Genomic DNA, 144,179 nt, shown 5'->3' with positions numbered 1-144,179 from the left:
AGTGCTCTCTTAAGAGCCTTTTTTGGGTTGCCGCCCCTACCTCTTTTGGGCGGCTATTTGGGCTGCAATTAAGCTCCTTCTATGCACATGTTAGCTACACTCTAGGCTGCTCTTTTGGGCTGAGAATGGGCCTCCTCTTACTGGACCGAAATTTACTCCTTGCTAGGCTTCTTTTTTTCTTGGGTTTTCTCAAGGAATTAACTTGTACTTCTTGGGCCGAATTATGCTCTATGGCTGAGCTGGGCTGAAATTGGTAATTTTTTGCCTTCTTTTCTTACCTTTTGCCTTCTTTTTCTTGAATTGATTACCCCTGAAATCTTTCTTGGCATTAAGCTAAATTAGGGCAAAATTGAATAAAACCATTATAAGAATTCATGTAAAGACCTCATAAATTATAGATAAATTGTATGTTCATCACTACCCTTCTTCCATGCCATCAAGAAGTTGAAAGATTTTCAATGGATGGAGGAATGCCAGCGCACCTTTGACAAGCTCAAGGCGTACCTTACCTCACCTCCCCTCCTCGCTCGGCCGAATGTGGGGGAAACCCTACACCTGTACCTCTCGGCTGGGGACGAAGCAGTCAGTTTAGTCCTGAACAAGGAAGGCGGCATGCAGAAGCCAATTTATTATGCCAACAAGGTCCTTTGCAATTTTAAAACTAGGTACCCCAAGATAGAGAAGTTGGCTTTCGCCCTCATGGTTTCGACCAGGAAGCTCAGGCCATACTTCCAAGTGGTGTGTTCGGAAGCGTGTCATTAATCACTTCGGAACACCAATTTAATATTTATAAATTTTTTTCCGATTCTCAAACAATTACAAAGGTAGTAAAATAGTGAGGACGGGTTGTATCCACAGGGCAGCAAGGGAAAAATTAATACGTACTCAAATCCGGACATGAAAACACAAGTGGGAATTGCAGAAATATAAAAATTAATTAATTAAGCTGGAAAACTAGAATCCGAACATTGTTGAAAGTTAAAACTACAAAAAAATAAATAAATACAGAAATAAATAAATGAAGGAAACGAAATAAAAAAGTTTGTAATCTGACCAGAGGTAATAGTCTCTGGATCTCTCCTTCGACCCTTGAACTTCTCAAACTAGGCCTTCCGTCTTACTTGGCTGAATTCTAGATCTGCAAAAAAGAAAACAAAGATCAAATGGAATGAAAATAAATTGCAAAAAGGGAATAACAGAACTAGAAATGACAAAACAAAAATTAAAACTAAAGCTAATGGTTGGATCTGAATCCAGAGGTGGCAATAGTGGCTTTGGCGAACTGCAAGTAGGAACCCCTCCTCTTGCCTGGGCGTCCTCCTCTTCCTCTACCCTTTTAACTTCTCACGGTCAGCCTTCTATCTTACCTAGGGGCAAAATCCAACCCTTTCTCAGGTGCTCATGGGTCCTTTTTATAGAGAAGGGTGGATACAATTGGGATTAGAGAGAAAGAGTGGGGCGGTAGCTGGGTTTTAGCAAAGATATGGGCGCCCTAGGGTTTCTAATGGAGGGTTAGGATGGTTCTGGGGTGATCCTAGGGTTGAGAAGAAAAGGAGAGGGTGCCTAATATTATGCAAGGCTGAGATTTGGGCACCCAAAAATGAATGGAGGAGATTGAGGCACCGAGGGTTGAAAGGTGGAGACTAAAAGAGGTGGGTGGTGCCCTAGAATGAATGGTGGAGATTGAGGCACCGAGGGTTGAAAGGTGGAGACTAAAAGAGGTGGGTGGCGCCCTAGAATGAATGGTGGAGATTAGAAGAGGTGAAGGGTGGAGATTAAATAGCTAGGGCGGCTAGGGTTTGCTAAGGATGAAAAGAATGGGTTAAAAAGCGCCCTAGGGTTTGCTAAGGAGAGGGGAGCATGCTAATACAGTAGGAGGGGCGCCATTCTGGGTTTAGTATATAGGTAGCGCCCTCCTATTCTCATTTTTTCATAAAAACACCCCCTCTCTCAGCTGGACTTCACACCAGTTTCCCAAAAACTGCAATTTAGCCATGTAACTTCCCTAGTTTTCCCCAAAATTTGCATAGAGACCCTCAGAGGTCACAACATTGAATTTAACTGGGAAAATGGCACACTTTGACTATCCTAAGCAAAAAATACCCCTGAATTGATGCCCTTAAGCCATCAAAATGCAGAGTTATCACACCCCCCAACTTAACCATTGCTAGTCCCTTAGCAATGCAGCCTTAAAATTACACTGAGCATAGAGATCCTTCCCATCTCAAGATCATCCCTAACAGAATTAGTCAATCATCCTGATTCCAGCATTCTCAAACTCTGTATAGATCGGTATTGGGCTTTTGGGGTAAAACTGTATTGTTTTGAATATTATAGAAACTTGGCTTAAATATCTTATTTATCCTTCCATTTGCAGACTGTCTTGATAAGTTGAGATTGATTTTTTTGAAAATCATATGGGTATTCTTCTTATCATTTTTGACAATGGATTTCTACCCCTAAACTTGATATGCATACTTATTTTTATTACTACCTTCCACCGTTTGACGTGAATCTCGACACTTGCCTTAGGTGAAGAGACCCAGTTACTAAGTGTTTGGTGAGTGTCTTTGGCATTCCCTTTTCCATTTGACGCGAATCTCGACACTTGACTTAGGTGAAGAGACCCAATTACTAAGTCTAGGGTGTCCATTGACCTTTTATTCTCTCTCTCTCTTTTTTTAGCAACATTGTTCAAGGCAGTTCACTGCTTCTAACAATTTGAAGAATTTTTGTCTAATTTCTCCATCTTTCTCTTCTTATCTTGGCAGGGGCAAACTTGGAAGTATTTTCCAATTTCTAAACGGTTTCGACAATATTCAAATAAGACCAATTTTGACTTCTATCACTTGTTACCAATTTCTACAAAATTCAATATTATTTTATCAGTTTCCTCAACTTTTTCTGTTTGGGAATTTCTTTTAATGGAAAGAATTTTAAATTTTTCAATGAAATTTTAATTCTAAATATTTAAAGGTTTAGCTTCTCCATTTTTTTCTCCACTTTTTCTTTTTCTATATTTCCTCACACCCCAACTTAAATGCGTCCCCAATGGCATGACTAAATTGATGCAAAAAAAAAAGAACTTGGGCCAAAGGGAACAATCAATAGGGTTTTCCCAAGGGGTTCAAGGTCTGCCAACTGGTCTCGAATCAAGAAAAGAAAAACTCTAATCCTAAAAGTAACTGAAAATTACATTGGGTTGCTTCCCAACCAGCGCTAAGTTTAACGTTTTCAGTCGGACAAATTCACGCACTATTATCATCTATACTCCCAGACTCGCTTTCTTCCTCACACATATAGGGCTCAGATTGGGCTAACCAAGGGGTAGGTAGGGCATGTAAAAGATTGTCCACTATATCTACCCTGAACTCTTCTTCCCCGAGGTTCGGATATTTAGGGGTACTAAAAACATTTAACTGAACTTTCTGCTCCCCAAATGAACTATCCATTTCTCCCAATTTACAGTTGATGTTTGTATTAGCCGTTGCTAGAAACAGACATCTTAAGATTATTAGGATATGGTTCAGTTCCTCGGTTGGGGTCATGTCTAGGACGATAAAATCCAATGTGATGTGACAACCCTCTACCCTAACAATGACGTCCTCAATAACATCTCGAAGAGTCTTGACTAACCAATCAGTGAGTTACAAAATTACCGGAGTAGGTTTTAACTCGTCGATCCTGAACCTGTCATGAATAATGGACGGAAGCAGATTTATACTGGCCCCAAGATCCTATAGGGCCCGATCGAAGGTGATTCCGGAGATGACACAACTTATGAGAGGAGCACTAAGGTATTTCATTTTCCGAGGAAGTTGGTTAGTGAGAGCCGCACTAACAGATTGGTTCACTATAGGCTCTTCTTCTAAATTTTCCTTTCCTTTTTCTTCCCCCCCCCCCCAACTTATGGTCTTCTTGTTCCTTTTCTTCTTCACTAACTCTCTTTTTCTCACACAAGTCCTCTAAAATCCTCCCACTCCTTAAGGTTGTAATAGCCTTGGTATTTTCAGGCTGAGGGTTCTTAGGAGGTGGTTAAATTTGTTGTGGAGGAAAACCTAGTGGCTGATTTCTAGGATTCGCAACCGGTTGACTCGGTAGTTGCCCTACTTATCTCCTCGACTTGGCTTCGGCTAGGTGTCGCATTTGGCTCTCCAATCTATCGATGGACTACTACTGAGTTAGAATCAGCTGCTGAAGCTGCATGAATTGATCATCAACTATACGGGTCTGAGGAGGTTGTGGATAGCCTGATAAGGTTGGGTCGATTGGGTCCTAGGATACTTATGCTGGAATTGGCTCTGCACTTGTGGCCTCTGAAATTGTTGGGCCATGGAGTTAGATGGATGGTATGGTTGTTGGGACTGTGTGTAGGTTTGACTTGGTTGAGTCAGTTGAGTCCTATGGTAATCATTGTACTCCCAATGAGTTTGGGCTTCAAACCATCGAGAGTGCACATCTGGCAAGGGGTTTTCTTGGACTTGGGCCCTATAACTGAATTTGGGTCGATTTTCCCACCCAGGGTTATATGGGCAAAAAAATGGGTTAGCATTAGGTTGGAAAAATCTTTTGTCCGCATGTACTTGGTCTGGAATGACTAGTTGACATGGGCTCGCCGTAGGGCACTGGCTAATATGATGGGCTGGGCTTGCACAGATGGAACATGTTGGATAGGATGACAAGGTTGGGTATGGGCCACTTTGTTGACGAAATGCAAGGACTTGGTCAAGTCTTCGTGCCATCCCATTAATCTTGTCTAGTTGTCGAGATACATGGTTCCAATCTATTTATGGCTCAAATTTGAATTTTTTTTTTTGTTTTTATTTTTTTCTTTTTTTTCTTTGAAATTTGAAATTTGAAATTTAAATTTTTGAAATTTAAACTCAAATTCAGATTTTGAAATTTAAATTCCTGAAATTTGAATTCAAATTTGAATTTTTAAAATTTTTAAAATAGTGCAAGCAAATCAACCACATGACCTAGGGCTGACCTAGGGTTTCCTAAACTAGTGGTTCAACCAATGTGAATCCTCTTATGTTCACTTGGAATTACACCACTTCCTTTGGTTAGCCAAGTAAGAGGTGGGGATGTGGGAGGCTCCCCTTGCTCTCGCAAGGACCTAATTAAGTAACCACAACACCCACTTAGGTGTAGTCGTTTAACCTCTTTCCTTAGACACCAACTGCCGGTTATGGAAAGTAATCACAAGTTTCCCTAAAATTCAGCACACCTTTGAACCAAGTGTGACGCTTCTCTAAAGGATCTTGCTATCCAAGTCTTAAATTAGGGTTTAGGGTGAACCACACGTGAAGGGTGGTGATTTTTGGACCAAGGAAGGGTGACAAAATCCCCACCTTATCATATTTAAGTTTGATTGCCCTTAAATGGATTAATGAAAAAGAAACAAAATAAACAAAGAAAATGCAACTAATTACAATGTATGAACCATTATTTCTAAAATGTAATACAGAAATATAACATAAAAGAATAAAACAAACTAATTAAGCAAAAGGAATAATTAAAATAGTAAAAAGAAGAAAACGTAACACATTCACAACTAACAAGATGGTTCAACAATTAAATAAACCTATATGATGCATGCTCTAGAATATCACACCCTAAATGTTGGAATGCAAATGTAAAACTTTTAAAATATTAATTAAATTTTTTTATTTTTTTTTGAAATTTGAGATTTGAAATTTAAATTCAAATTCAAATTCAAATTCATATTCGAATTAAAATTTAAATTTAAATTCATATTTATAATTTAAACTCAAATTCAAAATTTTCAACAATTTCCTATTTAACAATTAATTATTCAATTAAATAACTAAAAAAGGAAATTAAAGAAAGCAACAAATAATTATTGCAAACAGAAAATAAAAAATTAATTATGCACAAAAGAATTAACAACTACCAAAAATAAATTCTAAGAAGAGAGAAAAAATAGCTACTCAAAAGGTGAAACCGAAAATAAAATAAATGATTATAAGGCAATAAAAAAATAAATGAAAATTTTGTTTATTTGAAAATAAAAAAACAAACCTACTAAAACAGAAATCCAAACAAGAAATTATAATAAAGAAGAAAATAGATCTAGAAACAAAACAAAAGAAAAATAATACTAAAAATAAATAAATCAGATCTAGAAAAAAAATTAAATTAAAAATTCGAAAATCACTATTCTACCAAAAAAAGAGTTCAAAAATAAAAATAAAAATAATCAAAAATAAAATGGGATGACTACACCTGAAATGCATTCTAATTAAAGAGAAGTAAGAATTAAAATGAGATAACAGATCAAGTAATAAAATGAAAATAAAAAAATAATAAAACAGATCTGGATAAAGCAAATAAATTTTTTTCTCCGTTGCATCCCGACAACGGTGCCAAAAACTTGGTGTGTCCGTAAGCGTGTTGTTAATCACTTTGGAACACCAGTTTAATATTTATAAAATTTGATCTGATTCTCAAACCATTACAAAGGTAGTAAAATGGTGAGAACGGGTCGTATCCACGGGGAAGCGAGGGAAAAAATTAATACGTACTCAAATCCGGACAAGAGAACACAAGTGGGAATTGCATAAATATAGAAATTAATTAATAAAGCTGGAAAACTAGAATCCAAACATTGTTGAAAGTTAAAAGTGCAGAAAAATAAATAAATACAAAAATAAATAAATGAAGGAAATGAAATAAAAAAGTCTGTAATCCGATCAGAGGTAGCAGTCTCTGGATCTCTCCTTTGACCCTCAAACTTCTTGAGCTAGGCCTTCCGTCTTACTTGGCCGAATTCCAGATCTGCAGAAAATAAAACAAAAATCAAACTGAATGAAAGTAAATTGCAGAAAGGACAAAACGGAACTGGAAATGAAAGAACATAAATTAAATCTAAGACTAATGGTTGACATCTGAATCTAGAGGTGGCAGTAGTGGCTTAGGCAAACTGAAAGCAGGAACCCCTCCTCTTCCTCTACCCTTGAACTTCTCAAGATCAGCCTTCTATCTTAACTAGAGGCAGAATCCAACCCTTTCTCAGAAGCTCTTGGGTCCTTTTTATAGAGAAGGGTGGATACAATTGGGATTAGAAAGAAAGAGGGGGGCGGTAGCTGAGTTTCAGCAAAGATATGGGTGCCCTAGGGTTTCTAATGGAGGGTTAGGACGGTTCTAGGGTGATCTTAGGGCTGAGAAGAAAAGGAGAGGGTGTCCAATATTATGTAGGGCTGAGATTTGGGCACCCAGAAATGAATGGAGGAGATTGAACGCCTAGGGTTTAAAGGTGGAGATTAAAAGAGGTAGGCGACGCCCTAAAGTGGATGGCTGAGATAGAAGATGGAATGGAGGGCTGACATCTAGTGGTTAGGGGCTGAATGGTGAGGATTAGCAGTTAGGAGGCGCCCTAGGGTTTAAAAACTATAAAGAGAGTGCCCTATAATGAATGGTGGAGATTAGAAGAGGTGGAGGGTGGAGATTAAACAGCTAGGGGTGGCTAGGGTCTGCTAAGGATGAAAAGAATGGGTTAAAAGGTGCCCTAGGGTTTGCTAATGAGAGGGGAGCATGCTAATACAGTAAGAGGGGCACCAAACTGGGTTTAGCAGATAGGAGGCACCCTTTTGTTCTCAGTTGTTCACAAAAACACCCCCTCTCTCAGCTGGACTTCACACCAGCTTCCCAAAAACTGCATTTTAGCCATGTAACTTCCCCAGTTTTCCCTATAATTTGCATTGAGACCCTCAAAGGTCACATCATTGAATTTAACTAGGAAAAGTGCACACTTTGACTATCCTAAGACCGAAAATACCCCTGAATTGATGCCCTTAAGGTATCAAAATGTGGAGTTATCACCAAGCTCACTCAAAAGTGGTCATGCGAACCAGCCTCTCAAGGTTATCCTCGCCAAGCTCGAGACCTCGGGATGCCTAACGAAGTGGGCCATCGAGTTTTCTGAGTTTGGCATCCAGTACCAGCCGAGGCCTGCAATCAAGGCACAAGCCTAAGCAGACTTCATAGTGGAATGCACATTCAGTCGAGCCCTTCACCAAACCCTAGAAAATTTTGAAAAGGATTAGGTGGACGATGAGGCTCACCCCTGATGGAAGCTCTTTGACTTTCCAACATCAAGCAACGAAGCCAAGTATGAAGCCCTCCTCGCTGGCCTACATCTTTCTAAGGACCCCAGCTCCTCACATGACGAAGTCTTTAGCGATTCTCAACTGGTGGTGAATCAAGTAAACGGCAAGTACGAGGCTAGAGAACAAAGCATATCTAAGTACCTCATCAAAGTTCAAGATTTAACCCGCCACTTCCAGCCCTTCTCCTTGCAATAGGTTCCATGAGCCAAGAATGCAAGAGTCAATGCCCTCTCCAAGTTGGGAAGCACCTCGGGCGGAGTTCTCAACCAAACCGTGCATGTAAAGACAGTTGCCTGAAGACAGGACAGTCCTCAACCGAACCATTGAAGAAGTCCAAGTACTCCCAATAGAGGCCGAGTTGTCTTGGATGGATCCCATCATTAACTTCCTATCAACAGGACAGCTGCCTGAAGATAGGAATGAGGCAAAGCAACTCAAACGTCAAACAGCCCACTACGCCATGTTGGAGGGAAAACTGTGCCGAAGATCCTTCATCTTGCCTTACCTCCGATGCCACCGCCCGGAGGAGGGCGAGTACATGCTACGGGAGATTTACAAAGGCATCTACGTCAATCACCTTGGTCGAAGGGCCCTAACCCAAAAAACTCTAAGGTTGGGGTACTTCAGGCTGACCCTCCACAAGGACATAGCCGAATTGGTGCAAAAGTGTGATCCATGCCAGAAGTACACCAACTTATGTCACCAACCGGCCACCACTCTCTCGGCCCTCAGCAGCCCCTGACCCTTCGCCAAGTGGGGCATGGACCTCCTTGGCCCTTTCCCTCCAGCCACAGGGGGCAAAATGTACTTTGTTGTCGTTGTAGACTACTTCACCAAGTGGGTAGAAGCTGAGCCCCTGGCCACCATCTCGGCCTGAACAATCCAGAACTTCTTTTGGAAAAACATTATTTGTCACTTTGGCCTACCCTACATGCTGGTCACTGGCAACGGGAAACAGTTTGATGATGCCAAGTTTCGGGAGTGGTGTGCCTCACTCAACATCAAGCAACAATACACCTCAGAAGGCTACCCTCAAACCAATGGCCTTGCCGAGGTCACCAACAGGACAATATTAGACAGGCTTTAGACCAGGTTAGACCGGGCAAAAGGCATGTGGGCTGACGAACTAAATAGTGTACTCTGGGCTTACTGAACCACACCTCGGATAGCCACGAGGGAAACCCCCTTCGGTTTGACCAACGGCACGGAAGCCGTAATCCCACTGGAGATCGGCCAGCTGACACTATGAGTTGATGCATACAACGAAGCCGAAGACAGTGAAGCCCTTAGAGCAAACTTGGACCAGCTGGAAGAAGCCTGAGAGCAACTACAAATAAGAGTAGTCGCTTACCAGCAGCAAGTGGCCCGCTACTACAACTCCAGGGTAAAAGAAAGGCACTATCAAGAATGAGACCTCGTGTTCAGGAAGGTCATGGTCCCCGAACTTGGAGTGGGAAAGCTGGGTCCCAACTGGGAAGGCCCTTACAAGATCAAACAAGTTTTTGGCCCCTGCACCTTTTGCCTAGAACATCTAGATGGAAGACCGTCCCTCGGACATGGAACTGGGAGAATCTCCAGGTGTACAACAAGTAATTATAATATCTTTTTGAAGTGATTGAATGAATAAAGTAAAGTCCCCCTTCAACTAAATGCTCAGTACGTGTACCTACTGAGTTCTTACAACTCTTCAGCTTCGCGACTAGTAGGGGCGCATGGCCTCCTCGGAGGATCGTGCTCTCTCGCCGGACCGACGCTAAGACTTAACAACTAAGTAGCGAACACTCTAGCTAAACGACGCGTCAGAATATACCAAGACGGCCAAGGCCTTACATGCCTCAATGCCCCACCTCGGCAACAGCTGGCCTCTTGAACTTTTACACTTAGCGCTATTAGCAAAGGATGGCAGCTTCCTCAGAATGTTGTGCAAGACCTCATCAAAATAAATGCACGGGGGGACGGGAGCCAGGCGAGCCAAAGCTCTGCCTCGGCCCCACCCTCAGCTCGACAGGTCATCTTGCCTTTGCCTAAGTACCCATGGGAGGAAGAGAGCCAGGAAAGCTCCCACTTCACCTTGGCCTCCCCCCATCGCAAGACACCTCGGCCTCACCTAAGTGAACACTTAGAGGGAAATTAGGCCAGGCAAGCCACAGTTCGATCGTATGGCTCTATCCCGGCTGCCCTCCGCTACACATCTAAGGCACGCATATAATAAGCCGAAGTAAACTGTTTGTTTTACGCTGTGATCTTTTTACTTGGGGAGGGGGGGAAGGACCCCTCGGCGGAAAAATAAGACAACCAAACAAGCAAAGGAAAAAGAACATAGTAAAAGGCAAGTGCTCGAGATGAGACTCAAAAAAATTGGCTTCACAAGAATTCTTTCACGACCCCTAAGGTCAAACACATGTACAATATAAAAAAAAAAGAAGAAGAAGAAGAAGAAGGAAAAAGAAAAGCCTAGCCTAGGCCTTGCCAACTGCTAGAGGGGGAAGATCAGAGTCAGCAGACTCCTTGGGAGAGTCAGGGATCACCTTCAATGATTCGGCATCGAAGTCGGGCAGCAACGCTTGGAGTGCCTTCTTTGTATCCTCAATCTCATCCAAGTAAGCCCCAGATGCAAGATTGGTCAGCTCCTCGGCCTGCTTCTCTGCCTCCTCGGCCCCCTTCTCAGCATCGGCAACCCTTTGTTCAGCCTCCGTAGCCCGCTTCACCGCTTCCATGGCCCTCCTCTCTACCTCGACAACCCATTTCTTCGCCTCGGCAACGTCTCCCTCGGCCTGTTTAACACGCCGCTGAGCCTCAGAAAGGAGGCTCTCGATGCGGGTCCTCTCCATTTGCTCTTTGGAGAGGCTCTCCTGCACCTACTTTAGCTTCACTTGAGCCTCTGCCTTGAACTTTTACTCGTCAATAAGGCTCTGCCAAAACATATGATGCTTCTCCTCGGCAACAGCAGCAACTCTCTGGAGCTTCCCCTTCTCTTCCTCCAACTTGTCCATCTGGGCCAGGGTCAGCTTCAGCCAATCCCCAAGGCCAACAAAGTGAAGGCAGACCAGTAGCAAAGGAACAGTCAGTATCCTACAATAAAGCAAATAACCGTAAAGAGAAGGGAACAAGTGTTACCTCAGCCAAGCTTCGTAGCGCCTTGCGGTAGACCTTCTCCGGAGCGCTCCCTAGCATCTGAAAGCGATCCCGTGAGAGAAGGGCCCCGCTCACTAGGGCTTGGCTGACCCCTTCGTCACGGATGGTGTCCCCTTCGTAGACGTTCCACTAAGGATAGAAAATCTGGTTGGACCGCTCGGCGAGCTCCTCCAAGGGTATGGGGGCAGAAAACGGCCCCATCTGTTCCTTATAGGCCCTCCTCGAGGCATCCCCTGACGAGCCCCTTCCACAGGTATCCTTCTGCGGCGGCTGATCCATCGCGGCCTCCTTGGCCAGTCTCTTTGGCGGGCTTCTTCCCCTTAGTGGGGACCTATGGAGTTACTCCCTTCACGGGAGCTACTGAAGTAGTCCCTTTAGCAAGGATCTTTGTAACTGTCCCCTTAGTGGGGACTTGGTGAGAGGGCGACCCCTTCTCAGGGGCAGGAGCCTTCTCCTTCGGCGCCAACGTGTCCTCAACTGGCCGTTGAGGCATTTGTGCGCCCACTCCTTTTGCATCGCGTGAGCACGATCAACCAAAATCTTCCGAGCATCCATAGGCACCTCTACAAGCAAAACAAAACCATTAGCAACACAGTGCAAAGACGAGGAGGAGGGAACGTGTTATGGGACTACATGGCCTCTCCTACCGAGGGAGGCAGGGCTGAGCCCCGCAAAAACTAGTGGGACCTCCTCCACCACCAAGGGCTGGGCACGGAAACTCCCTAGTTTGAGTAGTCGTGCAAGATCATCTTTCTCCTCACTCGTGAGCAGGGGGACACTCTTCTTCACAGTTAGGCTAGCCTCTCCCCACCCCAACATAAAGGACCAACCCTCGAGACAAGACAAAAAGAAAAATTTACTCTTCCATTTATGCACGGAAGAGGGGTTATCTACAGGATTGGTCCTACGGGGTTGGAAATAGTACATGTCGTCTTCAGAAGAGTGCTTCCTCGACACAAACATCGTTCGGAAGAGCTTCGGCACCAGCTCCACCCCCTAGAGCTAAGCCACTACCAGCATCGCCACAATGGCCCTAACGACATTGGGCACTAGCTGGCTGAGGGTAATCCCATATGCCCTCAGTAGTCTAGAGATCAATGGATGAAGGGGGAACCGGAGATAAACCTAGATCTCCCCCTTCTGGGGAGTCCACAGTCGGTCACCAGCCTCGGGCACCCTCACACCGTAGGATGAGGGGATCAAATACTACCTCATCAGAGCCTTGACCTGGTCCCCGTCCAGAGAGCTTTCAAACTCTAGGCGCGGAAGCCTAGCCCCGGCTGCTACCTAGGCAGCACTCTCAACCCTCGCCCCAAGGATGGGGTATGGGGTCTCCTCCCCCTCGGCTTGAGGGGGCCCCTCGGCCTCCCGCATTGTCATGGATGCGGTGATCTCACAGGGGGGGTCGTCACCTTGGCAGCTATCTTTGGCACCCTTGGAGGCTACCCTCTCCCGAAGCACCTCCACCTCCTGCCAAAGGGGAACAAAAACAGAAGGGCTTAAAGGGGAAAGGAGAGAAGGGGATCGAACGAAGCTCCCCTTCGACTCATTTGGAAGTTCATAGCACTCAAGTCTAGAATATGAGAAAGACATTGCTCGAGATTACATAAAAGGGAGTGGAGGAAGAAGTGAAGACGAAGTGTTGAAGATTGGAGAATCTGAGAGCTGAGTTCACTCGAGAGCAAAAGCACGTAGAGGCAAATGACAAGAAAGTTGTTGTCAAGGCCCCTATTTAAAGAAGAATGAACAGCCCAGATATCTCGAGATCCAACAATTGAGAAGCCACTGCCTCTACAACCCAACTATCGCGCACCGCGTAATACCCAGCCTTGAAAGGTGAAATGGTGCACTGGAGATGGCTTGGATCATCTCAGATCTAACAAATGCGAAGTGCCTCCGCACCTGCGATTCAGCCACGCCACACCCCTGAGCGCTCATCCTCGAAAGGTGAAACGACGCCCTTGGCAAACCAGTGCATCCGCCCACTGTGACCCAATAGTTCTAGCAACCCGATCCCACAAGCACACACACCGGTTTGCCCGAAAAGCCATTTTGCGCATGGAGAGCTCTCCCAATGCCTAGACCCATGCAGAGTATGGCCCTCGGTCTCCTGACCGAAACAATAGTGCTGCAGATCACTCGGGAGTGGGGGGCAAGTGATGTGGGATGCCCTAGCCCAGCCCATTCTGCGCTGGGAGGCCTAGCCCACGAGTGTCAGATCTAGGGACGCGACTCACCACAGCAGGGGCTACCCTGCTCCCTCATATGGAGCCAGCCATGGAGCGCCCACACATCTCTGTAAAGCCCGCAAACCACCTTTGTACGGCTCCCATCTCAGGCGTTCATCTCCACCAACCTCCAGGCAGCTCAAGTATAAATCTGGGGTACCCCCCCTCCAGGTGAGGGATCCTTATCCGAATTTGGAACTTAAGTGCATTCATCTTGGGAACTCAAGACCTATGAGCAGTCTCCTCAGAGCCCTTGTCCGCACCTGATTCCTCTCTTCGTACCCTTGCACTAACTTGACCGTAGGAGTCTCTGCCTCGGGTTCTCACCCGGGGCTTCTGACATCGTCTATCTTGTAGCACCTCAACTACCAGCCTTCGACTTCTACGGTATTTGGCTCACAATTTGCCTCGGCCTCGGCACAACATCTCCGGACCATCAAAGCCTTCGGCCCACCTCCAAAGCCCAATGGAGAAATTACATTGTTGTCCTCGGCCAATCCGAGCATCAACACAATCATCTATGCCATGTAAAGTGAATACTTGCTTTGAGTTCCATACAAATCATAAAAACTAAATCCAAATACCACCTATACTGCATATACTTCTTAAACACTAGTATATAAAATTGGATAGGGTGTATTCTTTTCTAAGCTATTTATTATCTAATTGAATTTGGATCACCCTTAACTAGATCGATTTCAAATTCGAACAAATCAACATTGTTTGTGTAAGTACATATAGCTAAAGCATTTTAGTGATTGCAATGGGAACATTGAACTATAAACATGTAAGGGATCCAACTTTCTTTGAGGATTGAGATAACACAAAACAAGTCAATTGTACAGTTGCAACGAGCATCTTCCAGCCAGTGGTCTGATAATTTTGGGTTGCCTAAGACACTCTAAAGGGGTGAAGAACAATCAAGGAGGAAAATTCAAGCCATTCGCACCTACGATGAGTTGAATACACCACCCATAGTTGGACATATGGAAAAGCCCAACAAAGTTTACCCAAAAAAGACCAAAGACTCGCAAGCCTCCTACCTAACGGGGAAAAGTCCTTATTTGGACATTTCGCCCTATGGCTTTGGGACCTCCTCTATAAAAGGAAGAGGCCCAAGATTCCACGCACGAGATCTATCTTAAGATTCCGAGGCATTCAAACTTCCCTAATCTCTTTACTCCTTCCTACCATAGCAGCCTCTCTCTCTCTCTCTTTCTCTCTCCTCTCACACACAATTCTCTCTACACTCTTCTTGATCCTTGGTCATCTTTGTTCTTCAATCTAATTAGGAGACTCTTGATCCAAATCTTTATTTGGATTTGAACTCTTTAAGTGATAAGGGTAATCCCTTATCTTATCTATAGTTCAAGATCAGCTTATTCTCAATCAAATCAGGAGTTCCCTGATCCAAATCTCTAATTGGATATGGACTCTTTAAGTGGATAAGATTTATCCTCTTATCCTTATCTGCGGATCCAAACCCAGATTTGCCCCTTTTTGATTAATCCAATTAACCCAGTTCAAAATAGGCTTTAGGCCCATTAAGCTTTCAGGCTCACTTCCTTTTAATGTTGGCTAGCTTGGTACTCTTTGTATGGCGTGGGATCCTATCATTGATCTACACATCAACCACATGGCTTTAACCTAGCCTCTATTACAAGGCCTGGCCAAATTCACTACTGAATATAGTGAACCCCTAAGTCCATCACCATGGGCTCTTAATGGGCCCAACATTTACACTAAATGGTCCTCGGGTCCAGCCATCTTATGAAGGCCCAAGGACTGTGGGCAGACGCAAGACCAGCCCATCAGGTATAACCCTCAATTGTCTTACACTTAACCTCTCAGCCCTTAATGATCAAACACTACCCGACAAGAGAGTACCTCTCCCTCGACTGCATGGTACAGTGCTGCACTCTCTACTCACATGGATCCCAGGAATTAAAACCTTTTGCAAACAATTTGTAAAACCATAATATATAAGTATATCTCTACATAAATATATTTTGCAAAATCAAATTTCAAACACATTTGAAATCCACTACCGACAGTTTAGGTTTCCATCAGAGAGAGTGCATTTTCCATATCTCATATGTCTCCAGTTTAAGGGTATTACATAGAAACACACCATAATAGCATGAATCAAATATGTACTTTATTCATTTACAATAAATGTCATAATGTACATCAGGTTGATTGGAGCTAAGGGCATACACTGTCTAACACAAATTACATTCTAAAGGGATAGGACATCCATCATATGGATGGCCGAACCCTAAAGGAAGGTTGAGTGAAATTTCAAAAATTTCTCTCTCTCCAATCCGATAATCGTATTCCCTAATTTAGAAAGCTGCATTTTCAAGGTTCGTTCTTGAATCCCAAACCGGGCCAGATCTAAAACCAATAAGAAGTGAGGGATATACCTGATACAAAGTAGCAGTAACTCCGAACACAGGTGTTCACATCCAAAGAAAATACCAAAATCTGCTTCCACTAAAGATGACATAGTGTGTAGTGAAGCAATATCAGTAGGATGGTTCTTTAGCAAGAATCGAGCAAGGGTTGATTCTTCCTATAATCATGGTATGCTACTCACTGATCTTTTTGTAAACACAGGGCTCATCTGGATTCTGCTCAAAATCAAGTTGTTTGACAATAGAGTCAAACCGGATGTTCCAACTCCTAAAAACTTGCTTAAGTCCATATATGGATCGATTAAGTTTACATACCATCTGTTCCTGACATGCAGCTATGAAACCTTGATGTTGCTGCATATAGATATCTTTAGTAAGATCTTCATTCAGGAATGCAGTTTTGACTTCCATTTGCCAAATCTCGTAATCATGGTATGTTGCTACAGCTAGCAGGATCCTAATGGATTTAAGCATAACAACGGGCGAAAAGGTTTTGTCATAGTCGATTCCCTCTTAATGAGTGTTCCCTTTCGCCACAAGATGAGCCTTGTAGGTCTCAACCTTACCATCGGGGCCCTTCTTCCTCTTAAAGATCCATTTGAAACCTATTGCTTTACCCCAAGGGGTGGATCTACTAGAGTCCAGACTGCATGGGCCTCCATTGAGTTCATCTCTGCTCTCATGGCATCTACCCACTTCAAGGAATCTATGTCCAACATAGCTTCCATTTAAGTCATGGGATACTCCACACTTATCGTGGCTTCCACCAAGTAACTTTCTTGGTCATAGTCGTAACAAATTGGAGGCCTGGATACCTGGGCATATCTCCTAGCTTGGTTATTATCTGGAGCTTGTGGGACATCTCCCACTACCCCTGAGGTCTCCTCATCAAGAACAACTTCTTGACGGTGATTATTCAGGATGTAATCTTCCTCCAAGAAATGGCCATTTCAAATACAAAACACTTTCTACTCTCCTAATTCATAGAATAAATACACTATAGAGCCTTTGAGGTAACTTATAAATAGGCAATGGCTGCTCTTGGATTCCAATTTGTCATCACTTGTTCTTTTAACAAGTGTCGAACAACCCCAAATTTTCAAGTCTCTCACACTTGGTTTCTTTCTGGTCCAAAGCTCATAGGGAGTCTATGAAAGGGATTTGGTTGAAACCCGGTTCAGTATGTGCATTGCAGTCTTTAATGTGTATCCCCAAAAGGATGTAGGTAATTCTGAGTGGATGAGAAATGATCGGACCATATCCAATAAAGTTTGGTTCCGCCTTTCTGACACACCGTTTAACTGTGGTGTAGCTGGAGGAGCTAGTTGGGATACTATCCCATTTTCATTTAAGTAGTCCCTGAATTTGTTAGAGAGATATTTGCCGCCTCGATCTGATCGAAGGGCCTTAATGTGTCTCCCCAACTGTTTTTGACATCTTGCCTGAATTCTTTAAACTTTTCAAACAATTCAAACTTGTTTCTCATTAGGTACAAGTAACCTTACCATGAGTGATCATCTGTAAATGTTATGAAGTAACGTGTTGGTTACGTGTCTTAACATTCATGGGACCACATACATCAGAATGTATAAGGTCAAACATGCATATTGTTCTTTAAGGCTTTCCATTAAATAGTTGTTTCGTCATCTTACTCTGAAGGCAAGGTTTGTTAGACAGTTTTGTATGCCCTTGGCTTCAATCAGAATGATGTACTTTATGAGTTTATTGTAAATGAATAAAAGTGCATATTTGATTCATGTTCCCTTGGTATGTTTCTGTGTGATACCCTTAAACTGGACACTTAATGAGACTCGTGTTAGTTTAGAATGTTCACAGCTAGTGGGTCGGTCTGGGGAGACCTAACAAGGCTGACACTGTGGTAACACCAAGTTGGTTGGGGTGGCCTGTCTCAGCTGCCAGGGTGAGACCCTAATTACACAGTGTAGGATTAATTGAATCTTTGAACTGGACCAGATTTCCAGTATTGCCCTGGACCTTGGAGATTAATGGGCAAAACAAGAAAGTTACACCCGACCCCTAGACTCGATTATGATACTGCACTCTGTCTTTGATGTACCAATCAGTGAGATCCTTAGCGGGGGTCAAAACCTGGGTATGTTGGGACAGTCTGAGAACTCATCTGAGTGGGTGATCGTAGTGACAGGATCAGCTCCTTTGTCAGACAAAGGTAATGATCGGGAATGCACTCTCACTGATGGAAACCAAGACTGTCGGCAGCCAATTTCAAACGTTGAGATTTGTTTTACAAAATATATTTTATATGAGATATAAAAGTATATATATTATGGTTTCTAAATTGATTGCAAAAGGTTTTAATTCTCGGGATCCATATAAGCAGGGAGTGCAACATTGTTCCTTGCAGCCGAGGGAGAGGTCCTCTCTTGTCGGGCAGTGTTTGATCTCTATGGGCTGAGAGGTTAAGTGTAAAACCATTGAGGGGTAATACCTGATGTAATAATCTTGCATCTGCCTACAGTCCCTAAGTGTTACAAGGTGGCTTGGCCCAGGGACCACTTAGGGTAAGTGTTGGGCCCATAGAGCCCATTTGATGGGTTTCAGGGGGTGCACTGTCCATAGCTGTGTATTCAGTCAGGCCTTGTGACAAAGGCTGGGCTGAACCCATGTGGCTAATGTATAGATCAATGCTTGGGTCCCACACCATACAAGGAAGCCCAACTGGGCAGCAGTTAGGAAGACTAAGTGAGCACATAAGCTTAATGGGCCTAAAGCCCATTTCGAACTGGATTTATTTAATAAGTTAAATATGGGCAAATTCTGAGATGGATCAGCAGATAGGATAGGGCCGTAACCCTATCCACTCAGAGAGTCCAGATCTAAATGTGATTTGGATCTGTAAACCTCCTAAAAAGATTAGGAGAAGGTTGATCGAATCTGCAGATAAGATGAGGGTTTATCCTTATCACCTAAAGAGATGTTTTGATCCAAATAAGATTTGGATCAGCAACTCCTAATTGGATTAGGAGCTGATCCTTTGGGGTTACAAATAAGGAGGGGGCGGCAGCCTTTAGGGAAGATATTCTCACATCCTCTTCAGAGCTGAAATCACAGAAGAAAGATTTCTGCAATCCCTGCAAAGATCTTTTCTTGCCGCCTCCTCCCAGCAGTCGCCAGACATCCAGTTCGATCTCCAACTCTGTGGGAGAAGTCAAGATTCGATCTTGGCATAAGTTCTATGTGAATGAATTGAAAGGAAGTTGTGCTCACGTGCCATCCTGTTGTTTCTTGGGAAGGATAGAGTTCTTGGAGAAGAACACTGTTGATTCTGCTCCATCCTACACTACGCCATCTTCAGTGGGAGCAGTCTTTGGATCCTTCCTTGGGCGTGAACACCTTCATTGGGAGATATTATTTCTCCGTATCAGGTATAATCCTCTCCTAGTCTTTTTGGTTCAGTTTATGGTTCAAGATTGATCCTTGAAAATATGATTTTCTAAATAGGGAATGCGATTCCCAGTTGAAGGGAGAGAAAAATTTATGAAATTTGCCCCTTTATTCCGCAAGATTTGGGCATCCATACGATGGATCTCTCATCCCTTCAAGGTTCACAGGTTGGAAGATCTATGTTAATGTGGCCAAGTCGGTAATGCCACAGGCATGTGGGATTAATTGTATCACGGGTTCTTTTCTTAGGGTTATTATCCGACGTAGTTTCAGTTATATTTGTTTCTAGAGAATGATAGAGAACATGCTGGTTCTGATGTTCGAGAAATTGGACAAAGTTGCTAAGAACTCTGCTCCGGATCGTCGGTGTGATAGGGCTTCTGAGGCCCGAAGGAGGGAATATCAAGAATGGGAAGATAAAAACTCTCTTGCCTGGTGCTACATCATATCCTCCTTAGACAATCAGATACAACGACAATTCGATCAGATCGAAGTGTCCAAGGATATCTTGGATTGTTTGAGGACCATGTATGAATAACAGAATCGTTCTACTCATCAGAAGGTCCTAAAGCAGTTTATGATCGCACAAATGTCCAAGAACCATCTAGTTCATGACCTTTCTCTTAAGATGATGGGATACATTAATGAACTAGAGGTTTTTGGATCTGGGCTAGATCATGTCACCAAAGTTGAAGCCATCCTAAACTCTTTGCCTCCTTCCTTTAATTAGTTCATAATGAACTATAATATGAACAAGCTAAGTGTTAGCCTTTAGGAACTCAACAATATATTGCAAAGGGACGAAGAACTGATAAAGAAGGATGAGCCCATAGCCATGTTTATTGAAGGTGGAAAATCGGGCAAGAAGAAGAGGAAGGCAAAAAAATAACCTTAGAAGAAAACTAGCAAGCCTATGAAGCAAAAGAAGGACAAGGCATCAGATGCTTATCACTTCTGTAAGCAGACCGGCCACTGGAAGAGGAATTGTCCTCAGTACCTGAAGACCAAGAAACAAGGTAATTTCGAAACTTTGTCATAGAGACCAATATGTTGGTCACTTTTGCTTGCTGGTGTTTTGACTCTGGGGCTTCTACTCATGCATGCAATACATTACAGGGGTTCAAGACAAGCAGAAGGTTGAGTGACGAAGAAGTTACACTCTACCTGGGGACTTCTGCAATAGTTGTTGCTACAACCATACGAATTGTAGAAATAGTTTTCAGAGAATGAATTATTACATTAAAAGATTGTCTCTATGTACCCAATTTGAGAAGAAATTTGATTTCTGTTTTAAAACTATGTGTGGACGTTTATTCTATTCTTTTTAGTAATATGATTATTGTCAAAACGAATAACAAATTCCTCGCATATGGAGAACTTGAGAATTGTAAGGTTAAGAAATCAGTTAGTGTAATTTGGGCCCTTATCATCGTCCAACAGTTTGGCGAATTATCTGTTTTCCATTTCTGATAAAAGGCAAAACAAATATTGTTCCACAACCTGATTTGATTCATGTTATCTACATAGATATGGCTTTTAATCTATGGTCCATTTCCATTTGTTCATCTCTGAGATTTCCTTCCTATCTCAGTGACGGAGACTACGAAATATGTCTCTGGAAATGTGGGAAACTACATAGAGTGCATGAAGCCAACTGTTTCAGCTACATAACCCCACCACCTTCTATGAAGGATCATATCCACTCATCTTGTGAGCTTTCCCTTTGGCCTTTGCCAGACAAGGTTCATTGCCATTTTAGGTTAAACTTTTCTGTCCAGTAAGTGCTTACCCACCAAATTCGTGAACGCCAAAGTACCGTGAAAGAGTCTTCCATTTTAGGATAGGCCCCTCCCACATCGGTCTATGATGCCCTATCATCTTATGAAACAATCCAACAGATCCCACCAGCAAATGGATAGCTCAATTTTATGGTGCATCTCCTCATTACTGAAGGACCCATCTTCATGCTAATGATGGAAAGCCTTTAGAGAGTTCATCATATGAATCTCCCTATCACATGCACTTATATTTCAGTAGAGGGAATGAAATATTACGCTCTAGTTTTATTTAGGTCAAACCAAAGTGATTCCCACTGACTTTCTCGAATCCAATTTTAAATGGGCCCTAAACGGCTAGGGTTCCACATGGTTCCTCTAAGGGATGAAGCTAATGTGGGGCCCATCAAACAGGGAAATCATCTAATGATCTTATGGACATCATGGCAATGATGTGCATTCAGCCATGGTGTGCGAAAGATTCACTATCGAATTAACATGGGCCAAGTGCTTATGGCCCATGTAATAGCACATACACATCCATACATCACATGCATGAAACAAATTGATCTAATCAATTAAAATATTTGTAAAACCCTTAATTAATTAGATTAAATCAGTATCAGCCCAACAGAGCCCATAATGTTATCATATAACATTATCTAGGTACATGGGTTGTACTACAAAAAGTAATTCGGCCCATGTAGCTAAATCAAGGCTGATTCAGCTTTATCATATTAAAATTGGGTTTTTACAGAGGTGGGTCAAATTAAAACTTGAAGTGGGCCAACAACCCCTTGGACAAAATCGAATTTGGGTCAGAAAAACCAACCCCATCAAACCAAGAATTTGGTCCAACCATTATGGACCAAATCTGGTACAAATCAGCCCAAGTTTTGGTGTCCAGTTCAAGATTTAATTCAAGAATGATAATCTGAAAAATAAATTAAATCAAGATAAACAAATTATTAAGAAAACAAAATCAGAGGGTTGTACTGTGATTTTCTTGGGTATCCTGCAAACCTGCAAAGATCAATTAATCACATATTGCATAATCGATATCCACAAAATCATAGATCGCAGAACTTCTTTCTGCAAAATTTTCTTCTCCTCTATTGTGCACTCAGGCAATCTCCAGATGGAAATAAAATAGAAAAACTTAATTTTTCTATTATTACATCACATCGAATTCCTATACAATTTGTCTAAAAATAAAAAAAAAATTATTTACAAATTAGATTGAATAGAAAAGAAAAAGCAGGGTGCACCAATCTTGGCACCAAAAGGATTCGATCTCCATCACATGTGCAGCCCAAATATTCAAGAAAAATTCATAGAACAATTCTATAAATACTATAGAATAGTAAAGATTTATTTTTCAGATCATCCACCCATAATCTAGGAACCATATCCCAGAAAAAACGCTAACTCTGCAAATCGGGTAGAACGCCTTCTACCCATTTGCGCATATCCAGATCTGATCTAATTTTGTTCAAGACTTGAACCTGGCTCTGATACCATTGAAGGGATGGGAAATCCATCATATGGATGGCCGAACCCTACAGGAATGTTGGGCATATTTTCAAAAATTTCTTTACTCCCATCTGAGAATCCTATTCCCAATTTAGAAAACTACATTTTCAAAGTTCATTCTTATAACCAAACCGGACCAAATCTAAAACCAAGATTAGGGAGGGATATACCTGATACGGAATCCATGCAAAAAGCTCCTCCCAACGAAGGTGTTCAGGCCCAAAGAGTGTACCAAATCCTCCCTCCACTGAAGATGACATAGCTTACGATGAGGTAGGATCAGCAGGTAGTTCTTCACCAAGAACCTCTGATTCTTCAACAAGAATCGAATGGGGTAGTGAGCACAGCTTCAGAATTATTTCTTTTAGCAAGAAACAATATCAACATCAAATCTTGATCAGTTCCAAGAATTGGAAATCGAACAGGGAAGGGTGGCAAGAGCAGGGAGAAAAAGAACTGAAGGCAGAAACAGTCAAGCTAAGTTGTCTTCTGTGTTGTGTGTGTGTCTTTTACAGATCCTCCCAGCTCTTTATTTATAGCCTTAATGAGATGACCTCCAAATCTGATTAGGAGTCTCTTGATCCAAATCTCTATTTGGACCTGAACTCTTTAAGTGATAAGGATAATCCTTTATCTTATCTGTAGTTCAAAATCAGCTTATTCCTAATCAAATCAGGAATTCCCTTATCCAAATCTCTATTTGGATATGGACTCTTTAAGTGGATAATAGTTATCCTCTTATCATTATCTGCTGATCCAAACCCAGATTCACCCCTTTTTAATTAATCCAATTATCCCAATTTGAAATGGGCTTTAGGCCCATTAAGCTTTCAGGCTCACTTCCATTGGCTAACTTGGTTCGCTTTGTATGGCATGGGACCCTATCATTGATCTACATATCAGCCACATGGGTTCAGCCTAGCCTTTATTACAACACCTCACTGAATTCACGATTAAATGCAGTGAACCCCTGAGTCCATCACCATGGGCTCTTAATGGGCCCAACATTTACACTAAATGGTCATTGTGTCCAGCCATCTTATGAAGGCCCAAGGACTGTAGGCAGATACAAGATTAGCCCATCAGGTATAACCCTCAATGGTCTTACACTTAACTTCTCATTTCTTAATGATCAAACACTACCCGACAAGAGAGGACCTCTCCCTCGGCTGCAAGGTACAGTGCTGCACTCTCTACTCACACGGATCCTAGGAATTAAAACCTTTTGTAAACAATTTATGAAACCACAATACATAAGTATATCTCCATATAAATATATTTTGCAAAACCAAATTTCAAACACATTTGAAATCCACTACCAGCAGTTTAGGTTTCCATCAGAGAGAGTGCATTTCCCCGATCATTCACTTTGTCCAACAAAAGGGTTGATCAAGTCACTATGATCACCCACTCAAATGAATTCTCAGACTGTTCCAACATACCCATGTTTTAACACCCACTAAGGATCTCACTGATTAGCATATCAAAGACACCCCAATTCGACACCTAGTGCAATACAATATTCGAGTCTAGGGGTCAGGTGTAACATTTCAGTTTTGCTCATTTGTCTCCAAGGTCCAGGACAATACTATAATTTGGTCCAGTTCAGGGTTTCAACAAAACCCACACTACATGTGCCTCAGGTCTCAACCTGGTAGCTGAGACAAACATCCCAACCAACTTGGCGGCACATCAATGTCAGCCTGGGTAGGATAAATCTCCCCAAACTTATCCAATGACTGTGAACATTCTAAACTAACACGAGTCTCATATGTGTCCAATTTAATGGTATTACACAGAAACACACCACAATAACATGAATCAAATATGTACTTTATTCATTTACAATAAATGTTATAATGTACATTATGCTGATTGGAGCTAAGGGCATACACTATCTAACACATATCACATTCTGAAGAAATGAGAGATCCATCATATGGATGGCCGAACCCTACAGGATGGTTGGGGCGAATTTTCAAAAATTTCTTTCTCTCCAATCCAGAAATCGTATTCCCTAATTTAGAAAATTGCATTTTCAAGGTTCGTTCTTGAATCCAAAACTGGACAAGATTTCAAACCAAAAAGAAGTGAGGGATATACCTGATACGAAGTACCAGTAACTCCCAAAGCAGGTGTTCACACCCAAAAAAAAGACCAAAACCGCTTCCATTGAAGATGACACAATGTGTACTGAAGCAATATCAACAGGATGGTTCTTCCGCAAGAACCTGAATTCTTCAACAAGAATCGAGCAAGGACTAGTGAGCACACCTTTAGATAGTTTCTTCTACCAAGAAACAATATCAAGATCTCTTCTTGATCAGATCCACAAGTGGAGATCGAACTGGGTAAGGGCGGCAATAACTGGGAAGAATTCCGTAGTTTGTTGTGTTGTGTTTAATCTAAAGAATTCGCCCCCTATTTATAGCCTTCTCTAGATCAACCTCCTAATCTAATTAGGAGAGAGTTTTCTAATCCAAATCTTATATTTGGATCAGAACTCTAAAATGGATAAGACAAATCATATCCTTCAGCTAATCCTAATTACTTTAAAATTGAATTCACCCCCTTTTAATTAACTAACTTAAGCCCAATTCGAATTAGGCCTTAGCCCATTGAGCTTATGTGCTCACTTACTCTTTAACATGCTACCCAATTGGCTCTCTTTGTATGGTGTGGGACCCAAACATTGATCTACACATCAGCCACATGGGTTCAGCTAGCCTTTGTTACAAGGCCTAACCAAATTCACTGTAGGAGACAGTGAACCCCTGAGCCCATCACCATGGGCTCTTAATAGGCCCAACATTTACACTAAATGGTTCTTGGATCCAGTCACCTTATGAAAACCCAAGAACTATGGGCAGATGCAAGATTAGCCCATTAGGTATTACCCTCAATGGTCTTACACTTAACCTCTTAGCCATAATGATTAAACACTGCCCGACAAGAGAGGACCTCTCCCTTGGTTGCAAGGTACAATGTTGCACTCTCTACTCACATGGATCCCGGGAATTAAAACCTTTTGCAAACATTTTGAAACCATAATATATATGTATATCTTTATATAAATATATTTTTCAAAAACAAATTTCAACGTTTGAAATCAACTATCGGTAGTTTAGGTTTCCATCAGAGAGAGTGTATTCCCCGATCATTCACTTTGTCCAACAAACGGGGTTGATCCTGTCACTATGATCACCCACTCAAGTGAATTCTCGGATTGTCCCAACATACCCAGGTTTTGACCCCCTCTAAGGATCTCACTGATTGGCATATCAAAGACAACCCAATCCGACACCCAATGCAGTACCATAATCGAGTCCTGGGGTCAGGTGTAACTTTCTGGTTTTGCCCATCTATCTCCAAGGTCTAGGGCAATACTGGTCTGGTTCAGAGTTTCGAGAAAACCCACACAACATGTACCTCAGGTCTCATCCTGACAGCTAAGACAAGCCACCCTAACCAACTTGGTGGCACATCAATGTCAGCCTTAGTAGGATAAATCTCCCCAGATCTATCCAACGACTGTGAAGATTCTAAACTAACACGAGTCTCATAAGTGTCCAGTTTAAGGGTATTACACAGAAACACACCACAATAACATGAATCAATTATGTACTTTATTCATTTACGATAAATGTCAAAAGATACATCAATCTAATAGCTAAGGGCATAGCTGTCTAACACATTCTCCTCAGGAAACCATTTATCCACATGCTAGCCTCAGTTCCCTCCACATTCCACTAGTGCACCAAAGTAAGGCACAAGAGTAGAGTGGTTCGCATCCCTGCCACAAGAGTTCAATTCAAATGATCAGAAATGCATCTATAGGATGTGATATACTATACATAGCTGGGGGACAGCAAAGCACAAATCACAGAAATCGAAGGAGTCAAGCTACCAAAAGGAACAAAGCACAACACATTAATAGCAGAGAGAAGAAAAAGAGGCAGTGATGTGTCTAAATGACAAACAGAGAAGGAAAGTCCGACTACACTATTGTAGAAGAAGAAGATGATGAAACGGATACAGCTGCCACAAAGAAGTTAACATCTAAGGTATAATATAGTTTCCTTTGTTTTATTTCGATTTCCACTTCTATGATCGTCTCAATTTTTGATTGCTACCACATTGTCAACATATATATTGTACAAAATGAAATGAAACTTCCTTTTTTGTGCCTCATATTATTGTTCAAAACAACATAAGACGTCTTGCAATGCTTCCATCACACACCCATAGCAAAAGTAACATTACAATGCTTCCATCACAAAAATAGAGTGTGGTACAAACATTGCCCCCAATACAACCAATAGCAACTAAGGTACATAATCAACTAAGAGATAAATTCACTAACAAAACAAAACAAAAGAACTATACAAAGAAACAAAACACTTTCAAAACAAATCCAGTGACACCGTCAAATATTACGATGAAGTACATCTCCCTCCCAAATACCTACAAGACTCCGACATCACAATAGAGGAACCACTAGAGGAAAAAGATATCACTAATGGACAAGTGGACAAATGCCCCATGTTCATCTCCGCTAGATTGGAAGGCAGTGATAGGGCAAGCCTACTTGAATTACTAAAAGGTATATCACCTTCTTACCCTATCAATCCTATAGAATTCCAGGACATCTTCGCCTGGTCATATACCAAATGCTAGGATTAGACCCGATGCTAGTCAAGCAACCCCAACAAGTCTTCAATCCAGAAAGAGCAATGAAAATTAAAGAGGAAATAGAAAGACTCTCGAAGGTTGGCTTCATCAAACCTATCACACACCCAAAGCGGCTAGCCAACGTTGTTCTCGTCAAAAAGGAATGGCCAACTAAGGTTAGTGCCTAAATTCCCCTTTAGAGTAATTACCTCACAACAAAGTGCAACTAAGTTCTATCTTTTGCTACCCTTTAGGTGCTGCATTGACTTTCGAGAACTTAATAAGGCATGTCTGAGATATGAATTTCCTTTACCCAACATAGAGATCCTAATAGACACCACAACAGGAGATGAACTATTCTCTATCCTAAATGCCTATAGTGGATATAACCAGACTTACATAGACCCCATAGACACACCTCACATAGTATTTTATACCTTGATAGGCAACTTTTACTACAAAATGATGCCTTTCGAGTTAAAGAATCCTCGAACAAAGGGCAATGATGAGTGCATTCCACGACACGATCCACAAAGAGATAGAATGCTACATGGATGACATATTAGTCAAGGCCAAAAAGAAAAGAATTATACAAAGGTCCTCATGAAGGTATTTATGAGATGCAGAGAGTTCAGCCTATGACTCAACCCATTTCATCCAATTGGGCAAATTCCCAGGGTACAGATTCGACCAGTCCAACATTCATCTTGATGAGGTCAAGGTCAAGGCTATTTTAGAGTTGCCACCTTGAAGATTGAGTCACGACTCAAATTGTTCCTAGGGAAAGTGTCCTATCCCAGGATGTTCATCCTAGGGATAGCACCAACTATCTCCCCCCTCTTCAGGCTAACCAAAAAGTCCACCTAGTTCCAATGGTTTGAGCAGCACAAGAAAGCATTTGAACAATTAAAATGGTGGCATTCAATGATAGTTGAATGTATCAAAATGAATTCAATGTTAACCTAGTTCCCCATAGATAACCAGTTAGATGTATCAGAAGAAGTCCTTGGAGAAATCACAATAATCGCTCCAGTAGATGATGTCGAATGAGAGCTGGCATTCAATGGCAGTTTAACTAACTCCTCAACAGGTGCTAGGGTAACACTAACATCCCCCTTGGGTACACTACAACATAATCCTTCAAGATCTAGTTCCCTTGTTCTCATAACATCGCAGAATATGAAGCCCTTTTCCTAGGGCTAAACTAACACAAGAGACTTAGGGGTAAAGAAGGTCCGGGTGGTAGGAGACTCCAAGCTAGTAATCAGCCAAATGGAGAAGGGGGGACATAACCATCAAGGTAACATCTATCCTTCCTTACAGAACACTCATCTAGAGCCTCACCAAAGACTTGGAAATAACCTATCAACACCAAAACAGAGCAAAAAATAGATACACTAATGCCCTTACCACCCTCAAATAAAAAATTCAGCCAAGCGAAGGTCCTACTACCATATCCATTCAAATGCAAGGCAAACCCTTAATAGAAAGATTGGTCCATTGAGTAGAAACAAAGGAGCAAATTCTAGAGGGAGATTGGAGACTACCCATAATCCAAAACTCCTAACCCAACCTCACAAACTCAGGACAACAAGGTACTCTTGTGATACCAATTGGTACATGGGATACTTTACCTAAAGGTGGTAGACGGAGTGCGAAGCACAGTGTCTAGGATCTAAAAAGGCTAGCATAGTATTGAAGGAAACATATGAAGCCTATTGTGGTAACATCACAACAACCCTTTACAAGATATTACGACAAATAGATTATTACTAGCCAGAGATGTAAAGTGATGATGCCAAGCTACAACATGGTTGTAAAAGATACATCCCCAAGACAAAAAAAAAATGAGTGCCTTGCAGTCTGTGAAGCAGATTGGAGAGACAGTTACATATCATACCTAAAAGATAGAACCCTACCCACGGATACAATAACCAAGAAAAGACTACTATCTAGAATCAAGAGGCTCTACTTATATAATGGATTGCTCTATCACAAATCCTATGTAGGGCAACCTTTGCGATGCATCGTGGGGGATGAAATTAAGGATATCCAAAAGGAATCTCATAGTTCCGAACCAACTACTCACCAAGGACAGATGACCCTACACAATATTTTGCTTCTCGGATTCTATTGGCCAACTATGTTAGATGATACATAAAAGCATGTGAGAAGATATCACACTTGCCAGATACATGGTCGTTGAATCCATCTACCGGGCAATGAACCCCATCCATAGTCGCACCATGGCCCTTTTACACATACTAAGTGGATCTCATTGGGAAAATAAACCTAACATCGAAGGGATATTGCTTCATTATTGTTGCAACAGATTACTTCACTAAATGGGCTGAAGCAATTCTCTTAAAGCATGTGGTTATAGAAAACATTGCCAATTTCCTTAGGCAACATATCATCTACCGCTTCAGTGTACCAATACGGATTCTAATAGACAAAGGACTATTGACGCCAGACGAAAATGAAACACATGAGAAAAAGGTTCAAAGAAAAGAGCAGAAGTCAAATTTTAGGAAGAGGAATTCTTCACTAAATAATTAAGAGAAATTTGAGAACAAGAGAACTGCCTTAGCCTTCTCCTAGCTACTCTTTATATAGGTATTGGTGTAGTCGGAAGCCTGTTGTTAACCACTTAGGAACATCAGCTTAAATATTTATAAATTTTTTCCTGATTCTCAAACAATTACAAATGCAGTAAATGGTGAGAACGGGTCGTATCCACAAGGAAGCGAGGGAATAATCATTATTTACGTGAATCCGGGAAAAAGAATGCAATTGAGAGTTAAAGAAACACATAATTTAATTAATTAAACTAGAAAACTAGAATTCAAACATTGTTGAAAGTTAAACATGCAGAAAAATAAATAAATACAGAAATAAACAAATGAAGGAAATGAAATAAAAAAAAAGTCTATAATCCGATCAGAGGTAGAAGTCTCCGGATCTCTCCTTTGACCCTTGAACTTCTCGAGCTAGGCCTTCCATCTTACATGGCCAAATTCCAAATCTCCAAAAAAGAAAACAAAAATTAAACTGAATGAAAGTAATTTGCAGAAAGAGAGAAACGAAACTGGAAATGAAAGAACATAAATTAAATATAAGGCTAATGGTTGGGATCCGAATCCAGAGATGGCAATAGTGGCTTAGGCGAACTGCAAGTAGGAACCCCTCCTCTTGCCTAGGCATCCTCATCTTCCTCTACCCTTGAACTTCTCAAGATCAGCCTTCCGTCTTACCTAGGGGTAGAATCCAATCCCTCTTCAGGAGCCCTTGGGTCCTTTTTATAGAGAAGGGCGGATACAACTAGGATTAGAGAGAAAGGGGGGCGGCAGTTGGGTTTTAGCAAAGATATGGGCGCCCTAGGGTTTGGAATGGAGGGTTAGGGTGGTGCTAAGATGATCCTAGGGCTGAGAAGAAAAGGAGAGGATGCCCAATATTATGTAGGGCTGAGATTTGGGCACCCAGAAATGGATGGTAGAGATTGAGGCGCCTAGGGCTGAAAGGTGGAGATTACAAGGAGTGTGTGGCGCCCTAGAGTGGATGGTTGAGATAGAGAATGGAATAGAGGGCTGAGATCTAGTGGATAGGGCTGAATGATGAGGATTAGAAATTAGGTGGTGCCATGGGATTAAAAAGCTAAAAAGAGAGTGCCCAAGAATGAATGGTGGAGATTAGAAGAGATGGAAGGTGGAGATTGAGCAGCTAGGGGCGGCGAGGTTTGCTAAGGATGAAAAGAATGAGTTAAAAGGCGCCCTAGGGTTTCCTAACGAGAGGGGAGCATGCTAATACAGTAGGAGGGGCGCCATTCTGGGTTTAGCAGATAGTAGGCGCCCTCCTGTTCTCAGTTTTTCACAAAAACACCCCCTCTCTCAGCTAGACTTCACACTAGTTTCCAAAAGCGGCATTTCAGCCATGTAACTTCCTCAGTTTTCCACAGAAGTTGAACAGAGATCCTCAAAGGTCACAATACTGAATTTAAATGGGAAAAGGGCACAATTTGACTATTTTAAGGCCGAAAATACCCCTGAAATGATGACCTTAAGGCATCAAAATACAGAGTTATCAGGTATACACCCTTCTGACTCCTATTCCTAATCTGAAAACACTCCATAATAGAATCCTACTTAAAACTCCTTAAAAAATAAAATCCTATTCTAAAAATACACTCCAAAATAGAATCTTAATCTAAGAAAACACTCCAAAATAAAATCCTAATAAAATCCTTCAAAAGGAAAGTCCTAATTGAATATAAATTCAAAATAATGTTAACTTGTAAAAATGAGCTAAGATAAAAACTTTGTGATGGTGCCAACTTGGTAAAAACAAAGTAAGATAGAAATCCAGTGACGAAGCTATCTTGATAAATATTTACTAAGCTAGGTCGATGGTGTCATCTCTGCTTCTTATGTGTCTTGGAATGGTCCCAACTTGCAAAGAGCTTATCGGTCTTCTCCTGTACTGCATCATCCTCCCCGGGTTGGGGAGAATCCATCCTCGGATTCAAATCATCATTTGACTGATAGTCAATAAAAGGTACCAAGTGTTTGACATTGAAAACATCATGGGTATGTATATAGCTACTAGGTAGCTTTAGTCTATACACATTCTCATTGATGACGTCAATTATCTCGCATGGTCCAACCTTCCTTGGCACTAGCTTTCCACGTTACCCAATCGGCAGGCGGTCCTCTATTAAAATGGCCCTATATACTACCTTAAATGGGTTGTATCTGATACTCCTGTTTTTTGACCTATTGCAGGCGAACTCAACTTATGCTAATAAGAGATCCCATTGTCGTTCATGGCTAGCTGCAAGGGTTTTTAAAAGATTCCCCAAACTCCTATTGACCACTTTTGTTTGGCCTTTTGTTTGACGATGATATAAACTACTGATTTGTAATAAGTTACCCATTAGCCTCTAGAGACTTCTCCAAAAGTCTGATATGAACTTGGAGTCTTTATCCGAAGTAATTGAAGATGGTAGTTTATGGAGTTTGACAACCTCTTTGAGGAATAAATCAGCAATAAGTGAAACATCCATTGTCTTCTTACATGCCACAAAGTGAGTCATTTTTGAAAATCAGTCTACATGCCACTAAGTAGTCCACAACATGTTAGGAAAGTACGATGCACGATTACGGACATCCATGACTTACTACTCCCAAGGCAATGGCCAAGCAGAAGCAACCAACAAGAAACTTCTAAAGATGCTAGCAAAAGTGATGGTTGAAAACCAAAAAGATTGGGCTAATAAACTATCTTTAACCCACAAGGCCTGTAGAACATCTATCTAGAAAGGGACCCAAGCGACACCATATTCTTTAGTCTATTGCCAATAGGTCATTTTACGCGAAGAAATACAAATTGTGTCTACAAGAGTCACCCATGTAATGGGCAAAAACGTCAAAATAGAGGAGATGGACTAGATGATTAGTGACAAGCTTCAAACAATTGACAAGGTACAGGACAAAAACAAGTACAAACAAATCATGGACTCTAGCTTCAACAAGATGGTTAAGCCAGGAATTTTCAAGATAGGGGACAAAGTACTTAAAACATCCCTGCATGTTCAACAAGGGAAGTCTGCTAGAAAATTCCCTCCAAATTGGGTTGGACCATTTGTCATAAAGGAATCTCATCTTATGGGATATTGCGTACGATGGGATCCTTAAACAAAAGAGCAGGAAGAAATAATGAATGGACACTGATTGAAATTGTGCAATGAATGATATGAATATATAATTGCTATCAGTATACATAATAGTTAATATTTGAAAAAAGTTCTTTTTCATATAACTACTTGATTCTCCACTTTACAATTCAATATGCACACTTATATTCATAATAGTTGCATAAATGACATTGCCACTATAGCTATATCAATATTTGTTGCACACAATTGCAGGAAGGTTAGGATCCATCATATGGATGGCCAAACCATACTAGATGGTTGGGCAAAATTTAAAAAATTTCTCAACCTTTCGGGAATCGAATTCCCTGCAATTCGAAAAATTGCATTTTCTAGGATCAATCTTGCACTAAAATCGAACCAGATTTGAAACCAAAACAAGAGGGAGATGTATACCTGATATGGATTCCATAAGTGTAGCTCCCAAGGTGGAAGTTCACGCCCAAATCAATCCCTAAAACTAGCTTCCACTGAAGATGGCGCAGCATAAAGTTGAAGCCAGTTCAGCAATGTAGTTTTTAAAAAAATTGCAATCCAACTCCTTGGATCAAACTGGGGAGGTGAGCACAAATTTTCTTTATATTTTTCTTGCAAAAATCAAAGAAAGAACTAACCCTTATCAATCCCAAAAGGTGAGGTCGAACTAGGGTTTTTTGGGTGACAAGAGAAGAAGAGAAAGAGTAGAATTTGCAGTGTTCTTGAGCAGTTCGCCCTCTTCTTCTTTTATCCTTTATGGAGCACTTCTTCTAATCGAATTAGGAGATTTATCTAAATCTTTATTTGGATCTGGACTCTATCAAGAGATAGGTCTTATCCTCTTAAGGGAATGGGTGCTCCATACCCATTTCCAAACCCAAATTCACCCAGGCATTATGACAGCTTAAACAATCATGTGACATCTTAATTAATCACATCAATTAGGGGCTCTAGGCTAAGAAAAGTTTTACATAAATTTTACTCATATAATAGAAATTTAATTTTAGCATAGTCGATCATTTTCCACTGGGCACTGGTGTGCCCGGGATGCATCATCAAACACTCGAGACACCAGTTTAATAATTTATATTTTTCCAATCCTCAAAACTAAATAAAGAATGTAGTTTAGTGGTGAGGAAGGGGTCGAATCCTCAGGGAAGCAAGGTTAAAAATTATTATTTTGTTCTGGAAAATAAGAAAAAGAAAAAAAATTTGGGATTTGCAAAAAATAAGAAAATGAAATTTATTAAAGCTGAAATTAAATATTCAGAATTGAAAAATACAAGAAATTAAATTCAGAAATTAAATAAAACTGAAATTAACAAGAAAATAAATAAAAATATGCTGAAATTTGGATCCAGTGGCGGTAGCTTTCCGAGAAGACAAATTGCAAGCCATTCCTCCTTCGTTCAGCCCTCGAACCCTTCGAGACACCTTAGCCTTGAACTGGGCAAATTCAAATCTACAAAAGACAAATAAAAACTAAAATTAAATCGTACCAAAATAAAAAATTACAAGAATTAAATTGCTAGAAAAACTGAATAACAAAAAGAAAGAAAATAAAACAAAATAAAAATGGTGGATCAGCTCCAGTGGTGGTAGTTACAGGTTGGACGAACTGCTTGTAGGAACTCCTCTTGACAAGAACTGGGCATCCTCCTTCCTGTAATCCTTGAACCCCTCAAGAAGCCTTGGCCTTGTGAACTGGGCTAGCCAACCCCTTCTCCAGGTCCCTTGGGGTCCTTTTTATAGAGAAGGGTGGATAGAACTGGGATTAGAGAGAAAGAGAGGGGCGGCTAGTGGGTTTATGCAGAAAATGGGCGCCCCTAGGGTTTAGGAATGGAGGGTTAGGATTAAACTAGAGGGATCCTATGGCTAGAGTGAAAAGGAGAGGGCGCCTATAAGTATGGAGGGCTGGGGTTTAAGCTCCTAGGATTGAATGGTGGAGATTTGGGCGCCTAGGGCAGAAAGGTGGAGATTAGGAGTTAGGTGGCGACCTAGGGTTATAATGCTAAAGAGATGGGGCCCTAGAATGGAGGGTGGAGATTGCAAGGTCAAGATCTAAAGGTATGAGAGGTTACTAAGGCTTGGAGGGTTGAGATTAGATGTTAGGGAAGAGTGGAAGGTGAAGATTTAGTAGTTAAAGGCGGCTAGGGTTTGTTAGAGGTGAAAAGAATGAGTGGGGAGGCGCCCTAGGGTTTGCTAAGGAGAGGGGAGTATGCTAATACAGTAGGAGGGGCTTCTTTATGGGTTTAGCAGATAAGAGGTGCCCTCCTGTGCTCAGTTTTTCAAAAGAAACACCCCCTCTCTCAGCTGGAATTCTCACCAGCTTACAAAATTTGCAAAAAAACTCTGTAAATTTCCTAGTTTTTACCTAAAATTTGCACAGGGACCCACAAAGGTCACAACATTGAATTTAACCGGAAAAAGTATACAGATTAGTCAGTCTAAGCTCTAAAATCCCTAAAATGATGCCCTTAAGGCATCAAAATACAAAGTTATCAAGCACTTAGCCATTCTGAGAAAAGTTCTACTCAAATTTCACTTAGATAACACAGATTTAATTTTAGCACAATAGATTAATTTTTAAAGCCCCTTGGGCACTCAACCACACTAAGAAAGTTTTATTCAAGCTCAAATTCCAAAGCCCCCCTAAGCACTCAACCATGCTGAGAAAAGTTTAACTCACACATGACTCAAATAGTTTTACTCAAAAAACACAAATTTAATTTTAGCACAACTGACCAATTTTCAAAGTCACTTTGGGCACTGAACCACAATGAAAAAGTTTTATTCAAGAACATATTCCAAAGTTTCCCTAGGTATCCATCCATGCTAAGAAGAGTTTTACACAAATTTCTCACAAATAGTTTTTCTCAAATAACGCAGGTTTAATTTCAGCACAATCGATCATTTTCTAAAGTCCTCTGGGGCACTCAACCACACGGAGAAATTTTTATTCAAACATAGATTCCAAAGTCCCCCTAAAAAGACAACCATGTTGAGAAAAGTTCTACTCAAATTTTACTCAGATAGTTTTACTCAGATAACACATATTTAATTTTAGCATAATTGATCAATTTTCAAAGCCCCTTGGCACTCAACCACACTAAGAAAGTTTTATTCAAGCACATATTCCAAAGTCCCATTAGGTACTCAGCCATGTTGAGAAAAGTTTTACTCAGAAAATACAAATTTTATTTCAACACAATCGACCATTTTTCAAAGTCTCCCTAGGCACTCAGCCATGTTGAGAAAGTTTTATTTAAGCATGAATTCCAAAATCCCCCAATGCATTCAATCATGATAAAAAATTTTCAATCAAGTGCATTATTAATCATTTTTCAAAGTCCCCCTAGGCACTTAACCACGCTAAAAAAGTTTTATTCACGCACAAATTCGAAAGTTCCCTGGGTACTTAGCTATGTTGAGAAAAGTTTTACTCAGATTTCACTCAAATAGTTTTACCCATATAACACAAATTTAATTTCAACACAATCGATTAGTTTCCAAAAGTCTCCCTGGGCACTTAGCATGATGAGAGAAGTTTTATTCAAATTTCACTCAGAGAGTTTTACTTAAATAACATAGATTTAATTTCAACACAATCGATCATTTTCCAAAGTCCCCCTAGCACTCATCCATAGTAAGAAATTTTTATTCAAGCACAGATTCCAAAGTCCCCCTACGCACTCAGCCATGCCGAGAAAAGATTAATTCCATTCGTATTTCACTCAAATGACATAGATTTAATTTTAGCATAATCGATCACCAAAGTCCTTTATGGTATTAAAGTCCTTCGCGGCATTAAAGTTGTAAGTATATGTGGTTTGATACCATATAATTTACGATAAGAACCATGAATAAGAGCCATACAACAAATCCTATCCATTCAAGACCTTCTGCCAAGTAGAACGATTCTGCTCTTTGTACATCGTCCTTAGACGGTCCAGGATATCCTTGGACAATTTGATCTGATCGAACTGTCACTGTATCAGATTGTCTAAGGATGCTATGATGTAGTAGCGGGCTAGGGAATTTTTCTCTTCCCATTCTTGGTAGTCCCTCCTACGGGTCTCAGAAGCCCGGTCACCCGGACGCTCCGAAGCAGGATTTTTAGCTACTTTGTTCAGTTTTTCTGATGTTAGGACCAACATAAGATTACGGTACCAGTCAGCAAGTTTGGACCTTTTAGTTTGTTGTCATCCAACAATTTTGTGAATTGTCTGTTTGCCATTTCTGATAAAAAGCAAATATTAGTCCACAACCTTATTTGATTCATGTTATCTACATAGATATGGCTTTTAATCTATGTTTCATTCCCATTTGTTCATCTCTGAGATTTCCCTCCTATCTCAGTGACGGAGACTGCGAATTATGTCTCTGGAAATAAGGAAAATCACATGAGGTGCATGGAAACAACTGTTTCAGCTACATAACCCCACCACCTTTCTGTAAAGGATCATATCCACTCATCTTATGAGCTTTCCCTTTGGCCTCTACCAGACAAGGTTCATTGTCATTTTAGGTTAAATATTTCTGTCTAGTGAGTGTTCACCCATCATATTCGTGAACGCGAAGGTACTGTGAGAGAGTCTTCCATTTTAGGATAGGCCCCTCCCACATCGGTCTATGACGCCCCTATCATCTTATGAAACATTCCAACAGATCCAGCAGCAAATGGATAACCCAATTTTATGGTGTGTTTCCTCATTACTGAAGGACCCATCTTCATGCTAATGATGGAAGGCCTTTAGAGAGTTCATCATATGAATCTCACTATCACATGCACTCATATTTTAGTGGAGGGAACAAAAATTACACCCTAGTTTAATTTAGCTCAAACCAAAGTGGCTCCCCTGACTTTCATAAAGCCAGATTTTGATGGGCCCTAAACGGCTAGGGTTTCGCACGATTCCTCTTGGGGAGGTGTGGGGCCCTCCACAAAGGGAGATCATCCAATGATCTTTAGGTACACCAAGGCAATGATGTGCATTCAGCCATGGTGTGTGCAAGAGCCATTATCGTATCAGCATGGGCCAAGTACTTATGGCCCATGAACGTTGCACATCACATGCATGAAAAACAGAATTGGTCCAATCAATTAATATTTGTAAAACCCAAAATTAAAACCCATAATAATCCACAATATTACTGATTTATATTATCTAGGTATATGGGCTGAATTGCAAAGAGCAATTCGGCCCATATAGCTTTTATGCAGTTAATGGGCTAAAGTTGTTTTAACACATTAAAACTGGGTTTTACAGGTGTGGGCCAAATTACATCTTGTAATTAACCATCAACCCCTAGACCCAAGAATGAAAAATTAGGGTTGAGAACAACCCCCTTTGAACCATAGATTTGGTCCAACCAGTTTGGTCCAATCTGGTTCGAATGGGTCAAGGGTTTGATCTTTAATTCAAGATTATCATCTAAAATTAAATTACTGATAAAAGAATTTCAAGAATCAGTACAGGGGCTGTTCATAGATCTTCTACCCTACAAAACAGATGTTAGTTCGCAGTTTGCAGTTTCTCAAACTACAAATCGCAAATAGTTGAACCCTAATCTGCGAAACTCCTTCCTTCTGCGCAATCAGCTTCGAATTTGAATGGAATAAAATAGAAAACCTTAATTTCTATTAATATTACATCAAATCGAACTCCTATACATTCAGTCTAAAAATTAAAAAAAAATTAATTATAGACAAGAATGTAAAAGAACTGCAAAACGCACCAATCAAGATTATGATCTCCATCGTACGAACAACCCATAAATCAAGATAAATATAAAGAAAAATTCTAAATATATATCAGATTTAAAAAGATTTAATTTCAGATCAATCGCCCTTAATCTGAGAACTGATTTCCTAAAAAATCAACAATCTGCGCAAATCGGGTAGAACGCCTTCTGTCCATTTGCACAGTTTCAGATTTGGCCAATTTCGGTTCAAGATTTGAACTTGGCTCCGATACCACTGAAGGGATGAGAGATCCATCATATGGATGGCTGAACCCTGCAGGTAGGTTGGGCAAATTTTCAAAAATCTCTCTCTCTCCCATGTGGGAATCACATTTCCTATTTTAGAAAACTGCATTTTCAATGATCAATCTTGAACCTAAACCGAAACGGATATGAAACCAAAAGGTAGGAGAGGAATATACCTGATATTGAGTAACAGTAACTCCCAACGAAGGTGTTCACACCCAAAGAGATTACCAAAGACTGCTCCCAGTGAATATGGCACAACGTAGGGTGGAGCAGAATCACCAAGATGGCTCTTCAGCAAGAACCTAACTCTTCACCAAGAATCTGATGAAGGGCTAGTGAGCACGACTTCATATCACCTTTTCTACCAAAAGGTGATATCAAGAACCCTTCTTGATCGCTCCAACAAGTGGAGATCGAACTGGTAATGGCGGCAATAGCAGGAGAAGGCAAGAGCAGAAGATGGCATTAGTCTTACTATATGTTGTCTTCTCTCTTGTATCAGTAATCTGATTGATGAATTGGGGTTCGCCCTCCTCCTCTATTTATGACATTAAAAAGAGTTTCTCCTAATCCCATTAGGAGTTTCCTAATCCAAATCTTGTATTTGGATCTGGACTCTCTTTAAGAGATAAGGATAATCCCTTATCTTATCTACAGATAAAGATCAGCCCTCTTAATCTAATTAGGAGTTTCCTGATCCAAATCTTTATTTGGATCTGGTCTCTCTGAGTGGATAGGGACAATCCCTTATCCTATCTGTTGATCTAAATCCTAGAACCGCCCCTCTTTAATTAATCTAATTAAGCCATTTCGAATTGGGCTTTAGGCCCATTAAGTCTGTGTGCTCACTTATCCTCCAAACTGCTGCCCAGTTGGATATCCTTGTATGGCGTGGGACCCAAACATTGATATACACATCAGCCACATGGGTTTAGCCCAGCCTCTGTTACAAGGCCTGGCCGAATTCACAATAGGAGACAGTAAACCCCTGAGTACATCACCATGGGCTCTTAATGGGCCCAACATTTACACTAAATGGTCCTTAGGTCAAGCCACCTCATAAAAACCCAAAGGTTGTGGGTAGATGCAAGATTAGCTCATCAGGTATTACCCTCAATGGTCTTACACTTAACCTCTGTGCCCATAATGATCAAACACTACACGATAAGAGATGACCTCTCCCTCGGCTGCAAGGTACAGTGTTGCACTCTCTACTCACATGGATCCCGGGAATTAAAACATTTTGCAAACATTTTGCACCATAATATATATATATATATATGTATATCTTTATATATATAAATATATTTTGCAAAACAAATTTCAACGGTTGAAATCGGTTGCCGGCAGCTTTGGTTTCCATTAGAGAGAGTGCATCCCTGATCATTCACTTTGTCCGACAAAGGGGCAGATCCTGTCACTATGATCACCCACTCAAATGATTCTCGGACTGTCCCAACATACTCAGGTTTTGACCCCCTCTAAGGATCTCACTGATTGGCATATCAAAGACAGCCCAATCCGACACATAGTGCAGTATCATAATCGAGTCTAGGGGTCAGGTGAAACATTCCAGTTTTGCCCATCTATCTCCAAGGTCCAGGGCAATACTGGAATTCTAGTCCGGTTCAAGGTTTCAAAAAAACCCACACTGCATGTACCTTAGGTCTCACCCTGGCAACTGAGACAAGCCACCACAACCAACTTGGCGGCACATCAGTGTCAGCCTTGGCAGGATAAATCTCCCCAGATCTATCCAACGACTATGAAGATTCTAAACTAACACGAGTCTCATATGTGTCCAGTTTAAGGGTATTACACAAAAACACACCATAATAACATGAATCAAATATGTACTTTATTCATTTACTTTAAATGTCATAATGTACATCATTCTGATTGGAGCTAAGGGCATACACTGTCTAACAGGTACCACTTGACTTGGCAAGGCCTTAAAGATGGACTGTACTAACTAGATTAGAGAGAACTTACAACTGTCTTACTCATGTTATTAAAACTTTGTTCAGCCATGCATTCTAAGCAGGTTTATTACACGAGATGAATTGGAAAGAACTATGAAGGATACGGAATGGGTGATGAAGCCAGCATTAGGGAAATAATTTCAGAGGTGGACACAGATAATGTAAGTTTTCTCTAAATTGAAACTTGAAAGTGTCATGCTACAGAATTAAAAGGATGGGAGAATCAACTATGAGGAGCTTTGTACAAAGATGAGGAGTGGAATGCAGCAGCATGCCAAGCTTTTCTAATTCCAGTGACGCCCAACTTTTTTTTTTATTCGTGCCAAATACATTGGTCAAGCTATTCTATCAAACCTGTTTGTTATTTGTAATTTTTCTGTATCTTGGGCATTATCATACTGTAATAGCTCAAAGAACAGGGGATTTATGCCTTGGTTACTCTGGTGGATGGTGTTCCTTACAGTGAAGAACTCTAGAAAAGCCTTATACTTACTACAAGAAAACAGGTATTCATTCATTTAAATTGTTCACCTAACATGATACTAAACGTTTTTGAAGCATGATATGTTACACCAATAGAAGTAGTGCAAAAGTTAATACACCACTATGTATCCCAAGTAATATTTGAAGCACATGGTTGTAGTCTATCTAAACGCCATGTGCTTATTCTCTGCCATTCGTTCTAGTGATATAAGAAAAGTATTTTACCCAAGAATTTGAATTCTACATTTTCTTTTGTATTTTTCATTTTTTTACATGCATCCTTATTCTAGGTAAAATTTCAATATTATTAAGTTTTATATGTACACTTTAGTTGATGTACATACTCTGAAACTACAAGTCATTGTCAGATTGGAGCATTTGCAGCCCCAAATAAAATCCATTGGGAACCAGGCCTTCCAAAGACAAGGAGTGGTAGCAAATAAAGCACTAGGCTTGTAGCCTAGTGATTTATCCCTTAAATAACAAATATAAGACTCAGGTTGAAAACTTCAGGATGCAATTTTATAATAAAAACTCTCATATGTTAACCTAGGCCATTTCCAGGAATTTGGATAGTGGAGTAAAAACCATTCAGTTTTCAAAGAACTACTTGGTGAATAATAGTTTAAACAACATTTTAGAAAACTAAGATTTGGGCATTGTAACCCAGAAATGTTACTATGTCACCTTTAAAACAGTTTGACCATGTCATCCAATCTGAGTTCGATAACATTGCGACCTAGAAGTGTTGCATCAGTAAATGTGGTCTCTCTCACTCTCTTTGTTCTTTGAATCCTAAATCAAATTTTTTGGCTATAAAAATTACACTAGACATAATGTTATCTAATTAAGTTTCAAAGTGAAAATGGTTGTTTGTAAATTCAGCTTGAGGGACTTGTACAACTGAGGAAAGTTGTAAAGCTACCTCCTGGAAAGGATCCTAATGAATGGCTGGTTGTGATATCTATGACCATTTCAACAAAGAGCAAATGACTTCAAAAGGGCAACGGGGATTTAACAAATTGTGTAAGGAGTTAATTTTCAATAGATTGTGAGCTTATTTCAGGTAAAGGTTGTTAAAGTAATAAATTAGTCTATCATTGGATAGTGGCTTTGTAGCAGATGGAGGGAGTGTGAGGGCCATGGGAATTGATTTATCATACTATGGTTACTGACATTAGGACTATGATCCTTCAGAGGTTGTGGGCTCTTTTGGCATGGACATTTGGAAGAGCATTGAAAATCTTATTTTTGATTTATCTAAATTTATGGTTTTGAGGCAGTTGGAGACTTGGAGGGGATAGACAAATTTCAAGAGGAAGATAGCATAGCATGGGATTTCCCTTTATATACCATTATCCTTTTATCTAATGGATGGATTCTCATTAGGGGTGGCAACGAGCTGAGCTTTTCACGAGCTGCTCGAGTTAGGCTCGCGAAAAGCTCGGCTCATCTCAGTTTTAGCCGAGCTCAAGCCCAATTAAGTGGCTCGATTATTAAATGAGCCAAGCTCAAGCCTACTAGGTTGCTTGACAGGGTTTTTGTTTCACCATCTTGGCTTCCAATATCTAGACATGTCTCTACTTCACCATCTGGATGATAATTACTAGCCAACTTTCGATAATTTAACACTGAAAAGTTCATCTGAGTGGGTGATCATAGTGACAGGATCAGCCCCATTGTCGGACAAAGGTAAAGATCGGGGATGCACTCTCTCTGATGGAAACCAAGACTGCTAGCAGCCGATTTCAATCGTTGAAATTTGTTTTGCAAAATATATTTTATATGCGGATATTAATATATATTATGGTTTCAAAAATGTTTGCAAAATTTTTTAATTCCCGGGATCCATATGAGTAGAGAGTGTAGCACTGTTCCTTACAGCCGAGGTAGATGTCCTCTCTTGTCAGGCAGTGTATGATCATTATGGGTGAGAGGTTAAGTGTAAGACCATTGAGGGTAATACCTGATGGGCTAATCTTGCATCTGCCCACAGTCCTTGATTTTTATAAGGTACCCAGAGACCACTTAGTGTAAGTGTTGGGCCCATTAGGAGTCTATGTGATGGGATTCAGGGGGTTCACTGTCTTTTCAATGAATTCGGCCAGGCCTTGTAACAGAGGCTGGGCTGAACCCATGTGGCTGATGTGTAGACCCACGCCATACAAAGAAGCCCAACTGGGCAGCAGGTTGGAAGCAATTTGAGCACTTAGACTTATTGGGTCTAAAGCCCATTTCGAACTGGCCTAGTTTGACTAGTTAAATAAGTAGGCGGATCTGGGATTAAATCAGTAGATAGGATAAGGCCTTACCCTATCCACTCAGAGAGTCCAGATCTGAATTTAGATCTGGAAACCTCCTAATGGAATTAGGAGAGAGCTGATCTAATCTGCAGATAAGATAAGGGATTATCCTTATCTCTTAAAGAGAACTCCTAATCCAAAAACAAATTTGGATTAGGAAACTCCTAATGATATTAGGAACTCTGTTTAATGCTATAAAAGGAGGAGGGGGTGAACCATTCAGTTCATCCTCACATCCCAGAAATCTCAGAGATCATATCTCAGAACATCCAGAGAGAAGACAGCAACAGTGTGACTGCGCCATCTTCTCCCTATGATTTCCTCTAGTTGCCACCACAGCCAGTTCGATCTCCTTCCTTTGTAGGAGCGATCAAGAGGTGTCTTGATATCAGTCTATGGAGAAAGGCTGATCAGAAGTCGTGCTCACTACCTCCATCGAATTCTTGCTGAAGAATTCGGTTTGTTGGACGAACCCTACTGATTCTGCTCCACCATTCATTGTGTCATCTTCAGTGGGAGCAGTCTTTGGAGTCTTTCTTTGGGTGTGAACACCTTCATTGGGAGATATTACATCCTCGTATCAGGTATATCCCTCTCCTACAGTTTTGGTTCAGATCTGGTTTGGTTCTTGGTTCAAGATTGATCCTTGAAAAATGTAGTTTTTCTAAAATAGGGAATGTGATTCCCAGATGGGAGAGAGGAAATTTCTTTTGAAATTTCGCCCTACCTTCCTCCAGGGTTCGGCCATCCATATGATGGATCTCTCATCCCTTCAGTGGTATCAGAGCTAGGTTCAAATCTTTAACCAAATAAAATCATATTTGAACCTGCGCAAATGGGCAGAAGGCGATCTACCCGATTTGCGCAGATTAGGGTTTTTCTGGGAAATCGGTTCCCAATTAAAGGGTGAACCATCTGAAATTAATTTTTATAAATCTAGATTATATTTAGAACTGTTCTTTATTATTTTCTTGATTTATGGGCTGTTCGTACAAATGGAGATCAAAATCTTGATTGGCACAGTGAACCTGCGATTTGGAGTTTTTGTTTTTACATTTTGGTCTGTAAATATTTTTTTTCTAGACTGAATGTATAGGATTCGGTCATATGTAATATTAATAGAAATTAGGTGACTGAAACTGCAAATATCAAGATCGCTATCTACGATTTGCAGTTTAAGAAATTCCAAACTAGGTTCTGACATTTGTTTTGTAGGATGGAGGTGTGCGAACAGCCCTATGACTGATTCTTGCTTGTTCTTTAACCAGTAAATTAATTTCAGATCATTTCTTGAATTAAATCTTTAATTAAAAATCAAACCCTAGTCCCATTCGGACCAGGTTGGTCCAAACTGGTTGGACCGAACCTGTGGTTCGATGGAGGATGATTGCCAGCCCTAATTTCAACTTTTGGGTCAAGGGATTGATGGTTAATTAAGAGACTTAATTTGGCCCACACTTGTAAGGCCCAGTTTTAAGATGTTAAAACTGCAAAATCCCACTAATTCCACGAAAGCTATATGGGTCGAACTGCTAACTGCTATTCAACCCATATACCTAGATAATATTAATTGGTAATATTATGGATTGTTAATGGGCTTTATTAATGGGCTTTAAAGATATTAATTGATTGGATCAATTCTATCCTTGCATGTGATGTATGGATGTGTGATGTGCTACGTACATGGGCCATAAGTGTTTGGCCCATGCAGATTCGATAGTGGCTCTTGCGCACACCATGGCTGAATGCACATCATTGCCATGGTGTCCCTAAAGATCATTGGATGATCTCCCTCAGTGGTGGGCCCCACACCCCCTAAAAAGGATACGTGCGGAACACTAGCCGTTTAGGGCCCACCAGAAATCTGGCTTTATGAAAGTTAGTAGGAGCCACTTTGGTTTGAACTAAATTAAAATAGGGTGTAACTTTTGTTCCCTCCTGAAATATGAGTGCATGTGATACGGAGATTCATATGATGAACTCTCTAAAGGCCTTCCATCATTAGCATGAAGATGGGTCCTTCAATTAATGAGGGGAAGCACCAGAAAATGGGCCATCCGAATTGCTGCTAGATCTGTTGGAATGTTTCGTAAGACGATAGGGGCATCATAGACCGATGTGGGAGGACCTCACCAGAAAATGGGAGACTCTCATGGTACCTTGGCGTTCACAAATATGATGGGTGAGCACTCACTGGATAGAAAGGCTTAACCTAAAATGGCTCTGAACCTTGTCTGACAGAGGCCAAAGGGAAAGCTTATATGATGAGTGGATATGATCCTTCACAGAAAGGTGGTGGGGTTTTGCAGCTGAAACAGTTGGCTCCATGCACCCTATGTGGTTTCCCACAATTCTAGAGACAAATCGCATATCCGTCACTGAGATGGAAGGGAAATCTCATAGATGAATAAATGGGAATGGAACATAGATTAAAAGCCATATCTATGTAGATAACATGAATCAAATTAGGTTGTGGACTGATGTTTGCTCTTTTATCAGAAAATGGCAAACGGACAATTTGCAAAGCTTCTTGATGACAACAAGCTTAAGGGCCCAAACTATGCCGATTGGTACCGTAACCTTATGCTGGTCCTGACTTCTGAGAAGTTGGACAAGGTGGCTAAAAACCTTGCCCCAGAGCGTCCGGGTGATAGGGCTTCTGAGGCCCGTAGGAGGGACTATCAGGATTCGGAGGAGAAAAACTCCTTGGCCCGGTGCTATATCATTGTCTCCCTGGACAATCCGATACAGAGGCAGTTTGATCAGATCGAACTTGCTAAGGAAATATTGGACAGTCTAAAGATAATGTACGAAGAGCAGAATCATTCTACTCGACAGAAGGTCTTCAAGCAGTTCATGACCGCGGAGATGCCCAAGGGGCAACAAGTTCATGACCATTGTCTTCGGATGATGGGTTACATCAATGAGCTTGAGGCTCTTGGATCCGGGCTGGATCATACAACCTAGATAGATGTCATCTTGAATTCTTTGCCTCATTCCTTTAATTCGTTCATCATGAATTACAACATGAACGGAAGCAATGTTGGACATAGATTCCTTGAAGTAACCTGGTGGAAGCCAGGACTAGTGAGGAGGATCCCGTGACTTATGTGGAAGCTATGTTGGACATAGATTCCCTGAAGTGGGTAAATGCCATAAGAGCTGAGATGGACTCAATAGAGACCAATGGAGTCTGGACTCTAGTAGATCCGCCCCCCGGGGTAAAAGCAATTGGTTGCAAATGGATCTATAAGAGAAAGAGGGCCCCGATGGTAAGGTTGAGACCTACAAAGCTCGTTTTGTGGCGAAAGGGTATACTCAGAAAGAGGGCATCGATTATGAGGAAACCTTTTTGCCCGTGACCATACTTAAATCCATTAGGACTGGTAGCAGTAGCAGCATACCATGACTACGAGATTTGGCAAATGGATGTCAAAACTGCGTTCCTGAATGGAGATCTTACTGAAGATATCTATATGCAGCAACTGCAAGGTTTCATAGCTGCGGGTCAGGAACACATGGTATGTAAATTAAATAGATCCATATATGGACTTAAGCAAGCTTCTAGGAGTTGGAACATCCAATTTGACTCTACTATCAAAAAGTTTGACTTTGAGCAGAATCCGGATGAGCCGTGTGTTTACAGGAAGTCCAATGGGGATAAGGTTATGTTTCTAGTTCTGTATGTAGACGACATTCAACTCATTGGGAATGACATAGGAATGTTGATTATGGTGAAAATATGGCTTTCACAGCAATTCTCCATGAAAGATCTTGGAGAAGCCTCCTATATACTGGGTCTTTGACTCTATAGAGATAGATCGAAGCGGATAATAGGATTATCCCAATCTGCTTATATTGACAAAATTATCAAGAGATTCAACATGGAGCACTCCAATAAGGGAAATGTTCCTTTCAGGCACAGAGTCACTCTCTCCAAGAAGATGTCTCCCAAGACTTCTAAGGAGATTGAGGGCATGAAGGACGTTCCCTATGCCTCGGTCGTAGGGAGCATCGTGTATGCCATGTTGTGCACTCGTCTTGACATTGCTCAGGCAGTGAGTGTGGTAAGCAGATTCCAGGCCAACCCAGGGCAGGAGCATTAGACTGCTGTGAAAAATATACTTAAGTACATTCGAAGGACAAAAGAGTTTTGTCTGGTATTCGATGGTAGCTCACTACAGATCCAGGGGTATACTGATGCCATTCCAGTCGGATCCAGATGATAGAAAGTCTACATCTGGGTATGTTTTCACGATAAGATCGTGTGCTGTTTTGCTAAAAGTCAGCAAACAGGGGTCCTAAGTAGTAAGAATAACAGTCCACAACCCAAGTCGAACACATTGCCGTAAGTGAGGCTGCTTTATGAATGAAGGTGTTTATTCTGGAATTTGGAATTCCGCACATCACCCATTCCACTGTTGTGTGATAACGCTGGATCTACGGGAGATTGATGTTGAAAGGTAGCATCAGCGGAGAATGTGGCAGACCCATAGACTAAGCCACTCACACAGAAAGTATTTGAGAAACACGTGGAAAGTCTGGGACTCCGGCTTATACCAGATAAGACATAAGTGCAAGTGGTTGTTGTTAGACAGTGTATGCCCTTAGCTCCAATCAGATTGATGTACATTATGACATTTCTTGTAAATGAATAAAGTACATATTTGATTCATGTTATATTGGTGTGTTTCTGTGTAATACCCTTAAACTGGACACTTATGAGACTCGTGTTAGTTTAGAATGTTCACAGTCATTGGATAAGTTTGGGGAGATTTATCCTGCTAAGGCTGACACTGATGTGCTGCCAAGTGTTGGGGTGGCCTGTCTTAGCTGCCAAGGTGAGACCTGAGGTACATGCAGTGAAGGTTTATTTGAAACCCTGAACCGCACCAGATTTCCAGTATTGCCCTGGACCTTGGTGATTAGTGGGCAAAACCAGAAAGTTGCACATGACCCATAGACTCGATTATGATACTGCACTAGGTGTCGGATTGGGCTGTCTTTGATATGCCAATTAGTGAGATCCTTAGCGAAGGTCAAAAACCTGGGTATGTTGGGATAGTTCGAGAATTCATCTGAGTGGGTGATCATAGTGACAGGATCAACCCCTTTGTCGGACAAGACTGCCGGCAGTCGACTTCAATCGTTGAAATTTGTTTTGCAAAATATATTTTATATACAGATATAAATATATATTATGGTTTCAAAAATGTTTGCAAAAGGTTTTAATTCCCGGGATCCATATGAGTAGAGAGTGCAGCATTGTTCCTTGCAGCCGAGGGAGAGGTCCTCTCTTGTCGGGCAGTGTATGGTCATTATGGGCTGAGAGGTTAAGTATAAGACCATTGAGGATAATACCTGATGGGCTAATCTTGCATCTGCCCACAGTCCTTGATTTTTATAAGGCGGCTTGACCCAGAGACCACTTAGTGTAAGTGTTGGGCCCATTAGGAGTCCATGTGATGGGCTTCAGGGGGTTCACTGTCTTTTCAGTGAATTCGGCCAGGCCTTGTAACAGATGCTGGACTGAACCCTTGTGGCTAATGTGTTGATCAATGTTTGGGTCCCACGCCATACAAAGAAGTCCAACTGGGCAGCAGGTTGGAAGCAGTTTGAGCACTTAAAGAGAACTCATAATCCAAATACAGATTTGGATTAGGAAAATCCTAATGAGATTAGAAGCTCTCTTTAAGGCTATAAAAGGGAGGAGGGGGCGAACCATTCAGCAGGGGAGTAGCCGGTTCACTTCCCGTCGTTCCTGGTAGCTAGATCATCTCCAGCAGGAAGTAGCCGGTTCAGTTCCCGTCGTTGCTGGTAGTCAGATCACCTTCTGCTCGGGAGCAGCCGGGTTGCACTACCCTAGGGAGCTCCACTTCAGCCCCTGAGTCATCAACCACTTGGGAGCAGACGAGGTACTTAGCAAAAAAAAATGATACGTGACCAGAAATCGTCACATCTATAAAGATGACATATAAAAATGATAACCATGATGGAGAAAGATGCAAAAGAAACCAGCGGGTGAGCCCTTGTTCTAACATGATTTCTGCACCAAAATGAATAAGTTTAGCTTGACATTAATAAGTACATAGTTACCAAACTAGATTTGATGAGGATTAATTTTGGATAATTTTTTGCAGAATATAAATAATAGAATAAAAACAATAAAATTTTCCTAATCAACAAATAAAAACAATAAAATAAAAAACAAATCAATAATAGGCATGTGACCAGATTAGGAAATCATAATGACTACTTGGTCAAGTTCTTCATAATGTTTGTTATCAACTCAAAAACCAAATAGTAGAACATGGATATCCCATAAGAAAATCAAAAGGGGCTTGCTTAATTGATGCCCCTTTTGACCAGATAGGAAAAAACTCTAGAATGATCTAATACACAAATACCAATAAAGAAAAAATTGAAAAGACAAGGATTGATCAAATACCTTCTTCTGCTTGCTCTTAATGGTTATAGGGCCGAGATTGGTGGTCGACCTAGGAAAAGGGAAAAAACAGAGCAAGAAGAAGAAGAAGAAGAAGAAGAAGAAGAAGGTATTATCTTCACCGTTAGCTTCGTGCTCTATGCACATAAAGAAGAAGAAGAAGACCAAGAAGAAAAAGAAGAAGAAGAGAGATGGATCTTAGCATATCGATTTTACCTTATACAGAGAGGGGGGGGGGGGACAATGGGTTAGTCGAGGACTCTAGTTTTAAACACTTCGAACAAAATGAATGGACTAGTAAAATGGAGCACAAAAAATTTTCGTGCTACAAAATAGGTTAATTTTTTTGCTGAGACCGAAATTTCATTATGTGAAGAATGAGAACACCTACATCTCATTCATTCTTGCCCATTCTTTATCAACAAGAATTAAAAGAATGAGGCCAACAACAGCGAACCAAACATGGCCTTAACATCTAAGGGTTTAATCTTCTTGATATTTTTCAGATATGTAAAGTATGATCTCTAAGAATATAATTTTCTCTCTTGTTTTTCCATGACTTATATGAAGTTGCATAGATGATGTCCAATGCCTATGTTTTTTTTTTTTTTTTCAATTGATATGTCAATATAGAAAGATCTCATTATTTCTTCACCATGGGTTCTCGTGTCATTTTCTTGAAAAGATATTAGATCACCGTGGGACACTTTAAATGAGTAATGCATACCATTCCATTATTCAAACAAACCCTTTGATGACTTATCGGCTACCTTGCTTGATGAATAGTTCATGAAAATGGAGATGGAGTAGAATAATGTCTGATCTTGTTTCTAGATTGAGTAGAAAAAGGGATATATTCATTATGTTCCTTTGTGCATCTTTGTGATGGGTAAAATCCCTATGAAAAAAGGGGCAACTTTCGTGTAGTTTGTGATTGGATGTAACTGTTAAGATTTTCTCTTGGATAAACCTTTCTCTTAATAGGTCTCTTATTGTTCCTCAATCTTCAAGAATGCGACGTAGTATTATTGTAAATTCTCTATTCCAAAATTTCCTAGAAGTGGACAACAATTAGGCAAGGTATATTTTGTTTTACTAGTCTTTTTCACCACATTGTGTATAACATGAAACAAACCTCCTCTGCTGCTGCTAGTAGGCGGATGGAGAATTTCCTACTTTAATCTGAGCTAAAAAACTATTGCACATGTTAGCACGCTAGATTGAGCGGTTCCATTGCTTGTTTGGTGCAAATGAAGGCCCTCAGGCCTTTACCTAATAGGGGCACATGAGTGCCCTTGTGTTTTCTTCGTAAGGTGTAATGAATAAAGATCTCCAGCCATAATTCTTTTCTTCCTATTCAACAGGATCTCCAATGCCTTAGTCTCTATTTGGGAAGAGTGCAAATATAAATATGTCCAATATACAAATGTTGTCATTTTCATGAGCCTTTATATATTTGTATTTGCACCAGCACTGAACATATTTGTACTCGTACTCTTCCCAAATGGAGCCTTATTTCTTTTTAAATATTTCCAAATCTCTTTTGAGATCAAACCTAAACATGGATCTTAGCTTTGAATCAAATTAATGTTAATACTCAAATTTACCAATCCAAACCTCATAAGTTTTCAGCCATGCATCGAGATTTTATTTATGAGGATTGAACCAATTTTATTCCATGTCATTTTTGAAATAATTAGATTCCTTTCTCCTTTTCATCCCTCCCATTAAGCCAACTTATCATAAATTTGGCCTATCTTAGGCCATGTCATCCTTATTCTCAACAATTCAAATCTTAAGAATCTAAACCAAAAAGACTGATTGGTCTTTCGAATTTGTTGAAACCTAAAAAACTGCACAGAAAATTTTGACAAACGCCACCTTAGCCTAATTGTCCAGAAGTATTGACCCGGACAGTAACCATTTTTTACTCGAATTCGGATTCAGTCATTACAGAACCGTTCACACGGAGCTTACAGCCAGCCATTTGCAGATGTATATTGGGAATATCTCCCATGAATAAAATCTCGATGCACGATTAAAACGGCGTGAGGACTGAATCCATACTCTTTCCTATCCTGTGGGGACCACAAATCGGAAGCCGAAAGACCCCGAATTCGTGCAAGTGTGGAACCAGCTCAGTGTTTCCGTTACAAAACCCAGACGGAGGTATCGGCTTCGAATCTCCTACCCTTAATCTCCGAAACTAAACGCGGAATATATATTTTATATTTAAAAAACAGAATGTTTCGCCTACGATTCGGCCTCGGCGGACTTGCCTACCTCCTCCTGCTCTCCGGTCCACTGCTGGCTTCTTTGCGTCCTTACTCCGCCTCTGCTTCTGTAAACCCTAAGACCGGAAACTCCGTCTCTGCCAAAGCAGCAGCCATGATCATGAAAGCTCCTCCAGTAGCTAAGAAGGTAAGGCACGAGATGGATATGTTCGGAGACGCGAGGATCGATAACTATTACTGGCTTCGGGATGATTCTCGGTCCAATCCGGAGGTCATCTCTTACCTTAAAGAGGAGAATGCATATACCGATTTCGTCATGGCTGGTAATCCTGGCCTTTTTTTATTATTTTTTTCTATTTTGGTTTTCTCTCACTGTTCGTGTCAGAGTTCCGTCTGTTCTCATTCGTTTTCTTGAATGCTGTTGTTAATTTGATTTATTTCAGTTTCATTTGGAGCTAGGATTTTACTTTGAGTTGCTTTTGTTCTTGTGTTGCTTTTATTACCCTCTATACCTGTCATTTTGACTTTTGTAATTGATGGTGTTTCACATCTTTTTAATTGATGCTTTTATTGCTTCTCTTTGGTTTTGTACGTAACTTCAAAGTCCCCGTCCTTTTACAGATTGAAGAAAATTGATTTTATTCACCTATACGAACTTTCTAACTGGGCTTCTAATTGTACTTTTGGTAGTAGTAGTTCGGACATATTTTTTATTGGAAACATCAACTTTGTTTGATGATTTCAAATAGTTTGACGATTTTAATAAGCGGGTGTGAGCTCCGGGAAGCTCATGGCCAGTTCAAAAAAGATGGAGTCACCACTCATTTTTAGAGGAAATGGGCCATCACTTTTAGATACAAAATCTAAATCTTTGATAGTGACTCCGTTTTCCATGGAGAAAGCACACAATCGAGATATTCTGGGTCCCAAGGATTGGGAGAGGGACAGTATTAGGCACCCCTCTCTCCAAGCTGCTATAACAGGCCTATACGGGAGTTGTTCAGATTCAATTTCTTTTGTAGAACAACATAAATGGTTGTATAAATTTCTTAAATCTGGAGGAACATGCTTTAAACTTCTCCTAAGACCGATTTTGAGGCGATGTTATCGGGTCTTAGGTACTGATTTCCCTAAGACTCTCGCCTCTCTACCTCTATTCTCAGTCAAAAAGAAATTGTAAACGATTTGATTTTGGGGAGTTGGAGTTTGAATATTGCATGGATCGGGGCCGTTAGAAAGGAAATTGGCGTGATGAACAGTGGATCTTTGTAGTTTAGTCATGAAAAGTTGTGTAACTAAGTTGTAGTTTTTCAAGTCTGGGGATGGTGTCTGATCAAAGTTCTTATTTGTCCTATGAATTGCGTCAAAGGGGGGTATTTCGGGTTTTAGATAGTATCAAGTCAACCTGGTTGTGTTTCTAAGTTTTTGGAGTCTAAGAGGGGGGTACAAAGAGGTAGGGTGAAAGGGGCCGAGCAAAAATTGGGTGCCAACACCGGGCACCCCTAACTTAGGTGTGAGGACCCCAATAGGTGTTAATTCAAATTACAACGTAGCCCAAAACGATTGTCACTATTAGTCCCTGGTTTGGCTAAAAGATCTGCCATTCCATTTATTGTCCTTCTCACCCATTTGAAGTTGGTTCCCCTTTCCCTCGCTAAAATTATGGGTAGCAATCATTGCCCCATGAGATGACAGTAAACTAAAAAGATTTGGAGGACAAGAAATATTTTGGATCTACGAAAGGAATCATAGATGTAGCCATGTAGGAACAAAGGGTTTTATATGATCAGAAGTGGGTGGAAGAGGATCACTTGTAGGTGGTGATGGACCATTCTCTAGAATAAGAAGGGGGGGGGGGAGTTATCTATGACCATAAAATGCTGGAAAAAAGAAATGAAATGCTCTTAGATAGGTCACAACTATGGGCCTTCTAAAACAAGAGATTGTGGGGACATCCGTTTGAAAAGGTTTTTCTGGTAAGATCCATTTGGTATCAAAACAGTTCTGCTAATGGCTATTTTACAACTTTACAATTGATGTTGGAATGTTGGAGGGTGAGAGGGTGAGGAACTAAGATGGGAGGGAAAATGGAGGGGATGGAGTTCGTGCAGGCAGGTCAGTGGAGGAGATCCTTGAAGATAGAAGCAAAAAATCTCTTGTTCGAAGAGATGAGAATTAAGGGGAAGGTAAGCCTGAAGGTAAGGGAAGCGAAAAAGGGTACAATACTGCTGGAAGGATTAGAAGTGATCGAGTGGCTAAGAGAGTTCATAGCTGGAGCCTGTTCAAAAGGTAAGCAGATAAACTGGCAGGATTTTAGTACATTAGAAGGGAGAAGATATGTTGTTGAATGTAAGAGGAATAGAAAGGGGTTCTTCATAGCTTTGGCTGAATTCTTTGGTAAGGGACAAAGGCAACTGGTGTGTCACCAGCAGGAAAACAGAACAAGGTTGGGGGGAAGTTGACTGGTTGCTCAAAGAATTCTTAGCTCAAAGAGTAGCAAATGAGAAAAAAGCCTCCATAAGGGAGGAGAAGGTATATCTCAGCAACAGCAGGGTAGAACAAGGGCCAGTGGTCATGGCAAAAACAAAAGGCCATTGCAGAATGGTGGGAGGTCTAGAGAGAGAGGAGTGGGATAGTAAGCTTGTGATACAAGCCAAGGAAAAGGTTAATGATTGGAGGAGGGTAGCTGACTTATTGGCAACCAGGTTGAAGCTGAAGAGTGTCTTCATAGTAACCCCCTTCGATAACTGTAAATCCATCCTAGATCCATTAAAGAATGATTTGGAAATATCAGCTATCAATGTTCAGGCTGAGTTCAGATCATTCACAATCTTCAAATGGAATCTAACATCTAACTCAAAGGATTTTTTTGTCGAAGATGGTGTGGTGGTGCGTGTAATAGGCTTGCCATTCCATCTATGGAAACAAGAAATAGCAGAATCTATAGCTGTGTTGTGTGGAGGAATCTTGAAAGGTGTTTTCTGGGGAGATCTTTACTCAGTAGCAATCCTGCTAAGTGGTGTGAAGCCAGAAGACATTCCACGAAAGGTAGAGGTACGAACAGAGGGGAGCTTTGTCTTTGTATGGTTAGCTTCCTCCATTGAAGCGGTGCTGTGGAAGGAGGCTCGTATGGTTGGAGGGGAGGAGGAAGAAGAAGCACTACGTGGACTTGTGAGAGTGGTTAATTCAAATGGGAAGGGATGTTTCACTAAAAAGGGCCAACAAATTCTGGGAAGCCAAAAAGTTATGGGGCAGTTGGAAGGTCAAACCTGGAGAAAGCAAGAAAAAATTATGACAAATGGCAGATCATTTGCGCAGGTGGTGTCAGGGGAAACAAACAAAAATTCACTAGTTTCGAAAGGGAGAGGGTTGAACAAGCAACCTCAGACAGGGAAGGTTGCTGGTTCGACCATTAAATCAGGGGGGCGTGACCTTTTAAGTGGTCACGTGGGACGAAATGAAGGGCCCAATCGAGTGGATCCACTTGATGAAGGGCCGGAGAAGGCATCTCAAATAAAGGCTGTAAAGGTGGGCTCCCATAGGCTTCAGCCCAAGGCCCATTACAAGATAGATGGGCCGAGGGGTACTTTAAGTAAGCACGTGACTGGGAGGAGGGACGAGCTGATAGACGAAATTAAGCGTCTATCTTCTTCTACCCCGAACCCCTCCTCTCGTTCGAACAGTTCAGGTGCAAAAAAATCTCCAGATTCGCAGTTGCGAGGCTCTCTACAGTGGGTCCCATCCAACCTGGCGAACCGTCTCTCACCAGATAGGCGCAACCCGAGATACCTCAAGCCTAGTGATGAGAACAGAACAGGGATTGAAGACTGGTCGAGTGAACAAAACAGCAATGACGATTCTTATAGAGACGAAACGCCAAGTCTGGGAAGTCTGTCTCTGAAAAGCAACAATGATTTTTTTGAAACAGAAAGTTTGCATACAGAGCTGTTGTTTCTAGAGGAAGAGACTGAAGAGGCAGGTGGCGAGAAGGCTAGAAATGGTGAAGAAAATGGTTCTAAAGCTGTGAAAACTCCTCCCTTCGTCGAGGGAGCTGACCCTGAGTCTAATGAACTACAGGATGTTGGTGGAGAGGGACAAGAATCGGCTGTGAGGATGGAAGCGGGTATTCCAGTGTCGAAAACACAGAGAAAGGTCTTCCAAGTGGGTAGGTCGTCAGGAAGTGATTCTTTCACCATGTCTACTTCACAACCTTGTCCAAAAAGGGGAAAGGCTTTAAAACCAGTTGTCGCCTGTCAGCAAGTCATTTCCAGTGATTCTAGTCCTACCCTCGTTCTATCAGGTATGGGTGTCAATTCTGTTTTAGGTACTGACTTGTTTGCTCTGCCTGTAACAGATATCCCAGCTTCCCATCCTGGAGGTTTTGATGTAAGAAAGAGGGTGATAGTGGAAGGAGGAGAGAGGGTGTTGGAAGGAAGTAGTAAGGGGGAGGCGGACAGAATTTGGGAGTTGATCTGTACAATGATGGAGGAACAAAATAAAAAGGAAGGACATGGAGAAAGATGTTGTAGCCAAAATAAGTGTGAGTAGGGTAAAATTCTTCCTCAGACATTGGCTGGAAAGGATGGAGAAAAAGAAAGAGGATGATTGCTGTATTAGGATGGGGGGGGGGGGAAAGGAACAAATAAGAAAAAAAGATCTGAAGTGGAAAGGCTAATTTTAGACATTGAGGGGGATTTAGAATTCAGTGGTAGAGGGGATAGGAGGAAGGGCCTAAAATAAGGAGAATATGGCCTCTTATTGGGTTCTTTTGCTACTTTGTCTCGATGAAAATTATTAGCTAGAATGTAAGAGGGTTAGGGAGTGCAAGGAAGAGAAGGGTGATCAAAGACCTACTCCGAAGGGAAAAACCTGATATTGTGCTGTTACAAGAATCCAAATTGATGGAATTAGATGGGAGATGGGTGAGGAGTTTTTGGAAGTCTAGAGGTTTAGGTTGGAGCTCGGCTCCTTCTTGGGGAGCCTCGGGGGGGATTGTAACACTGTGGAAGGAGGATGTGGTGGAAGTAGTGGAAGAATTGATAGGCAGATTCTCAGTTTCCATTAAGTGCAAGAATGTAGAGAATGGGTATGTATGGGTTTTAACCAATGTTTATGGCCCTAATTCCTATAGAGAGAGGAATGAGATGTGGGAGGAACTATATGCAATCAAGGGGCTATGGGATGGTCCTTGGTGTCTGGGCGGGGATTTTAATGTCATTAGATTCTCTGATGAAACCAGTAATCCCCAACAGGTAATCTCAACAAGCATGAGGAAATTTAATGGTTTTATTGAGGATTGTGATCTAAAGGAAATACCTCTGCTGCAAGCCAATTACACTTGGTCCAATCTTCAGGAAACCCCTTTGTGCTCAAAGTTGGATAGATTCCTTTTTAACCTTGCCTGGGAGAATAGTTTGGAAAACTTGGTTGCTAGGGCGTTACCCAGGGTCACATCCGATCACTGTCCTATCCAAATAGGTACTGAGTCTTTTCCTATAGGACCCAAACCTTTTAGATTTGAAAATATGTGGCTTACCCATCTAGATTTTGTGAAAAAAGTGAAGGAGTGGTGGGGTGAGGAGGAGAGAGGGGTAAGATGGAAGGGGATCAAGTTCCACAAGAAATTAAAAAGGTTGAGAGCCAAAATAAAAGAGTGGAATAGAGATCAGTTTGGTAGAATTGAGGAGCAAAAATTGGGCCTAATCTCTCGAATAGAGAACTTGGATGTAAAGGAATCTCACGATGGGCTGACCGAGGAGGACAGAGTGTTAAGGAGACAATTAAAAAAGGATTTGGAAGAGGTGTTATTGAGGGAAGAAATCAGTTGGAGACAAAAATCTAGACACAAGTGGATTAAGGAAGGCGATGGGAACACTAGATTCTTCCATGATTTGGCAAATGGGAGACGAAGAAAGAATTTTGTGACCAAGCTAGAGATAGGAGAGGAGGTGTTTACCAACCAGGATGACATAGCCAGAAAATTTGTGGACCACTTCAAATCGATTTATAGAAGGCCTTTGAGAGAGAGGACAGTCATGGAAAGGGTGGATTGGCCAAGAATTGATGGAGTGGCAAGGTGGCTGGAAAGGGATTTCGAGGAAGAAGAGATTAAGAAAGCCGTCTTTATAATGGATAGATCCAAGGCTCCGGGTCCAGATGGCTTTACAATGGGTTTTTATCAAGACTGTTGGGAGGTGTTGAAAGAGGATCTAGCTGAAGTCTTTAAGGAATTTGCAGACAATCACACTATAAGCCCTGGAATTAATGCCACCTTTTTGGCCTTGATACCTAAGAAGAATGATGCCAACCACCCAAAAGATTATAGGCCTATTAATCTGGTGACAAGCATCTATAAAATTCTGGCTAAAGTGCTCTCATTGAGAATCAAAACAGTCATCCCTACCATCATTGGTGAAACCCAGGGGGCTTTCATTCAAGGGCGACAAATAACAGATCAGATCTTAATTGCGAATGAGTGTGTGGAGGAAATGAAAAGGTCTAGTAAGAGAAGATTCATTTGTAAATTGGATCTTGAAAAGGCCTATGATTTGGTGGACTGGAAGTTTCTATTGGAGGCTATGCAAAACTGTGGACTTGGGGACAAGTGGTGTAGTTGGATCTTTGGGTGTATCAGTACTTGTCACTACTCTATTATGGTAAATGGTACGGTGAGAGACTTTTTTCCAGTTTGCAGGGGTGTCAGGCAAGGGGATCCACTTTCACCCTTCCTTTTTACCTTAGTAGCTGATGTGATTAGTAGGATCATTACTAAGGCTGACAGCGAAGATGCCATTAGGGGTTGGAGAATAGGGAGACACCAAGTCCCCGTCACCCACCTTCAATTTGCAGATGACCTAATGATTTTTTGTGAAGGAGGTATTAGTGAAAAGGTAGCAAACCTAAAGGAGATAATAAAAGGATTTGAAAGTGTCTCTAATTTGAGAATAAATCTGGAAAAGAGCTGCATAGCGGGTATAAATTTGGAGGTAGGGGAGGTTGAGGCTATTGCGGAGTGTCTTGAGTGTTCCACCTCTGCTTGGCCTATGTCATATTTAGGGCTTCCTTTAGGGATAAATCCTAGGGAGAGTAGATTTTGGACCCCAGTGATAGAAAAGTTTGAGAAGAGATTAGCCTCATGGAAGAGGAACTATATCTCTTTAGGAGGGAGAATTACCCTAATAAGAGCTACCTTGGCTAACTTACCTACCTATTATTTGTCTGTCTTTAGGATACCAGTTAGGGAAGCCAGGAAACTGGAGAAGTTGATGAGAGACTTCTTATGGGAGCCAGGACAAGAAAAAAAGGATCACTTGGTTAATTGGGAAATTGTGTGCACAAGTAAAGAAGAGGGGGGCTTGGGAATTGGGAGGGTAATTAGAAAGAATCAAGCTCTGTTAGGGAAATGGTTGTGGAGATGGCCTTTGGAAAGAGAGAGATTGTGGCATGAGGTGGTGGGAAGCATTCATGGGAGGTCAAAAAACGGATGAGATGCTGGTGTATCGAGGCAAGCTAACCTAGCAGCACCGTGGAAGGCTATTCACAACACCCTTCCTCAATTTCTCAATTTTATCAGGTATGAAGTTTGTTCTGGCAACTCTGTTCTTTTTTGGGAGGATATTTGGGTAGGAGACTCACCGTTAAAGGACTTGTTCCCTTCGCTTTTTTCTATTTCTTTGTACAAAAAAGAGGTGGTCTCAAAATTTGTTTCACCTTTGGTAACACCCTTAGATCCTACTTGGGATTTTGGGTTTCGTAGAGGACTTAGGGATGCTGAAATTGAGTCTCTTTCTATTTTGCTTGGTTGTCTTAATCAGGTTTGTTTGAATCCCTCCAAGCCAGATAAGAGAGTTTGGACTCCTAGACCCATTGGAACCTTCTCTTGTGCTTCTTTCTTCAAGTCCATCTCTCAACTTTCTTCTCACCAACCCTTTCCGTCTAAAGAAATTTGGTGCAGGCCAGTCCCCCCAAAAATTATGGCTTTTTGTTGGGAAGTATTCCATGGGAAAGTAAACACTTTAGACAACCTAAGAGAATACATTTTCTCTGTATTTCTCCTAATTGGTGTATCCTCTGTAGAGCTCACGGTGAGGATTGTTACCATCTACTAGTATCTTGTCCCTTTTCTGCAGACCTTTGGGCTTGGCTACTTTCGTTGTTTGGGGGTAGTTGGAGTCTACCAGCAGAAGTTCACATGCTCTTCAACCATTCTACCTTTTATTGGCCTACAAAAATAGGGAGAATTATGTGGAGATGTGCTCGTGCTGCTTTGACTTGGACTCTTTGGGAAGAAAGGAATCTCAGAATTTTTCAAGACAAGGAAAGGAACAACCAAGATTTGAAAGACTGTGTGTTAAACAGGGCAATACATTGGCTGAAGACCTTGGAAATCTTCCATCAATTCTCCTTTAATGACCTTTGGAGAAATTGGTCAGCAGTAGCAAGGTGCTCATCTTTAAAGGACAAATCAATTACAAGCTGGTCTCCTCCACCCGAAGGCTCAATAAAGTTGAACTTTGATGGAAGCAGCATGGGTAATGCAGGATTATCCGGAGTGGGGGGTGCTTTGAGAAATGAGAAGGGAGAGATTTTGTTGCTCTACTCAGGTCCCTTGGGAATTGGGAACTCCATCAGGGAAGAACTCTTAGCTGCTGTACAAGGGGTGCAATTTGCAAACCAGCTGGGGGTACAACACCTAATAATCGAGGGGGATTCCAAAGTGGTGGTGGGTTGGTTAAAAAATTCTGAAGAGGCTATGTGGCGATACAAGAATGAAATGAAGAAATTTAGTTGGTTGACAAGGAATATGTTGGTCACTGTACAGTGGGTGGGGAGATCAGCAAATACTTTGTCAGATGTGTTAGCTAAGCAAGGGGTAAATAGGGAAGAATTATTTTGGGCTCAGTTGTGATTATTGTTTTTCTTTCCTAGTTTACTTGTAAGACTCAAGGAGGGGCTGCAGCTCATGCCTCTTGTTGGGATGATGTATGAACTCACTCTAAAGTTGCTTCTGAATCAATAAACTTATTATTATTCATCAAAAAAAAAAATAAGAAGGGGGTTGTCTTCTGATTATGCTTGCATTCTCTTTCTCTAATATACCTAGAGAGACTTAACAAAATCAGAATTTATATTTACAGTAGTACCATCAAAATCATGCACGATGGAGGTAGGAGTTTCTTTGGACTCAACAATAGATCCATAGTAAGTAATGTGTCCAAAAGCGATAACATTTTGAAACATACATGTTTGTGGGAGCAGAATCATAAGAAATGAAGGCCTTTATGTTCTTAGTTGTATCTCATAAAAGTGCACTAAATGGCCTGAGATGACAGCATAGTGCATTCATGAGGAGGAGATGAGCAAAGCATATACATCCAAATACATGGAGATGAGAACTAGAAGGTGGATGGTTGTGGAGTTGTTGTTGATAATGTGAAGATTTGAAAAATTGGTCAGGTTTAAACTCTATCATAGATCAGCTTTAAATCTCATTTCTATACAAGCTGTTATGCTTAGAGATCCCTGAGAGGGGCGAAATAGAAATAAGAAAACAGAAAATGAATGATATAATTATGAAGAATATGTGCACTGCTAGCCGCAACTAGCTATCTTAGTGGGTATTTTGTCTAGTTGAGGGAGTTGAATTTGATTTGGAGCTGTTTTGTCCAGTTGAGGGTCTTTGTTTGGTGTTTCTATGTAGTTATTGAGTCATCATGGTTGGTTTGGTTTCTTTATAAGGAATGTTGTGTGGGGTGATGCATTTTCTATTTCAATTTACGTCTTTTATCTAAGATGTTTTCTTACACTTGCTTTTGTATTCCTTTTATTTTCTAACGAGTTTTTCTTTATAAAAAATATAATGCACCCATCTGAACATCTATCCTTCAGAAGCTTGCTCAAGACCTTGAAGCTTAAGTTATCGGAAAAGAATTGATTCAAACAGAAAGAGAACCAAGGAAGACTTTGGAGTTCAAAGGTATTAGAAAGTAAATAGACAGAGATAGGAGGAAAAGGTGAATATTGCTGGCACATCACAAGGTATAAGTATAGGGAGGAAGAACTGATTGAGAAAAATGGAAGATCCAAAGCTAGTAAGGTGATTGATTGAAGAAAGTGGAAGAAATTTCATCTAGAAATAGTAGGGGAGCTGAAGCTGCAACAATAGGTGTGAGCGGCGAGATAAGACTTAAAGTGTGTTTGGAGGTGAAGATGCTGGTGTGGAGATATATAACTCATTGATGGCATTATAGGACACTGGGTCAAGCTATGGATGATTGATAGTTGTTCAAAGGTAGGTGCAAATGTCCAAAGTGACTTGGGGTTTGGTTTTGGTGTTGGTATTTAAAGAAGAGAGCATGGGGACTTTTTTTCTTTTCAAAATTTCCAAGAGGAGGAAGGAGGAAGAGGGTGGGAATGGAGGACGGTTGGGGGTTGAAGTTAACAAGGAAGTGAGTGAGGTTTTCAAAATTTCCAAGACATCTGCAAAAGTTGCAGCTGCTGCCATAGGAACAGTAGTCTTAGGTTCATGCAAATTTTCCATCCTTCTTGCCTTTTATTAGTTATAACCTTGGCATTGGGAATCGTGTTAAAATTTGGGTACATATTTGATTGGGTAGTTCACCTTCGAAGGAACAATTCCCATCTTTATTTGCATTGTCAAACCGTAGGGATGAACACATCTCCTCTTATTTGATTCATTCTAGTTCTAGGTCTAGACTTGATTTGGACTTGGGTTTTAGAAGAGGTCTTCATGAATCGGAAATAGATACTATTTTGCCTCTTTGCCAAAGTCTCGTAAGTGTGGCCTTGAATCCTTTAAAAAGTGATAGTTGAGTAAGGTCACTTTCTTCCTCTGGATCCTTCACATGTGCTTCATTTTTTAAGTCCCTAATACAGCTAAGTGATAACCTGGGATTATCTTTTCCGATTAAAGAGGTGTGGAGTAGACCTATTCCACCACCTAGAGTAGGTAGCTTTTTCTGGGAAGTGTAATTAGAAAGAATTAATACTTGTGACTTGCTCTAGAGAAAAAAACCTCATGTCATTATCCCATTGGTGTTCTATCTATAAAGCTGAGGGTGAGACTTGCATTCACTGATTAATATCCTGCCCTTTATCCTCTTTAATTTGGGAATGGTTTTTCTCTTTGTTTGGGTGGAGGTAGAACCCTCCACCTTTTGTACAAAACCTGTATGACCCTAACTTTCTCAGGTGGCCAAAGAAGAGGGGGAGAACCCTTTTGTGGTGTACAAGAGTGGCTGTGTGTTGGATGATTTGGAAAGAAAGGAATAAAAGAATCTTCTTAGGAGTTGAGAGATGCATGGGTGCTTTACTTGAAATCATCACTACAAGAGTGGTCCAATGGATGAAGTCACTGATTCTATTTGGAGATTTTTCTGCTGGTGATCTGATAAAGAAGTGGTTTGATAAAGCTGAATTTTGATGGTTCGGTCTTCTTGGTCCCCACCTAATGGAGGCTTCATAAAGCTTCATTTTGATGGTAGTAATAAAGGAAATCCGGGTTCTTATAGGAGTATTCAGAGATGAGGATGGTAGAGTACTTGCTCTTTCTTTGGGCTCAATTGGGGTGGGTTACTCTCTGAGGGCTGAAATGATGGTTGTGTTGGAAGGAGTAAAAATGGCTAAGGAACTACTTATCTGCAAAAAGAGTAGGATGTTGGATGGTGGCACTGCATCTTTGAGGAAAGAAGAATTAGAAGCTTGCTACAAGACATGGAGGTCATTATTCAATGGGTGAAAAGAGAGGCTAATTCATTTGCGACTGTTTGGCTAAACAATGGCTGGGAAGAAATCAATGTTTTTGGGCAAGATTGTAATTTTTTTCTGTTTTGGAGACCTAATAGAATTTATCTCTCCCTTTTCTATTCCTTGTACTCCCTTGCTTTTATTAATTTAATGAATTGGTTATGTTATTGATAAAAAAAGATGCACGTGATCTGGATAGAGGAACTTAAAAAAATAGTTTTATTCAGTTTAATTGGAGTGGACATATTAAGAGGGTGGGTGTTGGGCTGAATCGAGGGAGGATTCAAGAGGTAGGCCTAAAGAGGTAGGTTGAAAATGGGTTTCAAGGAAAGTAGGGCTTTGAAAGGTGAAGGCTATGTTTGTTTTGTCATGAGATACATGTAAGAGATCAAGACAAAGCAAAGATTAGTGGCATTGGAGGCTTGATAGTAATCGAGGTGGCTATGAGTAGCTTAAGAGAAGTGGGTTTCAAGCAAAAATAAATCCAACCAGTGGCATTCAGAGGTGGGGCAGGTGATAGTCGGAATTAGTGGCAGTTGCGACAAAGATGAATGCTTGGTACCTGCAACTCTTAAAGAGGTTCAAGCAGTAGAAAATCCTTGTTGAATCCCCTACACCAATTGAAACTGCTGCCCGTATGCATCTCCTAGATACACTATCAATAATCTCCTTTTTCCTTTTCTTTTTCTCTCTTGGGTGACTTCTGGTCACCTTTCTTGTAATTTCTTTTTTTTTGTTTTAATAAATTTTATTTTATTACCAAAAAAAAGCCTTCAGGAATTTTTTTTCACAGTATAGGCTATCAATTGGGATTTACCAGGGCTTGTTGTTTGTATTGTATGATTGAAATGGCATGAAGGAATCATAAGCTGTATTCTTTTCATTTGACATTGTGAAAAAAATGAAGGCATTCTAGAAGGGAAGGTGGGCAGATTCAGCAGACATTAATAGCATTTATGGTTTTTAAAAGCGAATAACGTCAACAATGTTGAACTGCTAAGATGATTAAGTGCACATGCATGTAGTTGTTGATCTTAAATTTTCCTTTTATGATCTAATGCAAGGTTGGCATGCACCTTGAGAAGGTTTGTTGCAGTAAGACATCACTAGATCTGACCTTGTTTGAAGATACTATCTTCAGGTGTTTTCTCCAAACAGGGCACTGGTTTGGCGCTGTTACAATATGGGTTTTCCCTTATTGGAATAAGAGCAGTACACCATATCATGTTATTAAGGGCAATAATGTAATTCTCCACATTCTAATATATAATAATAGAATGTGTGGGACAGACTTTCCATGATTTTGAATGCTCAAATAGTCTTTCCATCTCTGTTCTTTCTTGTTATTGTAGGTTATTCTTCTCATTGTTTATGTCTTACTACTGGCATCATTAAGATAATTAAATTATGCTGTTTTTTGATGGAAGATGGACCTTGGTCATGAATTCTTTTTAGGGACAAAACACCTTGAAGATCAAATTTATGCTGAGATAAGAGGGAGAATCAAGGAGGATGACATCTCTGCACCTGAACGCAAAGGGCCCTATTACTACTATGAAAGGACATTGGAGGGAAAAGAATATGTTCAATACTGTAGGTGCCTTATATCCAATGCTTCTGCACCCCCTTCTGTGTATGATGTTATGCCAACTGGACCTGATGCTCCTGGAGAGCATGTTATCCTAGATGAGAATGTGAAGGCTCAAGGACATGACTATTACAGCATTGGAGCTTTCAAAGTAAATTCACCATTTTCTGTTTCTCTCCCTTGGGTTAAAATACTGCGATTTATCATTAAAATGCTACATCACTTATTTTTTCCTTCTTTTTCTTTTTCAGGTCAGTCCAAATAATAAGTTGGTGGCATATGCAGAAGACACAAAAGGAGATGAGATCTATACTGTTTATGTGATTGATGCTGAGACTGGAACTCCTATTGGGAAGCCTCTTGTAGGTGTAACATCTTATCTTGAATGGGCTGGTGACGAGGCACTGGCTTATATTACAATGGATGAAATCCTTAGGCCAGACAAGGTCGGTAATGATTGTTTCTTGAACTTTTTTTTGCTTGAAATGGTACTGTCTCTTTTGGCAGAACTTTGTTTTATACAAACATCAATGGGTGATGAGGCAAAACCCAAAAACTCTATCCAATCACAACACAATGACATCAAAGTAAAAGGAAAAGAAAAGACACTCCAAATCTCTTTCTGAAAAAAAATCTTCTTCCTGAAACTCTGGAACCCCAAACTCCTGAACTGATGCATGAAGCCTTCTGCCATCTTGCCCACACCTTAATCTTCTCCTTCAAACACTTCTTCCTGCCCATCCCTTCCTCGTTCCATGCCTCTCCTCCTTCCCATACCGGGCTCTTCTTTAGACCCTCCTCCCTTTTGCTCCTTCCAAATGCTTCAAAAGCCCATCTATCAAATTCTTCGCCACCCGAAAAGAACAGAACTAAGCTCTTGCCAATTCCGACTTCTCTTGCAGCTAAATCCTCAATCTCCACCAATTATCCCTTTTCTTCCTTGCTATCTAAAATGGATTTGTTGGAATTCTTCTCCTGCACTCCTCCCCACTCCTTTTCATGAAACTCTTGCTCACCAATTAGCTCTAACTTTTTCTCAGATGAAATTAATGCATGGGTGACCACTCCATCAAAAGCTTGAGTCTCAATCTTTTTTCTTCACTATCTCCTTAATCGAGCCTTTGAATTTTGTTCCTTTTTCCTTATAATCTCTCTTGAATTTGTTTGTTGGGTCGGCCCTTACCAGGCCCTCTTTCAATCTAGAGAATACTTTAGTAACATGCACTAAATAAACTTTATTTGCAACTCGAGGTTTCTTCAACACCTCCAATTCACCACAATACCATCTAAATTTGCAAATCTCCTTTTCTGACCCAAATTGATTCCCAACCACCCAATAACAACTTTTTTTTTATCAGAAAAAGATATATATTTTTTAATTTAATTATATTTGAGATTACAACTTGGTGACCAACATGTGAACCCAAATAACCAAGGGTACATTATAATGAAGCCAAAATAATGGCACTCTTGTAATTACATGAAAACTCAATTTGCCATATGCATAACTGAAAAAGAGACAACGAAGGCACACGGAGAAGAGCCCAAAGATTCTATTCCGCGAACATTCAGGGCACTTCCTGTACACCATTTTGTTGTTAGCAAGTATATATGATTTGATTTCCATCATCAATTAAAACTATTGTTTATCACACTTATTTTTCTTTTGTATGATTAATAGAAAACATTAGAGATGTGCCCAACATTTTCTTCATCTTTTTAACTATGACATCATGGGTTGACCTATTTGACCCCGATGGTTCAATTTCTTACCCACCAGCTGGATGGAAGAACAATTTTGTTCTAGCATCCTAGGTTGGTTTTAAAAAACATGGGTTTTATATTGTTGGAAGTATTGAACTTAGATAAAACTAGTAGAATTTATTGGTGAGAAAAATACCTTAAATATAGGATTTAATGAGAGAAAATGGGAGTTATTACCTTAAATATAAGACTTAATGAGGGGGAATGAGATGAGGTAAAAGTAGTAGTTCAAATGCCCTCAAAATTAGAGAGGGGCCAAAGTCAGGGATAGGGGTATTTTTGTCAAGAAAAGTTTTTCCACATCATTTGTAACATCACTCGACTCCTACTTTATTCAATATGTATAAAAGAATATACTTGAGCTCGAGTTATACTATCATGAGTGAATAGTGATGTGTTGTTGAGTTACATATACAGGATTGAGTACTGTTAAAAATTCAAATACAAGATTCCTTGTTATGAGTTTCCTATGGGTTGTAGGCTTGTAGAATCTCTAGCACTTATCTATTCTACTGTCTTGGGACAATTAATCTCTTCATGATGATTTCATGGTAGAAACATACAAAGATATGGTTTCTGCCCTGATTTTAAATTGTTAATCTTGGGGGCCAATTGATGATTGCTGAAGTGGCTGAACTGAAAAACTTATTGCCTTCTCTTTTAGTAAGTTTTTAAGGGGGTTGTGGGCTCCTTGTTGCCTTGGGTAGATCACTATGCCCTTTAAAAATTTTATTATCTAATTATTTTATGGGTAAAATACTTAAACCTCCCCTGATTTTAAACACAAATACTTGTTTGGGAAGTGTTCCTCTCAGTCTGCAGTCATCAATAATCTATCTAGTTTGCAGCTAACTACATTATCTTGCATATTTGACCAAGTGAATCTTCCATTGTGGAGAGGAATGTCTCGGAGCTTATGCCTTGGGATGTAGTCAGAAAAGTCTTTCATGCTTCTAGTTGTCTATGAAGAGATGGGAGATCCATCATATGGATGGCCAAACCATGTAGGGTGGCTGGGTGAAATTTCAAAAATTTATTTCTCCCATCCGGGAATCCTATTCCCTGATTTAGAAAAACTGCATTTTTCAAGGTTCGTTCTTGAAAAACTCCACGCAAAAGGCTCCTTCCAACGTAGGTGTTCATGCCCAAAGAGAGTACCAAATCCTCCCTCCACTGAAGATGACACAGTTTAGGGTGAGGTAGGATTAGCAAGAACCTCAGATTCTTCAGCAAGAATCGAACAGGGTAGTGAGCACAACTTCAAAATTGTTTCTTCCACCCAGAAACAATATCAAGATTGAATCTTGATCACTCAAAGAGGTGGAGATCGAACAGGGTAGGGCGGCAAGAGCAGAGAGAGAGAACTGGAAGCAGAAAGCAGTCAAACTGTAGAAGTCTTTTTTAGTTCGCCCTCCTCTTTATATATAACGCTTAAAGAGTCAATTTCCTAATCTGATTAGGAGTTTCTTGATCCAAATCTTTATTTGGATCTGAACTCTTTAAGTGATAAGGATAATCCTCTTATCCTCATTTGCAAGGAAGGAACTCTATTCTTTATAAGACCTGGATCAAACAAAAATTTTAATTTCTAAACATGTATATGACCCAAACATTTATGCCATAAGTCCCAAACATTATTTCTATGACTCTGAAAGGAACTAGAAGTGGAAGAACTGAAATAAGCTGATGATGTTGCTATTTGAGACTTCTAGAACTCCAATGTAAAACGACGACCCAACCTGCGCCCCTTCCCTTTCACCTTCCTAGTGTTCCGATCTTGAATCAAACATCCATCATGAGAAAAGATGAGAATGTTATCTTCATCAACTAATTGGCCAATAGAACTAAGATTTGTAGTGAGATTAGGAACAAGAAAGGTCTTGGTAAGAGGGAAAGATTTAGTGGGTGAAAGCTTAAGAGACAAATCACTACTACCAATGATGTTTAACTTTTCACCATTGGCAGTAATGAAATGTTTGTGATGGGTTTTAGTAAGGTTACTTGGTTGGTGAGGGTAGGCTCCTGTCATGTGGTTGGTAGCTCTAGAGTCAATGATCCAAACATGAGAAGGAGAAGAACAATAATTGGAGAACTCACCAGGTAAGCCAATAGTAGAAAAGGTAGAAAAAATAGCAGATGTTACTAGTTGTCGAAAGTTTTCCTCAACCATAGATGCTAGAGAATCACCTTTAACAAAAGAATCACCACCAGTAGTAGATTTCTTACTTCCATGTGCTACAACATCAGTGCCATTCCCATAGGCCATTTTAGCACAAAAACAACAGTTCAGACACAAGGATATTAGAGAAAACCAAATTCAGCAATAGTTCCTTCTAGTCCAAGAGGAAAGACAAGTATTCCAATGCTAGAGAAGGTCAAGGGACCCCAATAAAATACCATAAACAGCTTCAGCAATCAAGGACTTGAGTTAACAATCCAAAAAAGGCAAGTTTTAGGACTGTCGAATCTAAAATCTCTCAAATATCAATTCTGAAATCTGAAACAAATAAATGGGTAGCGAGAAATCCCTAGGACGACACCAGATCTAGAGTTATAGGTTGATCGATTCAGCCGATTGAGAGAAAACTGTGGTTTACCAACATATCAGGCGTCTTTTCCAAGAACAAAGAAGTATCTTGGCAGATTGAAACAGCCCTTCGAAGATTCCAAACGAGAAATTGAGTGTAAGGTTAAAAAGAGCTTGAGAGAACCCTTCGGTCTGGAGTTCAAAGTTGTTGCAGTCCAGAAAAGGAAACTGTACAATATTGCCACCCCAAGAAGAAGATCAGAACTGCTTCAAAAACTTCACCGAATCCGATGCTGTTTGTAGGGAGAATAGATCAGGTCTAGGCGACACCAGATTTGAAGTTTAGCCTTGAACCAAAGCCTCCCATGAGAGATCTAATAAAATCTCTCCTACTGGTTGCGCAGAGAAGACTTAACAAAAAAGGGTTGATCAAAACAGCCCTGATACGACAAGATTACTGCTTCTCGTGAGGTTCAAAAGAGAGAGAGAGGATATATCAGAGAACAACCTGCTCTGATACCATGCCAACACTCTTGGCTGAATAGAGAAAAGAACAAGAATAATTTTAGAGGTGTCAAGAATGAATTGACCCCCACCTCAAAGAGTCTCTATATATTAAAACATATGTACAATTACAAGAATGCCCATATAGGAAAGAGAAAAGAGAATAAGATAAATAAGTAATATACAACAGGGACTATACTAATAAGATACATCAAGTCACAGAGTCTCCACAGTACATCTATTTACAGCCAATTGGCATTTTTCCATGTGAAAGTTTCATTGACTTCAATTTTGATTTTTTCTAGGTCGTCCATCTTTTGGTCCATGGATTCTCTCCATTGTAGCTGTTTTAAAGCTTATACAATACTTTTGGAAATATAAACAGAAGATAGAGCAGAGAAAAAAGCAAAATATCATGGAAATAAATAATCATGTGATACATAATTTGAGATAGGATAAGGAACACCAGAAGTAGACTAAGTACATTGCCTTTTCCCCTTAAACAAGGCAGTGGGAAGGTCAAGACTACCTTACCTTTTTCCCCAAAAAAAAAAAAAAAAAAAGAAAATAAAGATTAGCTGGATGGTGAATAGAAACAAAGTTTTAGGCATGGTGTAGTTATGGTTTTATTTTCTAGTTCTGGAGGATATGTAGATTCTACAAGGGTTGAATTGCTAGCAGTACTACAAGGTGTTAGTATGGCTTTATACTAAATCTAGTGACCTAGTGGTGGAAAGGGATTTGACGGTGGTGATGGGGTGGCTCAAAAATAACACCACAGGGTTCTTGGAAATACAGACATATTTAGAGGGAAGCAAAATCTCAACTAGGGAGGTAAGAACAATTTGCAAATAAATACATAGATCAACTAACAACATGGCTGATGCTTTAGGAAACAAGGTATAAGTAGGACTACACTCTATCGGGGGACTACTTCTCAGGGAGAGGAATGTATTATGATTATATGAAAGTAATGAGTGGGATATGTAGCAGATGCAAGCCTATCAAATGATGTCCTGGATGCAAAACTGAATATTTTATATCATTCATTACTAAGACTTGATAAAATATCTGTATATTGCTGATTAAAATTTAAAATATTTATTTTAAGATTTTCACCATAAATTCAAGAAAAAAAACTCAAATAGTGCCAAACATCCACAATGATAATCAACCTAAAATCAGGCCTTGTTAAACTTCAGGGTCTTTTCTTCATTGGTTGCAGACCATCTGTAACCCTTCTGATGTTATCTAGAAACCATCTGACATCAGCAAGATCTAGTCATTTCCTCTATTCAGCACAAAGGTAATAGGTTTACTGATGTTCCAACACCATCTTGGAGTGATCTTAAAGGGAAAATAAGCAAATTAGGGTGATATGACCTATTCTCATTGAACCTTCCAATAAATAAGATATACAAGAATATCCCACCAATAATATAAAGGAAAAAGCTAATCTATACTTAAACAATTAATTTTCCATATATATATATATATAATTTTTTGAAAAGAGGCAACTTCATTTCAAGGCACAAAAAGGGGGAGGGATCATGAGAAGTTGTACAACCAAAATGTAAAATCCCCCCTTTGCACTATAGAGAAAATCCATCCACCCCAGATTTACCAAGTTTATCAGCCATCAAATTCATTTCACTTGTAATCCATCTAAAGGAGCAGTTCAATAAGCCTGAGAGATCATGAATCTCATGGAGGAAGTGAGAAAATATCCAAGGGCCGAGATTCCTATTGACAGTCCAACCAATCATAATTCTAGAATCTCCTTCCACTGCTATGGATCTGGCTGAGATAGACTTAGCAGCCCTCAAACCAACAAAGAGAGCTCTAACTTCTGCTTCAGAAGCATCTGAGATCCCCATTGGCCCACTGAAAGCCCATAACAGACTGCCATTAGATTTAAGAATAAGGCCTCCTATTCAGCTGCCCCCCTGTAATTAGAAATAGATCTGCAGCTACCATCAAATCTAAGGATAAAATTTGTATTCTGCCTTGGGTTGAGGGTTGAGCAGCAATGGAGATTCTTAGGAGTTGAATTCAGAATGTCTGGAAGACTGCTGTCCAAATCAATGTTCAGAGAACTGGACTGGTCATAGAACCGGAGAAGGGAGAGAGAGGTTCAACCAGGGTCGAACCGTGATGATGTGGCATATATGTATATTATGGGTTATATAAATATTACATATAATATATTTTACAACTTTTAATATACTTAAACACGGTATGGATGGCAAATTCCTTAATTTTTAAAGCAAATGACTAAGGTCCAAAGTCTCTTGATTTACATTTTCTTTGAAATACATGTGTAATAAAGTAATATATACAATAAAGTCATTAAATAGCACAAGTAAAGAGGTGGATTAGTGGTAATTAAGTAATATGTGAAAATAAGAAGTCATGGATTCAAGTCTTGTCACACTCATTTCAACTACTTAGTGACCCGGGTGGTCAGGAGCATTTCACCAGTTTTTCGGTTAAACCAGACAGTCAGCCGGTTTTCACCGGGTTTTAGACATTATGATTCTTGGGGTGTTATCGAACCGGCCAGGGTATCCGGTTAGGTTCAACCGGTCCGACCGGCAGGTCTGGTCCATTTTTCTAAACACTGGTCCAAATCATCATAGCTTACTCTTTTGAAATGTTTGCATGATAGCATCCAAGAGAATCACCATTATCATCATCCATGCCTTATCCCAACTATATGGGGTCAGCTACATGAATCCTGTTTTTCCAATCTGGTGTAAAATTCTTCCCTTTAGATCTTCCAAAGTAGATGACTTATTCTCAAAAGTTCTTTTATTATGCTCTAAAATTCCCCACATTACAGCATGAATAATAGCCTTCCCAAAAACAGGGCCCCTAGTACCAAGTTTCCAAACTGGCCAATGGATGATGAACTTAGAGAGAGAGTTTGGGGGAGCCCTGTAAAAATCATCACCAGGAATCAATTTCAGGAAGAAGTGCCACAAGCGTCTAGCAGCATTACAATTAATAAGGAGATGGCCTATGGATTCACCATCCCTCGTACAAATAAAAGCTGGCCCTTTCTTTTCTTCTGATCACGCCACCAGTGTTAATTCTCCATATCACTATATTATAAATAAATTGAACAAAAAACGATAAGAAAACAAAAGGATGGCTAGCTAACATTGTTTAACACTAGTTATTTTTTCTCTGAAGAGATCTACATACCGAGGCTTTTCTTTTTGTTTTCACAGGTGTGGTTACATAAATTGGGATCTGAGCAATCAAATGATTATTGCCTTTATCATGAGAAGGATGATATGTTTTCTCTTGACCTCCAAGCCTCTGAGAGTAAGAGGTTTTTATTTGTTGCTTCTGAAAGCAAAAATACACGTTTTGTCTTCTACCTCGACATTTCTAAGCAAGAAGATGGCCTTGTGGTGTTAACACCTCGTGTACATGGTGTTGACATATCAGTCAGCCATCGTGGAAATCATTTTTTTATCAAGAAGAGAAGTGATGAATATTTTAATTCAGAATTGCTTGTTTGTCCACTGAATGATACATCTGCAACAACAGTTATACTACCACACCGGGATAGGTAATTTGGAAATTGTACTTGCTACTTATAGTCTCCTTAGCATTTATGTTTGTTTGAGAAGGACATATTTTTTGCAAGTCTTTCTTTTATGGTGGATAAGCATGGATTTGTTAATCAAAAGACGGAAGGGATTAAAAAGCATAATCTTTCAATGTAAAGTGAAAAATAGCAAGAAAGAGGTGTAAAAGCAAGAGAATAACAGTCGGTCAAGAGAAGGAAAAAGGAGAGAAAGAAAGAAGAAAATGGGTTTCTTCATGGTGAAGAGTCAATCAACTTTCTCTTCACTATTGACCCATGTTTATTATGTTTCGAATATGATAGAAAATTACATTTGTACCCTTGATAAATAAACACATAACATCAAGATTAGACTTTTAACAAGGGTTAATTTACATTGTGCTGAGTTTTTTTTTTTTCTGAATTTCCAAGTTAATGTGTGGTCAAGTTCTTGTAACTATTATGTAAAGTGTCTATTACTTGCAGATAACTTCATTGATGAAGGAGAACAGAACTTTGGCAGAAAAGCTACAAAATGGAGACAAGGATATGCCTGCAGTGAATGAACTATCTTGGTTAAATGATTGGGCAGGATATGGAGCAGTTTGATTATCTATGACATTGTTGAACAAGATGATTTGGAGGAAGAGACTTGCGGTTGAAGAGGAAGGGAGGGCCATGGTTTTCCTGTCCCAAGTCATTGCAGGTTTGATTAAAGGATTCGTTGAGGGAGCAATCCATTCGGTACCAGACCAAGCTGGAAGAGTGAGTTGAGAAGGGAATGGAAGCTCTTCTTAATTGAGAAAAAAGTCAATAACAAAGTATGTTTTTTGAGGATTGACGAAGAGTTGGAAGATTGAAAGAGACAAACTATTTGTTTGCCAGTTGGAAGAAATAGACAGGGATGGGTTGCAGTTGCTGAGGTGCTGCAGGAGTACAAAGAAAGGTGTTGGCTGAAAAAAGAAAAGTTAAAGGGTTTGGGGGTAGATAAGAAGTTTCAGGATACAGAGGAACACAAGGGGACTCAGGAGGTGACGATTGAAGTAGATGGTGGCATGCCAAAGTTTGCTTTGGGAGGAGGTAAGGAAGAATAATATCGACAGTGACAGCAAAGAAGGTTAATGATTCTTAATGATGTTATGATTATAATTCCAAATGCGGATTCGGCTGTGGCTATTCCTTTTGATGACAGTAAAGCTGTTCTGGACATTGGTAAATCGAAGGCAGAGTTCAATAATGTTGAAACATCGGAAGGTTTGGTGATGGTGGCAAACTGGACACCTTCTTGCAATGAAATTTGAACACCTGGATTGAGTGTGATCTTGAAGATTTTTGGTCTACCTTTCAACTTGTGGATGGATCAAGTCTTCGAGAAGTTAGCAAGTGTGTGTGGTGGAATGTTGGAAGATGTTTACATTGCTGACCTTCACGCAGTAAAGACTACAGTTGCAGGCACTAAACCGAATAGGATTCCCCACACGATTTACTTCTTCGCTGAAGGGAGATGGTGGAAACTCTGGGTGGCATCAGAAGCTGAAGCGTCCCTGTGGTATGGGAGACAAGAGATTGAAGATCAGGCAGGTAGAGTTTGGTGGAATACATGTGGCACAAGCAGTTTGGAAGGTCTGGGGGAGAAGGGAGAGAATAAAGAGATGTTGTGTGTTAAAATCTCGAGACTTGATGAATCCTCTGGTGCTTTTTCAAAAAAGGGCTGTTGTAATGCTGCTACTGAGAAGAGGAAGAGAAAAAAAATATTTCGAGAGAAAGTTGAGTAACAACTACGAGCTGGGCTAGTTTTAAGTGGATCAACATGTGATCTTCTGAGGGAGCATGTGGACATAGAAAGGGTGACAGTCTGGGCCAGAAACATTTGGACCTTAAGCTGTTCTATAATAGTTGTCTCAGGAGGGGTAAACCCTTTGGATTGGAGTTGAAGGGTGGGCCCATTTATTGAAGGAGGTTCAGCCCAATAGTTTTTTGGGGGTGAGCAGTTTAAAGAAAACAATCTTGAACCAAATACTTCAAGTCTGAGGAAAGAAATAATGGAAGAAGAGAAGATACCTGTAGATGGATTAGGGGTCCTAGAGGATGAAGATGCAATATAGAAGGTGGTGGCAGAAGGGGCCGATTGTGATGCCGAAGGTGGTGGCAGGAGGATGATGGGGGTGAAAATAGGAGTGCAGAAGAGAAGGGGGAGACTCAGGTGGATTGTGAAGACAAATAATATGCAACAAGAGAAAGTGGAGGGCGGTAAAGACATATTGGATGTCATTGGTGTTGAGGGGGAGGAGTTCTGGAATGATTTGAAGGGGATGATTGGGGAGAGAAAAAGATAATAGTAGAAGAAGTGAATGGAAAAAAGACGATTAAGGTTTTACTGAGGAAGGATGAAAATAGAGCAGAAGAAGAGGGGGAAATCAGTCAAGGAGATGAGGTGATTAGGACTATAGGAGCAAAGGAAATGATAGATGTGGAGAAGTTAGTGGGGAAGGGAGAAGAGAAGAAAGGAGGCGAGCAAGAGTTAGGGATTGAGGAAAGGGGAAGAGGAGGAAGGAGATAAGATTGGAGAGGGAGTTTGAATATACAAAAGGAACAAGTACAGAACTTTTCCCTTTGAAGAAAGTAGAGAAGGAAATTCAAGGAAGTCAGCAAAATTCTGGGGCTGTTTTTCTTAGGAGGGGCAGAGCTTGTGAAGGAAGCATTCAGATCAGTGGTGGAAAAATGGGAAAAAAGAGAGTAGTGCCGCCTGCTGTTGTGCTTGATGGAAATTCTGACAATTCTTTCACTGAAGAAAGGGAAGGAGATGGCGGGGATGTATTCAAGAAACAGGAAGAATTTTCTGAGGGGATGGTGGGTTCAGATAAGGGTCAGAAGCCAGTGGGGAGTCTGGAAGAAGCCGTGGAAACATTTTATAAAGTTAGAAGATTCAGAGCTCAAAAGAATAGAAAAAGTCAGCAGCAGGTTCCAATTTCAAATGTCTTTGCACGGATAAAAGGAGGCTTATTTGGCATTGGTCCTAATAAGCTCGCCAAAAAACACAAAAGATCAGAGTGGTGACTACAAGAATGTTCTCAAAAAGCTGATAAGAAGAGTTTTTCTTTTTTAGTCTTGATGGGATTGGGTGATAGGTGTGGGTTTCCTGCGGGTGTTGATGTTAGTTTGTAGGGTCTGGGTTTTGCCTTAGTGTTGCAGTTTGGTTTGTTCTTGTTTTTGCTGATTTGCAAGGATTATACTGTTGTTGATTTGATTTTCTTTTTTTTTTGGGGCTTGGGGTTTCTTTACTTGGTTTTCTAGGTTTGTTTGCTTCCTCTCAGGTTATTGCTTATCACCTTTCTTCTAGCTGCTTTTTGTTTTAATAAAATTTCTTTTATTTTATCTTAAACAAGTACTAGACTTTACACTCCCCTCAAGCTGGATCAAATATATCATAGAGCTCCAGCTTGTTACAATTATAATATATCCTATAATGGCCCAAACTTTTGGTAAAGAGATCAGTTAGTTGGTCTTTTGGTTTATCATATGGATTATCACATCACCACTGAATCTGGATTTTGTCCTCACAAAATTTTTCCTCACACCATCCTCACATCACTTCAAGCATGCATTGGGAACATCTTCCTGTGAATGAAAACATACAAGTACTAGGATATTCCCAATGTATGGCTGGGATTGTTGTGAGACTGTGTAAGAACAAATTGTGAGGATGAAATCCGATCTCCTCACCACTAGCTACCTTTTTACTCACAAAATGACATTGACAACCAAACCTCTATATGCTTAGTCCTCTCAAAAAGAAGTTGGATTAGAGGCATTTTTTACATCACCATGGAGGGAGGCATTTTGTACATCAATTTAAAATAAGGGTTAGTCAAAATGAGCAGTTTTTTAGCAATTGGAGAGGTCTCTAAATAGACTACACCATATGTCTGCGTGTAGCCTTTGGCCACTAGTTGAGCTTTGAATTGCTTAGTACTACCATCTTGTTGATGCTTAACAATGTATACCCATTGACAACCAACTGCCTACTTTCCAGGAGGTAAGTCCAAGTATGGTTAGACTGAAGAGAATGAAATTCCTCATCCAAGGCTTTTCCGGTTGGCAGGACACAGATGCATCTTGTCCAAGAATTTTTTGCAATGGATAGGTCTAAAGCCCTTGACCTAGATGGTTTCTCTATGTCTTTCTACCAAGAGTCTTGCGAATTAAACAAATTTAAGATTTTGGATGTATTTAATGAATTTTACTTAAAATGGGAAATTCCTTTTGGAGCAAATGGCACCTTGATTTACTTAATCCCCCGAAAGAAAGAGACACTCTAACCAAAGGATTTCAAGCCCATAAGCTTGATTGGGAGTATTTACAAGATCACATTAAAGGTTATGGCTGAGAGGTTTAAACAAGCTATGCCTTCTGTCATATCACCGTTCCAAGGGACTTTAGTAGAAGGAAGGCAGATTGTGGACCAAATCCTAATAGCAAATGAATGTGTTGTGGAGAAAAGAAAAAGTAGAGAGAAGGGATTGGTATGCAAATTGGATCTAGGAAAAAGCCTATGATTTAATTGACTGGAATGTTTTGTTAGAAGTCCTAGAGAAAGGTTGTGCTAACTCAGTCCATTTATTAATTCATATAAATGGGTTAGCAAAAGATTTCTTTCTTGATAAGAGAGGAATTAGATATCAAGACCCTTTCTCTCTTTTTCTATTCACCCTATTGGCTCAAGGTTGAGTTGTATGATTGTGGCTGCGTTGCACAGGGTCTTATTAGGGGTTAGAGAATTGGCAGGAATTAAGTAGTAGTTTCCCACCTCTAGTTTGCTGATGATACAATTTTTTTTTTTTTTTTTTTTGTGAGGACATTGATTTAGAGATGATGAAAATTTTGAAGTTATTGATTGACAACTTTGTGGGCATGTCAAGGCTGAGGATAAAATGGAGTAAAAGTGGAATTGTTGGAATTAACCTAAGAGAGGGGGAGCTCTTAAGTTTTGTAGGTGCTGGGTTGTGAGGTGAGGAGCTGGCTTGTAATCTACCTAGGACTACCTTTGGGGGGAAAACCCAAGAGGTGACGGTTTTTAGTAGCCAGTATTAGAGAGGTTGCTAAAAACTAGTTGTTGGGATGTTTATTTTTTTTATGTTTGTATTCTGCTGAGTTAGGGTCTGCTTGGTCTAGTTGAAGTAGTTTTTTTTATCATTGTTTATTTACTCTAACTACAGCAGGGGCATAAGGGTCTTTCCCTTTTAATTATGGTCGCCGTATATATGATAATGTAAACTGGCGCTGCTAGCCAGATTTGAAGATTCCAAAACCTTTCTCTTCTCTTCTCCCTTCTCTCCTCTCTTTCCCTTCTCTTCTTCTTACTTATTTCTCCACTCCTCTTCTGCTAATATGGTATTGGAGTGGTTCTACTGGGTCTGAGAGAAGATCGAACAAGTTCTCTCTTCCTAATCTAGCTGTCTTCTTCAATTGAGATCAGAAAGACTGATCTAGGACTGGTTCAAACTTGTTCTATTTTTTTTTTTCTTTTCTCTTGGTCATGTACCAAGAAAAAAACAAATGAATCAAGACTGCTGAATGCTGTCAGAGATGTTGTGAGGTTCTAACCTCTTTTTTTATGGATCGTGTGATCCCATACCTGCACAGAAAACCTGTAGGTCATGAATGACCCGTTTTTTAACCTTTGTGGTGTGATGGTACTGTTTTATGACCCCTCCTGTTAGTCGATGTGTTTGGATGGTCTAGAAGTTGGTGAAATGTGACTGTTAAGGCAGTACAACACTAAAATCAACCTAAAATCTTGTTCTTTTTGGAGAATTAAAGTTGGTCTGTATTCAGATTGTGTCCAGATTGCAGTGTGCGTGTGGGCTGCATCTTTGGTGCGTTTCTAGGACTGTTTTTGGTGTCAGGAGGGATCATAAGGTGTGTGTTGAAATTGAAAAGTGTTTGAATCATGTCCTCTGGGAATTCTACAACTTCTGGGATTTCAGGAGGTCAAAATGGAATGAGTGAGGGGATGGATATGAGTTTCCCCATGGCTGTAATCCCCTTTGATGGACTAAACTACCTTGAATAGTCTAGGGGAATTAAACATTACATTACTGCTAGTGAGAAAATAGGGTATACTAATTGTAAAGTGAAGGAGCCAAAGACTGGAAGAGCTGAACATGACAAATGGGACCAAGAAAATAGTATGGTGATGCCATGGCTATTGGTTTCCGTGCTGCCACAAGTAAGGAAGACATTTATGTGGGCTGAAACAGCTTGTGAAATATGGGAACAAGCCAAATCTACCTATTCCGAGCAGAGACACTATGCAAAGATTTACCAATTATAAGCTGAACCCTCCACTTGCAACTGTGAGGGAGAGTATGTTCTGGGCATTTTTGTAAGAAAGATAACTAGGGCTCAACACCTACTTAGGGGTTGACAGCTGTACTTAAATCTGGAAAGTTTTAAAGTTATTTAATCAAGTTACCGTTTCCAGTAAAAAAAAATCTTTTGGTATGCTACTCAGATCTGACATCATTCTGGAAGGAACTAGATCATTATCAAAATGTGAATTGGAAGTGTGATGAAGATGCAATGGCCTACAAGTCACTTGTTTCCCAACAACGTTTATTTGCTTTTCTTTTGGGGCTGAATCCTACGTATGAGTCCACGAGGGTACAAATCTTATGAAGAGCTTACCTTCAGTTCAGGAAGTTTATGCCTTAGTTCAGTTTGAAGAGAGTAGACGTGTGATGAATTGTACAGAGGGGGAGCCGGTTGCACTAGCAGTCCGAGGAAGTACAAATTTAAATGTTGGAGGCTCTTTTAAAAAGGGTGATTCACAGAAGAGAGTGGATGACAAAGATAAACTTTGGTGCACTCACTGTTAGAAGTTCAGGCACACTAGAGACACATGTTGGGAACTCCATGGCAAGCCTAAATGGGCTCAAGAATTAAGTAAAAATCAGCATCTGATCTGAGTAAGAAGCCAACCTAGTAGAGTAAGAAGAAATATAACTCAACAAATGTTGCATCTTAAGAGACTAGTCCCATGGTACCCCAGGAGCGATACTCTGGTTCTCACCCCAAGGAAGAGATCATCAACTCTTTTCGTGACCACTTAGAATTATATGGTAGGACACTTCGCCAGATGGATTTTGGCCCTACTCCTACCTCCTTTGCGTCTACATCAGGTAACACTACCATTGCTTTCCATGTGTCATCTCATACATCTCATCCCCCTTGGATAATTGACCATGGAGCCTCAAACCACATGACTGGTAAGTCAACTCTATTTCAGGCATATAACCTCCTCTATGGGAGAGATAATGTGAGACTGGTTGATGGGTCATTCTCCACTATAGCCGGTCAAGGAACAATCTTCCTTCCTTTCGGTCTTACCCTCTCTAATGTGTTGCATGTTCCTAAATTACCTATTAATTTACTTTTCATTAGTAGTATTACTCACTCCTTGAATTGTTCAGTGACCTTCTTTCCTTGGGTGTGTGTTTTAGGAATTGGCCTCGGGGAAGACGATTGGTAGAGGAAGTATGGTGGATGGTCTCTACGTAATGGATAATAAAGCTGGTCTTGTGGCTACAGAGTCCTTAAGTTCATCTAGTGAGGGTCATGCCTATTTATGGCATAATCGTTTTGGTCATCTTTCGTTCGAGTTTTTAAAACTTATGTTTCCTGTGTTATTTAAGTCTGTCAGTTATTGAGTTATAGTATCAAACATGTCAATTGAGCAAACATTGTGGAATTTCTTTTCCTTTAAGAAATAAAAGATCTGAATTTTCATTTCATATTGTCATGGAGTTCTTTGCTTCGTGCGAATCTTTTCATCAGAGCTCTTGTGCCAAGACACCCCAACAAAATGATGTCATTGAAAGAAAAAATCGTCATCTTCTCGAAGTAGCTCATGGTTTATTACTCCATATGATTGTTCTGAAACGCTTTTGGATGGATGTTGTTATGTGTGCTGTATATATCATCACCGTATGCCATCTCGGTTACTAGAGTATAAGGCCCCGCATCAACTTTTGTTTCCTACGACTCCTTTGTCCCCTATTCCAATGCGTGTCTTTGGTTGTCGTTGCTTTGTTCATGATTTGTCCCCTACTCATGGTAAGCTCGATCCTCATGCCATTCCCTGTGTTTTTCTTGGTTACCCTTTATATTAAAAGGGTTACCGTTGATATGATCCTGCCTTACGCAAGTACTATGTTTCCATGGACGTGTCCTTCTTTGAGAGTTAATCTTTTTTCTCAGTTTTTCCTCAAGGGGAGAGTAGGGTTGAGGAGGAGAAACACACCCAGGCTCAGACTCAATTACCTCCTCTTCTTGATCCTCCTCCATTTCATGTCATTCTTTGCCACCATAAGAGCTAGTAGAGTTCAAGAGCCGTGGAACCTAAAACTATGCAACCAACATCATCAGTCTCCAGAGGCAGATCCTCCTCATCAGCCAGGGCCATGTATACTTGTTCCCATTGATATGCCTGAACCTCTTGATATTGATTCCCATGTTATTAATGATCTTGATGTTCCTATTGCTAAGAGAAAAAGAGTTAGATCTTGTACTACTAATCATCCTATCTCTCACTTTGTGTCCTATGATCATATTTCACCTTCATATCGTGTGTTCCTTTCCTCTGTTAATAGTGCTTTTATTCCAAAAAATGTTGCAGAAGCTTTGTCCAAACCTGAATGGACAAATGCAATGAAGGAAGATGTTAATTCCTTATAGAAAAATGGTACTTGAGAGTTGGTGGATCTTCTTGAAGGAAATGAACCAGTGGGATGCAAGTGGGTGTTCACAGTGAAGCGTGGGGCTGATGGTATGGTAGAAAGGTACAAAGCCAGATTGGTAGCCAAAGGATTTACACAAGTACATGGAGTAGACTATGCAGAGACCTTTGCTCCAGTAGCCAAGATAATCTTGATTGGGAGCTTCACTAGGTGGATATTAAAAATGCACTCTTGAATGGTGACCTAGAGGAGGAGGTTTACATGACTCAACCTCTTGGTTTTTGTGCCAAAGGTAGTGAGTAGAAGGTGTGCAGGTTAAAAAAACCCTTATATGGTTTGAAATAATCTCCTCGGGCCTGGTTTAGTAAGTTTCACTTGGCTGTACAACAAATGGGGTTCAAACAATGCCAGTCATTGTTAGACAGTGTATGCCCTTAGCTCCAATCATAATGATGTACCTTATGACATTTAATGTAAATGAATAAAGTACATATTTGATTCATGTTATTATGGTGTGTTTCTGTGTAATACTCTTAAACTGGACACTTATGAGACTCGTGTTAGTTTAGAATCTTTACAGCCGTTGGATAGATCTGGGGAGATTTATCCTGCCAAGGCTGACACTGATGTGCCATCAAGTTGGTTGAGGTGGCTTGTCTCAGCCGCCAGGGTGAGACCTGAGGTACATGTAGTGTGGGTTTTCTTGAAACCTTGAACTGGACCAGAATTCCAGTATTGCCCTGGACCTCGGAGATAGATGGGCAAAACTGGAATGTTACAGCTGACCCCTATACTCGATTATGATATTGCACTAGGTGTCGGATTGGGCTGTCTTTGATATGCCAATCAGTGAGATCCTTAGAGGGGGTCAAAACTTGGGTATGTTGGGACAGTCCGAGAATTCTTCTGAGTGGGTGATCATAGTGACAGGATCAACCCCTTTGTCGGACAAAGTGAATGATCGGGGATGCACTCTCTGATGGAAACCAAAACTGCTGGTAGTCGATTTCAACTATTGAAATTTGGTTTTGCAAAATATATTTATATAGAGATATACATATATATATATATTATGGTTTCAAAGTTTTTGTACAATGTTTTAATTCCCGGGATCCATGTGAGTAGAGAGTGCAACACTGTACCTTGCAGCCGAGGGAGAGGTCCTCTCTTGTCGGGCAGTGCTTGATCATTATGGGCTAAGAGGTTAAGTGTAAGACCATTGAGGGTAATACCTGATGGGCTAATCTTGCATCTGCCCACAGTCCTTGGGTTTTTATAAGGTGGCTTGACCCAAGGACCATTTAGTGTAAATGTTGGGCCCATTAAGAGCCCATGGTGATGGGCTCAGGGGTTCACTGTCTCCTACAGTGAATTCGGTCAGGCCTTGTAACAAAGGCTGGGCGGAACCCATGTGGCTCATGTGTAGATCAATGTTTGGGTCCCACGCCACACAAGGATATCCAACTGGGTAGCAGATAGGAGGGTAAGTGAGCAATTGGATTTAATGGGCCTAAAGCCCAAATAGAACTAGCTTAATGTGATTAATTGAAAGAGGGCGATTTTGGGATTCAGATCAGCAGATAGGATAAGGGATTATCCCTATCCACTCGGAGAGTCCAGATGCAAATAAAGATTTACATCAGGAAACTCCTAATTAGATTATGAGGGCTGATCTTTATCTGCAGATAAGATAAGGGATTATCCTTATCTCTTAAAAAGAGTCCAGATCCAAATACAAGATTTGGATTAGGAAACTCCTAATGGGATTAGGAGAACTTCTCTTTAAAGGCTATAAATAGAGCAGCAAGGGGCGAACAAAAAATACACAGAAAAGAAGAGAGATCTTCTGGTTCGCAGATCACAAGAAAGAAATCTTGCAGTTCGACTACTTCAGATTTCTACCCTTTCCTGCTCTTGCCGCCTCTGCTAGTTCGATCTCCACCTGTAGGAGCGATCAAGAAGAGTTCTTGATATTATCTTTTGGGAGAAAAGATAATCAGAAGTCGTGCTCACCTGCCCTCCATCGAGTTCTTGTTGAAGAATTCGGTTCTTGCTGAAGAACCATCCTACTGATTCTGCTCCACCCTACGCTATATCATCTTCAGTGGGAGCAGTTTTTGGTATTCTCCTTGGGCGTGAACACCTTCGTTGGGGGTTATTACTACTCCGTATCAGGTATATCCCTCTCGTACCTTTTGGTTTCAAATCTGGTCTGGTTTAGGTTCAAGATTGATCATTAAAAATGCAGTTTTCTAAAATAGGGAATGTGATTCCCACATGGGAGAGAGATAAATTTTTGAAATTTCGCCCTACCTACCTACAGGGTTTGGCTATCCATATGATGGATCTCTCATCCCTTCAGTCATATCATACTTTGTTTGTGAAGAAAGGTGAAGGGAAAATTGTAACTTTAATTGTGTATGTTGATGGCATAGTTGTCATAGGAGACTGGAAGACTGAAATACAAAAGTTGATGAAATTCCTAACCACTCAATTCAAGGTGAAAGATCTAGGCCCCATACGTTATTTCCTTGGGGTTGAAGTTGCATGCTCTTAAAGGGGCATCTTTATTTCCCAAAGGAAATATGTACTAGATCTTTTAGAGGATGCAAACAAGTTAGGGTTTTGCCAATTGATTCACCCATTGAACCCAACCATCAATTGGGAGACAGTCAGGGGGAGTTTTTGAAAGATGTGAAGAAGTTCTAGAGACTTGTAGGAAGACTCTTATATTGTCTGTGACTAGACCTCATATTACCTATGTAGTGGGTGTCCTTAGTCAGTTCATGCATAACTCTAAGACAACTCACTTTGAAGCTGCAGAAAGGATCCTTAGATATACCTAAGTAGATCCTAGGAGCTGATTTGCTGTTCCGTAAACATGGACATTTGAAGGTTGAGGTGTATACAGATGCTGAATGGGCAGGGGTAGTCGATGACAAAAAATCTATCAATGGGTATTGTACCTTTGTGGGAGGAAACTTAGTCACCCGGAGAAGTAAGAAGCAAAGTGTGGTGGCTAGATCAAGTACTAAAGTGGAATACAGAGCTGTGCCTCATGGAGTTGCTGAATTTGTGGATAAAAAACTTGTTAAGTGAACTGGGTTTTGTAGTTAACAAACCTATGCCACTCTATTGTGACAATAAAGCTGCTATCAATATTGCTGCTAACCTAGTCCTCCATGATAGAACAAAACATATTGAAGTGGATAAGCATTTTATTAGAGAAAAACTTGTGAGTGGAGAAGTGTGCACTCCATATGTCAGTTCAGAAGAACAATTTGCAGACATCTTCACCAAGGGCCTTCATCATGTGCAGCATAATAATTTGTGTGACAAGTTGGGCATTGTTTTTTTTGTTTGTATTCTACTGAGTTAGGGTTTGTTTGGCCTAATTAAATTAGTTTTTTTATCATTGTTTATGTACTCTAACTACGAAAGGGGGCATAAGGGTCTTTTCCCTTTTAATTATGGTCGCCCTATATATGATAATGTAAGACGGCGCCGCCAGCTAGATTTGAAGACTCCAAAACCTTTTTCTTCTCTTCTTCTTTCCTCTCTCTCCCTTCTCTTCTTACTTATTTCTCTGCTCTTTTGCTAATACTAGTTTTTTTTTTTGGAAAAGAAACTATATCTCTCTAGGAGGAATAAGCACCCTGACTAGAGCCACCCTAGCAAATTTACCCACCTATTTTCCGTGTACCAACAAGGATTGCAAGATAGATAGGGAAATATAAATATATTAGGGATTTTTTGTGGGAATCGGAGGATGAAAAGAAGGATCATATGGTTAATTGGGAAAAAGTCTACAAACTAAAGTAACTAGGGGTTTTAAGGTTAAGAAATTACGTTCTCATAAATATTATTGTTTTGGGTAAATGGTTATGGAGGTTCATCATCAAAAGAGACGGGTTGTGGAACAAAATTATAGCAAGCATTCATGGTTTGGAAGGTAATTGCTAGGATGCTAAGCTCAACTCTCTTTCAACTTCAGCTTCCCCTTTGGAAAGTAATTCACGAGGTATGCCCTCTGTTCCTAAGTTCTACAAGCTTTGATTTGGGAAGGGGTGACAAAATTTGGTTTTGGGAAGAACCTGTATAGGGGAATCTTTGATAAAAGATGAATTCTCTGATCTTTTTGCCCTCTCTAAACTTAAAGGTGCACTTGTGTCCTCTTTGGGCACTCCTCTCCCTCAAGCATGAACTTGGACATGGGTTTTAGAAGAGGCCTAAGGGAGAGTGAGTGTTCTTCTCTAATTGACCTTCTTAATATCTTGAAGACTTCTTTTTTGGATCCTTTCTTGGAAGACTCTAGAATCTGGGTTCTCTCTCTTGATCCTTTCCATCTTCACAAGGGGTGGACTTCCTGGTGAAAGAAATGTGGTCTAAGCCGGTCCAACCAAAATTCAAGCATTTTGTTGGGAATCTTTCCTTGAAAAGGTTAACACTTGTGATATTATGCAAAAAAGAAGGCCTTTTTGTGGCCTTTCTCCTCATATGTGTTTTCTGTGTAGGAAAAGTGGAGAAACCTTACCCCACTTATTAATCTCCCGTTTCTTGTTCGTCATACTTGGGAGTTTTTCTAAGCTCTTTCTGGCTGTAGGTGGTGGACATTTTCTTGCCTAATTTCCTAATGCAATCAAAGAACAAAAGAAAATTGATATGGAGAGTTACTAAGGTTGCAACTATATGGGTGATTTGAGAGGAGAGGAATAACGAAATTTTTAATGGCAAAAGAACTGCAGAGGAGGTAATGAAGACAATTAAAGTGAAGGTACCATTCTGGATAAAAACTATGGATTGCTTTTGGAGTTTCATAGCGACTGGTATTCTAAGGGCTTGGAAGGAGACAACACAATCATCTAGAGACGAAGACAGAATAAAAATGGAATGGAAACCTCCACAAGGCAGTAAAGTAAGGTGGCATCTAGCAAGTCTTTCCGTGCCGTCTTCTGGGCTTTGGCTTGCTTGAAAGATCCAAAATCGGTCTGTTCTATTTGGTAACCAAAAGCTGGAAAGATGAGAAGACACGTGTGTGGAAAAACCCGAAAAGATCGAAAACATTGAATTTTGGGAAGCTTCAAATGAAGCTTTTTGGTCATTTTGCATGATAGATATGTTAGACAGTTTTGTATGCCCTTAACTTCAATCAGAATGATGTACTTTATGAGTTTATTGTAAATGAATAAAAGTGCATATTTGATTCATGTTCCCTTGGTATGTTTCTGTGTAATACCCTTAAACTGGACATTTAATGTGACTCGTGTTAGTTTAGAATGTTCACAGCCAGTGGGTCGGTCTGGGGAGACCTATCCTGATAAGACTGACACTGTTGTGCCACCAAGTCGGTTGGGGTGGCCTGTCTCAACTGCCAGGGTGAGACCCTAGGCACATACAGTGTAGGATTAGTTGAATCTTTGAACTAGACCAAATTTCCAGTATTGCCCTGGACCTTGGAGATTGATGGGCAAAACTGGAAAGTTACACCTGACCCCTAGACTCGATTATGATATTGCACTAGGTGTCGGATTGGGCTGTTTTTGATGTATCAATCAGTGAGATCCTTAGCGGGGGTCAAAACTTGGGTATGTTGGGACAGTCTGAGAATTCATCTGAGTGGGTGATCATAGTGACAGGATCAACCCCTTTATCGGACAAAGGTAATGATTGGGGATGCACTCTCACTGATGGAAACCAAGACTGCCGGCACCCGATTTCAAACGTTGAGATTTGTTTTGCAAAATATATTTTATATGAGATATAAAAGTATATATATTATGGTTTCTAAAATGATTGCAAAAAGATTTTAATTCCCGGGATCCATATAAGTAGAGAGTGCAACACTGTTCCTTGCAGCTGAGGGAGAGGTCCTCTCTTGTCGGGCAGTGTTTGATCATTATGGGCTGAGAGGTTAAGTGTAAGACCATTGAGGGTAATACCTGATGGGCTAATCTTGCATCTGCCCACAGTCCCTGGGTGTTACAAGGTGGCTTGGCCTAGGGACCACTTAGGGTAAGTGTTGGGCCCATAGAGCCCATTTGATCGGTTTCAGGGGGTGCACTGTCCATAGCAGTGTATTCGGCCAGGCCTTGTGACAAAGGCTAGGCTGAACCCATGTGGCTGATGTGTAGATCAATGCTTGGGTCCCACGCCATACAAGGAAGCCCAATTGAGCAGCAGTTAGGAAGGTTAAGTGAGCACATAAGCTTAATGGGCATAAAGCCCATTTCGAACTGGACTTATTTATTAAGTTAAATATGGGCGAATTCTGAGATGGATCAGCAGATAGGATAGGGCTTTAACCCTATCCACTCAGAGAGTCCAGATCTAAATGTGATTTGGATCTGGAAACCTCGTAAAAAGATTAGGAAAATGTTGATCCAATCTGCAGATAAGATAAGGGTTTATCCTTATCACCTAAAGAGATGTTCTGATCCAAATAAGATTTGGATCAACAACTCTTAATTGGATTAGGAGCTGATCCTTTGGGGCTACAAATAAGGAGAGGACGACAGCCTTTAGAGAAGACATACTCACATTCTCTTCAGAGCTGAAATCACAGAAGAAAGATTTTTGCAATCCCTGCAAAGATCTTTCTTGCCGCCTCCTTCAGTTTATGGTTCAAGATTGATCATTGAAAATATGATTTTCTAAATAGGGAATGCGATTTCCAGTTGAAGGGAGAGAAAAATTTTTGAAATTCGCCCCTTTATTCCGCAAGATTTGGGCATCCATACGATGGATCTCTCATCCCTTCAAGATAGCCTTTAAATGCAGTTTTAAAAGCTTGGTAGACCGAACTACGTACTGAACGATCTTTGCCTTTAAAGACAAGACTCCATAAGGTTAACTTGTCTTTTGGCCATTTGGGCTGCTAGAAGATCTTTCTAAAAGAACTTGCCAAACGGCACATAAAGCTGAATTTTGATGGAAGTTCTTTGGGTAACCCTGATATTGTAGGTATTGGTGGGGTAATTAGAAATTTGTTGGCTCTTTACTATGGGCCAATTAGTGTGGCTAACTCCATAAAAACTGAATTGTTGGCTTTACTACAAGCTAGCTAAGAAATTAGGCTTCAGTCAATTAGAGGTGGAAGGCGACTCAAAAGTAATCATTTATTGGGCAAGATGTAATAGAAATATTCCGTGGACTCTCAAGAATGCTTATAAGGATGTAGAAAGGACTGCAAGAGATCTGGTTGCTGAATTCAAATGGGTTAGAAGGATAATTGTTTTGGGCATCTTGGTAACATAGTTTTCGTTTTGGGACTAATGTCATGGTCATCAAATTAAACTTGTGCTGTTTTTTCACATATTATTAGTATAATTGTAGTTTTATTGATAAAAAAGCAAGTGAATTCATCCTAGTGCAATGGGCCCAAGAGTTGGTCCATTTAATGTTTCACATTTTCACTAGGGTCTCAACCAACCTACAAGCTCATGTCCATTAATTTGAACCAAGTTAATGTCCATAAGGTTTTGGGCCTAAAAGACACTTAACACTTGTAGATAGTCTCTTAGCCAATATTATCATAACATTACTGATAGGAAAAGACCTCTTGCTTAATTGCATAATGTAGTGCCACACTCTACTCAAAATGGATTCCAAGGTTAAAATTAATTGCAAATCCTTTATAAAATATATTTATTAATATAAATACATATTGCAAAACAATTTGAAGAATAAGTTGAAATCCATTATTGATAGTTTTTGGTATTCATCAGAGAGAGTATACACTAGGATAGTCTCTTTGTTTGACAAAGTGGCTTATCCTATCACAATGATCACTCACTAGGTGCCTTCATGATCTTACTCCAACATACCTAGGCATTTGACCCAGAAGGATCTCACTCGTTGGCATATGAAAAACAAATTGGTCTGCTACTTAGTGTTGTATTATTATCAAGTCCTAGGATCAAATGCAACTTTTTGGATTAATCTGACAGTCTCCAAGGTCTAGGACTAAACTGGAAATGGTCCAGTCTAGTGTTCTCAAACACCTGCTCCTATCTTTGGTCCAACACCCTGCAATTGACACAGACTACTTACCAGTAAACAGAAATAAAATGTCAATCGGTTGAGAACATTCAAACTTACAAAGTCTCATAAACATACAACTTAGGGGTATTCAAAGAAACATACCAAAATATACATTTATTTTGATAAATGAGTGCAGTTTTATTAATCAAAGAGTGTACAAGCAATCTCAGAGGAGGCACGAGGTGTTACCTCCCCTTGGAGCTGAGCAATATGCTAATAAACACAGACTAGCCTGAATGGCAATTATAAGGTAGCCCAAAACAGGTTTCCACTTGATATCCCTTGTTTAGCAAAAGAATCAGCTGTTGCATTTGCCGATCTGATAACTCACTAAACCTAACTGCCATATTTCTTGTTGCCCAGTTAACTTTCTTCAAAAGATCCCTGTAGCCCCAAAAGACTGTTTCTGGATTTGTCAGCCAGCCCACTACCACCTTGAAGTCCCCCTCAACTATCAAGTTTTCCACTCCAAGTTGACTAGCAACCTGTATGCCTTGTACCACTGTTAGTATCTTAGCCCTTATAGAATCACCAACACCCACTGGTCCTGAGATAAGATAGGATGTTGCTGTCTAAAGAAGAGACAGAAAGATATGAAGAATGGGATGATCATTTATGCTTCTGTACATCGAAATTTATAGCTCTCTCTAGGATACAAACTAGGTAACAAATCTCCCTAATTAAAGGATACAAACTAGGTAACAAATCTCCCTAATTAAAGGATACAAACTAGTTAACAAATCTCCCTAATTAAAGGAAAGATAAAACTGATTCCTAAAAATTTGTACAGCTCACAAATCTCTCAACTACCTAAAATAGCACATAATAAAATATAATACATAATTACAGAAATCTTCCAACACTCCCCCTCAAGCTGGCATGAATATGTCACTCATGGCAAGCTTGCTAACTAAGTTCTCATACTGCGCCCTAGGAAGCCCTTTGGTGAGAATGTCTGCTACTTGGCTCGTGGTGGGTATGTAGGACATGCATATCACACCACTGTCTATCTTCTCCTTGATGAAATGTTTATCCACTTCTACATGCTTTGTTCTGTCATGTAGAACTGGATTATGAGCTATGGAAATAGCTGCCTTGTTATCACAATAGACTTTAATAGGTGTTGGTGTAGGAACCTTCAACTCTTCTAGGAGCCTTTTGATCCATAACACTTCACAAAAGCCATGTGCAACAGAGCAGAATTCTGCCTCTGCACTACTCCTTGCTACAACACTTTGTTTTTTGCTTCTCCAGGTGACCAAATTCCCTCCTACCAAAGTGCAGTAACCTGAAGTAGATCTTCTATCATTTACATCACCTGCCCAATCTGCATCTGTGTAGGCTTCGACTTGGAGATGACCCCTATTTTTGAACAAGAGTCCTTTCCCCGGTGTTCCTTTCAGATATCTCAAAATCCTGAACACAACTTCAAAGTGAGTAGGTCCAGGTGAATGCATAAACTGACTTACTACACTTATTGCAAAGGCTATGTCAGGTCTTGTGTGCGACAAATAGATTAGTCTTCCAACTAATCTTTGATAACGTTTTCGATCAACAACCTCATTTGCTGTTACTGCTTTTAACTTCATATTTGGGTCCATTGGAGTTTCTGCGGCTTTACAACCTGTCATCCCTGTCTCCTTGAGCAAATCAAGAATGTATTTGCGTTGGTTGATAAAGATTCCCTCCTTGGACCTTGCAAACTCCATTCCGAGAAAATACTTAAGTTTTCCTAGGTCTTTAATGCCAAATTCAGCCTCAAGCTTATTTTTCAACTTGTTGATTTCAAATAAATCATCCCCAGTCATGATAATATCATCTACATACACTATCAAAATAGCTATTTTATCTTCGGTGGAGTGCTTGAAAAATAAAGTATGATCAGCTTGACTTTGTGAGAAGCCGTACCGCCTTACTACATCCCCAAATCATTCAAACCAAGCTCTTGGTGATTGCTTTAGCCCATATAGGGATTTTTTTAACCTGCAAACTTTGCCTCTTCCAAGACTTTCTTCAAATCCTGGTGGTAGGTCCATATATACTTCTTCCTTTAGGTCTCCATTCAAGAATGCATTATTGACATCGAACTAACGAAGTGGCCAGTTAAATTTAACTGCAAGAGAAAGAAGTATTCTGATAGAGTTAATTTTAGCAACAGGAGCAAAAGTCTCTTGGTAGTCTATACCATGAGTTTGGGTAAATCCTTTTGCTACGAGTCTTGCTTTGTATCTCTCCACTCTTCCGTTAGCCTTGCACTTCACTGTAAACACCCATTTGCACCTGACTGTCTTCTTGTCATGGGGTAGATCAGTAATACTCCACGTATTACTTTTTCTAAGAGCACTCATCTCTTCCATCACAGCTAACCTCCATTTCGGATCATCTAATGCTTCCTGAACAGTTATTGGCACATACAGATTAGAAATCTTAGACACAAATGCTTTATGAGTATGTGATAATTTCTCATATGGCAAGTATTTTGCAATAGGATGTTTTGTGCAAGCTCGGGTACCTTTTCTTAATGCAATTGGAATGTTAAGATCTGAAGAGGACAGATTAGGCAAATCTTTAGATAAAGACGGAATAGGGGTAGAAGAAGGATTTCTCTGAGTTGTAGGACCTTCACTCGGCAAATTGGATTGGACTTCTGCTGTAGGAACAACCGGAATAGTAGTACTTTTGTGAAACCTCTTCCTGGTATAAAACTGAAGCTCAGGATGAGAATTGTGATCCGTTTGAAGTACTTCTCCCCCTGTCTCTGGCAAATTTAGATTAAGAGTACTATCACTAGGTTCCGTTCTTTCAACAATTGTTTCCGAAACTTGCCTATCAGAATTAATCAAAGGTATAAATTCTTCTAGAATAGGTAAAGTTTACCAAAAATTGTCTTCCTTACTTATGTTCTCCCCCTGAAGAGAATTTTTTTGAAAGGTTGGTCCTCAACAAAGTGTACATCCATACTCTCAAAAAATTTCTTTGTAACTGGATTAAAGCATTTGTACCCTTTTTTATTAGATGCATAACCAAGAAACACACATTTTTCAGCTTTTGGATCCAGTTTTGATCGAAAAACATTTGCTGTATACACATAACAGACACAACCAAACACTTTTAAAGGAAGATCCGTAGTTATTCGAGATGTGGGAAAACAATTTTTCAGATTTTGTAAAGGAGTTTCATATTTTAAAACTTGAGATGGCATTCTATTTATTAGGTAACATGTGGTTAGGAGAGCATTTCCCCAGAGATATTTAGGTACATTCATAGAAAACATGATGGCTCTAGCTACCTCAAGAAGGTGCCTATTTTTTCTTTCAGCAATTCCATTCTGTTGTGGTGTGTCACGACAAGTTGATTGATGGATAATACCTTTTTCGGTTAGAAATGCTCTTAAGTATTTGTTAAAGTATTCAGTCCCATTATCTGATCTTAGAATACCAATTTTGGTTTGAAATTGATTTTTAATCATTAGGAAAAATTCTTTAAATCTTTGTTCAACCTCTGATTTCCTTTCCAACAAGTAAACCCAACCCTTGTATGGTCATCAATAAAAGTCACAAACCATTTTTTTCCAGAAAGTGTGTTAACCTTAGATGGGCCCCAAGCATCACTATGTAACAAATAAAATGGTTTTGAAGCAAAATAAGGTTTTATTGGAAATAAAACACCAGGATCTTTAGCCAAATGACAAGCCTCACAATGAAGTTTTGACCAATCAATTCCTTTAAACAATCTAGGAAACGAATGTTTGAGATATGGAAAACTAGGATGCCCTAATCTTCTATGCCATAATATAACTTGATCACAGACAGGGATTGAACTCGTACTGCCTAAACCATGAACTTTTTTATTACTAGTAGCGGTTTCATCAAAGTAGTGGAGTCTATTTATCTCTCTAGCAGTTCCAATCGTCTTCCCCGAGTTCTGGTCTTGAAAAACACAAGTGGAAGGAAGAAAAAGAATGGAGCAGTTAGTATCTTTTGACAATCTGCTGACAGAAAGAAGATTGCAGGCAAGTTTTGGAACATGTAAAACAGATTTCAGAGTAATTTTTTCTGAAATTTTAATGTTTCCTTTGCCTGCAATAGATGAAAGACTACCATCAGCTATTCTCACTTTTTCAATACCAGAACAAGAATAATAGGAACTAAATAGGTTAGAGCAACTTGTCATATGATCGGAGGCCCCTGAATCTATGATCCAAGGATCGGATTTTCCTGGAATTGAGAGTGCCAAAGAATTGCTACCTGTTTGTGCCATAGACCCGATAGGAGTATTAGGTGACGAATAGGATTTTAGAAGTTTAAGAAGATGATCTATTTGCTCTTTACTGAATGGGGATGATTCAGCCTCATTTGCTGTAGGTATATTCTGTTCACCAGGTTTGTTCGCCCTCCAATTGGATGGTCTCCCGTGTAGTTTGTAGCAATTCTCTCGGGTATGGCGAGGTTTCCCATAGTAATCACAGCGTAGGTTATTCTTGTCTCCAACCCGCTGATTTTGGGCCGACTTTCGACTGACTTGGGCCTCGGAAATAATCAGGGCTGACCCTTCCACAGGTCCGGTTGTACCTGCAGCCTTCTTTCCAAGCATCACTTCTCTCCGGCTTTCTTCTCTGGGTACTTCTGCAAATACCTCACCGATTGGGGGCAGAGGGTTTCTTCCAATAATTCGGCCACGAACCTCATCGAATTCAACGTTTAAACCTGCAAGAAACTTGAAGACTTGACCGACATTCACCATCTTCTTGTAATAATTGCAGTCATCGGGTGACTTCACTCGTAATCGTTGAATAAGTCTAGGTCTTGCCAAATCTCTTAAGAGAATTAAAATACTTAGTCATAGAGTTCTCACCTTGGCGAATATCTCCGAGTTATAGAGTTAATTCGTACACTTGGGATTGATTCCCTAAATCAGAGTACATCTGTGAGACATTGTCCCATAATTCCTTGGCTGTAGAATAGCAGAGATAATTTGCACCTATCTCTTCAGTCATGGAGTTAATCAACCATGTCATCACCATGGAATTTTCAGCATCCCAAACAGCATAGGCTGGATCCTTCACATCAGGCTTCTTCGTGTCTCCTGTGATATAGCCAATTTTCCCTCTCCCTCTGAGATACATGATAACAGATTGTGACCACCGGAGAAAGTTGTCACCATTTAGTCGGAATGTAGTGACCTGAATAGGGTGATTTTTAGGCAGATTTCGGACAATCTGGGGCTCAGGCTGAGAAGGCTGAGAACTGGACGTGACTTCGGACATTTTTAGGGACAGAAACGCAGAAACAAACCCTAGGTCTTTTCTGCTCTGATACCATAAAGAAGAGACAAAAAGATATGAAGAATGGGATGATCATTTATGCTTCTGTACTTTGAAATTTATAGCTCTCTCTAGGATACAAACTAGGTAACAAATCTCCCTAATTAAAGGATACAAACTAGGTAACAAATCTCCCTAATTAAAGGAAAGATAAAACTGATTCCTAAAAATTTGTACAGCTCACAAATCTCTCAACTACCTAAAATAGCACGTAATCAAATATAATACATAATTACAGAAATCTTCCAACACTGTCTTTATCTCTCAGAATCCCTCCTATGCTTGAGGGCCTTTGATTGCCTTGACTACTTCCGTCAAAATTTAATTTTACCATTCCTTCCAGAGGGGGTTTCCATTCTGCTTGTAGTCTATTCTGTGGAGGCTGTGGATGCCACTACCTCCCAATTTTTCCTTAAATTGTCAAAAGAGTAATCCACAAACAAGTCTAATGATTTCAGGCAAGAGGTTGTCCTTGTCATTATACACTCCTTTACTTCAGCAAGGCTTCTTTCCTTTTTTTTGAAAAATTCTAGCATTCCTGTCCTCCCATGAAGTCCACAAGCTAGCTGCTCTGATACACTTCCACATTAGCTTCCCTCTCTTTGTCAATCTCCCAAAGGCAGACGGAATAAACAACAGATTTACTTAAGAGGGCAGGTTCCACCTGCACCCAAATAATAATAAAACCCAGTTAGTTCCAAATATTGACTGCAAAAAAGCAAGATATCAGCAACTGGTGACAGTCCTAACTCTTCACTTTACGCATAATGCACCAATTTGGGGACAAGCACATATAAGTTTTCTTCTTTTGCAACTTTTCCATAGTATTGATCTTACCATAAAAAACTTCCCAATTGAACACAACTATTTTAGGAGGTATTGGCCTTGACCAGATTTCTTTAATAGGGAAGACTTGAGAGGAGGGGGTAGAATAGAGGGATTAAAAGAAAGATGCACATGTGTAAGGAGCCAACTGGGTTCAGAGACCAAATCCTTTTATCAGGTCTGGGGGGGGGGGTCCAAACCCAGAGTCTAGGGGCAACAAGATCTCTGAAACACAAGGGGCAGATAGGGATTGGCTAATACTATGTCTGATTACTTAATCAAGCAAGGGGCAGATAGGGATCAGTTGTACTGGGCTCCATTTTGAATATTTTTCTGTCTGTTTGCTTTCCTATTTAGGAGAGGTTGCAGCTTGTGCCTCTCCAAGGGTTGTAAAGCACGATTCTATTGATATTAATAAATTCCTACTTCATCTATCAAAACAAAAAAAAAAGGAAAAGAAAATGATATTGGCTTTATTTAAGCCTATCTTGTGGTGAGAGATATTTAAGCCTGTTTTGTACAATGGGTGTACAAGGGAGAAGGTGGTATATCTGAATCCTATGGTTTTCTTCTCCTATAGTGAAGTTTGTTCTCTCTCTCTCTTCCATACCTCTAGGTGATTGTACAACAAATCAGGTACCTGGTTTGAAGAATTTCCACTGCACTGTCCTCGGGCTGGATTCCTTCAAAGTTTAAGAAATTCCCTACCTAGGATGCACCCTATGTAAATCCTGTTTTCTTCAATTGTTGTCATTGGTTATTTATTTGCTCTCTTCCAAGTTTTTGAACTGTTATATTATAATTGAAACTTCTTTAATCATTATCTGTTCAAATGTCAAAAAGCTTACTATCTTATGGATAACAGTGTGAAAATACAGGACATGCAACTATTTAAGGATCACCTGGTTGTATATGAGCGTGAAAATGGTCTTCCTAAAGTAACCATTTATGGTCTTCCTGCTGATGGGGAACCAATTGAAAGACTTCAAGGTGGTCGGACTGTTGACTTTATTGATCCTATATATTCTGTGGATCCTTCAGAATCTCAATTTTCTTCCAGCATTTTACGATTTTCTTATAGCTCGATGAAGACTCCCCCATCTATATATGATTATGATATGAACTCAGGCATTTCTGTTTTAAAGAAGATTGAGACCGTACGTAACTTTTTCTATTTATTTTGTCTTTCATTTTTGTAAACTGCATTTGATAAACTATGAAATACAGGTTGCTACATGCATACTAATAGATGTACTCTTTAGCATTAAAGGGCAGCCCAGTGCATGAGGCTCCTCTGCAGAGGGACAGGCATATGCAGCCTTACCCTTGCAGATACATGTAGAGAACACTAATGTAGACCCCACTAAGGTGGTCCCACTATTCGTATGTCAGCAATAAGTTATGATTAGGATTAGTTCTTTATGATAAGATTAGGACTAGTCTTTTATAAGATTAGGATTAGTCTTTTATCAGCTTTATCTTATCTCATTTATCTTTCCATGTAAGCGATTCAGTCCTTTTGCAAGTATGATGCTATGTATATAAACTTAAGAGAGATGCGGCTGTTTCAAACAACAACCCAACTTTCTTTTATCAAAATCTCTCTCTCTCTCTCTCTCTCTCTCTTTCCTCCCTCTTCTTTTCTTATTTTTTTTCTTCTCCTCTTAAGTGTCTGTTCAATCTTGAGCGACTACTTGGTATTAGAGCATTCGATCTAGGGTTTCTCATGTAGAATTAATTCAGCCGACCACATGAGAATTAATTTCAGGCAGAGTTTTTTTCATTCGACTGATTCTTGGAGATTACAAGAAGTCTTCGGCAATTGTCCAAGGATTGGAAAGTGCTCCTTGTAATCAGGAAAAATCAGAGAAGAATTAAGTGATCAAGGTTAGGTCTTTGAGCAAGATTGGAGGTGCCAATAAGATTTTTTGGTTCTCTCATCAAGACTGAAGTTGGCGATCAAGAAGATTTTTCTCCGAGATCAGTTCCGTTTCAGAAGTTTCTCAGGTTGATCAGAATCAAGATCAGTTTTGAGCAAACTGAAGTTGGCGATCAGAATTTAAGGAAGATTTTTGAATCAAGATCAGTTTTTTTTTCAGAAATTCCTGGGCAAGGTCTTATTCCTTCTTGAGGGCGTAGCAAGGATAGCTTAATTTGTGAGGTACGACTATATATACTATTTTTTTTCTTTTTCTCTTATATGGTTTTAAGTGAAAACCCTGAAATCCAAAACTGTTACTGTGTCCTCATAAGAGATTAGACTTGTTTTTAAGTTTGGCTGTTATCAGATTTCTGTTCTCTGATCTCTGTTTTGGAGTTCTGTACCTAGGCTTAGTTCCCAGATTTAGTAGGCTGATTGATATAGTGATACAGTGAATAGGAAATTTTTTCTTTCTCTGAATCTGATTTCTTCTTCTAGACCTACTGTTGTTAGTTTTCAGACTCAATAGGCTGATTGTTACAGTAAATAGAAGGTGTTTTTTGCTTAACCCCTAACCAAGAATGGAGTTCAAGCACCAAGGGGAGGGTGTTTTTGGGACTGGTTCAGGTGGCATGACTGAAAACACCTTCTAGATTACGGGATGATGGCCATTGGGGGAAGAGGAAAGCTGAACTATTTGTTGGGAGATGTGAAGGAACCAAGTAAGGAGGATCTCACTTATGTTACGTGGATTCAGGAAAATTATTTGGTGATGACATGGCTCTGCAATTCCATGTAGCCACACATAAGCCGAAATTACTTATGGGCAAAAACAACTAAAGAAATACGGGATGTTGTGAAAGAAACTTACTCTCAGCCCCTTAATGTTGGTAGAGCTTATGAGCTGAAATGTGAGGTTAAAAATCTCAAGCAAGGTGAGAAACAAGTTTCTGTTTATTTTTCAATCTTGAAATCCGTGTGGCATGAAATTGACCACCTTGAATCAATTGAATGGGAAATTCAGAAGGATGCATAGATTTACAGAAAGCAGATTGAAACTAATAGAGTGTTTGAGTTCTTGGCTGGTCTAAATTCGGAATATGATATTGTGAGGCAACAATTGTTTACAAGAGACAATGTAACTCTGTCCCAGGCCTATTCCTTAGTACACAACGAAGAGACTAGGAGAAAAGTTATGCTACAACAACAACCTTTTGAATTAGCTCTGGCAGCAGCTTAGCCCAAATCTGGGGGTGATAAGGAAAGAGACATGAAGAAGGAAGCTAAGAAGGACCTAGTATGTGAGCATTGCAGGAAACCTAAACATACTAAAGAGACCTGTTGGAAGTTGCATCCACATCTAGCTCCAGCAAAACTCTGAAACAAAAAGGGGAATGCAAATATGACTGTTAACAATGATAGTACAACCTCATCTAGCACAAGAGGCAATCCTCTAGACACTCTAGCTGCTGTCCGAGCTGCTCTAATTCAACTGAAAAATGAAGTTGGTAATTCAGCTCCACTTCCTCAGACACCATCAACACCCCTACCTCAGCTTTTGCTCATTCAGGTAATCGTGCCTTAGCTCACCATGCCTCAGCTACAGGTAATACAGAACATTCATGGATAATAGATTTAGGAGCATCTGACCATATGACTTGCTTGCCGTCACTATTTATTACCTATCACTTATCTTTAGGCAGAGACGAAGTGTCCATTGGTGATGGCTCCCTCGTTCCTATTTCTGGCAAGGGAGATATCAAGTTGTCTAATGCTATTTCCTTATCTTTGGTTTTGGATGTTCCTAAGCTTAGTACTATCTTGCTTTCAGTTAGTAGCATTACGAAAAATCAGAATTGTTCAGTAACCTTTTTTTTCGGATCAATGTGTTTTTCAAGATCTGGAGACAAGGAAGGTGATTGGGACTTGTCGTGAGGCAAATGGAGTCTATCTGCTTGGAGGGAGTCCTCATTGGGAAGATAGTGAGACTAAGAGGTCTTGTATTTCTCAGTCTATTGATTAGGCTATGCTTTGGCATAATAGGATGTGTCATTTATCTTTCCGGGCTTTGAAGAGTTTGTTTCCTAGTTTATTTGAATTTATCCAGATGTCTAGTTTGAAATGTGAAAGTTGTGAACTTGCAAAACACTGTAGGACAACCTATTCATTAAGTAATAATAGAAGTAATATTCCCTTTGAAATTGTGCATACTGATGTTTGGGGACCTTACCATACCACTGCCATGGGGGAGGGTACAGATATTTCCTATTGTTTGTTGATGATTATACTCGTTTTTCGTGGATTTATCTTATGTGTTCTCGAGATGAGGTTCTAGCATTAACCTGGATCTTTCATCAGATGATTTTAACCCAATTTGGGGTCAAAATCAAAATTTTTAGACATGATAATGCGAAAGAACATTTTGCAAACCCAGTAGCCTCCTATTTGCTTGAACATGGGATTATCCATCAGAATACTTGTCCTCATACACCATAGCAAAATGGGGTTGCTGAAAGAAAGAATAGACACATATTGGATGTAGCTGGAAGCATTATGTTTACCTCCAACGTGCCTATACGTTTTTAGGGGGATGTTATTCTTACAGTAGTGTATTTCATCAATAGGATTCCTTCACGGGTTCTTGACATGAAACTTCCATTTACCCTCTTATATCCTGATAAAGAGTTATTTACCATTCCCCTTAAAACCTTTGGTTGTACATGCTTTATTTAGATTCTTGGCCCTCATCGTTCCAAGTTTGATCCTAAGGCGTCAAAATGTATTTTCCTTGGTTATGCTTTGTTAGACAGTTATGCTCTTAGCTCCAATCAGATTGATGTATTTTTTGACATTTATTATAAATGAATAAAGTACATAATTGATTCATGTCATTGTAGTGTGTTTTTGTGTAATACCCATAAACTGGACACTTATGAGACTCGTGTTAGTTTAGAATCATTACAGCCGTTGGATAGATTTGGGGAGATTTATCCTGCCAAGGCTGACATTGATGTGCCACCAAATTGGTTGGGGTGGCTTGTCTCAGTTGCCAGGCTGAGACCTGAGGTACATGCAGTGTGGGTTTTCTTGAAAACTTGAACCAGACCAAATTCCAGTATTGCCTTGGACCATGGAGATAGATGGGCAAAACTACAATGTTACACCTGACCCCTAGACTCGATTATGGTATTGCACTAGGTGTCGGATTGGGCTGTCTTTGATATGCCAATCAGTGAGATCCTTTGTTGGATTGGGTATGTTGGGACAGTCTAAGAATTCGCCTGAGTGGGTGATCATAGTGATAGGATTAGCCCCTTTGTCGGACAAAGTGAATGATCGGGGAATGCACTCTCTCTAATGGAAACCTAACCTGCTGGCAATTGATTTCAAACGTTGAAATTTGGGTTTGCAAAATATATTTATATAAAGATATACATATATATATTATGGTTTCAAAATGTTTGCAAAATGTTTTAATTCCTGGGATCCATGTGAGTAGAGAGTGTAGCACTATACCTTGCAATCGAGGGAGAGGCCCTCTCTTGTCGGGTAGTGTTTGATCATGATGGGCTGAGAGGTTAAGTGTAAGACCATTGAGGGTAATACCTAATAGGCTAATCTTGCATTTGCCCACAGCTCTTGTGTTTTCATAAGGTGGTTGGATCCAAGAACCATTTAGTGTAAATGTTGGGCCTATTAAGAGCCTATGGTGATGGACATAAGGGTTCACTGTCTCCTACAGTGAATTCGGCTAGGCCTTGTAACAAAGGCTGGGCTGAACCCATGTGGCTGATGTGTAAATCAATGTTAGGGTCCCACGCCATACAAAGAGAGCTAATTGGGCAGCAGGTTAAAGAGTAAGTTAATTAAAAGGGGCCAAATTCAGTTTTAAACTGATTAGGATTAATTGAAGGATAAGATAAGTCTTATCCATTTAAGAGTCCAGATCCAAATATAAGATTTGGATTAGGAAACTCTCTCCTAATTAGATTAGGAGGCTGATCCAAAGAAGGCTATAAATAGGGGGCGAATTCTTCAGATTAAACACACGACAACAAACTGCAGAATTCTTCCCTAATTATTGCTGCCCCTATCTAGTTCGATTTCCACTTATGGATTTGATCAAGAAAGATTCTTGATATTGTTTCTTTGTAGAGATGCACCATAAAATTGGGCTATCCATTTGCTAATGCAGTCTGCTGGATTTTTTCATAAGATGATAGGGGTGTCATAGACCGATGTGGGAGGGGACTATCCTAACATGGAAGACTCTCACGGTACCTTGGAAACATGATGGGTGAGCACTTACTGGACAGAAAGGTTTAACCTAAAATGACTATGAACCTTGTCTGACAGATCCTTAACAGAAGGTGGTGGGGTTTTGCAGCTGAAACAGTTGGATCTATGCACTCCATGTGGTTTCCCACATTTCCAGAGATAAGATTGGAGGGAATCTCAGAGATGCCCAAAATGAAAATGGAACATAAATTAAAAGCCTTTTGTATGTGATGACATGAATCAATTTAGGTTGTGGACTTATAAATCTGCTTTGCCTTTATCAGAAATGGCAACGGAAACTTCACCAAGTTGTTGGATGATAACAAACTCAAGGGCCCTAATTATGTTGATTGGATCCAAAACCTTATGTTGGTTCTGACGTCCGAGAAATTGGACAAAATTGCTAGGAACCCTGCTACGGACGTCCGGGTGACAGGGCTTCTAAGGTCCGAAGGAACGAGTATCAAGAATGGGAAAAGAAAAATTCTCTTGCCCGGTTTGATAGGGAGTTTCATATGATGAACTCTTTAAAGGCCTTCCATCATTAGCATGAAGATAGGTCTTTCAGTAACGAGGAAATGCACCATAAAATCGGGCTATCTATTTGCTGTTGGATCTGTTGGATTGTTTCATAAGATGATAGGTGCGTCATAGAACGAAGTGGGAGGGGCTTATCCTAACATGGAAGACTCTCTCATGATACCTTGGCGTTCACGAATATGATGGGTAAGCACTCATTGGACAGAAAGGTTTAACCTAAAATAGCAATGAACCTTGTCTGACAGAGGCCAAAGGGAAAGCTCATGAGATGAGTGGATGTGATCCTTCACAGAAGGTGGTGGGGTTATGCAGTTGAAACAATTGGCTCCATGCACCCTATGTGGTTTCCCACATTTTCAGAGACATAGTTCATAGTCTCCGTCACTGACATAGGAGGGAAATTTCAATGATGAACAAATGGAAATGGAACATAGATTAAAAGCCATATCTATGTAGATAACATGAATCAAATCGGGTTGATGACTAATATTTGCTTTGCCTTTTATCAAAAATGGCAAACGGACAATTCGCCAAATTGTTGGACGATAATAAGCTTAAGGGCCCGAATTACGCTGACTGGTATCCTAACCTTAAGTTGGTTCTGACGTCCGAGAAATTGGATAAAGTTGCTAAGAACCCTTCTCTGGATCGTTCGAGTTATAGGGCTTCTGAGGCCCGCAGGAGGGAATATCAAGAATGGGAAGAGAAAAACTCTCTTGCTCGGTGTTATATCATGGCCTCCTTAGACAATCAGATACAACGACAATTCGATCAGATTGAAGTGTCCAAAGATATCTTGGATAGTCTAAAGACAATGTATGAGGACCAGAATTGTTCCACTCGTCAGAAGGTCCTAAAGCAGTTTATGACCGCACAAATGTCCAAGAACCAGCTAGTTCATGACCATTGTCTTAAGATGATGGGGTACATCAATGAACTGGAGGCTCTTGGATCTGGGCTAGATCATGTCACCAAAGTTGATGCCATCCTGAACTTTTTGCCTCCTTCCTTCAATCAGTTCATAATGAATTGCAATATGAACAAATTAAATGTTAGCCTTCAGGATTCGGCAATATGTTGCAGAGGGCCGAAGAACTGATAAAGGATGAGCCCATTACCATGATTGTTGAAGGTGGCAAATCGGGCAAGAAGAAGAGGAAGGCAAAGAAGAAACCTTAGAAGAAAACTAGCAAGGTCAAAAGCAGAGGAAGGACAAGGCATCAGATGCCTGTCACTTCTGCAAATAGACCGACCACTGGAAGAGGAACTGTTCTCAATACCTGGAGACCAAGAAACAAGGTAATTTTGAATCCTTTGTCATAGAAACCAATAGGTTGGTGACTTCTGCTTCCTGGTGTATTGACTCCAGGGCTTCTACTCATGCATGTAACACATTATAGGGGTTCAAGACAAGCAGAAGACTGATTGACGGTGAAGTGATTCTTTACTTGGGGACTTCTGCAAGCGTTGCAGCTAAAGCCATAGGAACTGTAGAATTGTATTTCAGAGAATGAATAATTACATACTGATGTATGTGGTCCCCTGAATCTCTAGGACACGTAACCAACACGTTTATTTTATAACATTCACTGATGATCACTCTCGGTATGGTTACGTGTACCTAATGAGACATAAGTCTAAATCCTTTGAAAAGTTCAAAGAGTTCAAGCAAGAGGTCGAGAAACAGTTGGGGAGACACACTAAGGCCCTTTGATCAGATCAAGGAAGCGAATATCTCTCTGACGAATTCAGGGACTACTTAAAGGAAAATGGGATAGTATCACAACTAGCTCCTCCTGCTACACCACAATTAAACGGTGTGTCAGAGAGGAGGAACCGGACTTTATTAGATATGGTCCGATCACTTCTCGTACACTCGGAATTATCCACATCCTTTTGGGGTTATGCATTGGAGACTACGATATACGTGCTGAACCGGGTTCCTACCAAATCTGTTCCGAAGACTCCCTATGAGCTTTGGACCAGTAAGAAACCACGTGTAAGACACTTAAAGATTTGGGTTGTCCAACACATGTTAAAAAAACAAGTGTTGGCAAATTGGAATCTAAAATCTGTCGTTGCTTATTTGTAGGTTATCCAAAAGGCTCTGTAGGGTTTTTATTCTATGACCCAAGAGAGCAGAAGGTGTTCTGTAGTCGAAATGCCCATTTCTTGGAGGAAGATTACATCCTGAACAATCATCGTCAAGAAGTTGTTCTTGATGAGGAGAGCTCAGGAGTAGTGGGAGATGTTCCATAAGCTCCAATTAATAACCAACGTAGGAGATCTACCCGGGCATCCAGGCCTCCAGTTCGTTACGGCTATGACCAAGAAAGTTACTTGGTGGAAGCCACGACCAGTGAGGAGGATCCCGTGACTTATACGAAAGCTATGTTGGACATAGATTCCTTGGAGTGGGTAGATGCCTTGAGAGCTGAGATGGACTCAATGAAGATCAATGGAGTCTGGACTCTAGTAGATCCCCCCCTGGGGTAAAAGCAATTGGTTGCAAATGGATCTATAAGAGGAAGAATGGCTTCGATGGTAAGGTTGAGACTTACAAGGCTCGTCTTGTGGCGAAAGGGTACACTTAGAAGAAGGAATCGATTATGAGGAAGCCTTTTTGCCCGTGGCCATGCTTAAATCCATTACGATCTTGCTAGCGGTAGCAGCATACCATGACTGTGAGATTTGGCAGATGGATGTCAAAACCACGTTCCTGAATGGAGATCTTACTGAAAATATCTATATGCAGCAACTGCAAGGTTTTATAGCTGTAGGTCAGGAACACATGGTATGTAAACTTAATCGATCCATCTATGGACTTAAGCAAGCTTCTAAGAGCTGGAACATCCGGTTTGACTCTACTGTCAAACAGTTTGACTCTACTGTCAAACAGTTTGACTTTGAGTAGAATCCGGATGAGTCCTGTGTTTACAGGAAGACCAGTGGGGATAAGGTTACGTTCTTGGTTCTGTATGTAGACGACATTCTACAGTATGGAGAACTCCAAGAAAGGAAATGTTCCTTTCAGGCATGGAGTTACTCTCTCCAAGGGTATCCCAAGACATCTGAGGAGATTGAGGGCATGAAGGAAGTTCCCTCTACCTCTGCCATAAGGAGAATCATGTATGCCATGCTGTTCACTCGGCCAGACATTGCTCAGGCCGTGAGTGTGGTAAGTCGATACCAATCTAACCCAGGACAAGAGCATTGGACCGCTGTGAAAAACATATTGAAATACCTTCGAAGGACAAAAGAGTTGTCAGGTATTCGATGGTAGTTCACTACAGATCCTTGGGTATACCGATGCCGATTTCTAGTCAGACTCAGATAATAGAGAGTCTACATCTGGATACATCTTTACGGTGGGGTCCTATGCAGTTAACTGGAAAAGCAACAAATGAGGGTCCACTACAGATTCAACAATCGAGGTCGAGTGCATTCATGAACTAGGAGTAGTTCCATGGAAGTTCATTCATGAACTAGGAGTAGTTCCATGGAAGTTCATTCATGAACTAGTAGTTCAATCCAACACATCACCCATTCCACTGTTGTGTGATAACACTGGAGCCATTGCTCAGGCTAAGGAGCCACGACCCCACTTGAAGTCAAAGCACATCGAGAGGAAGTACCATGTACTACGGGTGATAGTTTGAAGAGGGGACGTCCTGATTTAGAAGGTAGTATCAATGTCAAATGTAGTAGACCCATTAACTAAGCCAATAACACAGAAAGTGTTTGAGAAACATGTGGAAAGTATGGGACTCCGGCTTATACCCGATTGGACCTAAGTGTAAGTGGGAGCTGTTAGACAGTGTATGCCTTTAGCTCCAATCAGCATGATGTACATTATGACATTTATTGTAAATGAATAAAGTACATATTTGATTCATGTTATTATGGTGTGTTTCTGTGTAATACCCTTAAATTGGACACATATGTGACTCGTGTTAGTTTAGAATTTTCACAGCCGTTGGATAGATCTGGGGAGATTTATCCTGCCAAAGCTGACACTAGACTCGATTATGATACCAGGGTGAGACTTGAGGTACATGCGGTGTGGGTTTTCTTGAAACTCTGAACCGGACCAAAATTTTAGTATTGCCCAGGACTTTGGACATAGATGGGCAAAACTGGAATGTTACACCTGACCCCTAGACTCGATTAGGATACTGCACTAGGTGTCGGATTGGGCTGTCTTTGATATGCCAATCAGTGAGATCCTTAGAGGGGGTCAAAACCAGGGTATGTTAGGACAGTCCGAGAATTCATCTGAGTGGGTGATCATAGTGACAGGATCAGCCCCTTTGTTGGACAAAGTGAATGATTGGGGATGCACTCTCTCTGATGGAAACCTAAACTGTCGGCAGTTGATTTTAACCGTTGAAATTTGTTTTTGCAAAATATAATTATATATATATATTATGGTTTCAAAATGTTTGCAAAAGGTTTTAATTCCCAGGATCCATGTGAGTAAAGAGTAGCACTACTGTACCTTGTTGCCAAGGGAGGAGCATTCTTGCGTGGATTCCGTATCAAGTATATCGCTCCCTAATTTTGGTTTCAAATTTGGTCTGGTTTGATTACAAGAACGAACCTTGAAAATGCTGCTTTCTAAATTGGGAATAGGATTCCCGGATGGGATTTAAGAAATTTTTGAAATATCGCCCAACCTTCCTGCAAGGTTCGGCCATCAATATGATGGATCTCCTATCCTTTCAGAAACTACTTCGGAAATAATCCCCAAGAAAAGAATCCGTGATACAGTTAGGAAGAGAAATTAAAGCGCTTTGATCAGATCAAGGTGCGAGTATCTCTCTGACAAATTCAGGGACTACTTAAAGGATAATGGGATAGTATCACAATTAGCCCCTCCCGCTACACCACAGTTAAACGGTGTGTCGGAGAGTAGGAACTGGACCCTATTGGATGTAGTTCGATCACTTCTCATCCACTCAGAGTTACCTACATCATTTTGGGGATACGCATTGGATACTGCGATTTACGTGCTCAACCAAATTCCAACCAAATCCGTTCCGAAGACTCCCTATGAGCTTTGGACTGGTAAGAAACCAAGTGTGAGACACTTGAAGATTTGGGGTTGTCCGACACATGTTAAAAGAACTAGTGCTGACAAATTGGAATCTAAGACCTGTCGTTGCCTATTTGTAGGTTACCCCAAAGGCTCTGTATCTTATCTTATCTTGCCATGTAAGAAATTCAGTCCTTTTGCAAGTATGATACTATGTATATAAACAACAACCCAATTCTCTTTTATCAAAATCTCTCTCTCTCTCTCTCTCTCTTTTCTCCCTCTTCATTTCTTATATACACAAGGAGGCTGTTTCCAAGATTTGAAGGAATGTTACCATGGAGGGCATTTATGTAATTGTACATATGTTATGCCCATTTGAATAAAACATTGCTCTTGGGGGTGGGGGCAATCATTCAATACACCCCTCAATTATTCTTTTTTACCTTATTACATACCTGAATCCTAGATACTCAAAAGTTGAGTATCAAGCTTGCATTGAAACCAATATTGTTATTTTTTTTAATTTTTTTATATTATATTTGCAGATATCCATACTAACATTATTAATTTTATTATTAATTAAGGGTAAATTCTTGATTAGTATCCTGTACTTTGGGCCTAGTGCCACTTTGGTTCCTGAACTTTAAAATGTGACAATTCACTATCCAAACTTTCAAAATGTGCCAATTCAGTACCTTCTGCTAACCAGTTTGTTAATCAGACGTTAAGTGGCATTTGAAAGGACACAAATGCCCTTCAAGTTGCCAGGTCTAAGGATGGTATCTTCATATCTCAATGTAAGTATGTTCTTGAAGTTGCTGGGTCTACTGATAGTGAATTGTTGACTGATAGGGGAGTTCCAGAAATTGATTGGGAAGGTATTATATCTTTACATGACTTGACAAGATATTTCCTATGTAGTTTGTGTAATTAGTTAGTTCATGCATTTTCCTAGAGATACACATTTAGTAGTGGCTGAGAGGGTTCTGTGTTATCTGAAAGGGACTCCAGGGAAAGGTATCTTGTTTGCTGCACATGAAGTTGGAAGCATACACTGATGCTGATTGGGCTAGATGTATTGATGATAGGAGGTCCACTTCAGGTTACTATGCTATGGTGGCAGGGAACATTGTATCATGGAGGAGTAAAAAGCAGTCTGTAGTGGCAATGATGTTATATTGTGATAACTAGGCTGCTAGCAACATTGCACATAACCTATTCAGCATGATAGAACTATGTACGGGAGACTGGGTTGGTTCACCATATAAGCAAGCTGGGCATGATTGATATCTTTTCTTGGCTTGAGGGGGAGTGTAGAGAGACTGGGCTTTATGCGCCCTAGATCATTACTACCTTTTTGATTAGTTCTTTCTTGTTATTAGTTCTTAATGGGCTTTTTAATCATTTTTTATGTTTTCTAAGTATGTTGGTGAGGTGGATGCCTACTTAAGGGTAGACTTGTAATTTATGTAATCTAAGCAAGATTAATAAAAGATTAAAGAGGAGAAAGAGGCGATTATCAAACTCCTCCTTTCTCCCTTCTTCTCCATTCTTCCTTCTTCTCCATTCTTCCTTCTTTCTCTTGTTGTCTTCTTCTTCTTCTCTTTCTCTTCTACCTTAATCTAAAATATTTTCACTAGTTTTTCTTGGTCTAAATCACATCTCTCTTGACTTGGCTACACCTCAAAACATTGGATTCATTCTTCTGCTGTGGCTTGGTCATCCTCCCCCCTTTTTGTTCCAGCTTTTTTCTTTATTTGCTTTCTTCTTTCTTATTGTCTCTCCCTTCTTTTTTTTTATTTTTTTTCAAATTGTTCGAAAGCAATTTTGGCAAAACCTTCTACCCAGAAAAATAGCCCAAGAGATTTCCCCACAGTAACCTCTTTGTCAACTATCTTACTCAGCTCCAACTTCCTTTTTTCAATTATCTCAACGCTTCCTTTCTCTGGATCCCCCTCTACTTCCTTTTCACCAATCGCCTTTCTTGACCCTAGAGGTTCAATCCCCACCTTTACTAATAGTTCCTTGTACCCCACTCTTGTCTCCTGGCGTAACCCCAAAATCCTCCTATTATACATACACCTTATATTTTGTGTCCTACTATCCTCTATCTCCCCTGTAGCTTCCTCGTCTTTCACTAGCCTGAGCTTTCTTCCTTCCATCTGAACCTTCATCTTCCCTTGAAGCAATATGGTTGAGGGGGGAACTTACCTCTAACTGAATCATTACAAGGAAATCTTGGTATTGGATTGTCGCCTCTAATTGTTCATCTGATATTTCTTCTCTATCGTTGTTGCATACCCAACACTTGGATGATCATCATCTCTATTTTTCACGCTTTCGACTAGGAGTATCGAGTTCAACACGTGCTTCTACTAGCTTGTGATCAACTCTTTTGGGATTTCCTTAACCTCTCTTCGATCTGATACCTCCTCTAATAATGCCCCTGGTTTTGTGAACTGCACAGAAGAATCAAATTCTTTTTTCTTCCTCCCTCTTTTTACTTCTTTCGTTACTTTCCCCTCCTTCCCGAATCTCGTAATTACCCAGACCCACTCATCCCTCCCAACTTTTCTCCTCGAGCCCCTAGAACTTTGGGACTTGAATTTTTTTTTTTTTTCCAATCAAGCCCTTTCCTTTTTGCACACCTAAGTTTGTGGAGCATGTATTCTTTGAGTTTGTCACATTACTGTGCACCCCACATAATAATTCCTCCCTAACGCCCTTTTTGTCGAAAAATTTTCTCTCCATTTTCTTCTTGGACTCGATTTTCCCGTTCATCTACCTTTCATAAATTCTCTTGCTATGTCAGACGAGTTTGTCTTTACATTATAAAATATCATATTATGTACTATATTTAATATTATATATGACGTTATTATCTATATTGTATATATTTTCATATTAGGCAAGGCTTTGTTTAGATGAAGGCAAGGCCTTCATTCTAATTCCTAAGCAATATGGGACTCGGGACAACAAACACACCTAGGCAAGCCTTTGCTTAGGAATTTGATTGAAGGCCCTTCCTTCATCTATAAAAGGATAGACAACCCAAGCCATGCCCAGCCTAAGAATTAGAATGAAGCCCACCCCCTATTTTGTGTTGTAGGCCCAAAGGCAAGCCAAACTTGGCTTTGTTTAGATGAAGGCAAGGCCTTCATTCTAATTCCTAAGCAATATGGGACTCGGGACAACAAACACACCTAGGCAAACCTTTGCTTAGGAATTTCATTGAAGGCCCTTCCTTCATCTATAAAAGGATAGACAACCCAAGCCATGCCTGGCCTAATAATTAGAATGAAGCCCACCCCCTATTTTGTGTTGTAGGCCCAAAGGCAAGCCAAACTTGGCCTAGTTCAGGCCCATGCAATATTTTTGTTTCACATATTATACATCATATAATTTAAAATTTTATAAAACGTTAAATTTCATTTTTTGATGCCATATGCCCAATGTCTGGTCCATCTCAGCCTGGGCCCATACAAACTAGACCTAAGCTTATATTTTAGGCCTAGGGTCCAAGCCCAACCCATGAATGTTCTTACCTCCAATAGAAATGACCAGTCGATTAGATCATATACTTTCTCAAGATCAAGCTCACTGATAAATCATTTCCTTCTTGATCTTCTAAACTCTTCTACACCACTCGTTGGCAACTAGAATTTGATGTGTAATTTCTCAATATTGCAAGAAAGCTCCTTTGTTGGCAGTGGTGATTGGAAGGACCTTTTTGAGCCTTAAGGAAAAGACCTTAGCAATGATTTTATATAAATTGATTACCAAGGTATTTGGTCTAAAATCTTTGGGATGATTGGCTCTCTGCTTCTTGTGTATTAATATAAAAAAAGTAGTATTCATTTTTGGATTTAATTTTCCCCTATAAAAGAACTCATTAGAAGTTCTAAAAGATTTAGATTTAAAAGTATCCCAGCAATCCTGATAAAAGGCCATTGTATATCCATTTGGCCTTGGTGCCTTTGATCTGTCCATAGAGAAGGTGGATCAAAGGCACCAAGGCTTCTCTATTCTGCATTTTCCTCCCATTCTACCTATCCTTGGATCATACTTTGGTGCCTTTGATCACATGACTCTACTATACTCATGTCTCAGAGAGCTAGATATATCATATGAACTCAATGTGGTCAGCTAATATATGCATCAGTCTAGGGCCTCTAGGGTGGCCTGTCTTGAAGCAACTTTAAAAGGATTGATTCTTGCTTACTTGAAAGAGTGAAAGTTACTCCAATAAAGGGGGAATCTTGTATATTAGGTCATGGTTATTCGAAACTTAAAACCTTCATAGATACTAATTTGAGTAAGTTATATTGATAACAAGCTGTCTACATTTGGCTATTATTACCTTGCCAGTGGCGATCTTGTTTCTTGGACAAGTAAGAAGCAATTTGTTGTGGTGAGGTCCAATGCTAATGTACAGAGCAACGATTCATGGGGTATCACAATCCACTACAAGCATCAAAATTTTGATATATTATGCTCTGAATTTGATGTATTGTATATTGTATTGGCAAGCCCCCGATACACCTTATATAGGGCTTTTCTGGTAAAGGTTTAAAGTATTGATACACCTGATATGCACAAACATACATATTAGGTGTTTTGAACTCACATAACTTATTTCTAGTTCTTTTCCTTTTCAAAATTGAACAGGGGTTGGTCTTAGGCCTGCCTACCCCATGAAAATGGTCAAAACCCCAATAGCCATGTATAAGGTGTATCAGGGGCTTTCTGATACACTCGATACATGGTGTATCAAATTGAAAATTTGATCCTTGTTTGTGGTTTTGACCAATTTTAGGGGGTAGGCAGGTCTAAGACCGACCCCCTGACCAATTTTGAAAAAAAAGCTAAAAAAAGTTGTGTGCATAACACCTAATGCACATGTTCGCACATATTGGGTGTATTGATAATTTGAACCTTGTTCCACTATGGCTAGACCTTGACACCATGATGACATCATCATGGTGTTATGCAAACTACAATCTTCCTCTGAAGCTCTCTTCTTATATCAAGTTATCTTCTGAAGTGAAACTATGAAAGAAGATGATGAAGATATGGATAACATGGAGAACAAGAGAAGTTCATTTGGGAAAAATGTTGGATATGGTAATCAACCTATCCTACCATAGCAAATAGGAAAATTAAATAATGTCCTCAGTTGTGGTGTTTCACTCAAGTACCATAGTAAGCTACCCCAAAGTTTCTCACCACAGTATTGTTGTACAACAGTAGTATTGTGTTGTATATTTATTTTATTTCTTAACCAAGAGTTGCATATTTGTAATTTCACATTCAATCCTATTTTAACTAAATATATACTTTGGGATTTGGATTAACTAATTCTAGAGACCCTTATTTGTTTTGTTATGTTCTACATTACTTTCCTAACATTGGTAACCAGTTTTTTTATCAGCCTCTGATTGAACATGCATCATTATCCTTCTTCCTTGAGACTTATAAAAGGTTATTGTAGAGATAATGGGCCAAATGGGCCTTAGTTTCTTTATTTTTCTTTAAGTTATGTTTATGACTTGTCTTAATAGGTAGTGGGTTTTTTCTTTTTTCTATTGTCTTAAGTGATGGACACCCTACTAAGGGAACTCATGTAATTGTTCTTATTTTTTCCAACAAAAGAATAAAAAAGATTATTGGGGGCTGAAGAGAGGTTGGAACTCTTTTCTTCCTTCCCTTTCTTCCATCTTCTTTCTCTTTTACTTTTCTCTCTCCCATCTTCTTCAATCTTCTTCTTCTCTTCTGTTTTTTCTTTTCTTTATTTCAGCTTATTGCAGGTGGGATCTACAACTGTTATAAGTTTATTGATTGCATTGCATCAATTTTATGTCTACCCTGTTGCAATCTATTTTCTAGTTCTGAATGAAATTATTTCATCTTTGACACATTAGTTGGAGTTATTTTGGTATGATGTAATACATAAATTATAAAGAACACATATAGTTGTCTGTCCAATGGACAAGTAGCTGCTATACAATAGAATCCAACAAATCTCCACAAAAATACAAATATCCTAACTGGACAACATATGAAATTGGTTTAGTTCAATTTTTAAAAACATGAACTGTGAGGTAAGGTGGCAGGACCTATAGATGTGTGAGGCATAAAGGCCTGAGCCTTAAGCTTCATGAATAACTAATTTTTAATAAAAATATGAAATTTGAATGTATAGAAATATGCAATAAATTATATTTTCATAAGAGCATATAAATGAGTAAATAATCATGTAAGGAGTAAGAGCATTAAGAGCTGTAGCAGGAGTGCAACTTGGGTGGCTTGGATTGAGGATTTGTAAAACTTTGAATTGGCCTGTGCCTCATGCTGTGCAAATTCTTCAAATTGGGCATCTGATTTGCACTACCAACTTCAGAGAAATCCATTGCATTCTTATAAAATACTTAATAACTATGAAAAAGCTGTAACTATTATATATTACCTTGAAACATTTGAATGTATAGAAATATGCAATAAATTATATTTTCATAAGAGCATATAAATGAGTAAATAATCATGTAAGGAGTAAGAGCATTAAGAGCTGTAGCAGGAGTGCAACTTGGGTGGCTTGGATTGAGGATTTGTAAAACTTTGAATTGGCCTGTGCCTCATGCTGTGCAAATTCTTCAAATTGGGCATCTGATTTGCACTTCCAACTTCAGAGAAAGCCATTGCATTCTTATAAAATACTTAATAACTATGAAAAAGCTGTAACTATTATATATTACCTTGAAACATTTTCTTAATATGCTGAAGCATAAAAACCAGTACAAACATTGACATATATGCATTATATGTATGCACACATGCATGAGTTCAAATTGTGAGGAAAGTGGCTTACATTTTTTTGTAGTGCCCCAAAATTGAGCCTCAAGGTGTTTTCCTTGAACCTCATCTCAGATCAAAGCATATGTCTCATGGTGTTTTAAGTGCCCGTTTTGGAAGGCTTCCTGCATCGGCCTCTGGCTTTGCAAGCTGGGCCCCACATGGAAAGCCTAGAAGTCATGTTTGGTGAAAAACCAAGAAAGCCAGAATAGGCTTTAATTGAGCTAATAAATTGACTTTCTGGTGAAGCTAATTTCAGTAGCTTCTTCAACACAGCTCAATCAATGCAGTTCAATCAAAGATGTAGCCTTCCCAAACAGGTTCTGAAACACTAGTGTAGGTTATTATTTGCTTATTAATTTTCACATTGTATCCCTTGTTTGGAGTTTCATAATGAACTCTAACATTTTTGGGATTATGCCTGTCATTTTACTCAGGTATTGGGAGGTTTTGATGCATCAAATTATGTAACTGAGAGGAAATGGGCTACTGCTCTAGATGGCACTCAAATTCCTATTTCAATAGCTTACCGCCGGAATCTTGTAAAGCTTGATCGATCTGATCCATTATTACTTTATGGCTATGGCTCTTATGAGGTAACATGTAATTTCATGGTTTCATTAATCAGTAACAAGTATGTATTTCTATTAAAAACACTCCTTAGCTGATAGCAAAAATGAAGACAATCTTCTGTAAATGAAATAGATTTACTTTTTCATTTTAAGTTGATTTCTCAATATTGATATTCTTTACCACCTGTTGTCTCTTAAGGGTGGTCTATAGCTGATTCTTCCATTTTTGGAGTCTCTAGGGAAGGACTCGCACTAATCTAACTTGCTCCTGATTATTGGCTTAGATACCTGTTTAAGCACCTTCCTGCCCTAACAGTATGCTCCTGTTGTCAGTTCAGTTTGGTTAGCACTAAAAAGAGAAAGACAAAAGTGTTAACATGTCCTGAATTTTCATAGATTGACTTAAACATAACCCCGAGTTTTTCATCGACTTAAATATGCCTTATGTATTGACCCCACTAGACTTAAATACCTTCTGTTAGTAAAACGTTAAGAAGTGTTAACATGTCACATCATGTGACCCCTTCAAAATTTTAAAAACTCTATTTTACCCTTCCATTTTTTTTTCTCCAAATACTTCGAAATTTCTCCCCTGGCTAAATACCTGACGGCATTGCCTTTTAAAAGCAAATACTTGATTGGCCCTTTTAGAAGGGCCAAAAATATTATATCCTTTGTGTTTTCTTCTACACAAATCTTGCTCTTTTCTATGTTTCACTCTGCTTTGCTGTGAAAAACATTTAAACAAAACAGCTTGTATTTATATCTACTACACAAATATTAGGCTAATAGGCTTTCATATGTTTACTTTGATTTCATGCAAAAAGAATTTACAAGAAAACAGTATTTATATGGCCTCTTCTCAAATTTCAGGCTAATAGGTTTTCGTATGTTCACTCTGTTATTCTGCAAAAAGCATTTAAGTAGTTGAATAAAACTTTTTTTTTTTTTTGAGAAAAGGTAATGTAATTTTATTTATAGAAATTACTAGTACAAAGGCCCCCCCCAACTAATCACCTTAGAAGGGGAAACAGCCCAAACATAGCAAAATTACAGATGCCATAGGGTCCTAGAATTCAGCCTAGCCCCTAACTGAGCAGCCTGAATTCCCTTCGATGCCGAGACCCAAGAAATCAGCTTTCCAAAAGAAATAGATATCAGATCTTCTGGGTCCTTATAGATATTCTGAAATAATCTTTTGTTCCTTTCTGCCCAAATGGTACTGATAACTGCAGCCAGAATGGACCTCTACACTACTGAAGCAAGCTTTGACAATCCCTGTAATCTCCAGCTCCACATCACCTCCTTCACCAAAGCTGGCATTTGACCAGGCAAGACCCACCGAACCAAGAAAGTGATTCCAAATCCTAGCAGATATTGAGCAGTGCAGAAACAGATGACTGCTATCTTCCACTCCTTGACCACATAACACACACCTCTGATCCTGAATATGAACCCTTCTCTTACATAGGTGGGCTTCAGTTAAACACCTGTCTAGAACTGCAGCCCATACTAGAGTATTGATTTTTGAGGGAGAGGTTGGATTCCAGATTCTGGAAGCAGGCAAATCTTCAGAAGTATTCATTGTTATGTGAGAGGCAAATGACTTGACTGAGAAGAGGCCATCTGTACTCCAATTCCAGGACCAGCTATCTTCTTTGAACAGATTTAGGGGTTGAAGGGAGAGCAGATTAAGATCAGCCAGGACAGGAATTTCCCAATTCTGAAAGTTCCTTCTAAAAGGACACCAGGCTACTGAGTTCCCCACCACCTCATAATAATCAGCACTCACTGCATCTTGATGGTCTGCTAACTGGAATAGATGTGGGATTAACTCTGAAAGAGGAGTGTTTCCACACCAGGGATCTTTCCAGGACAGCCTATCACCCTTCCCAAGGTTGGGGCTTAAACCTCTACTGAGAATGGGAAGAGTGTCCATTATTTTCCTCAATACCAAACAGCCTAAAGACGGGGGAGAAGAAGTGGTGATCCACCAGTGGTTTCTTTCCAACCCGAACCTCCAGATCCATTTCCCAAGAAGAGCCTTATTAAAGGTCCTCATTCGCCTAATATCCAAACTTCCTTTACTTTTCGGAGAGCACACCTTCTCCCAACTCACCAAGTGGAGTTTTTTCCTATCCTCCTCCCAGCCTTTCCATAAGAAGTCCCTTTGCGGCCTCTTAATTCTTTGGGCCACTTTGCTTGGAATTGGGAATAAGGAGAGATAAAATGCCGGCAAGTTGGATAAGGAGCTTTTCTTTATAGCATACTCACGATGCCCAATCTTCAAGAGTTTCATGGACTCCAATAACAAATATTGGACGAGATTTTCAACCAGTTCCAGGACTGCCCATTACTATATATGTTTGATTTATCAACAAATCATTACTTCAGAAAACTTTAAGCATTGCATCATAGAAGATGCTGGTGAATTTGAACCTTCAGAACAATCAACTCATAGGAGAAATCCCAAGAGCACTTGCAACCATGTCCACATCTACCAGTGCATTTTGGAAGTTAACCAGCTATAGAAATGTTCCATGTGTTATACAACGGGGTCGAAGGACCCGTTGATATTCTGAGGACTATAAACCCACATGACCATCATGTTCTCCAAGTTCTTCCATGGCATCTTCCAAGCGAAAGGTGCACATCAAACATGTTATTATCAGGTGGTTCCTTCGAATTAGTTTTAGTTTTAATGGCTATTATTTTCATTGAAAGGTCCTTTGCCATAGTATTGGACTGAACTGGCTATTGCAATGTCAGACACATCATGGAGTTGTTTTTCCAGTGGTTTGTGTACAGGCGGGGTTTAGGTAGAAGATGACATTGCTTCAGAAAGGGTAAAAGTGTCTTTTTGTGAAATCCATCCAACATAAAGGTGGGAAGGTATTTTTTAAGTCGATTTAGAAACCTCAGGGTATGTTTAAGTCAATTTTTGAAAACTTAGGGTATGCTTAAGTCTTTTACCCTTAATTTTACTATTTAATTGTCTTCTCGTCTTGTCCATGCACTTTATAATTTTCTTCTATCCTTCGGTTTATTGTACCTATTAATGCTAAAGAATCTTTGTTGTTGATAGATATGCATTGATCCCAGTTTCAAGGCATCAAGACTCTCTTTACTGGACAGAGGCTTTATTTTCGCAATAGCTCACATTCGTGGTGGTGGTGAAATGGGGAGACAGTGGTATGAAAATGGAAAGCTATTGAAGAAGAAAAACACATTTACTGATTTTATAGCTTGTGCTGAGTATTTGATTGAGAAGAAATACTGCTCGAGGGAAAAGTTGTGCATTAATGGGAGGAGTGCGGGGGGGTTGCTTATTGGTTCTGTTCTGAATATGCGGCCTGATTTGTTCAAGGCTGCAGTAGCTGGAGTTCCATTTGTAGATGTTTTGACTACTATGCTTGATCCAACTATACCCCTCACAACTTCAGAGTGGGAGGTCAGTTCTATTTCTTTATCTATCATGAAGATTTGAGTTCATTTAATAAACGGATTAAAAGTGCAGTTACAAAGAGAAAAGGATCGAAGAATTCATTGAGTTTCTGTATAAGGCTTATTGCAAAAATTGGTTTGATCAGATGACTGTATCTTCTGTTCCATCACATTAAGGGGCTGTTTGAGAACAACTAAAGTGACTGAGCTGAATGAGTTATTGTTTTGTATTTTAGTGGACAAAATATCCAGAATAAAAATTTAGGGGGTATATAGTCAACCCAACATGCCATTTTAATGACTTTTCCACTAAATGACAAAACAACAAGTCTTTCAGTTCAGCCATGCCTGCCATTATCAAATGGCCCCTAAAAGGTTGATAGAAAATGTCCATGAACCACATGATAAAAAATATCCAAATGTCCATGTGTTTGAGAACCACATGACTGTATCTTGCCTTGTTAAAAACCATTGCTTGCTTGGCCATTCTTGTGGATTATCCATATTGATCATGTGATACCTCTTTGCTGCTTGATACTACTAACAGTTGTTGATATTGATGCACTAATAGTTTGAACAAAATTTGTATTATATAGTGTCAAGTTGCTGGCATCTTCATTTTATTTTTATTTTTTTACTTTTGGAGGTTGAGGTTGGGGGATTTGAAAAACAAAAATTGGATTAGTCTTTCAATTATAGATAAGTTTGAGTTATTCCACAACAAGTTAGTGGCAATTGTAAACCGGATTGCTATTTGGACTCATTTCCTTTTTCTTTCAAAGCCCTTTACCTTTAACCCATACAACCCTACTAACATTGTATACCGGATTGCTATTTGGATTCATTTATTCTCATCTCCCTTGCATCAGATGTGGACGTATTTTCTATCATTATTTGGAGCTACTTGGGTGGTATATTTTCAATTTGAAATCCAAAAGAGTGAAGGTAGTTTGACATTGTATTAGAAATGCTATCCTATGGAGCATTTGGAAAGAAGGAGCAAACCTGGGTGAATCTAGAATTGATGGAAAAGTGAGGGATGGGTGGGTAACATCAGATTATGTTTTTTAGAACCTGTAAGAACAGGCAATTCATCGAGGGCTGAGAACAGGTTAAGCACTATACCGCTTGAAGGAGACTGTTGGGTTGTCATTTTGTGGGTAAAATCAGGAAAGGGAAGTACCTTGGGCTTTCAGATTCATTGTCAGAGACATCAATTCTTTGGAAGACAACTGAACTGCTTGTTCAGCTCAGTCCCAAGAAATGCTAATGAAACTGCTGACAGATTAGCCAAATTAGGTGTTTTCAGTTCTGTGTTAATTTGGGGTTGTTTGGAACCAATGTTGTTGTTGTTATTGTTATTTTGATCAACAACAGAATAAATTCATTAATATATACAAAGAGGTACAATGGAACACTACAGAGAGAGGTAAACTCTCTTAACACACTCCGAGATGACAGCTGATTACACAGTTATAACACAGCCCAGGAAAGTTGATCCCTTCCCACTTCCTTGCTTTGCCAAAGTATCAGAAAAAGAATTAGCACTTCTTTTTATCCATTGCAGCTTAACTTGTATGCTGTGTTACCCATTTGAACTTCCTTCTTTCATTAACATAGTTCCACCAACCAATCTCCTCCTTTTGCAGCCAGCTCACTACAAACTTTGAATCCCCTTCAATTGTCAATCTTCTGATGTTCAACTCCTTTGCTTTTTGAACTCTTTCCATCACAGCCATTATTTCAGCCCTCAATGAATCACCCATATCTATTGGGCCCGAGGAAAGAGCAATAATTCTTCTCTCCTCATTTTGTAAAACACCTATGCCTGAAGGACCTGGGTTCCCTTCACTACTACCCTCAAAATTCATCTTGATAAACCTGGAAGTAGTTTGGGGCTAGGTCTGCTTGATGAGAACTTTAGAGAGAGAGAGAGAGGGGGCGGATCCTACACCCATCTTATTGTAAAATTATATTCTGCTGATAAAAAAAAAGAACTCTAGAGACGAGTCAGCCACCTCCTTCCACTTTCTAAACAAGTCATCGGTAGAATACGTTCAAAACCACTCAATGATATTGCTCATTGGACCACTCAGATGGTAATTGTTTTAATGAGTGCTTCTCTACCCTTCTAATATGAAAAAAACTCTTTGGTTCCTTTCCTCCCAGACTGCCCAGTAAACAATCACCCTTGTACACCTCCATTGAACACGCTTTGTACATTTGGTGGTATTTGTCCACCCCACCCCAGCCTTGACCCTGAAACTGTCCTGACTATATAAATATTGTTAATATATCTTAATATATGTTATATTATATTATAATCTTGCATATATTATATTTTGCTATATTATATTACATGATATAATATAGTTTTCGGTAGGTTTCCAAAAAATAAAAAGAAATACAAGTAGGAATGATCAGGGATGGGTGGGGCAAATTTGGGGATCCCCATTCCTCACAGGGATGGAGATGGGGTTGGGATTTCTGCCCTTGCTGGGGTTTGGGGCAGTGATAGGGCAAGGCATTTATTTAAGTTCAGGGTTGAGGATGGGGCATGCAAAACCCAGACCCACCCTGCCTCGTCATTCCTAGATGGCATCAAGAAAGAAGACACAGGTTTATCCCAAAGGTCTGACAAATTAAAAAGATATGGAAATTGTTCCTTCACTGGTGAGTCACCTAGTCACACATGTTCCCAGAATTTAACAAGGTTTCTAGAGCACAAGGTACATTTGATAAACAATTAGAATACAAATAGAATATCATGGATAGATTTTCATGGTGAATCTCCTGTTGCTCTAGCCCAAAGTCTAGCATTCCATCCGTTAGCCGCAAGTCCATGAATGGTTATTATCACCTTTTGCGCACAATTTTTCCTTTTGTGTTGTCTGACTCCATAATTACTTACTCAATGGAGCCATATTCCTTTTCTGGAAATTCCCTACACCTAGCTCCCATAGAAGAGATCTTCTATGGTCCCTCTTCTCTCCCCATCTTCCAACTAACTCCGTGGTCCCTCTTCTCTCCCCTAGCTCCCATAGGATCCCTATTCCTTAATCAAAATTTCCAATCTTCTACTCACCAGTTCTAGAATTTTGAACACTGACAAATAGTACATTGACAAGTTGGTCAACGTTGACCTAATCAATGTATTACCTACCCCCCAAAGACAGGTAACTTTTCTTCCAAGAGGCCAACCTTTAGTGAATCTCTCAACTACTGGGTTCCAAAATCTAGCATTCCTTGGATTATCACCCAAACGTAGCCCTAAATAGGTCATAGGCCATTGAAACACTACACAACCTTGACATTTAAATATGACATTTTGTCAAAAAGTTGGGCAACCAATTTCAAATTTCTGATCCACCTATGGCACTCCCTTCGCAGAAAAGAATACTATCATCTGCAAATTATAAGTGAGTGATCAGCACACTCTCCCTACCAACTCTCCACCCCCTCACCAAACTTCCAGTATTTGCCCTAGAAATTAAGATTTGAATCAACCCAAAAGAAAGATAATATTTTAATCTGAAAATTAGAGAAAAAAGGGAGAAAATAGCAAGAAAAGAAGAGAAAGAAGATGAGAGAAGGAAGGAGAAGAGAGTCCGGTCTGTTCTCTCTCCTTTCTCCTAATCACTTTTATTTGCTTTATCATAATTAACATAATCACAACGATGCCCTTAATGTGGCAGTGAGCTGAGAAACATAACATAAGATGAATAAAGAAGTTAACAGGCACACTAATATAAGCATAACAAATAAAAGAAGATAATAATAAAAGAACACTAGGATGCATTTGGCCCAGTCTCTCTACACTTCCCTCAAACTGATCATAGATGTCACAATCATGTCCAGGTTGTTTATATAATGTAGTAACTTCCCCTTTCAGAGCTCTCTTAGTCAAGACATCAGCTAATTGCTCTTCAAAAGCAATAAATGGCAGGATAGCTTCCCCCGAAGCGACTCTCTCCTGCATGAAATGTCTATCTACTTAAATATGCTTTAAGTAGATAAAGAAGTTAACAGGCACACTAATATAAGCATAACAAATAAAAGAAGATAATAATAAAAGAACACTAGGATGCATTTGGCCCAGTCTCTCTACACTTCCCTCAAACTGATCATAGATGTCACAATCATGTCCTGGTTGTTTATATAATGTAGTAACTTCCCCTTTCGGAGCTCTCTTAGTCAAGACATCAGCTAATTGCTCTTCAAAAGCAATAAATGACAGGATGGCTTCCCCCCGAAGCGACTCTCTCCTGTATGAAATGTCTATCTACTTAAATATGCTTTATTTTATCATGCTAAATAGGATAATGAGCAATGTTGATAGCTGTTTGATTATCACACTATAACATCATTGGCTTTTCATAATCAATGATCTTTAACGTTGCTCTTTTTCCTTTCCTAATCTTTAACATCTGTCGGTCCTTGCTTTTGCTTTCCTCAAACAGCAGTTTCTTTGCTTTGATCCCAACCTCCTCTCTCCATCTTGTCACCGGACAGAACTCCTCTCTCCATCTCTTCCCTCATTACTTTGGAACCAAGGTTATTATTATAACTACTTTCTAAAATATCCAATATTGTATCACAGGTCAGCTTAAGGCTGTTTGTATTTTTGTCTGATCCTTGTACTCAGCAAACTTTCTGTGATAATGAATGAAATTCAGCACTGTAATTATCAAAAAATAAATTATATACAAGATGACATAACATAGATCTTGGGATAGTGGGAAGCACCGCTCAAAGTCCCCACATGGATTTCCTAGGATGAAACCATCGCTTCTACATTTTTTTCTGAGATGCATGAGGAGGATGTTGAATTATCAACAGTATAAAGTTATCTTGAGAACAAGCATTTAATATAATCTTCTTTTGACCTCTGACATCTAGGCTGGAAGCCACCAATTAGCTGCTCCTAGATTTTAAGCATTCACTATGAAGTTTGATGAGTACCTTAATTTTCTTATAATTGTATCTGAAACATCACAGTATTCTCTATGTACTCTCAATTGAGTTTCACAAGTCTATGTGCATGTATGGTGTTACCTTTTTCTAAACAGGTTTTTTAAGGCACAGTTATGTGGTTTTATGGTTGAATTCATGCTTGTTTCTTTGATGGCATTGCAGGAATGGGGTGATCCACGGAAAGAAGAATATTATTTCTACATGAAGTCCTATTCCCCTGTTGATAATGTGAGAATGTCAACTCTTTTCTTTTTTCACTTTTTATCATCTTCCCCCTTTATATTCTATTTTTGTGCAGCCTATACTATCTTGAAGCTTATATTGATTATTGTTTGGCACTAATAGTTTGTGGTTGTCCTAAAGAAAATTATGCTTTCATGATTTTCAGTATCTTCATTATTTATCAAGTCATGGCAATTGATTAGTTATTGTAGTTGATCATCTTCTAATTTTAAAAGATTCAAATGCTTGACAAGAAACTTGTATGTAAGAATACAAGGGGTAGGGAGATCTGCTAATGCTATGGCTGACTGTTTAGCCAAGCAAGGGGTAACGAGGGAACTTTTTTATTGGGCTCAGCTGTAATATTTAGTGTTTGAAGGGTTGGAGAGGTCACAGTTCGTGCCTCTCCAAGTGTCTTCTGTAAAAGTTGCTCCTAATTTCTTTCTCTAATAAATTCTTCATTTATCAAAAAACAAATAAATATACTTTCTAAAAATGGTAAGCCCTTGTCATTAAGTATACCTTCTTTTTTTTTGCAGATTAAGCCACAAAATTACCCAAATATTCTTGTTACAGCTGGTTTAAATGGTAAGCAAGTTGCTTTGATTGTGTGCCATTGGTTTCTTCTTGTCATACATGTCAGGAGAACCTTTCCTGCTTTTGGTCTCCTCATTGTTGATATTTACAGAAACTACCTACTACATGCTATTTCTAATTGGGAAGGACAAAATCTTTCTGGTTACCTACAATGTGCTTTGTGAAACAAAGAAGAAAACAGTAGACGGGAAGAGTAGAGAAAGAATAGGAAGATTTGGTAGTTGACCTTATTATTTAGTCAACCAATGACAGTGATTACAGGATTGCTCTTATATATGTGCATGTGTATTTTAACATTTCCCCTCAAGCTGAGCATATATATTGTTATGCCGTGCTTTCCCAATATACATGAGTTTTGCTTTCATCCATATTTGTCAAGGTGACACCTACTCAATACAGCACTCTGGAAGAGTTGCCTCGCCCAAATGCCTTAATTTATATGCAAGACATCACATAATATTTTTATATTTTCTTTATGTTATTAATAGTAGTACAATAGATTTTGTTAGGCTAAATTATTCATATTTGTGGGATTATAGTACTAATATTATTATTTGTATACTACTTTCTTTTTTATTATTTTCTTATTTGTTTGGGTTCAATCGACACACAAGTCAGTGACAATAGTTTTTGACCCTTTAAGACTTTAAAACCTGAATTGATAAGAACAGTCAATAGGACTTCCTCTTCATCTTCTTCTGAGGATCGAAATAAGGGCGCAACCCTTTTTTGCTGAATAGGTCTCAGCCCTTATGTTTTGTATGTTTTCTTTCTCTTCTTATCATTCTGAGTATCAGCATCCTCACCCCTAGTCCAAGCTCCACCCCTTCAAATTCCTCCTTTGGGCCACTCAACATCGTTGGCATTGGAACAGAAAAGCTTTCTAGAGATGGAACAACATCATCCTTCTGGAAAACTGGTGCACTCAAAACTGCAATTACTTGCCAATTTCCTGTTCGCGATCCCCAAAAGGGTGATTGTCCCAAATGCCTCTTCAACCACATATTTTGTCAACATGTTCCTCAACACTCATTCCAATACTCCTCTTTCCATCTCTGTCATAACTGGTAATCACCCAAACCAATTATTTTCCTTTCCCCTTCACGCCTTAGAAGAGTCAACTCTAAACAAGGCCCCAAAATTTTTAATCTTAAACCGCTTGAAAATACAGGAACTCCTTTTATCAACCTGTAACTTAGTCATCCAGTTATTAAGTCTATTCTTGAACTTCTTGAAAATCCCCGTACTTGAGCCTCCAACCAACCTCACATTCCTACATGTCTCTTCAGATTCTGAGGTCACAGACTTTTCCTTTCCTTTTTCAATTCTAACCATTTGGCTTGTCACATGTCCCACTGCACCCATTTCCATGTCAACTACATCAACGGATAATAAATGGATTGGATTCTAATGGATTGAATCAAGCAGTATCTGAATTCGATCTGATTAACAAATGGATCAAATTTTCAAATATGATTCAATCTGATTGTGGTTTGATAGGCCAAAGCTGACTTAAATAAATTGGAGTTTAATTCAAACTGATTAAATCAGATTTGGTTACTGATTTGAGTCAACGTACTTGTCTTCCCTATGTTTACTGCTTTGAGTCATCCTGATCCTTCCATTTAACCACCATATGATTATCTATCTCTTTCCACAATAAAAATAGGGAAGTACATTGAGACACATTGAATAGTCCCAACTATTCTTCAATGTTGTCATAATAATATGCTTTGTCCAGGTAGAAAGAACTACTTTTATGCTCACTATGATTATTTAGTCCCATAAAATTTTGCTCAGTATATCTATTGGGTAGATTCAGCAGCCGTTGGGTCTTCAGCCTTACATTATGAAATGTGTTCATTCATTCAGTAAAATTGCAGGAGGCAGTCTTTCATATCCCTTATAGTATGATGCACATATTTTAGTATTTAAATTCTGGCCTTTTATGTTGAAACAGATCCCCGAGTTATGTATTCTGAACCAGCAAAGTTCGTGGCAAAGATGAGGGAAATGAAAACTGATGATAATATACTGTTATTTAAATGTGAGCTTGGTGCTGGCCACTTCTCGAAGTCAGGAAGGTAATCATTTTGAAAATTCCGTTTCTTGCGAACAACTAAACTATGAAAAGTAGCATGGGTATGGGCCTGTAACCCCAATGTACTGATTGTAATATAAATATGAAACAAAAGCAGGCAGTGCACTATTTCCGCAGTCCACAAAGAGTAGGAACTGGGGGTAGATCCATTATTGGCAATAGCATCGGTTAGACCATTAACCTCTTTACAGGGAAGGAAACAATGAAATGTGGAAAATAGCCACTGTCGTCGTGACTGTCTTAAATAATGACATATTTATCAGTGATGGTAAATTTCATACATCATATAGTGATGTAGTAGGTCCTATGGGAGCTAGGTAGGCTACTTGAGGGAATGACTCAAGAAGATAATTGCAGCTTGAGGAGAATTTGTTTATCAGAGCTATCTAAGATGTATAACTTGTAAAGTTTCCTAAATCAAATTTAAGAATCTAAGAGTTTCTCTACGAACCAATGGAATTTGTGAAAACCAATTTAGTAGGTCTTGGAATGGAATTTTGTATACAAGATTGATATTTAAGGGAAATTAAATTTGGTAGGGTTCCAGGTGAAAATTTTTGGTTGAAACCAAGTGTAAAGAATTGTAATGAAGAATTATGTGTATGTTCAAATTTGAAGAGGTCAAGCAAGTTTGTAATAGAAAAATGAAAATTTCCTTTGTGAGAGAAAGTTGGGAGTTCCTAGAATTTAAAAAATTGCAAAATGGAAGGAGACTTACTCGGGTATGTTGGAGGATGCTCATGGAGTATAGTGATGCCTTTGTGTCACGGGGCTAATCGACGGGGCCCCGTGCGGCGCTCGATGGGGTCGAGAAAGCCTACAAATGCAAGCAACAACACACAAAAGGAAACAAGAGTGCACACAAATTAGACAAAAGGCAACTTGTATTGCATTAATCAGTGGTAAGCACAAGCACACAGTACAGTGTCGAGGGGATCTCGTGCTTAACCTTTACACGCATATGAGCTCACTTGACTACCTACCTCCCCTCAAAGAGTACGTTAAGCTTTTGGGGGAGTGACAAAATGATACATCAAAATACTGAGCATGCATACTACTATTTACATAATTGCCATTGGCATACCCCCTTACAAAAAGAATACAAGGACCCAACCCAAGACACTTAGATGGCGTGCTGATGGCGCTGATGGTGGCTGAACCGTCACAGTCTCCCCCACTCAATTCAATCTTCGTCCTCGAAGATTCTTCCTCAGGTACTCGTCCAGCTTCACTGCGAACGGAAGGAGGTCTTTTGTAAGCTCCCAGGTGTCGTCTTCTGCAGGTCCCTTCCACTTCACCAGGTACTCCCATTCTGATGTTTGGGAGGATTGGGACAACCTATGGTTGAGGATGGAGTTGAGGGATCGGTTCTTGGGTGGTTGGTAGGATGGATGTGGGCGTTGACTTTGGTTTCGGGAGGTATCTTGGCTGTCGGCATGGTAGGGTTTAAGTTGGCTTACATGAAAGACAGGGTGTACTTTTAGCCATGGAGGTGGTTTGAGTCTGTAGGCTGAAGCTCCTACTTTGGCTAGGATTTCACAGGGTCCCTCATATTTTCTCACAAGCCCGGGGTGTACTCTTCGAAAGAACCTAAGGCAATGGGTATGGAGTTTTACTAAGGCAGGTCACCTACTTGGAAGTTCTCGGGTCGTTTACCCAAATCGGCCCATTTCTTCATTCTTCTGGAGGCTTTCTCTAGGGAGGCTCGAGTGATGTCAACTTCTTCCTTGATGATCGTTGACGATGCTGTGCGGACATCTTGGTAGTTGGCCGGTGATGACTTCAAAAGGACTCTGATTGGTGGAGGAGCTCTTCTGTGTATTGACGGAGAACTGTGCAATGTCCAGCAATCGAACCCAATTCTTCTATGTAGCTGATACAAAATGGCGGAGGTACTCTTCAAGGAGGGAGTTCATTCTCTCTGTCTGCCCATCTGACTCTGGATGGTTGCTGCTAGAGAAGTCCAAGTTCGAGCCAAGAAGCTTGAATAACTCTGTCCAGAAAGCACTAGTGAATCGGGGATCCCGATCACTAACAATGTTCTGTGGGACTCCCCCATATTTCACCATGTGCTTGAAGAAAAGGTATGTCGTGTCTTCAGCTGAAAGGTGCTTTGGTGCTGGGATGAAAGTGGCATACTTGGAAAATCTATCAACAACAACAATAATGGATGCATAGTCTCCCACTTTAGGTAGACCGCTGATGAAGTCCATGGAAACACTCTCCCAAGGTTGTGAGGGCGTTGGGAGAGGTTGTAGGAGTCCAAGAGGCTTGGCACGCTCAGGCTTGTCTTGCTAGCAAATCAGGCATGTCCTTGTGTATTCTCGAACATCTTGCTCCATATGAGGCCAATAGTAGGCATGTTGTAGAAGTGCCAAGGTACGTTGCCACCCAGGGTGTCCTGCCCATAAGCTGTCATGATATTCACGTAGGAGAGTCTTCCTCAAGTCTTCAACTCTTGGTACAAATATCCGCCTTCCCTTTGTCAAAAGAAGGCCTTCTTCAACCCAAAACCGCCTAGTCTTCCCTTCACGAGCAGCTGTCAATAGGCTCTGAGCAATGGGGTCCTTCTGGAGTCCTTCCTTGATGCGCTTAATGAGGTCCAGTCTGATTTGGCTTTTAGAGGGACCTTCACCTATGGATAGTGCTGCAAGCTCGGCCTTCCTACTAAGTGCATCAGCAACCCTGTTCATCGGCCCTGGCTTGTACTCTAATCATGTCAAACTCCGCTAAGAAATCTTGCCATCGAGCTTGCTTAGGGCTCAGCTTCTTCTGTGACTGAAAGTAACTGGTAGCTATGTTGTCAGTCTTGACCACGAACTTGGAGCCAAGCAGGTAGTGTCGCCATGTGCGGAGGCAATGGATGATGGCTGTCATCTCCTTCTCTTGCACAGTGTACCTTCTCTCTGTATCATTCAATTTGCGGCTTTCAAAGGCGATGGGATGTCCTTCTTGCATCAAGACCCCACCAATGGCAAAGTCAGAAGCATCTGTGTGTAGCTCATACGGCTTGCTTGGACCAGGCAAGTCGAGGACAGGTTCTGCTGAGACAGCTCTCTTCAAATCATCAAAAGCTGTTTGGCAACATTCATTCCAGGTCCACATACTAGTCTTCTTCAGTAAGTTGGTGAGGGCAGTGGCTCGTGCTGAGAATCCAGAGATGAATCTTCGATAGTAGTTCACGAGGCCAAGGAAGGAGCGAAGTTCGGTGACCCTGGTGGGAGGTGCTCCAGAGATGAATCTTCGATAGTAGTTCACGAGGCCAAGGAAGGAGCGAAGTTCGGTGACCCTAGTGGGAGGTGCCCAATCTTGAATGGCCTTGACTTTAGCTGGATCCATGCTGATTGTGCTTGCTCGAATTATATGGTCGAGGAAGGCCACCTCTTCTGTGGCGAAAGAACATTTCTCCTTCTTGACAAACAGGTTGTTCTCCCGCAAGACCTGGAAAACAGTACGGAGGTGGTCAACATGTTCCTCCAAGGTTCTACTGTAAATTACAATATCATCAATATACACAACAACAAATTGGTCTAGGTAGGGATGAAATATTCTGTTCATCAATGTACAAAAGGTGGTTGGAGCATTGGTGAGCCCAAAGGGCATGACACAAAATTCAAAGGACCCATATCGGGTAACACAAGCTGTTTTGTGTTCGTCTCCTTCGGCTATACGCACTTGATAGTACCCCGACCTCAGGTCTAGCTTGGTGAAGTACTTGGCCCTGTTGAGCTGGTCAAAGAGGTCGGCCACCAAAGGTATGGGATATTTGTTCTTGATGGTGAGCTTGTTGAGAGCTCGGTAGTCAATACAGAGCCGAAGAGATCCATCATGCTTCTTTTGAAACAGGACTGGTGCTCCAAAAGGGGCCTTAGAAGGCTGAATCAATCCAGCATCCAACAACTCATTCAACTGCTTTCGTAGCTCGGCCAGCTCAGGAGGAGACATTCTATATGGCGGGCGTGCCGGTGGTTTTGTTCCAGGCTCCAACTCAATCTTGTGATCAACTTCTCTCCTTGGGGGAAGCTTCTTCGGCAATGTGGGAGGCATGACATCTTGGAATTCTTCTAGTGCCATTGTAATCGCTGGCGGGATATGCCCGGTTGGTGGGTCAGGCAGGTCGGAGTCCACCAATGTGGCTAGGTAAGTGGTCTCTCCTTTCCGCACTCCATCCTTGAGTTGCAGTGCTGAGAGCATCTTGGGGGTGGACGTGGTCTCTGGCACAACTGGAACCATGCAAGGAGCCTGATCTTCGAATATGCACACTGAGTTGAGGAAGGGCATGGGCACCGCCTTTACTTGAGTTAAGAAGTCCATGTTGAGAACCTGAAAATCATCCATGGGCATGACTGAGAGGTCTATCATCCCTTCCCAGTCACCAAGTTGCAAGACCACCCCATGAGCTACACCTTGTATGGGTTTGGCATTAGAGTTCACAGCCTTCAACCATCCGACTTCCTTGGTAGGTGCAAGTTCAACTCGGGATGCCTCCTCCATAGAGATAAAGTTGTGGGTAGCGCCTGTATCCACCATGGCTCTTGTGGGCTTACCATTCAAGCGAATGTCTACATACATCAGTCCCTTCAGCTTGAACTTCAGTGCTCCTTGCGGGCTCGTCTTCTTCTTCATTGCATTGAGTCTTCATAGAGCCCCCATTCTTGTCTCCTCTGGTTCCTTCTCCTCTTCGCTATGCTCATCATCACTAAGCTTTGCAAGCAAGGCATTGAGCTTCCCCCGACTAGGACAATCCTTAGTCCAATGTTTTCCCTCACAGATGAAGCATGGTGCCGGAGGTGTTCTCTTCACAAACTGGCCACCCCTGTATCCAGAGTCTCCTTCGGGTCCCCTGTAGAACTTAAAAGTGTTGGGTTTACTTGGCCCGGAGTCTCCCTTGGGCACGTAGTAAGGTTTCCTATCACCTCATATCTTCCCTACGCCCTGATATGAGTTGGGTTTGGGGCAGTCTTTGCTTGGTCGCCTGTTGTCTACCAGTTGTTCAGCAACGGCCATGGCTGTGGCGAGGTCCTTCACACCTCGTCTCTGGAGTTCAAGCTCGGCCCATTGTTGTAGGCCATCCATAAAGTTGAAGAGCAGGTCCTTATCTGACATGTCCGTGATCTCGAGCGATAGTGTGGAGAACTCCTTCACGTACTCATGCAATGAGCCCGTGTGTTTTAGGTTCTTGAGCTTCCGACGGGCTTGGTACTCCACGTTCTCTGGATAGAACTGGCGCTTTATCTCGCTCTTGAACACGGACCAGGTATTAATGGAGCATAATCCTCGCTTCGCATCGGCACATCTCCTGCGCCACCATAACATAGCAACATCAGTAAGATACATAACAACAGTACGCACCTTGGCCGCCTCCTCAACGAGCTTGGCGGTGGTGAAATATTGTTCCATTTGCCACAGGAAGTTGTCAAGCTCCCGGGCATCGCGGGTCCCTGCATATGAGGTAGGCTCACGGACTTTGATCTTTGGAGGGGTTGGAGCAGCAGGTGTGCTAGCTGTACTGGCCATCAGCCTCTTCAGAAGGGTCACTTCGCCCTTCAAGTCTTCGAGCTGGATCTGTAGGCACTTCACCAGGTCTTCTAGTGGGTTGTCTGGCCTGTTGGAGCTGTCACCGGACTGGTCCTCCAATCTTTCCACGACCGATGCTACGGTCTCAAGGTTGAGCTGAAGCTCGTCCACACGGTCACGAGTTTCACCAACCACTGCTTCACAACGCATGATGTGCTTGTCCATGGTCGCAAGCTTGTCAACTGACTTGTCACGCTTGCTATGCTTTGAGCTGACGCCTTTGTCTTTGGGAGAGCTACCTCTAGGCTCATCCTCATCATAAACCCGTGAGATCCCTTCTTGGATCTCCTCTCGCATGTCATGATTCTTCATCGGGCTGGTGTTGTTGCGGGGCACGACAAGGACTCGTTGGGCTTGACAACCGCTAGTGTCAACGAGGCTCTGATACCAACTGTCACGGAGCTAATTGACGGGGCCCCGTGCGGCGCTCGATGGGGTCGAGAAAGCCTACAAATGCAAGCAACAACACACAAAAGGAAACAAGAGTGCACACAAATTAGACAAAAGGCAACTTGTATTGCATTAATCAGTGGTAAGCACAAGCACACAGTACAGTGTTGAGGGGATCTCGTGCTTAACCTTTACACGCTTATGAGCTCACTCGACTACCTACCTCCCCTCAAAGAGTACGTTAAGCTTTTGGGGGAGTGACAAAATGATACATCAAAATACTGGGCATGCATACTACTATTTACATAATTGCCATTGGCATACCCCCCTTACAAAAAGAGTACAAGGACCAACCCAAGACACTTAGATGGCGTGCTGATGGCACTGATGGTGGCTGAACCGTCACATTTGGGCATAGTTGTCAAGGTGATGCCTAGGCGGGTGCTTGGGCGACAAGGCGCCTTTTGAGGTTTGGCTTGCCTAATTGCCAAGCAGTTTTTTACTTCCTACTATAAAATACTTTTTTTGTTCGTTCTTTTTTGAGATCATAATTATAAAATAGACATTATTAAACTAAAATAATCATTTTGTGTTTATATACTAATTTCTTTTTATTGTTTTCTTATTTATTAGGGTTTAATCCACACAAACATTGCTAAATGCTGTATTGAACCCTCAAAGACTTCAAAACCTGAACCAATATGTAAGGAAGAACTTAAAATTTTATCTACTACTACTACTACTGCTACTTCCATTACTTTTTCTTTTCTTCTTTTCCTATAACCAAAATAAGGGTTCATCCCCTATATTTTTTGAATTTTATTTTCATTCTTCTTTTTCTTCTCATGAATATGTTGATTTTCTATATTTTAATATGAACTTTATACTTTTCTTATGAAAGTTATGAATAATTATTAGGGAAATATGGTTATGGTACCTAGGGAACTACCCTAGGATCTATGTTTTTAACATAAAAAAATCCATCGCCTAGGCAGCAAGGCGCCCTGCCCCCTATTGCCTAGCCTCACCTTGGTTCATTGGAAACTATGCCTTTGGGATGTCTTGAAGAGCTTCTGGGTTAATTAATTAATTCAGATCTGCAAGGGAAAAGAAGAGAAAACAAGCAGAGATTCGTGCTGAGAAGAAATACACAAGGACAAGCCTCATTACTTGGTGAAATACTTTCAGTGCATTCATGAAGGGTGAGATAGACTCAACGAAAACCAATGGAGATTGGACTTTTATAAAACCACTAAGGTAAATGCAATTGGTTGTAAATGGATTTATAAGAGGAAAAAGGACATAGATAGTAAAATTGAGGCTTACAATACCTGGTTGGTAGCAAAAGGTTATAATAAAAAAGAAGGTATTGACCATGAAACATTTTCACTTGTGAAAATAAACTGACAGAAGACACTGAAACCCTTATTTGAGTTTTATTGCTTGGGAAGCATTTCAGAGTAGGATTCGATCTAGAAACTAAGGAGGAAGAGTTGTGTCACCTACAGTTAGGCTTGATTGAGAAGTGAAGGTGTATTTTGGATGTGAATACCATAGAGAGCTGCATTTGTAGAAGTTTATTCGACAAGTATGTTTTTCAGTTGTGTCACCTACAGTTCGGCTGATTTATTTATCAAACCCATATGGGATTTCTTGTAGGAATTGCTCCTGAACAAGGGAGAAACTCTTAGGAAGAGTGGTATCTATTGTTCCTGAACATTCATGGGGGCATCTACCATTTATTGGTGCATTACCTTGCCAGTGTCATTTTGACAAAAAATTGAGAGGATTTCAGAATTTCCAGCATTTATTCAATTTTGGCGAGTTCAGGTTTTTATCTAAATATCTGTGTTAAAGTAAAACAGCTGTAGTCTACTTGTGTATAATGAGTAATTATGCCAAGTTCAGGTTTGTATCTATGTTGGCAAAAGCCAGAGCTAGAAACATTAGGATTTGCCAAGGTGCCACATTGAATGTTGTAGGCATTTGAAAGTTAAAACTAAATATAATAATTTTTAGCCTGGAAAAACACTACAAGTGATCTGAAAACATGTTAAAATGTAAACATGGATATATAACATAATCAACATGGCAAAGCTTTTACCCTTCAGATTCATGTCTATATGATACATGAACCATTTGGCGGTAAGCTCTAGCATACGAGTGTTTGAGGGCATGAGCTTTACATATAATAATTTCTGTTGACTGTTGTGATCTGTTTCCCCTGGCCCTGTTTAATAATCTGCATCTTGGTTTCATGCAGGTTCGAGAAGCTTCAAGAGGATGCCTTCACCTATGCTTTTATGCTGAAGGCCTTGGACATGGTTCCTGCTCTTGAACACTAGGCACGCTGATGTATCAAAATTTTCTTAATTGGATCTATAACATGCATTACTTAATATTATATTTATTTTGTACTTGAATTTAGAATGAGAATGCAAACTGATGGTGGCTCGTTGTATGATACGAACCTCTTTCCTTCATTGAGAAGAATAGAGGATTCCCTCGAGCTGTAGTTCTAAAGCACCGCTCAGAGGGGATTCGAGACCTACTCTCAGAGAAGACACGAAATAAAAGAAATGTATATTAATTGATCGATGATTCTATTACTTGATTGTTCTTGCATATATAGGCAATTTCTCATTACAAAACACCAAACACCTTAACGGTCTAATGATTGGATAACGATGGTAGATAAGTGAGTCAAACTGTCTAACAATCTGTCACGTTAGCTCCATGATTCGATATTCTCCCTAACCAACATATGCAGGTGAGCCTTGAGTTGCATATTTGATCTTTTGCCACGTATCCCTTGCTGTTATGGACCGTAACATTGTAGGGAGACTTTGGAACGATTCCCGCTGCCACCAGGGTTGGGGGGTTCTGCGTATGGGGTATGGGCTACCCCCATTCACCCCATGAACCAAAAAAAAAAAAAGAATTAAATATTGTTTCAGTTTACTTAGTCCTCATTTGTACCAGTCATTAATGAATTGAGTAAACATATTGAGTTCTATCGTGCTTGTTGTTTGATCAAACTAACAAACTTTTATGGACAAATATAATAGAGACGAGGTTTTAAAATAAGTAGGATTCTCGATCAAGCATAACTCAATGTGACCTCTTTTATTTTCTTGATTCGAAAATTTTTGAATGTTGCCCACAGAAATATAGTTGGATTGGCAAAAACGGAGGGGTGCATCCGCAATCTTTGGGGCAATAGCTAATAGCACTTACATTAAAATAATAGTTGTATACAGTTGTAAGGTCAACAATTTTGTATTCAGCTAGGGTTACAAGAGCATCTTCTTGGAAAACTATTTGTGATATTTTACGTCTTCCTACCACTTGTCAAGTATAATCTTGGTTATGGGAATTTTGTCAAGTTATAGGATCGTGTTTGGATGGCAACCTTCTAGACACAATTCTCCTCTTTATGTCCTTTCTACCTATAGGGAGGAACTTATATTTTGATTCTTGAATCCATGGTTTTTTAAACCGAACCAGTCAGGGTCCAGTTACTGGGTCGAACGGTTGCCCCGTTCTGACAAAAAAATAAAAAACAGTCAAAACGGTTCGAATGGTTAATTGCCCGGTTCAGCGGTTTGCTGACCAAAATCAACGGTTTTTGGGGAAAACAAAACCAGTCACCTGACTGCTTCCCAGATTTTCTAGTCCGGTTTTGAAAATCATGCTTGAATCTGTCTAGTGCAACTGTTGAGCACAATTGGGATTTGGGTCTTAGAAAAGGGCTTCATGATCATGAAGTGAAAGGTATCATACGTTTGTTGCAAAGCTTGGAAGAGACATGTTTAGATGTGGGTAAAAGGGAGGGGAGAATCTAGACCCTATCACCATTTGGTTTTTTCACCTTAAGTCTTTTTTCTCTTCCCTTATTTTTTTATCAGTAATAGTATTTCATTAAAAGGTTACAAAATTAGGAGAGAGAAAATTTCTTAACTCTCCAAAAAACAATTTAGAATTACAATTGAGCCTAGAACATATGGTTCCTACCAACCCCTTGTTTTGCTAATGCATCAGCCAATCCATTTGTTGTTCTTTGAATCCCATTGAATTTTACATCCATAATTTTTGTTAGCCACTCCATTACCAACTTTGAGTCACCTTCTATAATCAGATTTCTTATGTTTATATCCATTGTCTTTTGCAATCCCTTCATGATGGCCATAATGTACACCCTTACGGAGTCACCTACACCAATTGGGCCAAAAATTGCCAATACTTTTGCCTTTACTATCTCCAAACACTCCTTCAATGCTAGATGGACCCAGGTTACTTGCACTATTCCCGTCGAAGCTCAAGTTGATGTTATCAATCAATGGTGGAGATGAACTAGGGCTTCTATTGGACTTATGATAGTTGGAATTAGCGACACCCTTCCAATTTTCATGAGGTCATTAGTTAAAAAATATACAACTTTACCCGATGAACCACTCTCACCATGACGGTTTCTATGACAAGCGACAACCTCTCTAGTTCTTTTTTTATCTAAAAATAATCTTGAGTTCCTTTTGTTAGATAGTGTATGCCCTTAGCTCCAATCAGATTGATGTGCGTTATGTCATTTATTGTAAATGAATAAAATACATAATTGATTCATGTGATTTGGTGTGTTTCTGTGTAATACCCTTAAACTAGAAACTTATGAGACTCGTGCTAGTTTAGAATCTTCACAACAATTCGATAAATCTGGGGAGATTTATCCTAGCAAGGCTAACACTGATGTGCTGCCAAGTTGGTGGGGTGGCTTGTCTCAGCTTCCAGGGTGAGACCTGAGGTACATGTAGTGTGGATTTTCTTAAAACCCTGAACCGGACCAAATTCCAGTATTGCCTTGGACCTTGGAGATAGATGGGCAAAATTGGAATGTTGCACCTGACCCCTAGACTCAATTGTGGTACTGCACTAGGTGTTGGCTTGGGTTGTCTTTGATATGCCAATTAGTGAGATCCTTAGAGGGGGTCAAAACTTGGGTATGTTGGGGTAGTCCGAGAATTCATCTGAGTGGGTGATTATAATGATAGGATCAGCCCCTTTGTTGGACAAAGTGAATGATCAAGGAATACACTCTCTCTAATGGAAACCTAAATTGCCGGCAGTTGATTTCAAACGTCGAAATTTGGTTTTGCAAAATATATTTATATAGATGGAATGTATAGGAATTCGATTCTGATGTAATATTAATAGAAAAAATTAGGTTTTCTATTTTATTTCATTGAAAATGAAGCTGGTTTGTGTGAAGGAGATGATTTGCGCAGATAAGAAATTTGCGATCTGCAATTTGCAGAAATTGAAACTACAAGCAGCGAATAATTTTTCTTGCAGGTTTGGATCCACACGAACAGCCCACTGATGTGTTCGTTTTCTGACTTTGATTGTCATTTATCAGCTCTATTTAATTTTCAGATCATCTTCTTGAATTGGATCTTGAATTAAACATCAAACCTTAGACCCTTTCAAACCAGATTGGACCAAATTGGTTGGACCGAATCTATGGTTCGATGGGGGCTGTTCTCAGCCCTAAAATTTCCTTCATGGGCTGAGGGGTTGATGGTTAATTGCAAGATGCAATTCGGCCCACATCTGTAAAACCCAATTTTGATTTGTTAAAACTGCTTCAGCCCAATTCAGCATAAATGCTACATGGGCTGAACTGCTCTTTGTAGTTCAGCTCATATACCTAGATAATATTATTTGATAATACTATGGACTTTAAATGAGATGAAAAGGTTTTTAAATTTTAATTATGGGTTTTACAGTTATTTAATTGATTGGATTAATTATAGATTTCATGCATGTGATGTATGTGATGTGATGTGCTACGTACATAGGCCATAAGTACTTGGCCTATGTAAATTCGATAGTGGCTCTTTTGCACACCATGACTGAATGCACATCATTTCCATGGCATCCATAAGATCATTTGATGATCTCCGAGCATGATGGACCCCACATCAGCTTCCTCACCAAGAGGAACCGTGTGGAACCCTAGCCATTTAGGGCCCATCTAAATCTGATTTTTAGAAAGTCAGTGGGAGCCACTTTGGTTTGACCTAAATAAAACTAGGGCATAATTATTTGTTCCCTCCTGAAAATATAAGTGCATGTGATAGGAAATTCCATATGGTGAATTCTCTAAAGGCCTTCCATCATCATTAGTATGAAGGTTGGCTGTATTGGTGGGTGGAGATGCACTATAAAATTGGGCTATCCATCTGCTAATGCAGTTGGCTAGATTGCTTCATAAGATGATAGGGGCATCATAAACGGATGTGGGAGGGGCCTATTCTAAAATGGAAGACTCTCTCACGGTACCTTGGCGTTCACGAATATGATGGGTAAACACTTACTAGACAAAAAGGTTTAACTTAAAATGGCAATGTATCAAGAAATCTAATCATTCATGCATGCATTAGATCAAACAATTCAAGGGCATCAATTCAAATTGAATGATTACCAACTATATTGTGCAAGTTATTTTTAACCTTGCATTCAATTCAGTTCTTGAGTAGTAGATCTGAATTTCTAGAGTCTCTCTCAAGCACTCTAGAAATTCCAAGAGGTTAGAACAGATAGGCCAAGTTGAATAATGAATGTCTGAATTCTTTCTCAAGCAATTCAGACATTACAAATCTTGGATTTGTAAGAGAACAATTCGACCCATCAGTTCTACAATCACTTCTCTAATCAAGAAACATCAAGGCAGATCTAAACCATTTGAATGATTCAAGAAAACTTAATTACATAATCTGAATTTACAACATTCAATCTCCATTACAACAAGAAAGAAAGAAAGAAAGAAAGAAAGAAGTAGAAACTACATGATCTAAAGATGAATTCGAATTCAAAGAAAACAAAAACTGAGTAAGAAAGTAACTTAGATCTCTCAATCAAGCTTCCCCTCCTTCGAACTCACCTTCTTCTCTCTTGGATGCTTGGATCTCTTCAGCTCCTTCTTCTTCTTGCGCCTAGCTCTCTCCTCTCCTCTTCTTGAATTTCGAACCCAAGGAACTAGAGAGCCTTGAACTCAAGCAATTGAACACCTTCCCCCCTTCAAGAGACTTCCTTTTATAGGCTTTCAAGGAGTCTAGAGGCCTTTCTTGAAGCTTCTAGAATTGGGTGCATTTCACCCCTCTTGAACCTTCTAGAGTGCTGCTCCCTTTCTCCTTCTTGAAGCCTCTAGAAGTTGCCACCCCTTGCCCCCTTTGGGCTGCACTTTGGGCTGCAATTTATCTGAGTTTTGAGCATATTTTGGCTGCACTCTAGGCTGCTCTTGGGCTGAAATGGGCCTCCTCTTTGCTGGGCCGAATTTAACCTTCTTGCTAGGCTCTCTCTTTAGGTTCTCCCAAAGAGTGTAGCATGGGCTGATTGTTCCTCCATTGCTCTCTTGGCTGGGTTGGGATAAATTAATTAAATTTTGGCTCTCTTTTCTTGCTTTATGCCTTCTTTTTCTTGAGTTGGTTTCCCCTGAATTCTTTCTTGAAATCAAGCTAAAATGGGGTGAAATTCAATCAAACCGGCATAAAATCCATACAAAAACTACATAAATTGTAAGTAAACCATGTACACATCAAATACCCCCACACTTAAGCTTTTGCTTGTCCTCAAGCAAAGACATCAGCCATAAACTGATCATCCCCCCTTTTTATTCTCACCATTTACCGGATGAGTTTGTAGGAGGGAATTGCATTGAGTGGTCGGGAAACATTTTGTAAGTATTCAACTCCTATTCATATAAACTACTATTTAACACATGCATAAGAGCCAATGAAAGAGAGAATATGAGATTCTTCAAGCTCTAGTTTTCACTCCCATTCAATATGTAGATCAGCTCCTTGACTGCAAAAATTAATCATCAATTTGAACTAGGTTCGAATCTGTAACTGCACCTCATTGAGAGTTCAACTGCATTTTGTCCCCTTGAACCTCAACCATCACCAATTTTTCTTTTTCTTTCCTCAATTGTTTTCTAGGTGTGAGTGCATTTTATGCTCCATCTCACCCTTTTCTTCTTCTTTTGGTGTGAGTGCATTTTATGCTCCATCTCACACTCTTTTTTTTATTTTTTTATTTTTTTATTTTTTATTTTTATTTTATTTTTTTGGCTTGAGGCAGATAATAAGACTCATATTCCAAGCTGCTAGTTTTACTATTCAGCTCGGAATAGCGTAGTCAATTGGACTTTGTCCTTTTTGCATTTGTTGAATCTCATGCATCAGCAGTTCAGAAGTGAACTAGCTCGACTGACCATTAATGATGAGATCAAGTGCTTTCATACTCATGAAGGTAGTTAGGGCTAATCAAGATGAAAGATATATTCAGCCCCCCTTAACCTCATGCATGTACTAAATCGGCTTATTCACAGGAATAAAAACTGATACATACATTGGCCTCCCTTAACTCTTTGTACTCCCTCTTTAAAATCACCTAATAAACCACAATGAGCTTGAGGGGTTTCAGTTTAATTAGTCATGTTCTTGCCTGTATGTGTGTGTTGGGGTGAATGAGGTGCATGGTTCCAGCCCCCACACCCTAGCCTCAGGCTAACTCCCCCACACTTAAGATGAACATTGTCCCCAATGTTCCTAGTGTTAGGGAGTAACAATAAATGCAACAAGAGTAATACCAAGTAAAGAGAGTGGTGCAGAGGACTTCCTGAAGATTCAATTGTGCAATGGTTCTTTTAGTAGGAAGCTGCTTCTACTATAAATGACTCCAAACTAGAAAGAGAGATTAGAAGCTTTATTATTCGAACTAACATCCAAAAAATAATCAAAAACAAGGAAATGCTATAATAGTATGCAAGTCAGGCAATTTATGGTTAAGTATCTGAATATTATCATATTGGAGGTGTTGGACAGTTTTGTATTCCCTTAGCTTCAATCATAATGATGTACATTATGAGTTTATTGTAAACGAATAAAAGTAAATATTTGATTCATGTTCCCTTGGTATGTTTCTGTGTAATACCCTTAAACTGGACACTTAATGAGACTCGTGTTAGTTTAGAATGTTCACAGCCAGTGGGTCGGTCTGGGGAGACCTATCCTGATAAGGCTGACACTGATATGCCACAAAGTCGGTTGGGGTGGCTGTCTCAGCCGCCAGGGTGAGACCCTAGGCACATGTAGTGTAGGATCAATTGAATCTTTGAACCGGACCAGATTTCCAGTATTGCCCTGGACCTTGGAGATTAATGGGCAAAACTGGAAAGTTACACTCGACCCCTAGACTCGATTATGATACTGCATTAGGTGTCAGATTGGGCTGTCTTTGATGTACCAATCAGTGAGATCCTTAGCGGGGGTCAAAACCTGGGTATGTTGGGACAGTCTGAGAATTGATCTGAGTGGGTGATCATAGTGACAGGATCAACCCCTTTGTCAGACAAGGGTAATGATCGGGGATGCACTCTCTCTGATGGAAACCAAGATTGCCGGCAACCGATTTCAATCGTTGAGATTTGTCTTGCAAAATATATTTTATATGAGATATAAAAGTATATATATTATGGTTTCTAAAATGTTTGCAAAAGGTTTTAATTCCCGAGATCCATATAAACCGAGGGTGCAGCACTGTTCCTTGCAGCCGAGGGAGAGGTCCTCTCTTGTCGGGCAGTGTTTGTTCATTATGGGCTGAGAGGTTAAGTGTAAGACCATTAAGGATAATACCGGATGGGCTAATCTTGCATCTGCCCACAGTCCTTGGGTGTTATAAGGTGGCTTGGCCCAGGGACCATTTAGGGTAAGTGTGGGGCCCATAGAGCCCATTTGATGGGTTTCAGGGGGTGCACTGTCCACAACAGTGTATTCGGCCAGGCCTTGTAACAAAGGCTGGGCTGAACCCATGTGGCTGATGTGTAGATCAATGCTTGGGTCCCATGCCATACAAGGAAGCCCAACTGGGCAGCAGTTAGGAAGGCTAAGTGAGCACATAAACTTAATGGGCCTAAAACCCATTTCAAATTGGGCTAATTTAAGTAGTTAAATATGGGGCGAATTTTGAGAATGGATTAGCAGATAGGATAGGGTCTTAACCCTTTACACTCAGATAGTCCAGATCTAAATGTGATTCAGATCTGGAAACCGCCTAATGAGATTAGGAGAAGGCTGATCAAATCTGTAGATAAGATGAGGGTTTATCCTTATCACCTAAAGGGATGTCTGATCCAATTATGATTTGGATTAGCAACTCCTAATGGGATTAGGAGCTGATCCTTTAGGGTTACAAAAGAAGGAAGGGGCGGCATCCTTTAGAAGACACACATTCACATCCTCTTTAGAGCTGAAATCACAGAAGGAAGAATTAAGCAACCCTACGAAATTCTTTCTGGCCGCCTACCTTGCCAGTTCGATCTCCAATTGAGTGGGAGAAGTCAAGATTTGATATTGATATCAGTTACTTGTGAAGGGACTAATAGAAAGCTGTGCTCACGTGCCATCCTGTTATTTCTTGCGAAGGACTAGGTTCTTGGAGAAGAACACTACTGATTTTGCTCCATCCTGCACTGCGCCATTTTCAGTGGGAGCAGTTTTGGATCCTTCCTTGGGCGTGAACACCTCCAT

At 40.1% G+C, this 144,179-nt stretch overlaps 1 protein-coding gene across 1 annotated transcript; it reads left to right on the top strand.

Annotated features, from left to right (window-relative positions):
* Positions 1-52,377: 52,377 nt before the first annotated feature.
* On the top strand, positions 52,378-136,202 carry LOC104589978 (Prolyl oligopeptidase family protein). Its single transcript, XM_010248468.3, has 11 exons — positions 52,378-52,761; positions 65,660-65,943; positions 66,044-66,238; positions 73,821-74,167; positions 97,956-98,247; positions 116,154-116,312; positions 119,374-119,739; positions 124,869-124,934; positions 125,468-125,516; positions 127,486-127,609; positions 135,857-136,202. Exons 1-11 carry the CDS (start codon positions 52,449-52,451, stop codon positions 135,936-135,938), a joined length of 2,277 nt encoding a protein of 758 aa, XP_010246770.1. The 5' UTR covers positions 52,378-52,448; the 3' UTR covers positions 135,939-136,202.
* Positions 136,203-144,179: the final 7,977 nt, after the last annotated feature.

The sequence above is a fragment of the Nelumbo nucifera genome, chromosome 4 (genome assembly GCF_055504915.1).
Source record: "Nelumbo nucifera cultivar China Antique chromosome 4, China Antique-T2T, whole genome shotgun sequence".
NCBI lineage: Eukaryota > Viridiplantae > Streptophyta > Magnoliopsida > Proteales > Nelumbonaceae > Nelumbo > Nelumbo nucifera.
The sequence above is the reverse complement of the archived record's forward strand: the minus strand, read 5'-3'. Positions and strand labels throughout refer to the sequence as shown.

Coding starts and splice junctions, on each gene's coding strand:
- LOC104589978 (XM_010248468.3), top strand. CDS start 52,449: ATGTTTCGCCTACGATTCGGCCTCGGCGGACTTGCCTACCTCCTCCTG. Junction 52,762..65,659: donor TACCGATTTCGTCATGGCTG/GTAATCCTGGCC, acceptor AATTCTTTTTAG/GGACAAAACACCTTGAAGAT. Junction 119,740..124,868: donor TCACAACTTCAGAGTGGGAG/GTCAGTTCTATT, acceptor ATGGCATTGCAG/GAATGGGGTGATCCACGGAA.